General features: G+C 38.6%; 3 protein-coding genes and 5 non-coding genes across 8 annotated transcripts; 6 read left to right on the top strand and 2 right to left on the bottom strand.

Annotated features, from left to right (window-relative positions):
- The first annotated feature begins 22,657 nt into the window (after positions 1–22,657).
- Positions 22,658–23,659, top strand: LOC145996703 (uncharacterized). Its single transcript, XM_083133221.1, has one exon. The coding sequence runs from the start codon at positions 22,658–22,660 to the stop codon at positions 23,657–23,659; it is 1,002 nt and encodes a 333-aa protein (XP_082989347.1).
- Positions 23,660–29,768: 6,109 nt separating this feature from the next.
- On the bottom strand, positions 29,769–30,458 carry LOC145996702 (histone-lysine N-methyltransferase SETMAR-like). The gene has a single exon (XM_083133219.1). The coding sequence runs from the start codon at positions 30,456–30,458 to the stop codon at positions 29,769–29,771; it is 690 nt and encodes a 229-aa protein (XP_082989345.1).
- Positions 30,459–59,158: 28,700 nt separating this feature from the next.
- LOC145996701 (uncharacterized) lies at positions 59,159–113,293 on the top strand. Its single transcript, XM_083133218.1, has 9 exons — positions 59,159–59,208; positions 72,549–72,778; positions 79,716–79,859; positions 81,764–81,840; positions 89,057–89,163; positions 93,710–94,337; positions 96,387–96,521; positions 107,055–107,284; positions 112,931–113,293. Exons 1-9 carry the CDS (start codon positions 59,159–59,161, stop codon positions 113,256–113,258), a joined length of 1,929 nt encoding a protein of 642 aa, XP_082989344.1. The 3' UTR covers positions 113,259–113,293.
- Positions 113,294–118,033: 4,740 nt separating this feature from the next.
- On the bottom strand, positions 118,034–118,105 carry TRNAQ-CUG (transfer RNA glutamine (anticodon CUG)). The gene has a single exon. It is a non-coding gene; the product is annotated as a tRNA-Gln (tRNA).
- Positions 118,106–118,594: 489 nt separating this feature from the next.
- TRNAE-UUC (transfer RNA glutamic acid (anticodon UUC)) lies at positions 118,595–118,666 on the top strand. Its single transcript has one exon. It is a non-coding gene; the product is annotated as a tRNA-Glu (tRNA).
- Positions 118,667–120,461: 1,795 nt separating this feature from the next.
- On the top strand, positions 120,462–120,533 carry TRNAE-CUC (transfer RNA glutamic acid (anticodon CUC)). Its single transcript has one exon. It is a non-coding gene; the product is annotated as a tRNA-Glu (tRNA).
- An 864-nt stretch (positions 120,534–121,397) lies between these two features.
- TRNAQ-CUG (transfer RNA glutamine (anticodon CUG)) lies at positions 121,398–121,469 on the top strand. Its single transcript has one exon. It is a non-coding gene; the product is annotated as a tRNA-Gln (tRNA).
- Positions 121,470–121,840: 371 nt separating this feature from the next.
- TRNAE-UUC (transfer RNA glutamic acid (anticodon UUC)) lies at positions 121,841–121,912 on the top strand. Its single transcript has one exon. It is a non-coding gene; the product is annotated as a tRNA-Glu (tRNA).
- Positions 121,913–130,089: the final 8,177 nt, after the last annotated feature.

The raw sequence follows: 130,089 nt of genomic DNA, 5'->3' as shown, positions 1-130,089 counted from the left end.
GGACAAGGGCATAAATAGGGCAGCCGCATTACAAGGACTTTGAGGCCAAAGTTTGTTTGGCGTAGGTACGTAAATTCTCTCTGCTGTGATAATGAACTTAACATCTTTGTGCTGAAGTTCCACGTCGTATTCCCTTTAATCATGCATAAGCATTGCGCGTAAAACTTTTGTTGCACTCTGGTTTTCCGTCCCCCTTTTTCCCCTTGTTGCGTGCTACCTTTTGGACGCCTTGAACGCTTTATGTGAACTAACGAAATATAATTATACGTCAAAACTAGGTGGGAACGGAACAAATTAATTCTTACTTGACATTTGGCTCAAAGAACAAAAAAAAAAAAAAAACTATTTTTTTTTGTCGCTAAAGATTCTGGTTTCGTAAGTGATTCCTAACAAGTGAACCTTTTGTGCAGCGAACGAGTATTGCGGTTTTTGCCTATCTTGTGATGCGTTCCTTAGGCTAGCATTTGATGATTTGACCTGGTAGTCAAAAAAGGACGTCGAGTTGAAGTCCTCGTCGCGAAAGCAAAATTTACGAACCTTCATTCCCCCTTTATTAATTGTTTCGGGACGTTTGTTCCATTTTGCACCTTCCCACCCTTTTTCCACGATAGCATTAAGAATCAGGAGAATTGGGGGTAATATTGTTTAAATGCAAATTGTTAATATAAAGGCGAATCAGCGTGATGCTAAAGAAAACTTGCTTGTAGCAAAGGCATGATCTGTAGTGTATTGTTAATTGTTAAATCTTTATGTTTGAATGGGTCGAGGGAAAGATTAATGTACGGACTAAATACGTATTGTTAATGGAGTGAATGGTTGAAATCAGTTAAATTAACACACGCAGGACGTGTCTTTTGAATTTTGACGTGGACGCACGTCTCTTGTGAAATTAGTATTGGACTTATGTCGACCCTGTTGATATTGGCCTATTTTTACGTGTTGATTGTTGTTTATTAAAATACATGATATTTGTGCAATGCAATACGCTGTTGTTGATTGAACTTAGTAAATTGTAGTTTTTCTTTACTTGAAATCAAAACGCGCATGAGATACTCGTCACGTGGTAACCATATACTGATATCAAAGGTACTACCGAGTAATATTGTATTTTGGTGAGTGCAAGACCAAACAATAAGAGTGGATGATATACTAATTTAGAGTGTGAATGAATCCAACGGAGAAGGCACAGAGTGCTATTCGTTGACGGACCCTTTAATTTTGAGTGTGCATTATATACATATATATAGGGTGTACATTTATTACAGGGCTTTGTCTCGCGCTTCTCGTCGACGTTGCTTGTAGACTCCTGCATTGTTGTGCGAGAAGGGCGACACAAAATTGTATTTGTAATATATAGTGTGGGTATTTACTCTAACTTTGAAGTTGCGATCGTCGCACAGTCGCTTCCTCATAAACATCTCGCGCGATCGTGGCTTAACCCCGCTATACCATTACACTTATGGAAATCAATACAGTGGACCAGGCAGCTTGGAATTCCAAGGTCCACTGTTCACGAGGTCGTGCACAAAAAGTTCCGTTTGTATGCTTCCTCGGTGCAGTTTTTGCACGAAATTAAGCCACATGTCAAGCTGAAAAGACATTGATTCTCTATTGACATTCTTCGAAAGATTTACGTTACCCCTCTAGACTTCTTACTTTGGGGTTACATAGGTGTATTCTGGCCATAAGATAAATGAACTACAAGAACTGTTGGACAGTATTCGGAAAGCTCCTGCCTCTGTAACCCCTCAGATGCTACAAGACACGTGGAGGGTGATCGAATACAGGGTAAACATTGTCCATGCAACAAACGGAGCTCATGGGGAGCTATACTGAGCTATAATGAACTGTAATTGCTTACAATAAAACTCTTTAAGTTTGCCTTCAAAATGTATGTTTTTGTTTCTAGCTACTCGTTACCGTATTAAACAAAAGCACTTTTAAAAACTGTCAATCCCATTCCGGACACCCTATATTTTTAAATACGCGACAGTGTGTAAAGGTGAAAAAATATACGTGTTAGTAATAAGTCACCTGAAAAGATATTTGAAATATACATTTTTGAAATTCAGGTTTATGTTACATCGAAACATACAAAATACTTATCAGATGATGTGTTTTCTTCATTTTAAAGTGTAGACTGTAGATGACTTTTAAGACATCCCCATATTTTGCCATGGAGCATCCAATTATGATTTCCATCATCTAATCAGGTACGAGGGGTTTGAGAAGCAGAATTTAAATATTTTAGCTGAAAATGATGAAAAATATATATCTATTAGCAAAACAATTAAAGTTAATGGTGTTCCTATTCACATAAGATTTCTTGATTCTTACAGAATTTTATCAGCTAGCCTGGCTACACTGGCCACTCAATTATCTGATGATCAATTCAAAATCACACGTGCATTGTTTCCAAATCAGGACCTGAAATTAATTAGGCGGAAGGGTGTATATCCATATGATTATGTTACAGATTTTTCTAAATTTGATGAGTGTTCCCTGCCTCCACAAGAAGAGTTTTACAGCAAAATCAGAGGTTCTGGAATCACAGATGAAGATTATCACCATGCCCAATTGATGTTTAACAATTTAAAATGCCGGACATTTGGTGATTATCACATGGCTTATTTGAAACTTGATGTGACCCTCTTAGCTGATATAATGCAGGCATTCAGAAAATCTTCTATGCAAAATTATGGACTGGACCCAGTGTATTTTTTCAGTGCCCCGGGCCTAGCATGGGCTGCAATGTTTTTAAACACCAAAAAGCAATTGGATCTGATCCAAGATCAAGATATGTATCTGTTTATGGAGCAAGGTATAAGAGGGGGGATGGTGCAATGTTCTCAGAGATATGCCAGAGCAAATAACAAATATATTCCCAATTATGATCCAGAATTGCCATCAAATTATATAGCATATGTAGATGCCAACAGCCTCTATGGTCATGCCATGATGCAAAAACTGCCATATGCAGGGCTTGAGTGGGTTGAAAATTTTAATATTGAGGATTTTCAGGGTTTTGATGATAGTGAGTGTGGCCTATTCTTAGAGGTTGATCTGATAATTCCAAAAAAATTCCACAACAAATTTTCTGATCTGCCCCCAATTCCTGAGGTTCAGTGCTCACCTGGCTCTAAACAGAAGAAGCTCATGATGACACTGGAGTCAAAACAGGGCTATGTCATACATTACAAGTACCTCCAGTTCCTGATGAAACATGGTGTTCAAGTGACCAAAGTTGGAAAAGTTTTGAGGTTCAGGCACTCAGAATGGTTGAAGCCATACATTGATACAAACACGGAGCTTCGAACATCTGCAAAGAGCCAATTTGATAAGGGCTTGTTTAAATTGATGGTAAATTCTGTATATGGCAAAACAATTGAAAATGTCAGAAAACATACCGATGTTAAAATAATTACTGACCCCAGCCTGAGCAAAAAATTGGTTGCAAAGCCTAATTTCAATTACAGAAGAATTTATGATGAAAATATGGCACTTTTCAACATGAAAAAAACAAAGATTAAGTTTGATAAACCTATTTATGTAGGGGCTGCAATATTGGAATTGTCCAAATTACATATGTTGACATTGTATTATGATGTGTTCAAACCTTTTTATGGTGATAGAGTAAAACTGATATACATGGACACGGATAGTTTTGTTCTTGATATTCAAACAGAAGATGTTTATCAAGATATGGCCCAGCCTGAATTGTTTAAATATTTTGATACCAGTGAATTGCCAGGCCATTTGAATATTCAACCCCACAACAAAAAGGTGCCTGGCAAGTTAAAAGATGAGACACTTGGTGATGTTATTGTGAAATTTGCTGGGTTAAGTGCCAAGATGTATAGTTTTAAAACATGTAGTGCTGTTGTCAAAAAAGCCAAGGGCATTGGCAGAGTGACTGTTGAAAAAGAGCTCCAATTTGAAGATTATGAAAATTGCCTCAAATCCCAGAATTTAATCAGAACATCAGAATCCAGAATTCAGAGTGTGGATCACTTATTGACTTCAAATGTTGTAAGAAAAGTGGCTCTGGACCCACATGATGATAAGAGATGCATTTTATCATGTGGCATTCATACTTTACCATGGGGTCATTGTGATTTGAAAAATGGCAAACAATGCACAAGCACAGAGCATGATTTGAAATAAATAAACATGCCTATGAACTTATTTGGGTTTAAAAAACAAGGTATTATGGACCTGCCAACACCACAACCCTCTTCTGATATGCTGTCTAAACTGAGTGGCTTGTTAATTATTCATCTGAACAGCATATTTACAGATGTTGATGATGAAACAGGCAAAACATTGTACATATTTAACAATAATTTAAATCATTACCAATTACCTGTAGGTGGGCAATTGCAATTTATTACAACTCCTGAGGGTGATGTTAAAATTTCAGTAGGGAGAAATATTTATAGAATTAAGCACTCAAACATGGTTTCTGGCACTGTTTATACTGTTTCTGCTGGTGACTGCTTATATATTGAGGTCCCTGGATCCTATGACAAGCTTATACCCTTTTTTATAGAATTAAGAATCAGGTATTCAATAATAAATAACTACTAAAACAAAAATGCCTAATGATATTTTTGGCCATACAAGACATGAAGATCACAGTGATGAGATTCTGATGCTTGATGTCAGAGTCAAGAAATTAAGAAGTGATTTACAAGCTTTACAAACTACACTCAATGCCAGTCTTCAATTAGAAATTACAAATTTACAATCACAATGCATGGACCCTCTTCTTAAAATTGATTCTGAACTCAAATTGCTGCTTCAGAAATATACTGACCTGGCGACATTGGATAATTTTCAAAGTTTGGAAGAGGCTGTAGCAGCTCTTCAAGCCAAATTTAAAACCCAGGCCACCAATTCTGAGCAATTGAAACAACAATTGGAAGAGCAAATAAATAATGTCCAGGCACAGCTCCAAACAATTGTCAAAAGCATAAAATCACAAGAAGATTTTGATCTAGTGATTTCCACTCTAAAGGAACAGATTCAGTCACTCCAAATACCTAATCTGGATCCTCTGAACAATGCCATAGCCGAGGTTAAAGAAAAAATTGAGACACTTGAAAATTTTATGAACAATTTGCCATCTTCTGATGCTTTGAATGCAATAACTCGGAGTGTTGCAAATATTAAGCTGCAACTTGAAACATATGAAGATTTTGGAAAAATTCAAAGTTCCATAACCCATCTTGAAGGTACAATAGCAGCAGTGCAAAGTGATTTGGCAAATGTACTAGAATCCAGATTGCCTGGGATTGTAGATACCCTTGTCAGTGTCCAGCAACAAATCACAAAGCTTGAAAACCTCAACACTGAATCTGAACTATCTCATTTTCATCACTTGATAGATGATATCCAAACAAAACTTGAAATTTTACAACAATCAACACCCACTCAGGCAGATATAGCCCTGCTCCAAAATGCTATGCAAAATGTGGCCGATGCTTCTGAATTACACAATGTGAAATTGGCACTTGAATCTTTGCAAAATACAGTGTCAAATCTTCCTACATCACAGGAAATTAAAAATATTAAGAGAGCAGTGAATAGGATATTGAAATCAGAAGATATCAAGAATATCCAGGCAGAGATCAAACATCTCACTCAGACAGTGGCCACTCTTCCAACAAATCAACATATTAATGAACTGCATGCCCTGTTTGAGGATATCAGAAGACAGGTCCATGATCTTACAGCTCAAAATTCAAAATTGGCAGTTGTTGAAAATTTGCAACAAATTGTAGCTAATATCAAGCAACAGCTAGGGACCATGGAATCCAATCAAGCAAATGCTCTGTCTGTTTTTGCCACCCAGCTCCAAGAAATTGTGCAACAATACAAAAAACTTGCTGTTGACATAAGAATCAAGCCTGGGCACGATGAGATTGTAAGAACCATCAATGAGCACCTTGAATCTGTAACAAGCAGATTGCTCACAGCAGAAAAGGAAATAACAGGCATAATCGAGAATCCAAAACATTCAGTAATTCTTGAATTGTACAGCATCCCCAACAAAGAATATGATTCTCCATTTACACCAGGAGGCAAAATATATATGCTGTCCCCTGCACAATTTTATTACCAATTTTTTGTTGGGGGCACATTGAGACCAATCAAGATCAAATATTGGCTTCAGCCACAGGCACACCACTACCCTACCTTATCAATAACAAATGCTGATAACAAAGTGAAAATCACCAGTGTAGAATTGGAGGATTTTACAGATCCCAATACATTAGAAACAGCCTATACTGAAGATGATGGCTCTCTGGAATTTAAAATACAAATTGGAGACAAATTATATTTAGAAAATCCTGCAGTCTCAGCTGCTGAACACCCTATAGTTGCAATATTCTTGTTCACATATTATGTCTAGAAAAATTATTGTTGATGAATTACACAGACAGGCCAGACATAATTTTAAGAGACTCCCAGTAGTCACAAAGGGCATAGATGATTTATGGCAGAGCGACTTGATTGAAATAGCAAGTGGGCAGTTGAAAAACTTAGACAAAATCAACAAGGGCTACAAATATCTACTCACTGTTATAGACACATTTTCAAAATTTGCCTGGGCTGTGCCACTCAAATCCAAGACTGGAACATGTGTTACAGAAGCCATCAGAACAATCATCAATCAGAGTGGAAGATCCCCGCGCTATTTGCAAACAGATAATGGCAAAGAATTTTATAATTCAGTGTTTCAACAATTTATTAAAAGCCAGGCAATACAACATTATTCGAGTTACAGTGATCTCAAAGCCTCAATTGTAGAGAGATTCAACAGAACCTTAAAAAATCTTATGTATAAACAATTTACACTGCAGGGTAATTATAAATGGATTAATATTCTTCCAGAACTTCTACATAAATATAACAATTCTGTCCATTCCACAATCAACATGAAACCCTCTGAAGTAACTTCATCTGATGAGCAAAAATTGATCAGCACTGTTTATTATCCTAAATACCAGCCAACAACAAGAAAGGCCAAATACAGGGTGGGTGATCAAGTAAGAATAAGCAAATATAAGCACTTATTCAAGAGAGGCTTTACAAGAAACTGGAGCACTGAATTATTTACAGTGGTTCAGGTTAAACCCGGGACCCTTAACACATATATAATAAAGGATCACCGAGGAGAAATTCTCAAAGGCAGGTTCTATGAACAAGAGCTCAGCAAAACTAAACAGCCTGACACATATCTCATAGAAAAAATCATCCGCAGAAAAGGCAACAAGTTACTTGTCAAATGGCTAGGACTTCCAGAACACAGCTGGATCGATGCAAACAAAATAATAATATGAACACCTGGGATGTTATAAAAAGGCTGCCAGAACCTGAACAGCAGAATAAGAGAAATGGCAAGTTGCTGCCTGATAATATTAGGTGTCTTATTGTTGGGCCATCTGCTTGTGGTAAAACTACACTAATGGTTGATAATTTTTTATTGGCACCCAACTGGTTAGACTGAAAAAACAGGCACTTGTATATCTTCTCTAAGAGCTTGGAACAATTAAAATATCAACAGCTGATGAAGCTATATGATGGACTGGATATTGCCACTTTTGAACCAGATGTTAAGCCACTTGATGAATGTCTCGATAATTCTGTTGTTGTGTTTGATGACATTATATTGGATAATCAAAACAAGGTTAGAAACTTTTTTACACAGGGCCGACACAAAAACATTGATTGCTTCTACCTGGCACAGACTTTTTCAAAAATACCCAAGCAACTGATCCGGGACAACAGCAATTTTATATGTGTTTTTCATCAAGACCATACCAACCTCAAACACATACATGATGAATATGTAGGTGGGGACCTGAGCTACAATGATTTTTCCAAGTTTTGCAGCAAGTGCTGGAACCAGGACAGTTATGGGTTTGTCACAATTGATATGACAAGAACACCCAACAGTGGCAAATATAGAAATAAAATTAACAATTTTCTAGACGTAGAGACGTATATAAATAAACATGAAAAGGCCAATTATTGATGATCTTAAGTTAAGAGATTATCTTGTAAAAAGATTTAAGGGATGGAAATCAGAGAACCGAGGAATTTATGAAAAACACAAACAAACAGAACAGCCCATAATTGATGCTATTGGTGAATTAGGTAAGAATATCAAAACTGTTACAGAGCAAAATCAAAATTTGATCACAGAGCTTGTACCTGTAGCTGCAAGGAACATATTAGATTATCCAATCACCCCACTTTCAAGTATTCATACACCTAGTCCTGTTGCTCCTAGAAGAATTGAGGCTAGTCAGGATCCTATTGAATTGGGTCTTCTTGCTCAAAAATATTTAACCACACCTAAAGACAACAAAGATGAGGTCTTTGGCTTATATGCTGACACAGAGCTTGATGGCAGCATTATTCATAGAATTGGCAATTTCAGAGTAACATTTATGGGAGATGATATAATTGTTTATTCAGAATCTCGACTTGGAGAAAAAGGTGCTTTTGTTAAGTACACCGGCACACCTGGATTGTGGGAACTGATGACTAGGAAAAGGCCTGGCAGCTATACAGATCAGGATTATGAAGATTACAAAGAAATATTAATAAAATCAGATGCTCTATACCAGAACAATGATCCCACACAAAAAAGAGTCAAGTCTAGCAGTGGAGCAAAATACAACAATTTAATCAAGCCCATATGGTCACAGATCAAGACTGGCAGTGGAATCAAACATTACAACACCCTGCCTAAAGAATTTGTGTGGGTTGATGATGTCAGGAAACTTGTAGATAGGTTATTGGTGATAGCTGGGGAGGAAAATGCTGGGAACCACAATTTTTACAATGAAAAGGTTGGAATTATGGACATGATAAGCACCAAATTGTCTAATTTTATAGTGAATGACACTAAGGGGATTGGATATCTCATAAAAATTATTAATACTCTACCACCTAAATTTTGGAATATTTCTGAGGGTCGGGGCCTTGTTAATGACATTATAAACAAGCTGCCATTTGAACTACACATTCCAGGCTATCAGTATTGTGGTCCAGGCACAAAATTGGATCATAGATTAAACAGAGGGGATCCTGGTGTTAATCCCTTAGATGCTGCTTGTAGAGACCATGATATTGCATACAACACACATTCTGATCTTGACAAGAGACATGTTGCAGACAAGAAATTAGAAGAGGCTGCATTTGGCAGATTTGTAAGCAAAGATGCTTCTTTAAGTGAAAAAATAGCAGCATTGGGAACCACCATAGCTATGAACACCAAACAAAAACTGGGGTGGGGGCTGTGAATATGTATATAATAAACCTACAATGAAGGCCAAGGGTGTTATGTATCAAATACCTTATGCAGGTCTCAAATCTCTTAAAACTATTGATAGTCTCTTAACCAAAAAGCAGCGCAAGAAAAAAAATTCTTGTATTACAAAGGGGCATGGTATGAAATTGTTGCTTAGTACCCCCCAATTAAAAAAATTACAGCAATCAAGAAAAAAATCACATGTGGGGGGATTTATATTTACCATCCCTGCCATCTTAGCTGCTCTCGGGGCTGTTGGGAGCTTGGCCGGGGGATCAGCCGCCATAGCAAAAACAGTAATAGATGCCAAGAAAAATAGGGCAGAATTAGATGAGCAGAGGCGCCATAACCTGGCAATGGAGAAACAAGGCAAAGGTGTTAAAAGAGCCATGAATAAGTTTAAAAAAAACAAGAGCCGCTTACAAACCAAGATATTGAAACTTTAATCAAGCCATTGGGCATCAAACATTTTAGAGGTGTGTACATGTCTGATTCTTTGCCAGAACAACCACTCAACAAAGAGTGTGGCATTGTTAATTTGGATAAGTACAAAAATCAGGGCACTCACTGGATTTGTTATCTTAAATATTTAAAAGATGAGGCATTTGTATTTGATTCATTTGGAGGTGTTCCACCTGAAAATTTAATAAAATATTTAAATTCATCTAATCTTTATTACAATAATACCCGTATTCAAAACTTCAAAGATGTTAATTGCGGACATTTGTGTTTATCAGTTCTTAGATATATGTCTCAAATAAATAAACCATCAATTGAAGATTTTCAAAAAGCCTTGTGGTATCTGAAACATCATGGGGGTATTTCATCTCACCAGCCAAAATTCAATATTGAAACTCAAATTGCATGATGATATTGTATATCCCAAAACAATAGCTCTCAGGGCATTTTATGGCATGTACCTAATCCCCAATATTACACACCACAACAATACAATTGCAGTAGGGGATGAAAAAATTGTCATTACTCCAGGGCAGTATAATCTATCCACTCTAAATGCTCAATTACCCAGAGGTGTAGTGTTAAGTCAAAATTCTGTCACTCACAGAGTAGAAATTGTATCTGCTACAGAAACAGTAGATCTGGGTACCATAGGAGAGCTGTTAGGCTTTGAGAACAACACAAAACTTGAACCAGGCATCAAACACACTGCTATGAATATACCCAAATTCTTAGCCATAGAGACTCTGAATATTCACTGTAATGTGGCTGAGGGTATGATCACCAAATCAAATGGCATAGGCACTCACAAACAAACTGGCATCATTGCAACATTCAAGCCTAATTCTGAATTCATGGAGCCTATTATCTACAATCCATCCCCAACATTATATTTTCCTGTGTGTCATAATAGAATAGATTACATTGAATTGATGGTCACTAATGAAAAAGAAGAATTAGTTGATTTTGCTGGAGCCACAACAACTGCAATCATAGAGATTAACATTTAAATAAAAATACATACAAGAAGAAAATGGAAAATATTGAGAGTTATGAGCTACAATCATTCCCCCCAAACAGGAGGACATTTGCAAATTTAAATCAACCCAACACAGAGGTTGAGGTTGATCTTGATGTGGGGGATGGCTTTATACACCCCCACAGAGCAGATTTATACATCAAATTTGATGTTGTAAAGCTCGATGGAACAGATTATCCGGCAAATTCTAATATAAGACTTGTAGACAATTTTGTACCGCATCTATTCTCTGAAATTGAGATCAGAAAGCATGGCGTTGTTATAAACAGAATAGATTATCCCGGCATTACCTCCACGGCTTTGGCAACATTGAAATTATCCAAAACCGAGGCTTCTTACTACAAAATCGGTGGTTTTGAGGCTGGTGATAAGATATTATCTAAGAACCACACAGTGCTGTTCCCGATGCGCCTATTGCCTGGATTCTTCTCAGATTACAAAGAAATTATGTGGAAGGGTGGGTTAAGAATTACATTTAGAAGAGCTGCAAATGATAATAATGCTTTGATGAGGTACAGTGCAATAAATTCTACAGGAGAAGCTCTGCCTAATACCCTACCAGATGCAGGCAAATGCATTATTCAGACTATGGAGTTAAGAATCCCTGTTGTTGAATATGAGGCCAGCTATGCTCTTAAATACAAAGCAGATATAATAAAAAATCCACAGGTTCCTCTGCAATTTTATACATATTAATGTGTACAGAAGCCCGCATCTGGTACATATTATGAATTTGATGCCACAAATTCATTCTCCAGTATTCAATATGACATGCCTGATTTTGTAGTGGTATTGTTTCAGACTGGAAGACACAATAATCAGGAAAAAAATTCAAGCAAATTTGATAACTGCAACATCAAGAACATATATCTTAAAAATGGCAGAAATGAGGTCTTTCCTAGAGAGAATTACAATTTAGACATGTCCAAGGATGATTTCCTCAAATTATATGAGGCTTTTACGGCTTTCAAAAGGGTCACTACTGGCAATACTGAGATGTATTACACACCAGATGAATTCAAAGCACAGAGGCCCATGTTTGTAATCAATGCTTCAAAAAGAAAACAAGTTGTGGTGAATGACAGAACAAATATTAAAATTATCTGTGAATTCCATGAGGCATTACCTGATGACACCATATGTAGTGTTATTCTCATAGGAGAAAAATCATATGTTTATGATGTAAGAAATGAGAGGGTCACAGAGCAGTTCTAGAAAATCTTGCATATTACTTTGTTTTAATATTAGATATGCAAGTTGAGGCTGGGGTTCAATTAAACTTAAACTGGAAGTAAATATGTGTGTATATGGGTGTGTGTGTGTGCATCTTGGCCTAGTTTTAAGTGTGGCCAATTTTGACAAGTTTATGGACAAAAATTTGGCTGATGCAATTTTTGTAAGTATGAGCAAATCAATCTGAGGGGGCTCTTCCTTTCTGAGAAATTCCCGAGGGCATTTTTACAAAAATCTTGGATTAGAGGGGGTACTACACTTGAGCAAAAAGCTCATATGGGCATGTTGAGCTAGGTTTAAGTGTAAGCAAATCTGCTTGGGAGAGGCTCTTCCTTTCTGAGAAATTCCCGAGGGCATTTTTACAAAAATCTTGGATTAGAGGGGGTTCCACACTTGAGCAAAAAGCTTATATGCTCATGTTGAGCTAGTTTTAAGTGTAAACAAATCTGCTTGGGAGAGGCTCTTCCTTTCCGGTCCTGGTTATAGCATAAATACAACTACTTATACGTGTTAGTAATAAGTCACCTGAAGAGATATTTGAATTATACATTTTTGAAATTCAGGTTTATGTTACATCGAAACATACAAAATACTTATCAGATGATGTGTTTTCTTCATTTTAAAGTGTAGACTGTAGATGACTTTTAAGACATCGTAAATTTCATATCTGTGTCTATTCATCAGTGACGTGCCGGAGGATTAAGTTTTCAGGAAACTAAATTCCTTTTGTGATCTGCTTTTAATATATTTTTGCAATTTTGACATAATTTTTTATTTTATTTTTGCTAAAACTGAGGAGATAGCACAAAGTGGGAATCGGGCAGGTCCTTGAGCATCGTTAGATGGTCAAACCGGTCAGTCGCCTCCCCTCCATCCCGGAAATGTTTATCAACAATTTCAAACATCGAAATAAAGAAGGGAAAACAGATTATATTGTGAAAGCCGATATTTGAAATAAAGTTCCGTTAATTCGTATTCCAACACAAGAGCAAAAATAAAAATTGCACGAGATGGATAAATGAAGTATAAAATGCAAGAATCAGGTTAAAACTTCAAGTAGTCAGATTCTAGGACATAACTCAAAACAATGATATCTTCTTTCATAATTGTAAAAATGTTTTCTTGAAAACGACAAACTGTGTTCTAAACTTTCATAATTTACAAAATTAATACTTACATACATCTATTACGTGCAAATGCTAGTCTTATTCCTGCACCAGGATTCGAACCCAGGTCTCCTGGGGCAGAGCCAGGTTTCCTAGCTACTAGACCATGCCGGAGGCGACGACATTTCAATTCGCCCTAACAGAGCAGAAAGCTGTTTCTCTTGTCTTCCTGATCTGTGCTAAATTTTGCTCCATTTGTGCTACAATTACTATTTTCGGAGGAGAGAGGACCATATTTACTTGAATTCTGCACTGGTAGGGTTACCAGATCGCTATGAGGGGAATGTAGGACATAATGTTTCGAAATGTAGGACATTGAGTCAAAATGTAGGACACATAACATTCGCAATAAATAATACATATTTCTATAGAACACGTTAGAGTAATTTAGAATTGACACTTTTCAGCAAAAAAAAAACTTAATTCAAAATTTCCAAACTTGTAATTATACTAAACAATGCACCTGTTTTAACGGTACTTCACAGGGGAGCCAATTTTTCCCAAAATTTCAGGTTTAGTCAAAATATATTTATGAGAGACTGGACAGTCAAACTCTTTGAAATTATATGGACCAGTACCAAACTTCTTACAGATGTTATGAAAAAAAAATCTCGTGAGTTCGTTGTGCTGATGGCAATGGAAGTAATCTCTCAACCTTTGTATTATGACCTGTAACGGCAAACAAATATTCAGTAATTACCGTAATTGAAATGGTTCCAAAAGTTTCATCTTGGGTAGTTTTTAGTTCAATAACAGGGTGTCTACCAAAATAACAAATCCAAAATTCTTGAGTTAATCAGGACTTTTTATGTACATTTTTTTCGTTTTTCTTTACCTAAGTAGGAGTCGAATAAATTAGCAATTAAGAAAATAATATTTAATAAGGAAATCCTACTAAAAGGCAGTATATAACCGCAGCAGTATATAACAAGAGAATTAGACTTGCTTCATCTATTCTGGATGCATTTGGCAGACTAGCGAGGCTCTGGTGTCTGGACTCACAGCCAGTATAATCTTATGTGTGGCTCGTGTTGTCATCCCTATATGTTTGTGATTGTCCTTTCATCCATCCTATCTTGTGGCCATTCATCCTCATCTTTGCGACTAGCCAAAGGGGCAGAAAAGTTAAGTAAAATAAACTAAATCCACTAATCAGTCATTGGGATAGCAAAAATTCTTGACCACAAGTATAATTTCTTGACTTTTTATTGACTTCTTGACCTACTTCCTTTATTTTTTCTTGATTTTCACGACTTTCTTGACTAGTAGACACCCTAAATAACTTCGTTCTCGAAACCCCTGCTTTACAATCAAGATAATGAATAAGAATGGGAAACACCTTGTTTCATCAATGTAAACCCCAAGGCAAGAAATTACCCTCAGGCATTGAACGGTCGTATCATGTCACTATTGCGTTTGGGAGCGCAGTCCATAGACTTGTAATTTGCATGATTTGTCTTTGTTAAACTGAAACACGTATTTAGCCTAATTGTATTATGTGACGTTCAAAATGTAGGATATTTATGACATTTCTCAAATTCCTCCCGGACGCCGGACACAAGGCTAAGATCTAGGACATGTCCGGAGAAATCCGGACGTCTGGTAACCCTATGCACTGGTATCTTTGATACGGTTTCGAGCACTTTCTTGATGTTCTTTTGTTTCCGATTGAACCGGACGACAACTTTCCTGGCAAGGAAAGTAATGTGAAATCGATAAAGAATTGAAGAATTATTAAATATCAAAAAACGATGCGAAATCAAGTTGAGGAGAAGAAAAGTTGGAACGAGTTTACAATACCGGACCACTCTCTAATTTATATGAAATTTCGCCTGCTCACTAATTGTGAACTCCTAATCACGAATCTGCATGTAATAATTGGCGGTCGAGTAAGAAAAAAACAAAAACGAAGAAACTAAGATTTCTTAACGTAACGTAACCCTACCATAAGAACAGTAGCTCCACGGAACACGCCATTTTCCCCGAATGGGTGTTACTTATCGCACAACACTTTAGCAACATAGTGTTCTGACGTCACGGGAGAAAGCTTTTTCATGTTAGGCAAGACAAGCCAAAATATTAATTTTTCTTTGTATTTATGCTAATGGACCTAACCTAACAAGCCTAACCTAACCTCGTAGGAATTCCTCGTCTACCATCAATATTCAAGGTAGCAAGATTGTTGTGCGTAAAGGAAGACCATTAATAAATTGCGAAAGAAAGATGGTTCCGAATTGCTGTGTATGGACAATGACCGTGGTAAATCGCAAAGTTATTTTACAAGTTCTACATGTAAATGTACAATTGTAACAAGTGACCGCCAAATATGAACTACATATACGTCATCAGGACACCGAAATTAGTAAGTAGGCGAAATTTTATAGAAATTTGAGAGTTGTCCGGTATTGTAAACCCATGCTGGAAAGTTTTTGATTAATATTTTAAGAATATTATCATAATTAGTAGCGTGCATAAATTCCTTCAAAGCCGTATGATATGATCCCAATGGAATCTTCGGCACAAATAAATAAAACATGATTACACAACAAATGCTTTGGACAAGATATTTTGATTCGCAAATTTAATACCTGGTCCCCCGCTGAATACATCCTTGATTCCACAGTAAATTTAAACACACACATTACATTTCTATTTTGTGGAATTTCATTTTCACGCTTACGTGAAAACTACGAAATTGATGTCGGTCACATTTCTTGAAGCACAATCAATTTATTTATCGATATGAGAATATATGACACCAACTGATGGGTTTTAAATTAAGTTGTACATTTCTTTGATATGATATTCCAGTAGTATGATGTTTATTCTCGCAGTAATGTGAGTAGTACGATAAACCTGCTTCACCAACATTAAGTAAGCCGCAGTGTTGCCAACCAACCCCAAGAAAATTTCACCATATGATATTTTACATGCGAAGCTAACCTACAAATAGGAGTTGGCAACACTGACTATTTGCTTCACAACGCCTTGGAAAACGTCTTAAGACAAATATCTTAATCATTAAGAAAGTCGACTTTCGGTGGCTCCTAATTGAGCTAGGATGATGATTTTAGGTTTGTTGGATGGGATTCGACGAGAACTATTCGACTGGCAAATAAAATCGATTCTACCCCCCCCCCCTGTATTTTCTAGCATACTGATCTATTGCATGCTAACCAAACCTCTTGGGAGGCAGGGGGGCTCTTGTAACGCCACGTGTTCTCCACATGTATGTATGTATGTAATGCGATTTGTGGGGAAGGGGGCCAAATTTTGAACTTACGGCTTAATCAATCTGCATGCATGCTTAATGTTTAACTTTTTTATTTCTAGTTCGACATGTGATACACACAATTTTACTTTCTGAAGTACAGTTAATATTTCTGATTAATTTTACTGTCTAAAAGTGAGCAAATTCAAAGTGTGATCTATCGTGAACTAAACTAACCTCACCCACCCACCCACATATAGCCTTACAGGTGACTCAAAGGCAGAAAGTGGTTCATAGAGTGACAGGTCCATGCAAGTATCTATCGTGAACTAAACTAACCTCACTCGCTCACACACATATAGCCTTACAGGTGACTCAAAGGTAAAAAGGCAGCTATATCACTTGTAAGGGCCAACACACAAGATCTATCGCAAACTAAATTAACCTACGAAATAAGCCATGGACACACACACTCCAAGCCTTCCAGATAGGGTATAAGCAACTCACCTCTTGCAATTGTATAACGGGGAAAATTAACCTACAGCTAGCAACACTGTTTGAGCTGCTTTCGACGAGCAGTGCTACCAAAACTTACCTTTTGCAAATAGGCTAAAGCTAATGCTCTACAGCTAGAAGCTTGAAACATATACCTAGCAGAGTATGCTAACTTACCTCATGTAAAAAATATTATCTAGTACGGGTTAAGCTGTAACATACAACCAGCGATCGACACGACCACCTGACACACAGACAGAGAGAGTGAGACAGCTTATACGCAGTTTTTCCTACACATGTACTGGGTTTAAAAGGTAACTTGCAACAACTATTTCACTCACCTCCTATCAATATGGCCTAACATATAATAAAATAACCACAGGTTTTTGATACTTCCTGCCAGAACATGGTGGTTTTAGACTGTAAATTCAGCCCGATTATTCTATTTGTGCATAGATGATGATGCCTGCATTTGGAATATTTAATTCTTACGGTATTTCGCGTGCCCCAGTAACCTTGCGTTCAATTCACGGAAGCTATGACGTGTAATTCCTGTTTCGCGAACATACGAGAACCTTTCACAATGTTGCATCAGATAATATATTGCAAGAGCGAGTTGGTTGTGTATATAAATCTAGTCTTGGGAATGGACATGAATATAATGTCAAAATTATTGCATAACTTAAAAGAACATTTATTGCACTGCGCTTTTTAGCAAAGGTAAATGTGGAATGCCCCGGCCCCCTCAGAGATTCGAATACTGTTAGGTTAAACAGCATAAAAAATTTCATCACTGACAGCAAGCATTGTCATATGGACAAAACAGATCTAGTAATGAGTTATAACCTGAGCTGTCTTGCAAGTCTCTCGAGTTTCATATTTGGTGAAGGAATATGATGCCACTATAAACTGTACACAAAATATGCAGTCCTTGGCATGAGATGGACGAGGATTATGAACCTCGACCTATACAGTTGTACAATCTGGCAATAAATAGATGTTTCTTTTTTATTTAAGCATAGCAGTGTGCATGCAAAAAAGGGAGGGGAGACCAAAACGGATAATTCTTATTTCGATTTCAATACTTTTGCTAGTCACGATTCACCTGCTATCTAGAAGGACACTGGACGATGGCTAAAAGCGAGGGAAGGAGAGAAATATTACCTTTTACTTCTTTGTCTGTGTGTGATGAAATTGTATCGTGATGTGAGGCCGAAAATAATTTCGAAAGCAGTCTCGAGCATCTTCAGCCAACAAGGGGAAATAAAACATTACACATGGAGGGCGCAACGGTATTGTCCATGGATGGTTTTTCTGAATAGACATACATATAAGTTTTGCAGTCTCCAGATGGGACCGGAGCTTTTGTTTTATTTGGACAAGGGGGTTCAGAACCTGTGGTCTGTAGATTTGCTTTTGTTGGCAACAGAAACAGAAAATGGCGCCATGTTATTCTATACTGATATGGGTGTACTGTAATCATAACAATTTTCTAGTTAAAAAGAAAAAAATCTATGTCGAAAAGCAATGTTGGGGGGGGGGGACTTGTCTGTGTTGGGTCTTATTAACAACTTCACAGCTGTACTTGCACAACTCATCGACTACAAGGCAACAATGTTAGGAAATGTGTGCATGGCTCCGAGAATACAATTTAAAATCACTAATGTGACATGAACCCTCTTCAGCTGTGTGTATTTGAATATGCGAAAAATTAGACACTTTGAATAATCGAGGAGAACAATCACAAAAACAGCTTGCACCGGTATGGCGTGTTCAAACTTCAGACATTTTTTTGTTAATCTGATGCCCAGTACGTACGGAGATCACCACGAAAATTGTAAAAAAAAAGAAGAAGAAGCGAAGCTATTTTGGTTTATGTCAACAAAGAGGATGAATGATGGCTATTTTGATGAAATTGAGGAAGTGGGGCACTTAGAAAAACACACGTCTGCTTCGAAGTGCATTACACCAACAACTACAATTCTCCCCCCTCCCCACACGAGGCGGTTAACACAGGTGTACAGAAGGTTGTTTCACGTTGATGGTAACGATTTCGATCACCAAGGAGCAGCACGTAGGCACAGCACAGAGCAGCCAGAGCCAGTAGGACGAAAGTACTGTGTGTTGACTTGCATAAACGATGGTTGGTGTGTGAGTGAGTGTTTATATGCCACCAAAAATTCCAGTATTTTGGGAGGGGTACATCTGTGCCCTTTCCGACGTTGGTTATAGTTATAGCCAGATAATTAAACAGTGCCACATGAAAGCATTCCATGTGTCAAAGAAGGGTATCAATGCAGTATTTAATCGCCATAAAGCTTGCACTGTACCTGTTGCTGGAACCAGTCAAAGTGGGCCTCGGACATATCATAAGCCCAAGCGTTCCTCCGATGTTGTGCGGAAAGTGAGATCCTTGGTGCGATGTGAAAACCCTGCAACGCAAAGAGTGATTGCACAGGCAGTGCAATGTTTCCCTGCAACTGTAAATCGCATCATAGCCCAAGATTTACAACTTGTGCGGAAGCACAAGGCTCAAGTTCATAAGTTGCGTGCCTCACATGTCCAGGAGAGGAAGACCAACAGTCGGAAGCACTACGAACGTCATCTGGCAGGGGACCGCTGGAAGTATGTGGTGTCCCTGGATGAAGCATGGGTGTATCTGTCGGGATGTGGTAAAAAAAGGGCCATCTACTATCGTCCACGTGATGCAAGAGTTCGATCTGAGTGGGTACGTGAATGTGCTGAAAGTTTTCCACGCTGGTTCATGGTTGTTGGTGGTTACTGCCATAATGGCAAAACTCCACCGCGCAGAGTGGTAAAAAAGGCTAAAATAAATGCAGCCTATTACCAGACGAATATTTTGGAGCCACTTTACAGACATGAAATTACTTCTCTCTATGGCAGCGACACATCTCGTGTTGTCATCCACCAGGACAAGGCCTCCAGTCATACGGCAAATTCCACGCATGCATACATGGATCGGATGGCACGTGAAACGGGCATTCATGCAATCCCCTTTACGGACATCCCTGTGAAATCCCCCGATGCCTCTTCCATGGATTTTTGTGGGTTTCCGTTGTTGAAACGAGCCTTGGGAAGCAGACGGCTCCTTACAATTGAGGGTCTTTGGAAAGCTTGTCAGGAGGACTATGATCTTTTGGACCAATGTGTTCTTCGACGCAGTCTCCTCCAATGGAAACTCCGCTGCAGGGCCATTGCTACAAGACAGGGGTATCACGTGGAGCACCACCGCTCGTGGCGTCATGGTTTTTCTTAAGGTCAGGTGGGTTCTAACTTTGTTACCATGGACATGAAACGACCTTCTGTACTTTTGTCGGTCTACGACTCTGAGGGCTTAAATTACTATGTTTACCTATAGCTGTGTATATATAGAAAAAAATGACCTGAGCAATAAAATGTAACAATACCGATCCTGACCTTTCTTGGATGACGTAGTAGTGGTAACGTTGTTGCAATCCCACCCCCGATGGCGTATAGACTTAAATGTTTCTATAACATGAAATACTGTTAATGGAAATGTGTCGTTTCTAATGTTCAATATAGAAATCATATAACAAGAAAAAGAAGAAAATAAATGTTTCGGGGGCAGATACCCAAACACATAAATGATCAGACAAGATGTCAACGGTGCGTTCATAACTAACATGTGATTATTCAAAAATTGAAATAGTGCAGTGGGAAACAACCAACTAACTAACTCTCTAGGCTTTTTAAACCCGAAGAGAGCAAATACAAGTCTATCCTGATCTGAGAAAGATCTCTATCCACTCTTTTTCCATCCTAACCGATTTTGCTTTTAGGTCCATTCAACCCCTCATGGTATACGAGCTCCCACTGCCCTGATGGTGGACGAAGCGAATCTATTTGGACATGAAAGAGCATTATGTGTGGGAGACTATAATTTATACATGTGGTTGCTTGGATGCTTACAGAGGATGACAAGGTACCCAAGGATGCCATAGCTCGTGCGATTGAGGCATTTTAATAAGCACATATTTTGATGAGTGTAAAGAATTAAATAAGTCACAAGGGCCTGAGGCATGGTTCGAAATTCTCGATCTAGGTATGGATGCAGACAGACACGAAGTTTTGTGTGTGGACACAAATGATAATGGAAAAATGCCGTTCACCCCGATAGCATAGTGGTAATGTCGTTCTTGCCTTGTTCCCATCGATAACATAGTGGTTACACTGTCCCCTATTAAGAAGTTCTTCTCAAAATTATTCAACCACTCTCTCTCTCTTCTCCTCCTATCTTGGTAACCAAAAAAAAGAGGTTTTCTCAAACGTTTAGACATCTACAAAAACGTTGAAATGTAAAACATTGTTGCATTTTAATCAAATGAATTCGTTGAATATGCCTAGCCTAAATTAAAATTCAACAATTAATGTTAAACATTTGTCACTCTGAAATGGCGACGAAGAACACCTAGGCTATCATCATAACATCATTTTCACCAGGATAATAATAATAATATTATATATATATATATTAAGGATTATGCCCAAGGGATTCTTATTTCACTATTTTATTTACTACACTCGTTTCTAACCTGTCCACATTGGAAACCGAAAACACAAGTACGAGACACTAACTTAGGAGAGGACATACAAAACTCTGCGGGGCTCATCTTAAAACTTCAGTAGATATTTGTCATAGTACTCCCTCTCTCTACCCCTCCTTAAATTCGATTCCAAAGGCACAATCATTCCGGTTCTTGAATAAGATGCGCGTATGCCTTCAGAAGAAGAGAAGAAGAAATAAATAAATCAACTCATGCATATTCTTCATGTACGTACGCTTGGTAGCAATGTGACAAGAAACAGTATGTTTTTTTACTCTTCAAGGAATTGTTTTCAACTTTTTTGGTGGGTGGCCCAACAGGAGTGGACGAAATAGCTTCTTCATTCAAACTGGAAGCTTGCTTTCGCCCCAAACAATTGAAAACACATTATTTCCATTGAAATATCGACTCAACTACATAGAATGGCTACCACGGGCTTGGTGACTGAACACTAAAAAACCACCGAGCGACTTACTTCACAGTACTGGCACTTACTTTCAACAAGAACAGTTCAAGGCTTCCCGGGTATTCTGCAGGGTTCGGCATTTATTTTTTTAATAGCAAGCAGATGATGTTCGCCTTCAGAGCGGATTTAAACGTAATTCTAACTCTATTACGACCACATTGATCAATATGCTTCACTGGTATTTCTGCCTTCCTAAATTTATTTCCTAGGTTTCCCCTAGCTAGATTTCCAATATTTTTCCCTATACCCTCTATCAATACAATGTATGGGCCAGAGCTGTCGAGCTCATATAAATTCTGAGAAGGAGAGGAGATCCTTTTGTTCTGAGATTTGATACAATTTTCTGTGTTTTGAGACATTGATCCTTCTTGTGAATTATTACATTGATTCTCCTCACTATTAATGTTATCCACTTCGATATATTGCGCTGGAGAAGGAGGAACATGATTCATTTTCTTCATATCTTTTGCAAGAAAGAAGCCAAATGTATGGGAAATGATTATTGGTGCAAAGAGTTAACCATAAAGGTGAAGCAATGAGTACAAAAGAAAGAGCATTGGGTTTAAAGTGAGACGTCGTTTGCGGCAGCGTATCCCATACTACAAATTGGCCATAGTTTTACCTTACGTAATGAATCCTGTAACAACGCTGGATTTTCGCGTGGATTATTTAAAAGAATGGTGGTTAAAAGTACTCAGCTACAAAGAAAGAACATAAAGAAGGAAACCTGGATTTCAGCAGATGGGGAGACAAAAAACCACATAGATCATGTGATAATAGATGACAGACACTCATTAGATATAACAGATATCAGCAGCTGCAGAGGAGCAGACTGTGGATCTGACCACTTTCTAGTCAGAATCAAATATAGACAAAGAACTGCCTGTTATAGAAATAGTAAAGGAAAGAAACAAGAAAAATATGATACAACGAAGGTAATAAATGATAAAAGGTACAGAGTAAGATATAAAGAGACATTAAAGAAGAGATTGGAAGAGAAGGAAGAGGAATGGCAAGATTCTGATATAGAGGGAAAATGGAAAGCAATAAGAGACAGCATTCAACAAGCTGCAGAAAAGGTACTGGGTAAGAAGAAACCAACGAGAAGAAACGAATGGTGGGATGAAGAGTGTGATAAAGCTATAAAAGAAAGAAATGACGCAAGGTTAAAGACTATAAACAGAAATACAAAAGGAAATAGAGAAGTGTTCAAAGAGAAGAGAAGAGTGACCGATAAATTGCGCAGAAGAAAGAAACGAGAGTACGACAAGCAAAAATTAATAGAGATAGAAACGACATGGAAAGTTAAGGAAAAGAGAGATTACTTCTTGAAACTGAAAGAAGAGAAGAAAGGATTCCAACCCAGAGTCGTATTTTGCAAAGATAAGGAGGTTAATCTGATAGGAGATAAGGAAGGTATTTTGAACAGATGGGCAGAGTACTTTGGTGAACTTTTGAATGGAGATAAGAATGAACAAGAGAAGGAGAATGAGGATATGGGAGACAGAGTGGAAGAAAGACAATTGAGGTTGGAAGAGGAAGATGAAACTGACATGGAAATGGAAGAGACTAACAAAGATTTGATTAAGCCCCCTTCAAGACAAGAGGTTAAAGAAGCAATTAGAGAACTAGCAAACAATAAAGCCCCAGGTGACGATAATATAAATGCAGAATTATAGAAGGTAGGAGGGAACATTATAGTGGATAAATTGGAAGAGCTATACAAACAAATATGGGAAGAAGAAAGAATGCCACAACAATGGGGAAGAGGAATTATATGTCCAATACATAAAAGTAAAGACAAAACCGTATGTGAAAACTTTAGAGGAATCACACTCCTCAATATGGCATATAAAGCATTTGCTAAGATACTAGTCAGGAGACTTACACCACTAGCTGAAAAGATGATTGGAGAATACCAATGTGGTTTTAGGATAAATAGGTCAACTACAGATCAAATTTACTCAATCAGAATGATAATGGAAAAATGCTATGAATACAATATAGACCTGCATCATCTTTTCATAGACTTCAGACAGGCATATGACAGCGTCAAGAGAAACAGACTTCTAAAAATCGTAAAAGAAATGAAAATACCAACGAAATTAGTTAAATTAACAGGAATGACATTAAGCAATACAACAAGTAAAGTAAAGATTGAAGGAGAACTTTCAAGAGAATTTCAAATAGAGAGAGGAGTAAGACAAGGAGATGTCATGTCAACCCTGTTATTCAATATAGCATTGGAAAAGGCAATTAGGCACTTAAGTATAATTCCAGGAGGTACAATCTTTAACAGGATGAGTCAGTGCCTAGCTTATGCAGATGATATTGATCTTATATCACGAAACAAAACAGAACTAAATAACGAATTTAAAAAATAGAAGAGAATTCAGACAATATAGGATTACAAATCAATGTACAAAAGACTAAATACATGCTCGCATCAAGAAAAGATTCCACAGTTAATGAAAGAACGAAAAAGATAGGAGACAAAGAATTTGAAAAATGTGATAATTTTAAATACCTAGGATCGATAATAAATAAAACAAACAATGTATCTGAGGAAATTAAGGCAAGAATAGTTGCAGGCAATAGATGTTCACTGGGACTCAAGAAAGTTTTCTCGTCCAAAGACATAAGCAGAAAAAACAAGATTAATATATACAAAACAATTGTACACCCAGTAGTGACATATGGGTCAGAAACTTGGACGTTAGTGGAAAAGGACGAAGAGTTACTATGAAGACGGGAGCGGAAGATTTTGAGAAGAATTTTTGGGCCAGTGAGAGAGGAGGAGTTTTGGAGGATGAGAACAAACGTGGAAATACAAGAACTATGTAATAATTCAGATATTGTAACAGAGATTAAGTGTGGACGAATTAGATGGCTGGGACATGTATGGCGAATGGAAGATGGTAGAGTGCCAAAGAAGGTGTTAACAGGAGGACCAGGTGGAAGAAGAAGAAAAGGAAGACCTAGAAAAAGATGGCTCGATGATGTAGAGGGAGACCTGAGAAGACTGGGAGTCCGGAGATGGAGGAGGAAGGCGATGGATAGAGACGACTGGAGGGTCGTCGCGAAGGAGGCCAAGGCCCTGCAAGGGCTGTAGCGCCAAGGAGTAAGTAAGTAAGTAGTATTTTACTTCTATGAGTTTGTAATGTTTTCTGCATGCAGGTGGTTTTGTTTACAGAAGGTCTAAGGGTTTGTGATTTGAACTTTAGCTATTCGTGATTAAAATTCACCGATATGCCATCTGGTGGGATTTTCAGGAAGTACTCTAAGTAGGATACGTTATGTTGAAGTCGTTTAAAGCATGGGGAATATGCGAAAGAGTACGGTATACTGTTCAGGTTTTCTTTTGCTCTAAATCGTTTTATGGGTCAGAACAAATTAAACGTTTTCATGTGTTTCCACCCCGTGGAATCAACAAAATAAAATTTGTTAATAAATCAGGGAAAACGTAATTGACAGAAGATTTGTATGGGGGATATAACCAGTGATGTGCAGTACACTATAAGTTTACATCTGCATGCGTTGTCTACAAGTAATCTACGCGTAGATTACATTGGGTTATAGTTTACATAAACTACGTAGACAATCTAAAGTGCATTAAAATTAATTTTCAAGGGTTTCATGAAAGGAAAGTGAAACTTTCAACTATATTGGTTCCTAACGAACTGATTGACCCGGACGACAACTTTCCTGGCAAGGAAAGTAATGTGAAATCGATAAAGAATTGAATAATTATTAAATATCAAAAAACGATGCGAAATCCAGTTGACGAGAAGAAAAGTTGGAACGAGTTTACAATACCGGACCACTCTCTAATTTCTATGAAATTTCGCCTGCTCACTAATTGTGATCTCCTCATCACGAACCTGCATGTAATAATTGGCGGTCGAGTATGGAAATCGAGAAAAAAAAACTAAATAAACTATGTTTTTTTAACGTAACATAACCCTACCATAAGAACAGTAGCTCCACGGATCACGCCATTTTCCCCGAATGGGTGTTACTTATCGCACAACACTTTACCAACATAGTGTTCTGACGTCACGGAAGAAAGCTTCTTCATGTTAGGCAAGACAAGCCAAAATATTAATTCTTCTTTGTATTTATGCTAATGGAACCTAACCTAACAGGCCTAACCTAACATCGTAGGAATTCCTCGTCTAACATCAATATTCATCAACGCCAATTATTACATGCGGATTCGTGATTAGGAGTTCCCAATTAGTGAGCAGGCGAAATTTCATAGAAATTAGAGAGTGGTCCGGTATTGTAAACTCGTTGCAACTTTTCTTCTCCTCAACAGGATTTCGCATCGTTTTTTGATATTTAATAATTCTTCAATTCTTTATCGATTTCACATTACTTTCCTTGCCAGGAAAGTTGTCGTCCGGGTCAATCGGAAACAAAAGAACATCAAGAAAGTGCTCGAAACCGTATCAAACATACCAGTGCAGAATTCAAGTAAATATGGTTCTCTCTCCTCCGAAAATAGTAATTGTAGCACAAATGGAGCAAAAATTAGCACAGGTCAGGAAGACAAGAGAAACAGCTTTCTGCTCTGTAAGGGCGAATTGAAATGTCGTCGCCTCCGGCAAGGCCTAGTAGCTAGGATACCTGGCTCTCACCCAGGAGGCCCGGGTTCGATTCCTTGTTTCAGGAATAAGTCTAGCTTTTGCACGTAATAGATGTATGTAAGTTTTAATTTTGTAAATTAAGAAGGTGAGGTCATAACCCATATTTGACCCTGTATCCCTTTTTTTAAAAAAAAAGAAAAGAAAGGAACGTCAAAGACAGGAAAAAATGGCAAAATCAGGACTGACCACCAAAAATAATATGCGTAACCCTTCTCCCTTCCGAAAATACTGGGCACGACTCTCTTTATCTCGGACACATTTTTTAAAATCAACTCCGTATTGAAGATTGAAGTAAGATGCGTTCTTCCTGCAGGTTTGGATATGATCCTTTAGGGTGCTGTCGTCTGCCTGCCTTCACACCTAACCTTAACAAGGCCCTAATTTTCCATCCTTGTGACTTGGATTTTCAAGACTTGAAAATCCAAGTCACAAGGATGGAAAATTAGGGCCTTGTTAAGGTTAGGAAGGTTTCAGACCGACGGGACGCGATACATGTCGATTGGAATGGGCCAATCAACAGCAACGTTTCACACCGTAGCGACACAAAAGGCCGCACGAACCTAATTTCGACTTGTGAAATCCTCAGGCGACACGGTGTGAAATCTCCCTTATTAGGCCACTGTCATTGTCACCTCGAAGTAGTAGCTCTTGTTGACCACAGAAGAAAAAAATTCTAGAACGTTCCGCAGATAAAATGATTCGTTAATATTGCCAGTAGTTGACTCCTTCTCTCATTCAAGAACGTACCCTCTCCTGCCTTTCAGAGATTAGAAATTACAACGAATCGCCCTACGTGTGGCGCTAAATTTGTTGTGCAGCTTCCAAATGCTGACAAGTCTCTACATAGTGCTCAAGTGCGCTGCGACAACACCGAAAGCGCAAGAAAAGTGTACGTGCAATATTATCAACAACAGGGTTATAGAACATTCTCCGTCTTGCCTCGATAATTGTCTATCTCCTTAAATCATCGTCACATTATTCAAAGAGTGTAAAATAAAAAAAAATCCTGCGGGGGGGGTGGGGTCTCGATCCACATCAACCCCACTTTGGATACGTGCTATTAACAATAAAAGGGTTATAAAACATTCTCCGTCTTGTCTCGATAATTAATTCTCCCAAATTATCATCACATTATTCAAGAAGCCAAAATCTTAATTTTATCTAGTGTAAACAGAAAACATTCCTGAAGGGGGCTCGATTCCCTGATTCCACCTTGGATACGTGCTATTGACAATAATAAGGTTATAGAACACTCTCCGTTTTGTCTCGATAATTATTTCTCTCAGATTTATAAATTTATTATCTTCACATTATTCAAGACGCCAAAAATCTAATTTTATCTAGTGTAAATTGAAAAATTTCCTGAGGGGGAGGGGGGCTCGAGCCACCTCATCCCCACCTTGGATACGTGCTATTAACAATAACAGGGGCATAAAACATGCTCCATCTTGCCTCGATAATTATTTCACTCCTTACATTATTTTCACATTATTCAAGAAGCCAAAAACCTAATTTTATCTAACGTAAACTGAAAAATTTCCTGGGTAGAGGGTCGATCTCCCTGTGCCCCATCTTGGATATGTGCTATTATCAATAACAGGGTTACGGAACATTCTCCGTCTTGCCTCGATAATTATTTCTCTCCTTAAATTATTGTCACATTATTTTATTTCACACCACAAGAAACCAAAAACCTCATTTTATCTAGTGTAAACTTAAAACATTCGGGGGGCTCGAGCCCCTAAGCCCCCCCCTCTGGATACGTGCCTGAGTGGTTCCAGTAAGTAACTTCGAACAAAACTCGCTTATATGACATATTCCTACTCCCATTCTAGTTTAAAAACTAGGGATGTTTGACAAATACTAAAATGAATAAGAATGCAGTGATTAGTTAATAATATATCTTACAAACACCCACACGTTTTTAGAAATGGGTTGAAATTACTCTCATGCAAACCAGAAAAGTGAAGTTTCATACAACTTCGATTGATTTGGTGTTTTAAGTCAACTTTATTCACAGTAAGGCCAATTGGGACTGGACCTACAGTTTAAAGTGGGATCCGAACCACTATGCGTCTTCATATAGGTACAACTTCGAGATGAGGTGGTTGCTATATAGGCATTCTAGGTTAACTTGTGTAAGGTGTGACCTTTTCTTACTCTATTTTCCCATAACTATTCATTATCATCATCATAGTAGTTTTAACAGAGAAATAGACTGATAGAATTAAAACAATTACAATTTTATTCCAGAAATTATTCTGTTTGATAACCTCCCCAATGAGCTGTGTCACTCATAGCTATTATTTTATTCTATTCTCTCATGGCAGATAGCCCTGAACTAGTTTCCATGTTGTATTTTCCAAAATATTATTTCATCTACAGAACGCTGAATGTAAGTTGTGACAGAAATTAACTGTAGTGCTCAAGTGCGCTGCGACAACACCGAAAGCGCAAGAAAAGTGTACGTGCAATATTATCAACAACAGGGTTATAGAACATTCTCCGTCTTTATCTTTACTTTCATCTACAGCATAACATAACCCATGGTTCTACAGAATAGTTTCTCAACCTATAGGGTGCGACCAACTCCAGGATCCTGAGGGGGCATTTGGTGGGTCGGGAAGTTGGGCTCGAAACTTTGTTAACTGGGTCTTAAAAACCTATTACCTTAAATTACTTAGATATATTGTTTTAACAATTTAAATTCAGGCCGTGTTGTTGTAAAAGAGAAAATATGAGGGGCATTCAAATGAAACCCGGCCACCAGTGTAATCAGTGTATTAAGTGAAAAATGTAGTTATACACATTACACGTACTCAAAAATGTAGATACACACAGTACACATACTCAAAAATAATCGCCAAAACTGTTTGCACATTTATCCCATTGCGACACAAGCCGGTCGATACCATCCTTGAAGAAGCTAGTAGGCTGCTCTCGGATCCAGGCCTGGACCCATTCACACACTTCGTCGTCCTATGCGAATCGATGTCTGCGAATAGCTTGTTTGAGAGGTCCAAAAACATGGAAATCACACGGGGAAAGGTCTGGACTGTACGGTGGATGTTCCAGCGTTTCCCACCGAAACTGCTGCACTGTCGTCTTCACCGCATTGGCCGTGTGTGGGCGGGCATTATCATGCAGGAAAATAACGCCATTGGACAATATGCCTGGGCGTTTCGACTTGATGGCTCGTCGAAGGTTCTGTAACGTGGCTTGATAACGTTGGGCATTGATGGTGGTTCCCCGTTCCAGGAACTCGACAAGCAGTGGGGCCTTGTGGTAAAAAAAAGGACATCATGACCTTACCAGAACTGGTGTGCAGGGCCTTTGCTTTCTTTGGAGGTGGTGAATTCGAATGTTTCCACTGATTGCTCTGACGCTTGCTTTCCGGTTCAAAATGGTGACACCATGTTTCGTCACCTGTGACAATACGTGACAGAAAGCCGTATTCCTCCTCATGATAACGTTGCAGATGACTCAAAGACAGGCCCATTAGATTTTTCCGCTGTTCGGCGGTCAGGTGGTGGGGAACCCACTCCGCACAAATTTTGCGAAAGTTCAGGTGTTGATGCATGATGCTGTGGGCGATGCCCACGCTAATACCCTGTAACCGATGGATGTCGTCTACTGTGATTCTGCGGTTGTCCAAGACTATAGTGTTCACTTCCGCAATCATTTCCTGTGTGATGACACGATGAGCCTGTCCAGGACGAGCATCGTCTTCCAGTGACTCGCGCCCCTCAAGGTATCGTTTGCGCCATTTCACAACACTTGAACGACTCAGACTGTACTCACCGTACACAGCCTTCATCCGTCGATACATTTCACGGCCTCCAACTCATTCCGCCGCCAGAAAACGAATCACTCCTCGTTGTTCCTGCTTACTCGCCTGCATGTTCTGTACTGGACGATAACTTGTGTGACCACCTTCTCTTCGACATGATACCACACTGACGCTATGCAACGTCAAATGGTGAGCACGCCTCAGTCTCTCGACCAATAGCTGGCTCTACCATACCCGCAATTACGTGGTGCCACCGTACATGTACGGCACATTTAGACGCACTGACCGGGTTTCATTTGAATGTTCCTCATATGTGATTATAGACTAGGTGCACACCCCTACAAAGTTATTCCGCTGGTTCCCATCTTATGGGTCCCATGAAGTGTAATATCCTTCAAGGTGAGTCCCCGACTGAAAAAGGTTGAGATCCACTGCTCTACAGCCCTGGAAGGGCCTTGGCCTATCAACTGACTGCCAGTCTGCCTCCCACAACCCTACCTAGAGGTGTGAAGATCTTCAACCAGTAATGGGGTGACGTAGGGTCAGCACATCGAACCCTCAGCTGTTATAGGAGATTTCCCAGACTGGGTTACGCTACTCACTTGTAGGTCCCCAATTTTCTTAGGATGGTGGTTAAGTTTGGAAAACAAGTACTGTCTATATGTATATATCTTTTATTCCAGTATATTTCATACCTACAAGCTGCCAGCCGATTTGTAATGGTTTCATTAGATGAATAGCGCTAATGTTCAGTCAGTAGTTTTTAATATACGTTTTATGATTTATTCTTATTTCCTGAGACAAAACCTTCGAATCCTGTCTTTTTTTTCCCTGGCATTTTCAGCATCAAATCTCCCCCCTCTCAGGGTACTCCACTGATATCAATTGCAGAGAAAGTGGATGCATTTGTCTTTCGTTTTATGAGGCCAAAGACAGATGAATGGAATTTTCTACGTTGGTAAATCAGAAGTGTCTATATCTTGCGATTGAATATGGTAGGCCTACACAAGGGAGAAAATTACATTGACGGCACCAGAAACAGTTGCTGATATTAAGTGTGCTGTATCCTGCAGATTGCCACCCACGTTAAACTGTGCAGCAATTGTTATGAAGAGAAAGATACAATTTGTGAAATGTTGCAACATGGCTCGAGCGCCCTTTAGAACACTTTGGGTAGCGCGATCCACTCACCCCACTTCCATTCCTGCTTTTATTTTCTGCTAATAATTCGGACATATCTCGTAAGGTCGAAGTATTTATTTTATTTAAGTGCATAAAAATGTTCTACAAGGATAAATACCATTGTTCAGTTAATGCAGGGGTCCTGGTTTAGAATTAGAGCTTTCTTTGTGTCATCAATTTTTCATAGCATCGTCGCGATTAGCCTAAAATTGGAAAAATGCGATGCTAAATAAACAACGACGAGGGAGGGGTAAAACGCATTGATCTACGAACAAAGTAATCGCTGTAGAGTTTACACAAGATAAAATCGCGATTTGCCCAAAATGTCAGAAAAGCAACGCATAATAGGGACAATACGAAATAAAAATGCTTATTACCACAGATAATACACGGACCATTTTTCATGCACAACGGAATGATTTACGTGCTGGAATTTCAGGAACTTGAAATTATTTTCATATGTTGTGCTTCTGGGCTACTAAGATGTATATCTCATCTCGTAACTTAGATGTAGAAATCATTCAAACGTAACATGCATTAACTGAACAATGGTATTTATCCTTGTAGAACATTTTTATGCACTTAAGGGGGTTCTAAAGCCATGCTAAAGCATAGACCCAAATTTGTAAGGGTAACCGTATAACTAATATAGATTCGGTAAGGAAGAAATTTTCCGATATAAAAGATTATTTTATTCACTAGAACATGTGAACCTTATAATTTTGTTACGATTGAAGGGATTTAAGTAAATAACAGAAAATATAAGGTCTCCGTCATGTTCAAACTGCTGCGTACAGATGGCGCTGAAGTGGTAGTTTTGTTAATACCGGTGCAGTTTCTTTTTTTTATGACTAGTATGGAAGATTTCGTGGTGAAACAATGATCACATGTTCTTCCCGCAAGCATCTTAAATACTATGTGAAAAAATGAAAACATTTCGTACCTTCAGAGAGTTGTGCTTATCATTAAAACTTTTGAAGTGGCGTTTCGTCGCAATATACTCCGTGGTGCAGATTTAGCATACACTGTTGCCAATATTTCATTCCGCGTTGTCTAACGATATGATGAATGCAAGTTCTTGAAAGAGTGAAAATCAAACCAAGCTACCAGAGGATATCGAATTCCTTACAGATACGAGAACAAGGGAACAAATATATCCACGGAGGATGTTAAAAATCTGAACAAGCTCGAAGGTAAGTCTTAATATTTAATTGCTTGTTGCTTAATATTATCCATCAAAGGCAAAATGTTTGAAATATAGGCAAAATGTATAATTTATTTACATGTTGAAGAAATATCTTCTGATGTAATATCGGTGAGAATATCGCTTGACACTGCATGACTTTTTTAACTTCCAAACGAAGTTGATAATTCTTTGTAAATAATCCTATAATCCTAATAACTACCGTTTTGAGATCATTACTATAGCATAAAATATACGTAGCTTAATATAGATTATATCTGATATCATTAAATCAATATTGCATAAAATGCTCTATTTTCATTCCTGTAAGTTAATTTACAAACCTACGAAACTCGTGCTATTCACATGTACAACATCGGAATGTTTATTACAAATCAGTAGTTTGTTTAAATGTTTTTTACTTTGCCCTTGTACATGGTTGAAACGAGTACTTGCTGACCTATTTTCTACAAGAGTTTTTCTCTTTTTATTTTTGAAGCAGCTCGCAAATATTCATATGTATTAAGTAGGTCAGGCTAAGTTAGGTTTGATTCGAATAGATGTAATGTGAGATCCATGAATGTTTGCAAGTTTCGGACACTGTTCTGTTATTTTCCTTTACAGAAACACGTCAGAAAACCGGTTTTATAAACTGTATGAAGCTCTTCTGTTTTCTTGTCCTTTTAAAATTTAGGACGGCTCATAATGAGAGTGCATTTCGTCCAATAACTTGATGCTGTATATATTTAAATTGTAAAAGTACACCCTAACAGTTATGAGACTAAAATCTTACCGTCTATCGAACACAAGTCTGTATGTTTACTGAGAATTTCAAAATGAGTACCGGTATATATAAATGTTCCCATACTTTCAAGTACAAGGGCAATAATTTAATTGTGGATGACACAGAGCTCCATAGAAATCATAATTTGTCCTGATTATGCTACGTATATTTGGTTCAATATCAGATTGGATTTCAGTAGCCGTTTGTACTAAATAGTTTACTTCGAATACCAGTGAGTTTGAAGCTTGACTAGTTTTTCTCTCAGACCTATGACTGATTGATTTTGCATGGATGCCTATTATTAACATTCCATGCAGATAAAAGTTTTTTTTAAGCTTTTTTGCTTCTTGGCTGGTCTACTATAATAATTCAAATAAGAATATAGTAGGAACTGAATTTCCATTTCATAATGTATTTCTGTTATTTTACCTCCAACGTCTGCTCCTTGGAACAATGATGATGAATAATGAGTTGATAAAATGGATGATTGGAACAAAGATAATGATTAAATATATACATGAAACCAGGATTCGAACCTGGAGGAACCTCACTCAATATAGCGTTGCAATCATCACTCTACTATGAAAATATTTCTAACAATTATTTTGCCAATTTCTGTTTTACGCTCATCATATTTAACATTCATTATAAAGTTAGATCATTGAAGTGAGCTCATATCGTGAACCAAACTGCCCTTTAATAACAGGACGATATCGTTAAGCATTATAGTGCCAATTGGATCCATTATTTTCAAATCCATTTACTCAACATCTGTAAGTTCCATTATTAACTCAACTTGTCTAAGGTTGTAACAATGTAATATCAATATTTTTTAAACATGTTTTGTAAGTTCATAGTCTCGTATACGATGTTAAAACTATTTTTATTTGTTCCTTTTGCAGATGAGCATTTGAGAAACTAATCGAAGTGTCTTCTACAATAGTAAAGAGTACTATTGAAATTGTAAAAAAGGACAATAGGTTTGACCGACAATGGCAGTTGCGTACCATGGCAGTTGGTGTATAAGCCTCTACGGAATATACTATAAATGAACAAAGTGGACTGTTTGAACTTTACATGGAATAGTACATACATTTTTGGTTGCTAGCGTAGACAGTTGATTGAATGGTGATGATTTACTAGAAATCAAGAGTCCAAAATATGCTCAAGAAATTATGTTTCAAGCCTTAATAATATCTGATAGCAAGTGGTCATCAATTGTAAATTGTATATTAGGGGAAACAGGAGGGAAAAAAGCAGTGCCAGGGGTGTGACTTGTCTTGTCTGTCAAGCATTGGTACGCATTCATTGATATTCGTGCAAGTTTAAATTTTTAGAGGTATTTTCAAAAATCCTAAGGAAATAAATTTCTTCCTGAATACGATGATGATTTGCAAAAAGCATATCTCTCAGACAGTGGCGGCAATTAGGGGGAGGGGCAGATGGCCCCCACTTTTACCCCAATACTATACAAAACCTCATCTTCCCAGTTGTGGAACCCAATCGCCAACACTGCTATCAGAGAACGCAATAATGTTTTGCAGGGTACGATAAAGAAAAATAATAAATATGCATTGAAACAACAACGTAAATATGATTTTATTATCCCGAAAATCTCATTTTAGTAGTCCCTGTAAACAATTATTTTGTAAGCTAGTAGTGGTAGTGGCCGGGTTGACCAACATCAAGTGAGGATCAAAAAAACCTCAAAAACTCACTTTCTCTCCATGTTCTGTGCCTTATTTATTGCGCTGACGATGTTTCCCAGCGTAGAAAACAGCACCAAAACATCAAAAACTCACTTTACTCATTTGAGGATCACCAAAACCTCAAAAAAACTCACTTTTATTAATTGAGGTTCCCCAAAACCTCAAAACTTCACTTTCTCTCCACGTTCCGCGTCTTCATTTGTTGCGTTGGCACAGCGTGATGAGTAAATAATGCACTCTCTCATTCTTGAAGTACGAATGCACCTTATCGTAATTTTCCAAGTCCCGGTCAAATGTTTATATATCGTGACCTTTGTAAACCTACCTCTCTCGGGAACACGATGTGCCGCACACACACATATGCGCGCCTGCCTGTATTGTGACGCAAGCAAACAAACAAAATGCTTTTACACCAAAACTTTAAAAAAAACTCATTTTTATTAATTGAGGTTCACCAAAACCTCAAAACCTCACTTTCTCTCCACGTTTCGCGCTTTTATTTGTTGCGTTGACACAGCGTGATGAGCAAATAATATACTCTCTTATTCTTGAAGGATGAATGCACCTTATCGTAATTTTCCAAGTCTCGGTCAAATGTTTATATATCGTGACCTTTGTAAACCTACCTCTCTCTCGGGAACACGATGTGCCACACACACACATATGCGCGCCTGCCTGTATTGTGACGCAAGCAAACAAACAAAATGCTTTTACACCAAAACTTTAAAAAAAAACTCATTTTTATTAATTGAGGTTCACCAAAACCTGAAAACCTTATTTTCTCTCCATGTTCCGCGCCTTTATTTGTTGCGTTGACACAGCGTGATGAGTAAATAATGTACTCTCTTATTCTTGAAGGATGAATGCACCTTATCGTAATTTTCCAAGTCTCGGTCAAATGTTTATATATTGTGATCTTTGTAAACCTACCTCTCTCTCGGGAACACAAAATTTCTCTTTTTGGACCATTTGGTGTAGGTAGGCAGGTTGTACAAAAGCATCTCGCATTCGAGGATTATGTTGAATGCCTGAAAACTCGCTCACCTGTTCTACGAAAAGAGTATCGAATCCAGAGCGTCAACCATAAATTAACAACCAATATTGTCAGGAAGATTGCTTTGGATGCGCACGATGATAAGAGGTGCATCCTGAAGTGCGGAATTCACACACTGCCGTGGGGGCACTATCGCTTAGCAGAAAACAAAACCTGCAACATATGCCCATCTTCAACAGAAGATTCATAAAAAACAAAACAAAAAAAAACAACAAAAAAATCATTTTGTTAGTCATTTAAAAAAAACACTTTGACAGTCATTACAAAAAAAAAACTTTGACCGTATTCTTAAATAACCAGCATGCCTATGAACCTGTTCGGATACAGAAAGCAAACCATCATGGAAACTGCACCACCAAATTCCAATAACCTCTTACCTTCCATGTTATCTAAACTCAACGGTCTACTGATCATTCACCTCAACAGCATTTGGACAAAATTGGATGATGACGTTGGTAAAACCTTTTACGTCTTCAATAACAATTTACATTTTTACGAAATTCCGATCGACGGGAAACTTCGGATCACCGTGAATCCGGAGAACGAAGGGCGAAATATTAAAATTTCTAGCGGCAAGAACATTTTTCGAATGAAGCACGACAAGGTGCTTTCTAACATGGCGTACGATGTTTCAGCAGGCGATTGTTTATACGTGGAACTCCTAGGAGATTACGACAAACTCATTCCTCTCTTCGTAGAATTACGAATTGTTTATCCTATTATAAATAACCGTTAACCAAAAATGCCTAACGATATTTTCGGCCACACCAAGCGTGTAGACCACGCAGAAGAGATTCTCATGTTGGACGTCCGAATTAAAAAGTTGAGGAGCGATTTGATTGCTTTGCAGGAGACCTTAAACAAAAGTTTAGAGTCGGAGATTGCTACGCTCCAAACGCAATGTCTCGACCCCATTCTGAAAATCGATTCTGAACTGAAAACACTAATAAAAAATTATGTCAACGTACCTTCTTACGACAACGTTCAAAATATACAGTTGAGCGTGGATTCGCTTCAAAATGATTTGGCCAAATTACAGCAATTTCAATCGAAAAATGAAGATTTGGAAAAATTGAAACTCGAAATCGAAGAACGAACTTCGGCAATAGAAAAGAATTTCTCTGAACTTCAAACCGTCGTGAACGATATCGATATAGAACGCTTACACGTCGTTGTTTCCAAATTACAAGAAGAATTCACCAGCACGTTGGAAGAAATTAAATCCAAGTTACAGACTTTGGAAGATACCATGACAAACCTACCTTCGTCAGACGAACTGCAGGTCATCGGTAAAAGCGTCGCGAACATAAAAATTCAATTGGAGGCCTATCGAGATTTCGAACATATTCAAACCACCATCGCTACGCTTCAGGCGTCTCTGGAGTTGATCAACGAAGAAATTAAAAATATTCACGCTGAAGCGAGTGTGTTGACGAGCATTCAAGACACGTTGAGCACGGTTCAACAGAAGATGGAATATTTGGAAAATTTGAACGTCGAATCCAATCTTGCTCATTTTCATCACGTGCTGGACAACATACAGGCTGACTTGGATTCGTTACGGACGAGCGTGCCTTCGAGCGAAGATTTGGAAAAATTGAAAACGGCGGTGACGGCACTATCCGATTCGAGCGACATCAAAAGTTCGTTGAGCGATCTCGAGAGTAGGGTGGCCAATCTCCCCACCTCCAAAGAATTACACGCTTTGAAAAGGAACATATCTCGAATGCTGAAACGATTGGAAACTGAAACGGTGAACGTGGAACAGATTCGAGACGAACTTGCTTCGCTGGTGTCGACGTTGCCCACTTCGCAGAGCGTCGCCGACCTTCACACGCAGTTTACCGAGATGCGAAGCATCGTGAACGATCTTACCGAGAAGAGCTCGAAATTGAATCAAGTCGAGAACCTTCAGAATATTGTCGTCAACATCAGAGATCAAGTTGGAGTGCTGGAATCCACGCAGGAATCGACGCTGGCCTCTTTCGGTGCCAAGCTGCAAGAACTCAACGAAAACTACAAGCAGTTGAACGTGGAAGTGAAAATCAAACCGTCGTTTTCTACCGTAACGGATACCATAGTCGAGCATTTGTTGCCCGTACAAAATACACTGGGACAGCTTCACAGCAACCTCGTTAGCGTCGATACTAAATTTGCTAAACTGCATTCTCTGCAAGCCATCGAAATCAACAGCGTACCCAATCAACAGAGAATCTCCACGTTCGTCGAAGGTAACAAACTGTACATGTTACATCCTTATCATCCGTACTACAAGTTTCTCCTCGATGGCACGATTCAGATAAATGAATTTTCGTACTGGTCTCACGGCAGAAAAGCTAGCGTTCCCACCATGACCTTGATATCGAATCGTGGTGTCCAGAAAGCAGGAAACATTCCTCTGGCACGTTGGAACGAAACGCGCAACATATATGAAATACACGAAGACGAAGATCTTACTGTTTTTGACGTGAGTGCCGGCGATAAGCTGATCATTCAAAACACAGGCGAGGTGCCACCCTCTTTGAATCCCATCACGCTCGTGCTTCTCTTCAAACGTAATCTCTAAAAAAAAATGTCTAGGCAAGCCATCGTCCAAGAATTGCATAAACCTGCACGCCGCAACTACGAGCGTTTGGCGGTGGTGACCAAGGGCATCGACGACCTCTGGCAAAGTGACCTCGTGGAGATGAGCAGCGGCAATCTAAAAAACGTACATAAATTGAACAAGGGCAACAAGTACCTCCTCACCGTCATAGACACGTTTTCGAAATTCGCATGGGCTCTACCTTTGAAGGCGAAAACGGGAACATGCGTCACGGAAGCATTCAAGACAATTTTTCGCGAAAGCAACAGACGACCACGATTTTTGCAAACAGACAACGGGAAGGAATTTTACAACGCCGTATTCCAAAAGTTTATTCAAAAACATGACATTCGACATTATTCGACTTTCAGTCACATCAAAGCCAGCATCGTGGAAAGATTCAATCGCACTCTGAAATCGCGCATGTGGTCACGCTTCACGCTTCAGGGAAGCTACAAGTGGGTCACCATTCTTCCGGAACTCGTTAACGACTATAATCACACGGTGCACGGAACGATAGGCATGAAGCCAGATGACGTTACCAAGTCCGACGAGCAACGTTTAATTTCCAGCGTTTACTGTCCAAAGTACACGCCCACGACAAAAAAACCTAAATACAAAATTGGAGACCAGGTGAGGGTCAGTAAATTGAAGCGAACGTTCGACAGGGGTTTCACACGAAACTGGAGCACGGAACTTTTTACCGTGGTTCGAGTTCTACCCGGAAACCGTCACACGTATATAATAAAGGACAGTGGCGGTGAAATTTTATTGGGGCGCTTCTACGAGGAGGAACTCTCTAAAACTAAATACCCCGACACGTACCTTATCGAAAAAGTTTTGCGTAAGAGAGGCGACAAACTTTTGGTGAAATGGCTAGGACTTCCGGACACGAGTTGGATCGATTCAAACGAGGTGATCTTGTGAGTACGTGGAACGTGGTGAAGCGTCTACCGGATTCGGAAAGTCAAACGAAAAAAAAGAACGGCGGGTTGCTTCCCGACAGCATCCGCTGTCTAATCGTAGGTCCTTCGGGGTGTGGGAAAACGACACTGCTCGTGGACAATTTTCTCCTCGCACCGAATTGGTTAGATTGGAAGAACAGGCACCTGTACGTGTTCTCGAAAAGTTTGGAGCAATCCAAATACCAGCAACTGATGAAACTGTACGATGGTCTGGACATTGCAACGTTTGCTTCGGAAATAAAACCACTCGACGATTGCCGTGAAAATTCAGTCGTTGTGTTCGACGACGTCATCCTGGAAAATCAAAATGAAATTCGCAACTTTTTCACGCAAGGTCGTCACAAAGGAATGGATTGCTTTTACCTAGCTCAAACGTTTTCCAAAATTCCAAAACAGTTAGTACGCGACAACGCTAATTTCATATGTTTGTTTCGTCAAGATCACACCAACCTCAAGCACGCGTACGATGACTACGTAGGCGGAGACATAAACTACAATCAATTTTCGGAACGCTGCTCCCACTGTTGGAACAGTGACGATTTCGGATTCGCGACGATCGACATGACGAGGAAACCCAACGACGGAAAATACAGAAACAAAATCAACGACTTTCTAAACGTTGCAACATTGTGAGAAACGACGTGTATAAATAACGTTATGACGAAACGAAAAATCGAAGACGAAAATCTTAAGCTTCGCGATTACCTCGCGAAACGCTTCAAAGGTTGGAAATCCGAGAATCGCGGATTTTACGAAGAGAAGAAACGTCAAGATCAACCTGTGATCGATGCCATCAGCAATCTAGGTAAAGAAATTAAAGGTGTCACGGAACAAAATAAAAATTTGATCAACGAACTCGTACCACTTGCAGCTAAAAGTTACACCGTACCCACGCCCATTTCGAGCATTCCTTCGACGCCGTTCGAACTGAAGGACGTACCACAACGTCGAGCCATAAGCAGCACGTCTTCGGATAAAATCGAGTTGGGACCTTTGGCACGAGACTACCTGAGCACGGGGAAATTCGACAAGGATGAAGTGTTCGGATTGTATCCGAGCATGGAAACCAACGAGGGTGTGGTGTGGAAGATTGGGAAATCGAAGGTGACCTTCGAAGGCAACGACATTAAAGTCAATTTAGGCGATAAGGATAGCTGGAACAGGTATCCGGGTACGGTGGGACTGTGGGAACTCGTTGCCAAAAAGCAGCCGAAGGATTACACCGACGAAGATTACCAGAGTTACAAGGAAATTTTGATCATGACGGATGCCTTGTACCAAAACAACGATGCTTCGCAGAATCGTGTCAAATCCAGCAGCGGTGAGAAGTACAGGAATCTCATCAAGCCGATATGGAACCAGGTCAAAACAGGCAGCGGCGTCAAACTCTACAACACCCTGCCCAAAGAATTCGTGTGGGTGGACGACGTGCGCAAGCTCATAGACAGGTTGTTGGTTATTGCAGGAGAGGAGAATGCAGGCAATCGTAATTTCTACAACGAGAAGGTTGGCATCGTGGACATGATCAGCACGAAACTTTCCAACTTCATCGTGAACGACGACAAGGGCATAGGTTACCTCATCAAAATCATCAACACGCTGCCTCCGAGATTCTGGAACGTGGCCGAAGGAAAGGGACTCGTGAACGACATCATCAACAAGTTACCTTTCGAGATGCATTTACCTGGCTACCAGTACTGCGGACCGGGTACCAAACTCGAGAAAAGATTGGAGAGAGGAGACAAGGGTGTGAATCCGTTGGACGCCGCATGCAAAGATCACGACATCGCCTACAACACCACGCAGACGGATCTGGATGCACGTCACGAAGCAGACAAGAAATTGGAGCACGCAGCTTTCGAAAGATTCGTCAGCAGAGACGCTTCGCTGGGAGAAAGAGTTGCAGCACTGGGCACCACCATCGCCATGAACACGAAACAAAAATTTGGGTGGGGTGTGTAAATAAATAACATACAGTAAAAAAAGAAAACATCATGACTCGTATAACTAATTTGCCGCACGAACTGCTATGTAAAATTTTTAAACAGGCAGTAAACAGAGATGTTAATAAATTTTTAATCATAGCGCGATCAACGCCAGAATTTCGCATCCCTTGTGAAATGGCTGTTAAGGACCGTCTTCGTGAGATCAGTGGCATGAGGTGCGGTGATCTCGACACTCTTTTTTCGGCCGCAGGGGAAAAATTAAACGATAGGTTAGATGAACTGCACGAGGCGAGGCAGGGAAGAAGACGATACACGGATGATTGGCATAAGTCGAAGCAGGAGACGGAAGAAATCATCACGCACATCATCGCGTTTTCCGAAGCACGAACTTTCTTCCTCTGTTAAAAAAATAATAATATATATACGTGTCAAAACTTGATATATAAATAACACACATCGTGAAAAAAAAATAATCTTCGGTATATATAAATAACACATATTGTGAAAAAAATTAAATTTCTCTAACACACACTGAAATTTCTCTTCGATATGACGACTGAAAAAATAAGTGATCTCCAAGCATTAAAACAAATGCTAAATTTGTCAGTCGAATATGTAAAAATTCAGGAATTGGAAGTCGACAAACCTTACACAATAACTTCCGGTTCAATCGTTTCTACCCAGTATGGTCCCAAAGTGCGTCTGTTGCTCAACGCACAATACAGTCTATTTTTACCAGATCGATATGCTAACATGTTATCCGACCAGAAGCTATCTATCTTAATCGAGAACAAAACTCGAATCGTGTACAAGGGGACAAAGGAACTTCTTGGTAAGAAAACGAAGCACGTAATAGAATTTGTGTAACGGCTGTGCGGAGTATATATAAAATAACACCCCTTGAAAAAAAAAATTACACAAAACAAAAAATCTCGGAACATACATATATATAAATAACATACCTTGAAAAAAAAATTACACAAAACAAAAAAATCTCGGAACATTTATATATATAAATAACATACCTTAAAAAAAATTACACGAGAGGGAAACAAAAAAAAATCTCAGAACATTTATATATATAAATAACATACCGTGAAAAAAAAATATATAGAGAGCATCAACATGAAGCCCAAGGGTGTCGTGTACCAGATACCATACTCCAATCTAAAAAATCTAGGTGCCCTCGATGGGTTACTCACCAAGAAACAACGCGAGAAGAAACGTTCTTGCTTGACGAAAGGACACGGAATGAAATTGCTTCTCAGCACTCCACAATTGAAACGCTTGCAGCGTTCGCGGAAACAGCAAAAGATCGGAGGTTTCATATTCAGCATCCCGGCCATCCTGGCAGCATTGGGGGCCGTTGGAAGTTTGGCTGGCGGAAGCGCCGCCATCGCGAAAACCGTCATCGACTCGAAGAAGAACAAGGCGGAATTGGAAGAACAGAAACGTCATAATCTGGCCATGGAAAAAAAAGGGAAGGGCGTGATGAAAAAGTTTAAAAAAAAGAAACAGCAGCACTCACCAACCGAGACATTGAATCTCTGATCGAACCGTTACGAATCAAAAACTTCAGAGGAGTTTTTATGTCCGACTCGTTACCTTCAACCGTTAAAAGAAGAGAATGCGGCGTAGTCAACTTGGACAGTCAAGAAAATCCAGGCACGCATTGGATATGTTACCACTACGCAAATAATAAAGCATTCGTTTTCGATTCTTTCGGAGGTGTTCCACCTACAAATTTAGTCCATTATCTGAAAACGAACAAAACTTCTATATACTACAACGACGAACGCATTCAAAATTTCGGAGACGAGAACTGCGGTTATCTCTGTCTCTCCATGCCCGCGTTTCTCTCTAAAATAAATAAGCCTACGATCGAAGATTTCCAGAAAGCATTGTGGAACCTGAAACACGATGGGCGTGTTCCATCTCACGAGCGAATCTTCGATCTTGAAACTCACGCTGCACGACGACATCGTCTATCCTAAATCCGTGGCTCTACGCGCATTCTACAGCATGTACCTCATACCTAACGTCACGCAGCACAACAACAAAATTAGCGTCGGAAGCGAACACATCGTCGTCACGCCAGGCCAATACAATCTTTCCACTTTGCAAGCTCAATTACCCAAAGGCACGTACCTTTCTCAAAATTCGGTCACGCACAGAGTGGAAATCCTATCGGAGACGGAGACCGTGGACCTGGGCACCATAGGAGAACTTTTAGGTTTCGAGAACGACACCAAACTCGAAGCTGGCATCAAGCACACGGCAGTCAATATTCCTAAATTTCTAGCCATCGAAACTCTGAACGTTCACTGCAACGTGGCGGAAGGTATGATCACGAAATCCTCGGACGGATTACTAGGAAGTCACAAGCAGACGGGAATCATCGCCACGTTCAAACCCAGTTCCGAGTTCATGGAACCGATCATCTACACACCCTCTTCGCCGATCTATTTTCCAGTATGTCGCAACCGCATAGACGACATAGAGTTGGTGGTGACGAACGAGAAAGGAGACGTGGTGGATTTCGCAGGTGCAACGACCACTGCCATCGTGGAGATCAACGTATAATAAATAACACACATAGTGAAAAAAAAAATGGAGCAAATCGAAAGTTACGAATTGCAATCTTTCCCTCCCAACCGTCGCACGTTCGCCAATCTCAACGAAGCGAACAGGGAGATCGAATACGACGTGGACGTAGGGGATGGGTTCGTTCATCCTCACAGAGCGGACCTCTACCTTCAATTCGACGTTGTGAAGAAGGAAAGCGGATAAGCGTTTCCGCCCAATGCCAATTTGAAACTCGTGGACAACTTCGTGCCTCACCTGTTCTCGCAGGTGGAGGTGAGGAAACACAACACCGTCATCGACAGAATAGATTATCCAGGCATCACGTCGACGGCAGTGGGAACATTGAAATTATCCAAAACGGACGCGGCATACTACCAGGCGGGGGGTTTCGAAGCGGGGACGAAAATATCGACGAGAAATCACACGGTGCTCTTTCCCATGCGTCTGCTTCCGGGTTTTTTCTCGGACTACAAGGAGATCGTGTGGAAGGGAGGACTGAGGATCACGTTTCGAAGAGCGGCCAACGACAACGACGCACTGATGCGATACACCAACTTGAACGCCGACGGCACGCCGATAGCCAACACTTTACCCGAAGCGGCGAAATGCGTCATCCGGAGCATGGAGTTGAGAATGCCGATCGTGGAATACGAGACGAACTACGCCCTCAAGTACAAAGCGGAGATCTTTAAAAGTCCGCAGGTGCCGATTCACTTTCACGGTTACCAGTGCGTGCAGAAGTTGGCGTCGGGAAGTCACATGGAATTCGACGTGACGACTCAGTTCAACAACATACAGTTCGACATGCCAGATTTCGTCGTAGTGCTCTTTCAGACCGGGCGCGATAACAATCAGGAAAAAGATTCCAGTAAATTCGACGACTGCAAGATCAAGAACGTTTATCTCAAGAATGGCAGGAACGAAGTGTTCCCGCGCGAGAATTACAACCTGGACATAACCAAAGACGATTACCTCAAACTTTACGAAGCTTACACGGCTTACAAGAGAGTAACAGAGGGAAACGTCGACATGTACTTCACTCCCAGCGAATTCAAAATCCGCAGGCCGATGTTCGTCATCAACACCACAAAAAGAAAGCAGGTGGTAGTCAACGATCGCACCAACATCAAGGTCGTCTGCGAGTTCCACGACGCGCTACCTGCCGATACTCTGTGCAGCGTCATCCTGATTGCAGAGAAGTCTTTTGTGTATGATGTCAAGAATGAAAGAGTGACCGAACAGTTTTAAGTACAAGAAAAAAAATCACATAATTCTCAAAAAATTATACTGACCGTAGGTTCAAATATTAGATTAACTTGCAACGCAATGTTTAGGATGTACTGCGAGGAACACCTTCTTACATTTGTGAGAATAATCTGGAACAAAAAATAATAAAAAAATTAATTTTGATGCATTTTAGAAATAAATCACACTTGAACGCACAAAGGAACTTCCCCTTTGGCCCTGCGTGTGCCCCATATTCACCCCGTAGGGCGCGGCAGGGAGTTAGTCCCGCTAAAAAATCCCAAACCTCCACCTGTTTTTTTTTGTTTTTTGTTTTTTCATTTGATGATAAACACTATTGTTCTAGTATCTTGGCTATATTAAATTAGAACTTCTGTTACATAAATTGTTTTTTTTTTTTTTTCATACATACATACTATTTACTACATTTGAGGCATATCTTACTAGTTTCTAGACGATGGTGGCCCCACGGGAGCGTGTGAATCCCACATTTCAGAACGCACCTCTTGTCGTCGCGTGCGTCCAGGGCAACCTTTCTCACCTGGTTGGTGGTTAACACATGGTCGACGCTCTGGATGCGCTGCTCCACTCCTGGAATTGACGTCCTAGTTTGAAGGGTTTTGACGTAATCCTCGAACTTGAGGTGCTCTTGGACGACCTGCCTGCCCACACCCTTAGCCTTTTTCGTGATGGATCCTTCTGCCCGAAAAGCATAGGCTTTGGGGCGAAGACCGGCAAACTCGAGAATTACATCACCGTCCTTCTCGTCTTTGAGTTTGCCAGGCTCCTTCTTGTTGCGAGCCGGGATTTTGTATCGGTTCGGCTGGGAATAGCCTGACGTATCAAAGAGGTTCACAAAAGCTGGTATTGTGGCTATATCCTTATATGCATCGTTTGTGCGAACGTGGTACATCAAACTATCTGTGTCCGTGTAGAGTAGGTTGATATTGTCGTTATAGTGCTGGCGTAGTATCCCATAATATATTTGAAACATGTGCAGTTTGCTCAGGTCTAATACTGAGGCACCAACATAAATTGGCTTGTCGAGCATCACCTCGTTCTTCCTCATATGCACCAGAGCAAGCTGCTCATTATAAATGGTCCTCGATTTGAATAACGGGTTTGCTACGAGCCTGCGACATTGTGCTTTGTTTGATATTAGCCTCACATCTACATGATTTCGCACATTCTCCATAGTTTTCCCAAACACCGCATTGTTCATTAACTTGAAGAAATCGCGATCGAAATCAGAAGTGGCGGCTGTACGATGTTTGGTGTTGAGCTCGATGTATGGCCTCAACCATGGAGAATGCTCGAACATCAAAACTTGATGTACTGTGCGGACGGTAACCCCTTGCTTCATCAACCACCGGAGGTTTTGGTAGTGCAGGACATAACGCTCTTTGGGCTCGAAGTCCATGACGAGCTTTGCTTGGTTCGAGCCAGGCGGGCATTTGAATTCCGGGACTGGCGGAAGATCGCAGAACAAATCCTGCAGCTTCTCGGAGAACTCAAGGTCCACCTCGGCAAAAAATCCGCATTCCTCATCGTCGAAACCTTCAACGTCGAAGTTGGAGGGATCAGCCCACTCGAAACCTCTAAAAGGGAGTGGCTGCATCATGGAGTGTCCGTAGAGGTTATTGACGTCCGTGCACATGATGTAGCTGGACGGTTGTGAAGGGTCGTAACCGGTGGCCATGTGGTGATTGTTGGCGTGCGAGTGTCGCTGCGACACCTGGACCATTCCACCCCGTACGGCACGTTCCACAAACAGCATCATGTCCACGTCCGAAAGAAGCTCAAGCCTGACTTTTGTAACAAGAAGCATGGCCGACAATGCCAGTCCGGGAAGACTGTAGAAGTATGCAGGGTCCAGCTTGTAGATGGTCTTCGCAGTTGCACGAAACGCCTGGATCACATCGGCGAGGAGCGTCACATCAAGTCTGAGGTAGGCGTCGTGGTAGTCCCCGAGATTTTGGCAACCCAGCTCGCGCCACATGGACTGAGCATGGTTATAGTCATCCTCAGAGATGCCCGAGCCTCGCAGCTTGCTATAGAAGTTTGCTCGAGGAGGTAGCGACGTCTCCGCAAACTTGGTAGAGTCGGTGACGTATTCGTAGGGGTAGACCCCCTTTCGCCTGAAGAGACCGGCATCCAAGTTCGGAAAATTCGCAGAGGTAATGAGCATTTTCTCGTCGCTGAGCTTTTTCGCCAGGGCATCGAGGCTTGCCGGGAGGAACCTCAGGGAGTCGAGGAAGCGAAGTTCGACGGTAGAGTGTGGTCCTGGGATCGACACTTGTTTGCTCACACTGATGTAACGCTCCTCGTTTTGCGCCAGGACGTTGATTCGCATGTCGTCGTACCCAAAGTGAGGCACCAGATGGTGGAAGTCGTATCCCGAGCCATTGTGAAAAAACACAGGGATGAAGCGCGGGTCCCAGGCCATACGGTTGCATTCGCTGCACCAAGGACCAACGTACCTACCGTTAAAGTGATCGTGATGTCGGACTTTACAGTTGTTGGCGGTGTACTCCTCGACGCAGACAGGGCAAGCGATGGCCTCGTCGTGTCTACGTTGATCGTCGGGGGACAGTGGGAGCATAGACTTGGGGGCCAACAGTACCTTCCCTATCTCGTTGGCTTCCACAACCATCCTCTCGAGGAAGTGTTTGGCTGCGTCGGGACCACGGTACACGTAGGGCTCGGGGGCGATGTGTTGGTCTCGTCGCACCACAACGTATGCGAAACTGGATGCCTCGTGGAGTTGGTAAGGGGTGGTGGAGGAAACTTCGGGATCGGGATCGCAAGTGGACAGGGGTTTGAGGAAGGCCTCGAAATCCGCGATGATGATAGCGGGGTGCTCTACCATGGCACCGCGCATGTGGAAACACTCCACGGTGCCAGGTTTGGGCAAGACTGCCACAGCCGGCTCGTTGGCATTGCAATAAAGTTTGTGGCGAGCGAGCTTCTCAGCAGCGATGTTGGGACCTCTGATGCGCTGGTAATCCTGCTGTTCTCGATTACGAAATGTAGACAAGCACCTGCGACAAACTTCTATGTGGGTTTTGTCTTTGCTCCGTTGGCTCGAAACAAGCCGAGAGAGCGAGCGAATGAGGGTGTAGTGATGGTGAGTTTCATCCTTGATGAGCAGAAGGTGAATTTCCTGCGCACCATCGTCGTCTACGTCGCTCACCCGGATAGGGTACACCACATTTTTGTCGGTGAGGCCATAAACGTTGATGGCCAACCGAGGGTTGTGTGTACGGGCCTCGAACTTGCGAATGTCCGGGACCTCCACCGGGTAGTCGATCCCAGCCATCGCATCTTCCAGCTCTGGCTCGTAGGGTAGGTAGTGGTTAACTCGGTGTGGTTGGTTTTTCCATTGGACAGGGTGCAACGCTGCAAGCACCGACCAGAGGAAGCACTTGGTCACTGTTTTGAATATTCAGGACGGCCTTCTTTGCCACAATGGCAGATGGTAAGGGGACGTAGCTGGAGGCGGAGAGAGGTACAAACTTGCAAAGTTTGACGCACAGTTCGTGAGGCTCGCCACACAGGGAACCCCCCGAGCCCTTGGCTTGATGTTCCTCCTGCTTTGCCACCAGCTCCTCGGCAAACTTGTTGTAGATGACCTCTAGGTTTTCGACATCCGCCAGATGCAGCGTCTTCGCCTTGGTGTTGTGGCAGAAGCTGTAAATTTCGTCAGACGGCTTCTTGTACTGGCAACGTAGCGATGCGTAGAATTTGGTGGAGTGCGTTGCAAGCGCATTGCCGAGGATGGAAATAATTTGGGCTTGCACGTTCTCCAAAAAGCTACGCACGTCGCATGAGCCCTCCGAAGTGAGGACAAAGTCCTCTAACAAACGCTGGAAAGCAGACTGGTTCGCTTTCGCCACAGGCTTAACACGTTTGGCGGATGGTGGCGAGTCGGCTTCCGCTTTTCTCTTGGTCGAGCTGGTCGACGGTTGTGGAACAGGTGCTCCGACGACGACTTTGCATGATGTTATATGCCTTTTCAAATTATTAATGGTAATATGTTTGTCGCACCTGGGGCATGGTTCTGTAGCGGTCACACGCTTACCAGGTACGCAGGTACGACAGTGCCTTTGGAAATTTTTCCTTGAAACACCAGTTTCACAAGTGGGGCAAATTTGTGCCGATTGCATCTTGTTGAAAAAAAATAATATTTGTGGGGTATGTTATTTTATATATATAGTAGAGTACCACAAAATAAATGCCGTGCAATAAAAAAAAAAAACCTTGGAAGGCTAATTCGCGATGGTGCGGGGTTTGGTGTGTGCTATTTATGTATATGCCACTTCTTGCTTCTTAATGAATCCTGTAAATAATTGGAAAAAAAATAATTAAGCTTGTGTATAGAAAACACAAAAATATTATGTGTACATAATTCTACCAAACAAACTTTTTTTTTCTAACCCTCAGCCCTCTTGGCGTATGAAGTATAAATCATAATTTCAGAAAACAGAGTTATTTTAAAATCGCCATTTTTTAAAATTAAACCATAAGCTTTGTTTATGTTTATAGTATTCGTCGAGCAATAGCAGATAGAGCAAAAATCGTTTTCCTACAACCCATAGTTATGAATTACAAAACATCTTAGAAATTACATCTTGAAATTTTAATCCAAAATAACTCGAAAACAGCAGGCACTAGTCATCATCCCTCCAATAGGTTGTAGAGTACTTCTAATTTTGTATCGAATGCTATTAAAATTTTCGAATTAGAGTAAAAACTAAGCCGGCAAATCAAGTTTCTCAAAAAAATAAAAAAATATCTGTATTTCCGAAACTTGAGGGGATGGAATCGATTTTATTTGCTAGTCGAATAGTTCTCGTCGAATCCTATCCAACAAACCTAAAATCATCATCCTAGCTCAATTAGGAACCGAGAAAATCAATGTCTTGGAAAACGTCTTAAGATTTTTGTCTTAAGAAAATTTTCTTGACAGACCGGAAGTAACATCTTGAGATACCGGAAGTCGACTTTCTTAAAGATTAAGATATTTGCCTTAAGACGTTTTCCAAGACATAGATTTTCTCGGCTCCTATGGGACCTAGAACCATGTAATTTTGGTCTATGTATATACCAGTACTCACCCGACCCTGTGGCCGAGTGGTTAGCACATCGCGCTGCGACGCCAAGGGTCCCGGGTTCGAATCCCGGTCGGGTATGGTTGATTGTGAATATCCATTTTCATCTATTTCATCACTCATCCCCATCTTCGCAAATTAACCAAGAGGCACAAAACGCGAAGTAAAATAAACTAAATCAATTATTAAGTTCCGTGTTGCAATCATGAAATTAAATTTTAATTAACTTTTTTTTTTCTATCCATCTCTCAAATCTATATAGCCTGTTCATATTTGGTACGTCGGCCATTTTGTTTACGTAGCAAAAAAATAAAATCTCAAGCCATTTTTTGCGAATGCTCGTTGTAGCCATAAGTATAATTAGATATAGTTGTCAGATTTTATTTAATTTGAGGTTTAATATCAATAAGCGTGCATAAAAACTAAATATTTTAAATAAATAAAATTCGAATAACTATGTACTTCCACTAGCCTTTGCAATGGTGTAGCAGTAGCGTCGTTGCCTTGTAATCAAGAGATCTCGGGTTCGATACCCGCACAAGTGGTTCTTGAAACTGTAGGTCCAGTCCCGATTAGCCTTACTGTGCATAAAGTAGACTTAAAACATCAAATCAATCAGTACTTCCACTAGTCTCTGCGATAGCCTTGTAATCAAAGGTTTGATACCCGGTGGAGGCACAAGTGGTTTTTGAAACTGTAGGTCCAGTCCCGATTAGCCTTACTGTGCATAAAGTGGACTTAAAATATCAAATCAATCAGTACTTCCACTAGCCTCTGCGATGGCGCAGCGAAAAAAAAAACATCCTTGCCTTATAATCAAGAGATCTCGGGTTCGATACCCGGTGGAGGTACAAGTGGTTCTTGAAATTGTAGGTCCAGTCCCGATTAGCCTTACTGTGCATAAAATTGACTTAAAAACATCAAATCAATCATACAGTACTTCCACTAGATATCAAAAACACGCAACTCTCCTCCATTTTTTTTCTTGCCTTCCTCTAACAATTTAACACATTTATTTTTTTGAAATATGCCCCGCACACATATTTCCTACCTACCAACAACGGCACACAGAAGAAAAAAAATATTCCAGCTACCAAGATGCATGCTTCAAATATATAAAAGCAAAAAAAAAAAACATGAAACACCTTCTATATTCTCTCTCTTTTTGCATGTTTTGTGAGTATATTTTCTTCCACAATACATAAGAGCTGGTTGGTTTTTCAGGAAGTTACCTTCCTTCCACAATCTCTTATATCTGTTTGGCTCGTTTCAAGAATCAACTCACGAAAGCAATGCCATACTTATAAATCAAAGCCAACTCATGCAAGCTAAGAAACAAAATTACTTACTTTTGGAAAATCCTGCGAAAATGTTCTTCACTGGCGTTCAAAATGAAATAGAACTTTCTACACCAGCGCTTTAAGTTTTATACGGTTTTCTAATGAGGTCAAAAGTGAAATGTTAGCCAACGCAACGTGGACCAATAGAAATCCGAGACAATCTTCTCTAGAACATTCTTCCCCTACATTTCAGCCACATCAGTTAACAGCATAGGTAGCAGTGATGCGATGCGATGCATTAACTAACATCACTATTTTTCAACAGTTGTCAGACCTGATGTTAACAACCTGCTGTAACCTAAGCATCATGTGTATTGAAATATAAACAAAACAAATTGTATACGTCAGTAGGGAATTCTTCCACCAGGAAGTATAACTTCCGTCGTCCCAAGGCCTACGTATTGTTGAATTTGTGTCATTGTGTCAACATTGATAGCACACGCAGAGAGGAGAGGGAACAAAATTGTAGTTTTTCTAGATGTGCTTGCGTCACAATACAGAAATAATAAAAAGCACGCGTGTGTGCGACACATCGTTCCCGAGAGAGAGGTAGGTTTACAAAGATCACAATATATAAACATTTGACCGAGACTTGGAAAATTACGATAAGGTGCATTCATCCTTCAAGAATAAGAGAGTACATTATTTACTCATCACGCTGAGTCAACGCAACAAATAAAGGCGCGGAACATGGAGAGAAAATAAGGTTTTGAGGTTTTGGTGAACCTCAATTAATAAAAATGAGGTTTTTTTTAAAGTTTTGGTGTAAAAGCATTTTGTTTGTTTGCTTGCGTCACAATACAGGCAGGCGCGCATATGTGTGTGTGTGGCACATCGTGTTCCCGAGAGAGAGGTAGGTTTACAAAGGTCACGATATATAAACATTTGACCGAGACTTGGAAAATTACGATAAGGTGCATTCATCCTTCAAGAATAAGAGAGTATATTATTTACTCATCACGCTGTGTCAACGCAACAAATAAAAGCGCGAAACGTGGAGAGAAAGTGAGGTTTTGAGGTTTTGGTGAACCTCAATTAATAAAAATGAGTTTTTTTTTAAAGTTTTGGTGTAAAAGCATTTTGTTTGTTTGCTTGCGTCACAATACAGGCAGGCGCGCATATGTGTGTGTGCGGCACATCGTGTTCCCGAGAGAGGTAGGTTTACAAAGGTCACGATATATAAACATTTGACCGGGACTTGGAAAATTACGATAAGGTGCATTCGTACTTCAAGAATGAGAGAGTGCATTATTTACTCATCACGCTGTGCCAACGCAACAAATGAAGACGCGGAACGTGGAGAGAAAGTGAGGTTTTGAGGTTTTGGGGAACCTCAATTAATAAAAGTGAGTTTTTTTGAGGTTTTGGTGATCCTCAAATGAGTAAAGTGAGTTTTTGATGTTTTGGTGCTGTTTTCTACGCTGGGAAACATCGTCAGCGCAATAAATAAGGCACAGAACATGGAGAGAAAGTGAGTTTTTGAGGTTTTTTTGATCCTCACTTGATGTTGGTCAACCCGGCCACTACCACTACTTAAGCTATTGAACTTCTATTCTAATGGTATTTATTACTGTATTGTATCTTCCCTCGAAATACGTTTTTTAAATCTTCTTTATACACAGAAAGGCTAATTGGGACTGGACCTACAGTTTAAAGTGGGATCCAAACCACTATATACAGTCACCGGCAATAAAAATGGGACACCTATATTCTGATATACCTGCATCCCTGCAATGTGTTATGTGTGTTGCCTAACTCAACGGCAGTGACAGAACTTGCCATTGAAAATTTGCTATTACAATTCACTCATCGCCGTAGATTTAGACAACACACAAGACGCATTGCAGAGAAGGGAGACTTTCAGGATCTAGTTGTCCCATTTTTATTTGACGATCACTGTACACTCACCGTCTATCGAACCTGGGACTCCTGTATTACAAGGCGATTACATTACCACTTTGCCAAGGGGGAGGCTCAACTTCCCTCGCAATTCATACTAATAAGTTACTGAACTCGATCATATATCTGCAGTGTTTGAATTACTCTTTAAAAGTAACTCCGAGTTAATCACTTGAGAAAGTAATTCGCATATAATTACTGTCATTACTGTTCTTTAGAAAGTACTTGACATAGTTATTATTACAGTTACTTTACTCTAGATTTGTTTCATCTTGTAAGACGTTGTTCGGATCATGAGTTGCAAGCGATGTCCTTTTCGCCGACCGATAACCACTAAATGATAAGCATTAAGTTTCATGAAATTATAACTTATTTCTTACATTTCATGTACAAATATTGAGGCAATAAAATTCACAGTAAACTTCTGTTACAAAGTAATGACGATTAACATTTCATTTCATTTTGTTGAGCAAACCAAATATTTTTTAGAATTTTTGTTGAACTATAAAATTATTGTGTCCATGAGGATTGTTGGAGATCATGTATGTAGTCTTATATGGTAAGTGTTCTAATACAAATAAACTTGGGATACATCCTGGCTCTTTACGAAAAAAATACAAAATTGTCCTCATGGTCTCGAGGATTGATTTGCTTTATTTTACTTAGCTTTTTGTGCCACTTTTGGCTAGTTTACAATGATGGAGATGAGTGGATATGATGAAATTGATGAATGGACACTCACGAACATCCATGCCCAGGCCAGGATTTAACCCGGGACCCCTGGCGTCGTAGCGCGATGTGCTAACTACTCTTTTTTTTTTGTAAAAAGGAAATACCCCCTACACGGAGGTATCCCCCACCATTCACAATTGTTCTCACTTTTACACTTTTCAATTGTTACATTTTCTTTGTTTCTTATCATCTGGACAAACACAAATACCCATGCCTTACCCGGGACTCGAACCCGGAACCCCTGGCGTTGTAGCGCGCTCTGCTAACCACTCCGTCACGGAGGTCGACTAGTAAGTTGTACAAGCTCCGCCACGGGGGCCGCCTTTAATAATCATCAATTTACCTATTCTTTGAGGAGAACATTTGGTTCAAGTTAATATTTCTTTCCATGCAGTAAAGTAATTGTACAACTTACTAGTTTGGTGGAAAAATAACTGAGTTACAATTACTCATTTCATAACGTAAGTAGTTTACAGTTACTGTTGCTTGAAAATGTTACTGATACTTCCAAAGATTCTACATCAGCTGCAGAACTGAAAACCAGAATAGATCAAATCCGTAAAGAACTATGAAACAGGACATTGTGTGGTGACATGATATGCAAATAAATTAGATTCGCTACAAAACTGTATTTAATACTGAACTATTATAAAAATAACAAATATGTCTTCTATTGTGTATCCAGGATTCTTCTGACATTTTTCTTTCAAAATCGCGAAAATCGCGATATTAAAACTCAGTAAAAATAAGGGTGCAGAATTACATGTTTATTCACTTGAAGGATAGAAGATTGAGGATCGTTAGAGAGCGCTAATATTTATAAATATTTACAAGATGTTCACTGAAATTCTGCAAATTTATGAAGAAAATCTGCTAACGTCACCGATAAAAGATATAAATATGTTCAAGTACTGTCATATAAAGTGAATTCTACAGTCAATGCAGCATTCGTTTCAAACGTAATTGCAAAATATTTTCAATTATTTCAATTACTCTTCTTACTTTATGCATTTCGTGTTTGAATTAACTACATCTATCTTTGTATGGTCTCTTCTGCTTTCGAAATATTAAAAGAAATACATAATACAATACAAGGGATTTTATATTACTATTACGACTATTACTATCTTACATTGCTGATAAATTGTTGTATTTTTTTTCAATAAGAACGTACAACTAAAATCTCATGATAAACAATTACGTTGCTCCACATCTACTTAGATTTTTCAATAAAATCTGCTAACCAACGTGACGTCATATCCCACCAAGGAGTACCCTAATCGACCAACCTATATGTATCTACCTTGATTACGCGGAGATCTGGCAACATGGCCCTCGGTTGCCATGGCAAACGGTGCTGCCATCTGTTATCGAAACATTATCACAAAATTGCCTTTAGTACGGCCTTAAATAAAATAATTAATACGACCTTACGAGATATGTCCCGAATTATTATCAGAAAATAAAATCAGGAATGGAAGGGTGGGGTGAGCGGATCATTGCGCTGAGACGCATTCAACTTTCACATGCCCGGTTTCAAAGAGAATGCATGTAATCCTTGGTATACGCACAGATTACAAAGGAGAGATAGGAAGTTAGCGATCACAGATTATTAAGCGAGCGATCTTTGAATCTGTGGCTATTCCTGAAGCTATGCCTTAGTGTGAATCGTGAATGTGAAACCTCTGCCTGTTCCTGTGCTGTGAAACCAGTGTATGTGTGAAACTTGGTGTGAAAGCCACCGATAAGGTGAAAGTAGTGTTGAAAGTGTGACAATCTTGGAGAAACTTAATTACCTGTCTTAATAAAAGAAATGCCTACAGGAAAACGCTGTACAGCACGTACCTGCTTTAACGAAAGAAGACATGATTTAATTCTTTTTAGATTTCCGAAAAATGAAGCACGGTGTGTATGCTATTGCTATATTTGGGTATCAGTTGTATAAGCCGGAGACACATTAAACTCGTTTATTTTCAAATAAAAATCATTGCTACTTACCTCATATGCATAGCAGAACATTTTTCAAGCTGGGGAACACTTTTTTTCATGAAAAAAACGTTATTTTTAACATTATAATCATTTATTGGTCGTTGCTAATTCGGCGAGCTAATTTTGACTCACGTTGTCTATCGTCAACTGATATGCAGTATCGTCAGCTGATGTGCAGTGTTTCCAAACTTATGAACCGATAAATTCCGCACAAACTATTCACAAAAGGTTTTTAAGCGAAAATTGAGGCTAGACTCTACTTTACGTCCTTATCTGCATGGTGATTGCTTCTTTGCGTTCGCGGTGCGCGATCATGGTGCGGCACCCGGCATCTCTTCACGATAGCCCCACTATCCATTCACGGGGTCGAGGTATGCCTATGAGGTTAGGTTAGGCCTGTTAGGTTAGGTTCCATTAGCACTCATTTCACCCCTAAATATGTGCTTCATCATCAAAAAAAATCCTCCGTACATTCAATTGCGCATATCCGGACAACATCGGTTTTTGTTGATTTACTCCTTCAGGAAATTCTTGCTCGCTTTGGGATTTACGTTGTTGAATTCCTTATAAAATAAGCTTTCCAACGATATATGACACGTATTCCTTAGGAAAAGGACGTAAACTAGAGTGTTACCTACTAGTTAGATATAGTGAAAACACATTTAACTCGTTTATTTCCGATATATTTACATTTGTACTTACCTTATATGCACAGCGGAACATTTTTCAACTTGGGATTTTGTTTTTTTCACCGAAAAAAGCGTAATTTTTAACATTACAAGTATCTATTGGTCGTTGCTAATTGGCAGGCAAATCTTGACTCACGTTGTCTATCATCAGCTGATATGCAGTGTTTCCAAACTTATGAACCAATAAATGCCGCATAAACTATTCACAAAAGGTTTTTAAGCAAAAATTGAGGCTAGACTCTACTTTACGTCCTTATCTGCATGGTGATTGCTTCTTTGCGTTCGCGGTGCGTGATCGTGGTGTGGCACCCGGCATCTCTTCACGATAGCCCCACTATCCATTCACGGGGTCGAGGTATGCCTACGAGGTTAGGTCTGTTAAGTTAGGTTCCATTAGCACTCATTTCACCCCTAAATATGTGCTTCATCATCGAAAAAATTCCTCAGTACGTTCAATTGCGCATATCCGGACAACATCGGTTTTTGTTGATTTACTCCTTCAGGAAATTCTTGCTCGCTTTGGGATTTACGTTGTCGAATTCCTTATAAAATAAGCTTTCCAACGATATATGACATGTATTCCTTAGGAAAAGGACGTAAACTAGAGTGTTACCTACTAGTTAGATATAGTGAAAACACATTTAACTCGTTTATTTCCGAATTATTTACATTTGTACTTACCTTATATGCATAGCGGAACATTTTCCAACTTGGGATTATGTTTTTTTCACCGAAAAAAGCGTAATTTTTAACATTACAAGTATTTATTGGTCATTGCTAATTGGCAGGCAAATCTTGACTCACGTTGTCTATCATCAGCTGATATGCAGTGTTTCCAAACTTATGAACCAATAAATGCCGCATAAACTATTCACAAAAGGGTTTTAAGCGAAAATTGATCAACAAACCATTCACGGAAGGTTATGTTTAGTTAGGTTAGGCAAACATAGAAAGTAGAACTGGAAAAAAAAATGCTCACGTCATCTTGTAAACAACCTCGTGGTTTCAACACTAACACTTATTAACCGAAAAATAATGTTTTTTAAGCTAAAGTTGATCCACAAACCATTCACGGAAGGTTAGGTTAGATTCAGTTAGGTTAGGCAAACATAGAAAATTAAATTGGAAAAAACAAACCGCTCACATGTCATCTTGTAAAACTACCGCGTGGTTGCTACACTGACAGGGGGTTACATAATCTAACGCATGGAACATTTGATTCACGTAGTCAACGGTAATGGTGGCACAAGCTATCGTGCAACGGAGATGCACGAATGTCGTAAATTACATTATTTATTGGCTGAATAAGTTGTTGCATGAATGGAAAAATCACCATTCCCAGCTTCTGAAAGTCCACAGGAACTCAATTCCGTAACTACTTTCCCGTCTTTTCTCCTGTAAATTTGAAGAAATGTGTTTTCACTATATCTAACTGTTACCCTTTCGTGTTACTGATTTTGTATTTTTTTCCAGGTTCAAAAACCCCACGAACCATTCATAAATAGCCCCACGAAACCATGCACGGCAAGGTTAGGTTCGATTACGTTAGGCAAACATAGCTAAAATTGTCATGTTCTTGCAAGACAACAGCGTGGTTGGAAACACTGACAGAGGGTTACATCATCGAACGCCCACAACATTTGGTTCACGTAGTGGAAGGACTTAGAGGCAACAGCTTTTGTGCATTAGAAAGACATTAATCTTCAAAAATACATGATTTACCAGCGAAATAAATAGGGCAATGGGAGAAAACACTTCCACGACCTTTCAAAAGTACGGAAAGTCAGTTTGGTAAGTACTTTCTCCTGTAAAATTGAAGAAATACATTTTGCGGATATCAAAATTTTACCAAGTTATGAGGTACTTTGTGATGTTTACGAGTTCGTTAACACCACACTGTACCTCTTAGAGAATTACATATTTTTTCGTATTGTCTTTGAAGCTTCTTGGCTACAGATGCAAATAATTTTTTTGGTGAAATATGCATTCATAAAGATTTAAATTTTAATGCAATTAAAAACCATAATTATTTTGAGATTGATTCATTTTGTTATTTACATTGAGTAGGACCACACTGGGTAGCAGTTCCGGTAACAGTTTCGTATGGGCACAATGTATTTCTTCATTTTTACAGAAGAAACTACTAATGGAAATGAGTTTCTGTAGCATGTTGACAGTTCGTGGAGGTGTTTTTTTTCGTCGTGGAATCTATGTGACCAGGAATTCATGTTTTTCAAGAAAAATATCTCTCCGATGCACAATAGACATTGCTTTTATTTGCTTCCTCTACGTGTACCGGATGTTGTGTATGTTTGATGACGTAACTCCCTGTCAGTGTTTCCTACCATGCCGTTGTTTTCGTTGTTTTGAAACAATTTCAGTACGAACCATTTTTTAAAAATATTTTCACCTTAACTATGCTTCCGTAACCTAACCTAACCTTACCGGAAATGGTTCATGGGGCTATTCGTCAATGGTTTGTGGGGCTACCTGTGCAAGCCTAGTTACATGCACAGTTAGCCCCACATACCATTCATGGATAGACCCACGAACCATTTCCGGTTAGGTTGGGTTAGGTTAGGCAAGCATAGTTAAAATTAAAATAAAATCCATGCATAATTTGCACACGTGGCGAACACGAAAGTAGGTAACAAAAGGAAAAAAAAAAAAGGAAGAACAATAATTACTGTTAATGTGAAAAATTGAAATTATTTTCCTGAAAAAAGCAAAATGCAACCTTGAAGAATCTTTCGCAATGCAGAATACGTAAGTACGAATGTTAAAAATGCCGAAATAAAGGAGTGAGAGGAGTTGTGCCCATACAAAACTGATACCGCTGTTCCAAATGTTTAATGATTTTTTCAGTTTCATTGGAGAAAGACAAAGTATCGCAGATTTGTGGAAATGATTGTCACAATAAATTTGAATCTTCTTGAAAGTTATTACCACTGTGTGGAGTTCCGAAAAGTCTTATTTATCGGCATAACATCACAGCTTTCCACAGACTAGTGCTTCTCACGAGGCTCTAAGGGGTGTTGAGCTTCAACCTGGTAAGATATTGAAAGAATTTAGGGCTAGAGTTAAGAATACAGAGAATGTCTCCAGTTTCGTTAATTTTTGGTATACTAACTAAATTTGGCCTTCTAATCACGAATCTTGTTAAAATGTGGGGGTCACATGAAGAAATTTTACACTTATGTATATATATGTTGCCACGAACCATGCACGGGTAGCAACACAAACCATTTCCGGTGCAGTTACGTTAGGCAAGCTTAGTTAAAATTTTGTTCCTAAAACAATGCGAAACAGTCGTAAAAAAAAATCCTCTTATATCGGCTTTTTTTCCCTATTTCCACACGTGACCGCCCCCCCCCCCCCATTTTAATAACAGATTCGTGATTAGAAGGCCAAATTTAGTTAGTATACCAAAAATTAACGAAATTGGAGACATTCTCTGTATTCTTAACTTGCTCCGAATTTAGGGACGTTATTGTAATGCTAAGAGCCCTAAACTTCTCCAGCCCAACCTAACTACGGAAGCATTAGTGATGGTATTTGAATGCTAACCTAGCCTGCCTAAACTAACTACAAAACCCCTTTTGCACTGGACACATGTTACCTAGATGGCAACAGTAGTCCGTAATCAAGACAATCGTAAACAATATGCTGGTGGCTAGAAAAGTTACATGTAGGAGTATGGAATCAAACAATAAATAATTGCTAAAATTCTGAAGTATGTGTTTACAGATGTAAATAGAAATCAAACCATATGAAAAATGCCCGTGTACCATGATGAAACCTGAATTAAACGATCAGAACGTGAGCCCCACTTTAGGCATGGAATAGCCCATTTTCAGATTGTTTATCAGGGTCACCGACTTGTCAAAATTATTTGGGGGCTCTGATCACTGAAATAAATGAATGAATGACTTACTCCCTCCCTTTTTTTAAAATAAAAAGTACGTCTTCATATAGGAGTTTTTAAGCAGCTATTATATTCCTCATGCAAATGAACTGTAACATGAAAAATGTTTAGAAAATGTTTCAGTCTCTTTATGTCTTTTGTGTCTGCTCATTTGTTTTTTAGATAACAATTAACATTTTTATTGAAAACTATGTATTTATATTAAGAGACCAACCTAACAGTTTTATGCCAGCCTCGGTAGCTGAGCATGTTGGGTGGTCGACTCAGCTCGCTTTGATTCAGAGGTCTCAGGTTCGAGTCCCGGCGAGGGCATGGGTGTGTTTTAATGTCCCCAACAGACATGTGATGGGTTGCAAATAAACTATAAAATAATGAATATTTACAATATTTAACAGTTTTATTTAATTATTTACATAAATTCTAACATAAATCACAGGAAAATAGTTTTACTTCTTGCTACAATATTTTACTCTTTAAATTTAATTTTGCAATAAGAAGAAAATAGCATGTACACTAAGATATAAAGTGACATACACAACAAAAACATATGAACATGATTTAAAAATAAAGCAAAAGTTGCTCTATGCAGTGGGTTATTTTTTTATTATCTCTTTAACGAGCAGTCTCAGGTCCAAATTATCAAGCACAGTTTGATGTATCTGGAGTACCGGTAAGTTGCTTAGTCTCTTCTGCCTCATTGTAGATCTCAAATATGTCTTTAGTCGGCTAATAGCACTGAATGACCTTTCGGCTGTGGCTGTCGTCACTGGCACATTGCGGAAGACCATCATGAATTTGGCTCTGGAGGGTGCTGTCTTTCAAAAGAAATTTCCTTATGTCATGCATGGTAGTTAGAACCACTTTCTTCTGTTTGGCGATATCACCAAGCATGGACATGTGTAAGGAGAGCTTTTCGGCATCCAAATCTTGGCGAAAGAATTCTCACGTTTCCTGAAAGTTTGTTGTGCAACTTTTCATAGCTGAGATGTATTTTTTCTCTACGGCTGTTAGGGCCTCCCCGATGGCGCAGTGGTAGCGTCGTAGCCTTGTAATCAAGGGGTCCTGGGTTCGATACCCGGTGGAGGCACAAGTGGTTCGGAACCCACTTTAAACTGTAGGTCCAGTCCCGATTAGCCTTACTGTGCATAAAGTGGACTTAAAACAACATATCTACGGCTGTTACTTTTTGCAGTCCTGTAGATTCATGTCCTTGTTTAACACGTGTTTTTGCTGTGTCACACACGTCAGTCTATATTGATTTATAATACTATTTTGGAGTGTAGAACTTGTGATGTTTGGCTGAATAGGATTTTCAAGTCTCTTAGGGACGTGACGTTACCAGAGCAATTCTGGCTCATCAACGAGGCTCGGTTTGCCCTCTGTGCATTTCAGCCATAACTGCTCAAGACCCATTTGCTTTTCTTGAAAGATGTCAGTCAAGTATTTTAGTTTTGATTCCACTTCTGTAGCACCAATGTGTGGAGACTGAATCTTACAGTTTACCTCTTGTATTGGGCCTATCACAGGGCAGTAGAGGGAGAGAAAGAAAAATGTATTGAAGTGGAGCATTGTCTCCAGTTATTCAGCACACTTTGATGCTGCGTCAGTAGTCTTCTTCAGACAATTTCTCAAGAAAATTGAGAAAGTTTTCATAGTTCCTTAAGATCTGTTGCATACTGGATGCTCTCAACCGACGAGGGCAAAGTGGTCGCAGTCCAGTATGCCCAGCTTATCATTCACATCAATAATATTCCTAAATATTTGCATTCTTTTAGGGGATTCCCAAACAGTCTTAAACAAGTCGTTAGCTAAATTCATTATGTCTCTGATTAATATATGTATAATAGTAAATAATAATTATATACTTAGTGTAAAGTAATAAGTCATGTGTTTTGCTGTCTCTGGTTATAGTCTTTCCCAAATTTGATGGTTTAGCGGTCTCAGCTCCCCAAAGTTGATGGTCTAGAACATTTCAAATGTGTATTTAAAGTTAAGTTCATGTGGCACAATTCAGAGTAAACTTTACAAGAGAAGAAAAATAATACATTAGATCCTCTTAAGTAAAATTATTTGGGGGGCTCTGCCCCCACATCATTAACATTGGGGGTCCTCGAGCCCCCCTAAGCTCCATGGAGTCTGCACCTATGTTGCCTATTGATTATAGTCACTTTATATATGTAGGTATACATTCATTGATATATATATGTATGCACACACAAAAGTTAATAGGCACATGGGGAGGACCAAATGTGTATTGTTAGATAATTAAAATATGGTAGTTGCAGTTCTATCCATTAAGCATAAGACAAATGTGGAGATTGACAAAAAGTAATAAACAGTACAATATGAAATCAGTTTTGGGATGAATTTCAAATTCTTATATGTGGTGGAGAGCCTTGTCCTTTAACCAAGTTTTAGTACTTTTTAGAACCTTAGAAGAGGCACCTTTTTTGCATTCACCGGGAGCATGTTCATTCCCACATATTTGTAACTATTTATGTTTACATGGAGTAGTTATAAGTAATTCAATACTAAGGCAAAATTCTTTCACAAAATTGATAAGAACTCTTTTTGCTGGATTAGAAAGAAATCTGAAAATTATGAACTGTATTTAAAACTTTTCTGCAAAGGGTGCCCGCAGAGGGTGGGATGCCAGGAGGGATGGGGAACTTGCCATTCCTGAGATATCTTGAAAGACTTCATATGAGTCAAATTTTGAAATTGTATCTTGAAAACATAGACTAGAGGTGCCATGAAAGGCATCAGATTAATTGCCTATGCAAATTATCCTAGTGCTGGAGATGCTTTATAAGAATTCTCTTAACTGGAGGAAAGCATTGCTCCATGTTTCACACACTTTGAGCACTGCTGCCCCCTCTCCTCGCCCTGAGAAAGAATCCTGCAGGCAGCCTTGCAATCTACCTGCACCATATTTCAATTTATTTTCGATCGAACCAAAAAGTTTTTTTTTTAAATTTCATTTGGAAAACACCAAAAAACTGACACTTTTGTTATGACAATAAAAAATTGATTGTTTACTAAAAAAAATTTTGCCATAGATTAATGCATAATTGAATAAACTAAGTTTTTTGATGTAACTCGTTTTTATGTAGGTCTATTGGCTAATTTTTAAGTGGAGTCCAAACTCGAGTATCCTTAATTTTTAATCCGACAGTAGCCATCCTTCTCCATGTTGGTCATGGCATTGAAGAAGCATTGGTCTTGCATGGTAAGCCTTATTTGAGGACAAAATTACCAAATTTCACTCTCACATGAGAGTCCAGGAAATTTAGAGCAGATGTGCTGGAAGCAAGGACCATCTTTACTGTTTCATCAGCTCTAATTTGAAATGTAAAACTTTCTAAAGGTCGAGATGGGGCTCATGCTGAATTTTTCTTGGTACCAACTTGAAACGTCTCCCTGGCAGGCCATTCTTTTTCTTTTCCAGTGCTCAGTCTTTGTACAGCTGTCTCATCAGCACAAAACGCATGGGTATTTTTTATAACCTGGCTGTCGACCAAGTATAGAATTGATATAACCTTTAGGTTGCTGCATGCAACCAGCAGTGGCCAGTGTACTCTTGTCTTATTGAGAAGCAGTTTCATGGGTTTCTTTCATATGTATGGAGTGACTACAGAATTGATGTTGGCTTATTGCCATTGCACGATAAACAAGTGGGACTCTATTGTACAATCCTTATTTTAATTTTAGATGGAAACCTGACTGACTGGACAAAATGGTGTTAGCACCGTCGAATTGCTGACGATCACCTATCCCCTTGAAGTTTGCAAAATTGATGTATTTGCTATTTTAGATATATGCAGGGGTACACAAAACTAATGAAAACCTTAATTTCTATTTGTTTCTTATCTAGTAGATTTCTGTATGTAGGGTTGCACACGTTTGCTGCATTTTAGCACAGACCTATTGCTGATCTACATATATTTTCAATTTTAAGTTACGGCCTGTATACCTCAAGAAGAATAAGTCTTTGTAGTCCATGTGCAGTCGATTATGAACCACTGATAAAGCCTTTCCACCCATCTGCCTGCGAACTGAGGCCATTGTCTAACTTTCTCCTCCATTAGTAAACTTGCTGCTCTGGTAAGCATGCACAGAGATATTTAATTTTGTTTGCCAAGAAATTTCTGTAAGTTTTAGACTGACAGAGGACAAGAAACCACCCCTCTTCGTTAGTGCAAGTGTGTTCAGGAGGCACCATCTTTAAAATAATAACAAAAATGGTGCCATGAAGCTCACTTGGTTAGTGTTGCAGCCCTGAGGTCATTTTGTAAATAACAGGTGATACCTCATGTATAATTTGAGCTGCATACAGTCTGCCCTACAATTTTCATTGGTCTTTTAAGGTTTTCATTTCACTCTCCTTGTAAAAATAATTCAGGAGCCAGAAAAGGACTAATGCTGCAGACTAAGGCAGTCCGTTTATGTAAAAAAAACACTTCACATGTAATGTCTTAACCCTATATCAGGGTATTTTTCAGACTAAGAACTGGGCCTCCCCGAGGCATAGTCACAATGTCTTCTCCTTGTAATCAAGGGGTCCTGGGTTCGATACCCAGTGAAGACATGCAGTGGTTTGGATCCCACTTTAAACTCTAGGTCCAGTCTTGATTGGCCTATCTGTGCATAAAAGGGGACTAAAACTTAAATTCAAATACAGACTAAAAACTAAACTAAAATATAGAGCAAACAGGAAGATTATTCACATGCACTACAGCATCTAGACAGAAAAACACATGAACCCTTCGTTTGTATACGTGTTCCAGAGTCACACGGTTGGTATACGTGTGAGCGCGGCTCTCACATATGAATCATTATTTTTTTTATTTTTTTTTATTTTCATTCCATTGAAAATGGTTTAGTAATATATATTGCCTAACATATATCACTTATACGTTAAAATGTATCTTACTTATTATATAATAACAAAATTATATTCTTGTATTGCAGTATTACTGATGACCTAATATAAGAGACAATTTTTCACAAAAGGCACAGCAATTTTTGGAATTTTATTTGGAATTTACTTTTGATGTTAACTAATTTGCACAACATTATCATCTGAGCCCTGAGAATCAAACATTCTGCCCAGGTTTTCTCTTTTCTCATGACTCGGTTCAGCAAGCCATGTTCTGAACTGCCGTTGTTCATTGAGCCAGAAATAGTGGCATTAATAAGTGAATTAAGTTCAAATAAAATAATTACCGAAGAATCAAAGCAGAAAACAGAAATACAACACTAATTCAGTGTACACAGAAATAAAATATGCTTGCAATGAATGGTTACGTGGTTGGTACATATGTGAGCGCAGCACTCACAAAACACGGACTGACAATAAAATGACCTTTCTGCGTAGACTGAGATTAATGCAACAACCTATAACTGGTATCTTACCATAGACATTACAAATGACAGCTACACAAGACCAGAAAGTGATCATTATCTGGGCCCCAAGGTGAGCATCGCGCTCACACATATACCAACGGAGGGTTAAGATGTCAGCTCTTATCTTAGATGTGTTCCAGGTATTCCAGATGTGGCATCTCCTGACAGGTAAATAACAGGTGATCATATTACCATCAGAAGTCAGCATTTTTTTTCTTTTTCAAATACAAGCTAAGAAACCATGAATCCAACTAAGATAATCTACACATTTTGGAATGGGTTCTTCAAACATCTAATTGATTACTTAATACAAGATTGGAATAAAAGTACTACCGTATTTGGTGACGTATAAGATGCCTTTTTCGTATACATATTTGGCGAGAAATCTTTATCACTGAATTTATAATTAATTTACAGTATTTGAAATATAAAGTAATGTCTGTCTACTGTCAACAAATAACTTACCTAATGTAACTAGGAAATAATACATTTTAATCTTCTTCGTCACACACCACAAGTAAATCGTTTACCTCGGAACAGAAAATTTCCAGAAATGAATGTAATCAAAAACTGAATATCAGCTCATAAGATGCACCCCATTTTTCAGACCTATTTTTAAAGGGAAAAAGTGCTTCTTATTTGTCAGCAAATACGGTAATTAATCCTTGAACTTCAGTGGCCTTCCTCAAGAACTCTGTATACATGGCTCTACTGGTAACAATGTGAATAACTGCAATACATTGTAATATCTGACCAGTTCTATCATATTACTGCAGCTTTCCAAATTTGGCTAGCAGCAGTACAAAAATTTATAATGGCATATTTATTATTCTGATTTAGTGATACAGAAATGACACAAAAAACATACACTATGTTGCCATTTGTCACCGGACACCCCATACCAGTACGTTAATCCGGTCGCAGCACCACATCAGTACCGGGTAGGGCCACTTTTTGCTGCAATGACGTCCGAAAACCTTCGAGGAAGACTTTCCACCAATTTGCGATACGTGTCGATGGGAATGTTGCCCCATTTCTCCTGCAAAGCGGCAAACAGCTCAGTGGTGTTTTTTGGGCAGCATGACCTGGTGCTCAAGTGGCGCTCCAACTCGTCCCAAAGGTGTTCAATGGGGTTGATATCTGGACTTTGGGCTGGCCAATCAAGTTTTTGCACACCCATCTCCTCGAACCACGTGTTGATAATGCCTGCCATATGATATGGAGGATTGTCGTGCTGAAACAGGTAGGGACCAATACCAAATTGTTCCCACAATGTCGGTAGCGCAGAATTATCCAGAACTTTTTGGTACGCATCAGCATTCATGTTTCCCCAAACTAAAAAAAGAGGACCAAGACCATACCACGAAAAGCAGGGCCACACCATGATGCCACCTCCGCCGAATTTCACTGTGGGTATGATACAGTCCTGTAAACAGTGTTCACCGGGCATATGCCACACCCACACATGTACATTGGACCGCCACATCGGGTAGCGCGATTCATCACTCCATAGGATGGATTTCCAATGTTCGAGAGTCCAATGGCGGCGTTGCTTGTGAACTGCTACGCAACCATGAAAACCAAGTGCGACGATCTCCCAGCAGACAGTACAATCACTTGGAGCACTACTGGAAGCTGATCGATACTCCTGTGTCACCATCTGTAACAACGCCTTCCGGTTTGACTACACCACACGTTTCAAGCATTGACGGTCACGATCTGTTAATATTTTTGGTTTACTGGGTCTGGGTCGGCATGTCATGACCCCCTCTCGCTTTCACTTCACAATAACATCACTCACTGTCGACCAGGGTATCTGAAATTTGTTGGAAATCTCACGGGTCGAATGCCCATACCTGTGGGCTCCAATGATCATCCCTCTTTCCGCCTCACTCAGTTCGCGTCGTCTGTCCATGTTGACTGCTGTAGCTTTTATGAGTGTATTCTCAACTGACAATGCCTTTTATAGGTTGTATGACGTGTACAGACAATCCCAAGCACTTTTTGAGGGATGTTCGGTGACGAATGGCAACGTATTGTATACTGTAGGGGAGACTGGGGAGCTTCGAGACACTTTTTGGAAAACTCTGTTTTACAACTTGACTTTAAAGGCACAAGTAAAAAAATTTATGTCATGTGATACCTCATAGTTTATTGGATATACTGATACAAAATTTTGTGCTGTAGTGGCATTAGTATTTGAGCATAATGTGTGTAACTGGAGACTTGCACAATGTCTCAAACCTCCCGTATTTAGGTAGCAATGAGACAGTGCTTGCGGTGGAATAAGACAATCATTTCATCTTTGCCAGATTGGAATAAACCATTAGATGCTCAGGTAAATGCAGATTTTAACTTTCAAATTTCTCATGTAAAGAGTACAAATATGAGGATATGGTATCATCCAGACATTTATTAATGACTGACACACAGAAATCACTGTGAAAATTTAGAACACACATAGGAATATCTTGGTTACACAATTTCCATTACAAGTGTAATAATAAATTTTTAAAAGAAAAAGAAACCAAATTTGACAATTTTAATAAAACAAAAGAACCTTTCTAATAATTGATTTCAGCTATCAGCTCCTAAAAACAGGGCAATGATTAGTATTTTCACAATTAACCCTGGAAGTTAGAATGATAGAATTTATTCAAAGAAATTAAACTGAACTAAATAATTAGAGCTGACAATTATAATACTAATGGAATCATATGAGCTGATCTCAGCAAACATCATAATCACCAAAGTCTACAGAAAACACATGCTGTAAAAGGGATCGTTCGGTTCCACCATGAAAGGTTGGAGCTGGTAGCTTCATTTGAATTTCACTATCTGAAACCACAGATATGTCTTCAGCATCTGGAAACAAATGTTGAACCAGGTAACTTACGCCTCATTTAAAGGAACTACATAATCATCACCAGCCAGCTGCTGGACATGGCCTGTGTAAAAAACATTTCTTAGAATTCAAATTGTGTCATCTTCAATAACATTTTGGGGAATGTAATGATCCTATAACATCTTCTAACAAAATATCATCAGAATCTGAAACATCACAAGTAACAACTTCTGCTGAGGACCTTGATTTTGTTTGAATTAACCTCCTCCTAACCTTGGTCGAATATGTGATTTTTAAAATAGCTATTTGTAATTTCACAGCAGCTCCCCTATATTTCCTCTGTTCATATGCACTGATATTTCATTCGTAAATCTCTGGCAATGCTCAAATTTCATTGGATTGATCTTACTCAGGAAAGGGACAGATGGAAGGCTTGTGTTGCTGCAGCCATAAAGCTTCGGGTTTAAGAAGGCTAGAGAGTTAGTTAGGTAGTGCGGGGATCATATTATTCCTTTTCTTGCTCTTACCATTGCCCACAGGGGGGTATTATGGCGCAGCATGCACATCAAAATTTTTGGGGGGGATTTTTTTCCCTTCAAATAATATAAAATTCAACATTTATATATTTTTCGAAAATATATGTAAAGATTTTACACCTTAAATGCACCATATTTAGCACATTAGATGAAGAAAAGGAAGTGTTTAAGGGTATTGTCAAACGTGGGGGGGGGGGGGGGTGGAGATATCAGACTTTTACATATTAGGCCTTAATTGACATGTGGGTTCTGGGGGGATTCTGTATTAAATTTTAAGGGGACAGTATGCAATTCCAGGTCTTAGATTATGGTGGGTGTGTTAGGTAGAGGAAGATTGAGCATTAAATTGAGGGAATATCCAATTCTTGGTATTGCTATTATCTTAGACTGTTGCGGAAATTCTGGTGTGGAGACTGAGAATTAATTTTTTGGAGGAGGCAATGTCCACTCTTCAATATCAACAGTAAGTCTAAAATTGATTGAGTATTAAATTTAAAGGGGGAGATAGAAAGCTTTTGATCAAGTGTTATAACTTATTGTCAAGTGATTTCTGTAGTGGAGAGAGAGTTCGAACATTAAATTTTGGAGACTGTATTTAGCGATATGGTATCCACACGTTTTCGACCCCGAACGTGCCAAAGGAGAAGTTGGGAAAGATTAAAAAGTATTGACATCCTATTAAATTAATGTTCTTGAAAGCCTGCTAAGAAATGGATGTAAAAATATTCTTGCTCGCTTCGCTCACAATCTTGTGTTCCTAGGATGCGTGTTTGGTGCTTTAATGAGATGAATGTCAAGTTTTTATACTATAGCTGCATTACAAGACATGATATTCTCGATTATGATCAATGATTTTAGGGATGGTCTTGAGTGATGGGCTCCGTTTAGGGAGGAGAGGCAGATCAAGTATAGCGTTCAGTAAAGCTAACAAAAAGTTACTTTCGGTAGACATGCTGTCATAATTAAATACTTTGTGTGGATTACGATATGGTTTGAGGGAGCGAATGATATGAGATTTTTGTGGGGGAAGCATGACATGATTTGGGGGGGGGGGGGGGTTGGGTACCCCTGCTCCTAAGAATTAACCCTTGCCCTCATTTTGGCTAATCATGATACCATCGATATGATATCATTTTCCATTTCATATTGAACTGAATTATTTACATATTTTTATATCTGGTCAATGTGTACGTAGTTTGGGAGGAATGAGATACTTTCTCAAACCTCCCCAATGGCAGTGTCTCAAAGCTCCCCTAATCACCATCTTTGAAACATCATGTAATAACTTTTTCCACATTATTCCCAAACAATTAATAAATGTACTCTATTAAACTCAATATAATAATAGTAACATGAAATTAAAGTCACCTGTTTATGACAGATATCTTCAGAGAAACAACAGCACAAAGGCAAATTCCATTTTTTTACTTTTGATGCATGAAAACAGTTCTTCAGCTACTGCTATCAAACCACACAATAGTTTTCCCTCCAAATGAGGCACAGGTTCAATTTCCTATCACTAAGTGGCTCTAGCATCACATAACATCAGTGTTGCCATATCTAGTGGAGAAAATTATCATGTCTCATACCTCCCAGTGTCTCATAGCTCCCCAGTCTCCCCTACTTGTTGGATATTTCCATACAGCAATTAAAAATATTTACAAAAGATATTTGTTAGAACTGAATTCAAAATTCAGGTGCCAGGTGAGAATTTTCAGGCACCACAGGGACTGGACATCCTGTATTTGTCTACCTCTGGATATATGATCTGTAAGCTCTGTAAAATCATAGGCAATTTTACCAACCCACCAATATTCCTGTCAGCTCTCTTTCGGATAAGGTTCTGATTAATATTATTATTATTCTTGTGTAGTATAGATCCACTCCAAATTCAAGTTTGATTCAAACATCGGAGATGACTTAAGGTGACTTGTAAACAATGGTTAGTGAGCATATTGCAGTTTCGTACAGTAAACACAGTTCATGTATGTTATCCTGGACATTTCTTGAAGATATATACATATATACTGTATTTACCGGTTGTACAAGACACTTTTTTCCTGTAAAAATAGGTTTGAAAAAACAGGCTGCATCTTTTACACCAATACTCAGTTTTTGATTACATTTATTTCGGGAGATTTTCGCTGTTCTGACTTACACAATTTACTTGTGGTGTGTCATGAAGAAGATTAAAACATATTCTTTCCTAGTTAGATTAGGTAAGTTATTTGTTGAAAGTAGACCAACATATTACTTTACATTTGAAATGCTGTAAATTAATTATAAATTCAGTGATAGAGATTCTTCCTCAAAAATGTGTACGAAAAAGAGTGTGTGTGTCATACACCTATGTGTCTTATATGCTGGTAAATACGATAATTGTTGATTGTTGTAGTAATTTTTTGCGATTTCTTTCCAGGTCTAAATTGTGGCTAAAAAATTGTGGAAGAAATGATTTGCTACATCTTGATGCGAATAGACTCTACGTGAGCTATGGATTGTGTGCCGAACACTTCACAGATGACCAGTTTATCAATACCAGAAGGTTAAAACTTCTTCCCACTGCTGTCCCAACAATATTCCCTGAGACACTCAAAGAGGGAATCACCAAAATTCTGAAATCCACATCAGGAGTAGATGTTAATGATGGTGAGTATTGTGTGACTTCTTCAGTGCAGTCACTATTCATTATTGGCTTTATGAAATATGGCGTCAGTGTGAAATTTTACTATCAGATTGTGACAGTAGTTGTGTCCCCTATTCTGAAATCTATTCTTGTGCATAAATTGTCAACATGAGCGTCACTTCACCATCTTAAAGTTCAATAAAAGTTGCGTTGGAGATCACTAATCTTACGAAATTTTCAGGCCACAGAGTGGCCTTTCACACTTTTGACGTGACCTTCGGCAATTCCTTGTGCGCTTCCATGTTGAGGTGGGGTTCCCCAATGCTCCTAATGACTTTGAAAATATCAGTATGTGATAGAGAAGGAAAAGAAACAATTGATTACAAACAGGTGAGTATGTTCACTTGTGTGTAAAGTTAGATTGCAACCTTACATGTGTACCTTCAGTAATACTATAGAATTACATAAAATATTGTCTATTTCTTAATATGAGGCTCAGCCAATAAATAACGAGGTAAAGGATATTACACCAAAACTATGGAAGTTAGAAGTGGGTCGACGGGCCCGAAATGGAGGTGCAGGTGTGATGAAACTGTTTTGCGCATGTCTTCCTGCTAAATGGCGTTACGTGTCTGGCAAGGTATGCGCAAAGGCTGCTAACCGAGCAGCAGTCGTGTCCAGTTAGATTCCCCTCCACCGAAAAGTTCAAGACCCACCACACTAGTGCCGGTCACTGACAAGGTCATGCTTCCATTCTTCTTCGATCATAAGGGACCACTCCTCGTCGACTTCCTGGAGCATGGAGCCACAGTCAATGCCCAGCGGTATTGTTAAATGTTAAAAAAGCTCAGGAAGGCAATCAAATCGAATTGTCCCGGTCACCTTTTTCGTGGTGTCGTCCTATTGCACAACAACGCTAAACCACACACAGCCAATGTAACAAAGGAACGTCTGAAAGAATTCAAGTGGGAAGTCCTGAGCCACCCTCCTTTATAGTTCAGATCTGTCATCGTGTGACTTTCACATCTTCGGTGAGCTCAAAAAAGCACTGCGGGGACAACGGTTTCAATCGGACGATGACGACAAGGAGTGGGTGCGCAATTGGTTCCAACAGCAGTCAAAGGAGTTCTACGAGCATGCCATTTTGCGACTGGTGTCACAATTGGATAAATGCCTAAACAATGGCGTACAATACGTCTGAGGTTTGTTACCTAAGTATTGTGAAAATCCTCTGCCTCGTTATTTATTGACTGAGGCTAATAATAAGGTGGATAAATACTGTCAGTTTCACAATAGTTAGATGTTTTGTAAACAATTTCCATAGCTACACTTAAGCAGAAAAACAATATTTTGATTTTATTTTGTTCTTTCGCATTGCTTTTCTGCCACTTTTACCTAAACGTGACAATGAGGATGAGTGATAAACTGATGGAAGGACACTCACACAGAACAGGCTGGGATTCTAACCCATGCCATGTTAACCGCTCTGCCACAGAGGTCGGCTGCAATATTTACCTATTTTGACAATTTTGCATTAGCAAACATAATGAAAATAATTATTTTGCGAATGTGAACATTATACAATTGTCATCGATAGGGACAAGCATATTTATTTTTGAGGGAAGCAGGAAATGTAAAATTATGTACATTTATCCATGTTTCTGAAATGTGTGATGTGTATTTACCTACCATTTATATAATAAGTGTAGTTTTTATATCAAATTTAGGGTTATGTTCACCTTTTTAAAATGGAAATGTTATTTTATATAGTGCTTTTGGTCCCCAAATGTGCCCTATTTTTGTCCCGAAATCTTGATCTTTTATTCAAAATAAATATGTGGCCCTATCGATAAGGTACAAGCAGATTCTGATTTCAAAACTTAATTTATAGTGTGTTATTTGCTCTCACCATGTTAAAAAAAATTAAACTCCGCTGGTATATACCGCCAATATAACATGTTTTTACCGCTGTCCTAAGTTTTTATTTACCATAAATTTGTCCCTAGTTGTTGAGAACTTCTGCTTTGGTTGTTCTTTACACTGCTACTGGCATTAAAACAATTGATTCTGCATGTTAGTCGGAAGGTTAACTTTCATACATTATTTATTATAGTTTGGCTAGTGACACTTATTATTGGGAGAAGGTGCACAGAGTATCATTGTGAATGTCTATGGAAATTTTACCACATTTAACATGGTTATACTGTTGTTCGCACCTTTTGTATGTACAGTAACCCCCACTTAAGTAAGTAATGTGTTCCGTAAACCTTTATGTACCTTGAATTTTAAATTTTACGTAAGTCGAATTTGTAAATTGCTTAAGTGTAACTTCGTAAGAAACTGCAATATTTATTATTATTTTTATATGTATGTATATTATTTACACAGTATTATTTTATAAATGAAACATCATGCAGCAGTATTTACTCACATATAAACTATAAAAGTATGAGAAATATATAAAATAATATAAAAACAAACTGAAATCACATTCTGCTCCTCTCGTTGGTTACCGGTAACCTGTTACTGCCTGTTACTATTCGTTAAATTTGCTGTGGATGCCGAGTCTAGTTAATACAGTGTCGTTGCATATTGCAATGGATGTCAAAGATGCAAAAACCTCAAACATTTTCATACACGCTAGTAGTTGTAGTTTTCAAAATTTATTATGTAATTGTGAATTTACGTAAGTTGCATATTATGTAAGTCGGGGGTGGGAGGGGTTACTGTATTTGGAAGTTTCTGGTGAGCTGAATGGTTGTTTTGTTACTGGTGGGAGGTCAAAAATTTGGGTGCAGGCCAGCATAACAAAGATGATTGAGGATCTACTTGAAAACAATCATAGTCGATTCCCATCTCGACAAAAGTGGTGCAGTGGTAGCGTTGTTGCCTTGTAATCAGGGGGTTCTGGGTTCGATACCCGGTAGAGGCACATAGTAGTTCCGATTCCAATTTAAACTGTAGGTTCGTTCCCGATTAGCCTTACTGTGCATGAAGTGGACTTTTAAAACACCAAATCAATCAACCAACTATCACGAGAAAAACTACTTGACTGGCCCTAACCCTCAAAGGGCTGTTGCACCTTGGAGTATAGTTTAGCAGTTTTAGTATTAGGGATGAAACAGCTTGATCAGTACCAAGATGTTTCTTCTTCAAAGCAAAACCCATTGCCACAGGCAGATCTAGAATATTTTCCTGGGAGGGGCACAGAATATGCTGTAAGCATAAATGATGTAACAATGAAAATACAGGGTGTCCGGCTTAGACCTTTAACATTACAAAACAGTATAACTTTAGGTACATTCAACTTCAAATGAAACTTATTGTTTGTATGGGACTGGCAACTGTGGCCATTTGCGAGAATCACCAGTACTTTGAGTTGACGTGACGCGCATGCGCGTGTAACGCATAAATTCCAAGATGGCAGAGTGGACGGTTCAGCAGAAAGTGTTCTGCATTCTTTCACTGGCAGCAAACAAATCTGTGAAGCTTGTTCAATGTGCGAGAATTAAATCTTCAACGTCACGACAATGTTCCTTCCTATTTGAGTATTGTTAAGTGGGATATACAACTAAGAGAAACTGGAAGTGTTGTGTCGGTGCGCGGGAAGTACGCGAAGTGGAAGGTATCAGAGGAAATCTTTGAAGTGATTTGCACTGCATTCGCAAGAAGTCCAAGAACATCAATAAGACGTGCAAGTTTAGAGCTCAACATAGAGCCTACTATCCATGACGTTGTGCACAAAAGGTTACGTCTACGGGCGTATAAGATCCAGTTAGATCAACGAAATTATCCTGATGATAAACCTAGAGGACAGAGGTCTTGTTAACCAAAATCGACAACAACAATGCTTTTCTGGACAAGGTGTGCTTTTCTGATGAAGCTGCATTCCACACGTGTGCCAAAGTTAACAAGCAAAATTGCCGTATTTGGAGAAGTGACAATCCCCATGAGTTTCGTGAAATTATGAGAGACTCGCCAAAAGTTAATGTGTGGTGTGGGTCAATGAAAGAGAAGATAATAGGCCCGTTCTTCTTTGCTGAAGAAACAGTGAGAGGAACGAATTATTTAGACATGCTTCAGCATTACGCTGTGCCTCAAATGCCTCGAGAAACCATTTTCCATCAAGATGGAGCCCCGACACATTTTGCTATCATTGTACGAGAATTTCTCGATGAGCATTTTCCCAGAAGATGGATAGGAAGAGAATGAAAACCACTTGCTTGGCCTCCACGCTCGTCGGATCTTTCACCCCCTTAGACTTTTTCTTTTGGGGGTTCCTCAAGGACCAAGTCTACAGTATGCCCATCGAGAACTTGGAAGATCTGCGTAACAGAATTCATCAGGCGATTAACAATGTGACCCCTCAAATGCTAGTGAATACCTGGACGGAATTGGAATATCGGTTCGACATCTGCCGTGCCACAGGGGGAGCTCATATCGAGGTTGTGTGAAGTGCTGGTGCTGGGACAAAAAATGCATGAGTTTTCCTACCAAAATTTTAATAAAATTGTGTTTCTCGGCAAAATTATGCTCTTTTGTAATGTTAAATGTCTAAGCCGGACACCGTGTATAATGTGCAGATTTTTCTAGATATTAAGAAAAGAGGCTAAAATATTCAAGGGAGAGTCTAATGAAAACCTTAATTCGTTTTTGTTTCGTATCTAGTAGATTTCTACATGTAGGGTTGCACAAGTTTGCTACATTTTAGCACAGACCTATTGTGGATCTACATATAGTTTCAAGTTTGAGTTAGTGCATGTTTACCTCAAGAAGAATAAGTCTTTGGGTCAATTATGAGCAACTGCTACTGCCTTTCCACCCATCAGCCTGCAAACTGAGGCCATTGTCGAACTCTCTCCTCCATTAGTAAACTTGCTGGTCTGATAAGCATGCACAGAGATTTGTTGAGAAATTTCTATAAGTTCTGTAAGTAAGACAGAGGGCAAGAAACCACTCCTCTTCACTGGTGGAAGTGTGTTCAGAAGGCACCATCTTTAATATAACAAAAATGGTGCCCTGAAGCTCACTTGATTAGTTTTGCAGCCTTGAGGTCATTTTGCAAATAACAGTTGATACCTCATGTAAATTTGAGTTGCATACAGTCTGCCCTACAATTTTTATTGGACTATTAAGGTTAAGATTCATTTTTAGGTCTGATTTGTGGCCATAAAAAACATCTTGACTGGATCTTCAAAGTGGAATCCGAACTACTGTACACTATCTCCTACTTTGATTATAAAGTAATACTATTAGTACCTTTTTGTAAAATACAAATTGTTCTATGATTTATTTGTATTTACAATGAATGTAGAAAGAAATAGATTAGGTTGAGATTTCATTTCCTCCTAGAAACCATCAAAATCATGGAAATATTGACCTAGAAGGCCTTCGCTTTTTGTCAACAGTTAACCAGCTAATACTATTGCCTTGTAACCAACACACTCTTGATTGTATTTTTGATGTTGTCTTAGTTAACCTGTCTTAACTCGCAGGTGTGCGCTGTGCTCACTTTCTTTTTCAAATGATTGTATTTCTAGCTTTGTTGAAGTGTGAGAGCCCATCTCTTGTCTACCTGCCTTTCCAAGTATCTCCTTCAAGAAGATACTGCAATCTGAAGTATGATTCATCTCTAGCATTTTCTGAGCCATACTTGTTTGTCATGTCGGAGGTGCAAGCAGAATGGAGTGCAGTGCTCACCCGCGAGCAACAGTGTGACTTTTTGTGCACTTGTGAAGTAGCGTGATTCTGATTGTGATGTGGTATTTTATATACACACTGAACATGGAACATGAATAACAGATACAGAATTTCCTTTTTGAGGAATCCGACGAGTAAAAAGTATGCTTGAGATTACTTTTTGTTCATATATTACTGAAGAGTTGGCATGTTGGTGCGGAGGAAGTACTTGAAGGCACTCACACTGGACCTTACCAGATTTCATCTGTGAGAAAGAGTTGCAAAATCCATTCAGACCTGCAAATGAAAATCCCAAAAGTCTTTGGAATAAAACCAGACCCTCCACAGGTGGCATTGGGAAAGAGAAAAGTGTGCTCACTGCCCAAGAAAGAAAAATAGGGAAACAGCATCCAGGTGTGTAAAATGTACTGCACCCATTTGCAGAGACCACATAATAACATCTGTGAAATATTCCATTTTACAAATGCGGAACAAAGTGATTTAAAACTTGAATAGAAATCACAATTCAGCTGTTCAACAATTTCAGGTCTTTTGTTAAAGACTTTTCTGTTTCTATAAAAAAAAAAATACTTAATAATGTATTCGAACCTGAATAAATTAAGTGAATCATTAAAATGTGTATTATTCATAAACAAAATATACATATATTGCATAAACTTTATGATCTGAGTCAAATTTAGCAAATGAAATCATTACAAATACAAAATACGTAGGATGTGTACCATGCTCATCTTCGAGTAACAGCATGAAAGATCCAGCCGCAAGTAGTGCTGGACAAGTAGCGCTTGTTTAAGGAAGAGCACCTGCCCCCTGATCCCTCCTGCTAAATCTGCCAATGCCCATTGCAATCACTTTGTTCATATTTTAAGGAGGCTAATGAACAAAAAAGTGCATCCCTGTTTCATATTTATATTTTCGTGACAGAAATATTTGATGTGAAAGAAATACTTTAATCTTCTGCTGTATTTTTTGGTGTTTATTAACAGCGCATCTGAAATTACTGTGAGAAAATAGTCATGTTATGGATAAACCTCTCTGTCTTGACAAATGTTAGTTAACTGATACTTGATTCAAACGGCAAAATATACAAATATGCTGGCACTAAGAAAACTTAGAGAATGGTCATGTCTTCCAAAGAATTGTGAATTTGTATGCCATCGTGTACTGGTGCACTTAATTTCTGCGAATTTGTGCTTTAATTATTTTATGTTCCTGTTTTTCATATTTAATAGTGACAAATATATTTTTTTTTGCCTTTAGGAGAAGCTGAAAGGGAAGCTCTGAAAATATCAACAGCTACAGTAATCAACCCCTTGAGTAAACTTGCAGAGTCCAGTGGAACGACTTACGTGGAGAAATGCAGTTGGTCTTCAGATGCCCAGGCCCCAAGAAGTCCAGCAATAGGTAGCCTATAATGTTTTTGCTTTCTTCCCAATGCACACCAATACTGATAAACAGGGAACGGATTTATATGTGAATACATATTTATGTGTGAAGCTGAAATCAGTTATATTTTGTATTTGCGCATCATGACATGTAGACTCAAAGAATTCAGTTTTTATTTTTCATATTTGTATGCATATTAGGTTTTGGCTCATATTTTACATATTTTAGTTATTTTTACATGTTATTTCCATATTTTAGAATTTTTCTCAATGTATACTCCATATTCGCACAATAACTACATGCTCCCATGTGACCAAAAGAGTTGGGTGAATTTCTTCCGAATAACTGACAAAGTCCGAAGCAACATTAAACAAACAAAAGTTTACGACCTTTTTTTTATACCCTCGAAATGCATTAATTACAAGTTTTCTGTCATCTGAACGATAACGTATTTTTTTTTACTCCAAGCTATAGTAAAACACTTTATTTTTCTGTTTGTTTACAATTGTTGTTAACAATAGAGAATGAGTGCTCAAGCATTCGCTCCTCATTGTTACAAACTTTATTTTGGCAATGTTGGAAGAGAGTCCCAAGTTGAGCAGTCCCATGGTAGCACAAGAAGCAACGATTTTGTGGCACACGTACGAGATTAGCTTCTGGTTTCTCTTTAAGACATTCACGGTAATAGTTACATTGCCGAGACTATTTTTTTATGTAGCTCGTGTATTGTCTTATAATATTATTAAAAAAATAAATTTTTACAATTTTAAGTCCATGTTTAACTCTATATTTTGGTGAAAATAACTATATGTACGTACATATTTAGTATATGTAAATCTGTTCCCTGCTATAATGATTGTAAGCATTGGAACGTTGATTTATAGATTTAGTTTCTTTTATGTCGCTTTTTCTTCTATTTGTTGTGAATTGTGACAATGTGGATGAATAGTGATAAGATGAAATGGATGAATGGACGATCACATACAGCCTCTCTGATGGCTTAGTGGTAACCCTGTCACCTTGTGTTCAAGGGGTCCCAGGTACAATACCCGTTTGAGGCATATAGTGGTTCAGATGGCACTTTAAACTGTAGTCCTTGTTAGCCTATGTGTAGAAACATGCAGTTAAAATAAAATCAATCATACAAACCAACAAACAAGCATATACAGACTACGTAATGCAAGCCTGCATAGTGTGGGTTAAGATGCCAGAGCCTTGTTAGTCTGCAAAAATGTACCCCAGGATGTACTATGTGAAAGATTGATTGATTGAGTTGGTGTTTTAAGTCCACTTTATGCACAGTAAGGCTAATCGGGACTGGACCTACAGTTTAAAGTGGGATCCGAACCACTGTGTGCCTCCACTTGGTATCGAACCTGAGACCCCTTGATTACAGGGCGACGACGCTACCACTACGCCATCGGGGAGACCTACTATGTTAAAGAGAGGCTGACATTTGAGTGCCTTCAGAGAATGTCAATTTTGAACGTTGGAACAAATTACACAATTGCAATATTATAAATATTAATGTACAAGTGCTCTGTTAGAACTGTAGAGTACGAAACAAGTGTTCTTGGCATTCGCTATGGGACGTGCACAGGTTTGGCTCTCTTGGGGAGAAACATAACAACTTTTCTATTGAGATTTTGGACTGTGTATGGGATCGGAGGCCACCCACCATGATGAGGTAATTGGGGAGCTACGAATGAGTAGCGTAACCCGGTCATGGAAACCTACGACGACGACTGGGGGTTCGTAGTGCTGACCACACGTCACCCCGTAGCTGGTCGAATGATCTCCAAAAGTGTATGCATAGCTTTACCTTGTTTCCTCCATTGTATTCATTATTTGTGTGTATTGTGTTTTGTTTTAATGCTTTGAATGAACTTTTTAATCACTCTTAATATTATTACTATTTGCAGTTACCAACGATTCCCCTCCGAAAAGAAGGTTGCAACAATACAGAAAGAAAACAAAACAAATAAAGAAGGAGATGAAGGTAAATTCTTGATGAGATTAGAATTATAATTAGAACTAGCCTAAAAAATAAAAGAAGACCACGGAGGGAGTGGCTGGAACACTGGGTTACAGCTTGATTGAGATGAGAATGCCCTTGTGGCATTGTAATCGCAGGGCTCACAGACACGAGAGGAGAAAACAAATGACTGGGCATTTTAGTTCACGAGACTGGGTGTCTAACAGTCTGAAAACCCTGAAACAATCAGAGAATTTACTTTTTGTGGAAAAGTCATGGAAACAACATGGAAATTTACTGTTTCTGGAAAAATCACCCTTTTTTGTAATAATGCACCAAAAGCAGGTTTTTAAACAAAAAAACAGGACAAGTAATATATTTTAACTTTGTTCTGGACAAACTGTACTATAGTTTGCTATACTGAATATTACAGGTAGTTACATTAAAAATTGTATGTTAAGTTCTCTTCGAAAAGGTCACGTTTTGAACTGTTCTTATGTAGACATCTACTACACTAAGCGACTATTGTAATTGAACACTTTCTTGTTGCAATTTTTGGCATGTGTTTGGCAGATATTAGGTATAATTAGGGGCACATATTTTTGGTAAATAAAAAAGCAAAATTTCAGTACAAAACCAGAGTCAATTTCGGGTTCGAAAGTGGTAAATAAAATAAAATTTTGGTGTTATAGCATTGAAAAATCAGATCAAAAGCGGTACATACAAATGACATTTTGGTTTTAAAATTGTGAATATAATCCTAAATTTGGTTTAAAAACTGCAATTATTACACAAAAGAATCATATTCCTTCTATACTACATTTATGTAGTTAACAAAGTATTAAGTTTATTCCTGTATAAAGGGTTCATTTTTGCTGCTCAAATATTTACAGCAAAATTAAGCAATTTTGCGTGAATTGCATAACTTGCAGGATAATTCAAACTTGTGTCATGTCGATAAATAAACACTAAATTTCATTTTTAAGAGTCTATTTCGCATTTTGCATCATTCAGGGTAGGAAAATGCACCTCACACCTTTCTGAAACATGAAAAATTAACATTACAATGTGTTATTCATATTCATATTTCGTGTTTTTGTCAAAAACGAAATATGCATGTCTCTAGGTATAATATATTCAATTAAATTGATTGATTGATTGACTGCTGATTGGTGCTTTAAGTCCAATTTATGCACAGTAAGGCTAATTGGGACTGGACCTACAGTTTAAAGTGGGATCCGAATCACTGTGCAAGGTGCCTCCACTAGTTATCGAACCCGGGACCCCTTGATTACAAGACGATTACGCTACCACTGCACCATCAGGAGGCCCTTTCAATTAAATTAAATCATGTATAAATTATTTATTAGTTATGCTATAATTGTGGCTTAAGTGTGGTTCGAAACGTATGTTAATTAAAATATAGTGACTTTCTTACACAAGTGTTTAAATTGAATCAATTTTCATAACGACTTTAGTCTGGAAAATTTTTGTTCTTGGTCTGGAAAGCCTGGAAAATTCAGGGAGTTTTGTTTTTATGAAATGGTAGACATCCTGCGAGTTTACTGTGAACATTCTTATCTTGGGTAAACTGTAATTCACCATATGAGTTGAAGAAATGCTTTTAGATTGTTACCAGAATTCTTTGATGTGCTTTAAGATTTACACTTGGATCTTCTCTACAGTGAAACGGCTTATGCTGTTGACTTGTAATCTGGATGGAAACATATTGAACAGTGGTGGTTGAGATTCCCAATTCAAATATTAGGTAGTCCCAGTTAAACTATATGCAGTAAGTGTACTTATAATGGATGTGAACTTGGACAATATATAGTACTCTGGGATTCAGATTTGTACTGTGGGAGCCAATGAAATATATGAAAAATATCTTTAACATTATTTCAGTGTTTGAAGGTTTTCACTAGAGCCACAGGTTGAATTAATAACAATAAATTATAATAGTTTGCTTTCTTTGGATGTTTGTAAATATTTGAAAATTTACTTGTTTTATAAATCCACTTTTTTGTCAGATTGATTATGCAGGACTTTATTCCAAACCTAGGGTTACCAGATCGGTGTCAGGGAAATATAGGACATGCTGTCCCAAAATGTAGGACATGAAGTCAAAATGTACGATGCAAAACATTCTCAATAAATAATACATATTTCTATAGAGCATGTTAGAAAGTAGTTGAAGAATGACACTTTTCAGTTTTAAAAAAATGAATTCTTAATGAATGTTTAAATGCAAAATTTCAAAACTTGCAATCATACTAATCAATGCACCTCTGACTACATGATTTAAGTGGTACTTCTCAGAGGAGACAATTTTTATCAAAATTTCAGGTTTAGTCAAACTATATTTATTTTAGAGTGGACAGTCAAACTCTTTGAAATTATAGGGACTAGTACCAAATATTTTACAGACTTTATGAAAAAAAAAATTTCTCGTGAGTCTGTTGTGTTGATTGAATTGAAAGAACTCGCTCAACATTTGAACTATGACCTGTAATGGCAAACAAATATTCAGCAATTACTGTAATTTAAAATGGTTCCAGAAGTTTCATCTTGGGTAGTTTTTAGTTCAATAACAGGGTGTCTACAAAAATAACACATCCACAATTCTTGACTTTTTCTGGACTTTTCTAGACCTCTTTTCCATCTTTCTTAACATTTATTTATTCGACCCCTACGTAGGTAAAGTTGGAAATTCGTAATTAAGAAAATAAATATTTGTTTAATGAAAACCCCTACCAAAGAGCCAGTTAAGATGAAAACTGAAGCTGAATTTAAGAAGAGAATTAGATCTGCTTTCTCATATTAATGTATCCTGAACTGTTTGCCAGACAAGCGAGGCTTTGGCATCTGGACTCACAGCCAGTATAATCTTATGTGGGGCTTGTGTCGGTTGTCCCTATATGTTTGTGACTGTCCCTTCATCCATTTTATCTTACCACCATTCATTCTCATCTTCGCGATTAACCAAAGGGACAGAAGAAAGTGAAGTAAAATAAACTAAATCAACCAATCGCTCATTATGATAGCAAAAATTCTTGACCACAAGAATAATTTATTGCCTTTTTATTGACTTATTGACCTACTTGTTGATTTCTTAACTTTTTCTTGACTTCCATGACTTTCTTGACTGGCAGACACCCGAATAACTTTGTTCTATATACCCCTGCTTTACAATCAAATTATATTGAATAAGAATGGGCAACACCTTGTTTCATCAGTATAAACCCTAAGGCAAGAAATTCTGCTCAGGCATTGAACAGTGATGTTATCAGAAAGTGGTCCCAAAACTTTGTTTATTAAGTGCTTCCATTTTTCCGTATGTTTAATAGCAGGACAAACTTTTTTCTTTTTGAGCAATGACTGAATCAAAATAAATTTCACCATTGAGTCTGGAAGCGCAGTCCATAGATTTGTAACTTGCATGATTTTTTTCTGTTACCTACTTTCCTAATTAATGTTATGTGATGCTCAAAATATAGGACATTTATGATATTTTTCAAATTCCTCCCAGATGCTGGACATAAGGCTAAAATGTAGGAGATGTCCGCGAAAAACTGTACGTCTGGTAACCCTATCCAAACCACTATAGCTATATTTGTCATAAGACGTGAGTGGAAACATTGACCAGAAATAGTTGGGTTGGTAGGGGAAAATCGGGTCATGGGGTAAATTGGATCGGCTGAAAATATTTCAGTTTTGCAGATGCAAAAACTGTGTTATTTGCACTATTGCTGTATACACTGTCAAGACTTTGCACAGCTGCTGCTGGAGTAAAACCAATAGGATTTGTCACAAGCTATGTGCATTTGTTTATGTGGACTTCAGTGAAACCAGAGGTTCCAGGTTCGAACTCTGGTCAGGCATGCGAGTCTCAGTTTTTATCAAAGGTGATTCTAGTCAGTGGCAACAACAAGGGGATATTAGTGGGGTCATAACCACCTATCCTGCTCTGGGTCAAGCTTCATTAGCAAATATTGTCTCAGGAAAGCAAAATATAGGACTAACTATGAGGAAAATATTATGTAAACCCTCCTTATGACCCTACCACCTCTTATGAAAATCTTGGATATGCTACTGATTTTGGTGCTTGGATACATAAAACCAATTTAATTGTGGTAGGCAGTTCATCTAAACTAAACTCCCAGAGTGGATTTTTCATTGGGAGATGTGTGGTCAGTGCATCTAGCTGCATTGCTACCGTTTCTAGCTTTCTCGACCAGAACCCACTTCTTCTTAAGTAGCTCCCCAATTGTCTTCACAATGCTGAAATTTTGAGAGCTTCCACTGGGAATCAAACGTAGGGCTGCTTCCGCCGAAGGGGAGAGCAATAACAATTTGACTATGCAGGAGTCCCATGCAATTTATCTGCATAAGAATAATTTTATTTAAAAAAAATCATGTGACACATTTATTATGATGTAATGGGCTTGTTCGCTCTCTCTCTTTTTCTACTTCAATCAACAAGTTTTCAGAACAAGATTAACATCAGTAATGACCATGAATAACATTTAACAATTATGCACATCCGAAATGCAGCTGTCCTACCCCAGTTGTTCCCAAAGTGTGTGCCACAGTGCCCTGGGGCACCATGAAATGTTCCAATATTTTTACTGAAATGACCCCCGGTGCCTACCCAGCGTCGAATGACATGTGTACCTGGGGGAAACCCTGGGGGTAAAGGTGCTCAGGGGCGTGATGCTGATTACATCACCCCCACTCACGACCAGATCAAGAAAGTGTGGGGCGTTACTCCCACACCCCCTATATGCCTTCATGGCGTGGTGCTAAACACAGGAAACACTTGACCCTTTTTTTTCTTCTTCTTTTTTTTGACAGTGATTGTTATGAATTTGAATATCATTGTTCCAAATATGTGCTTATTTAGTACTTTTTACATGTAAAGTGTTTCTGAATTTGAAATGTGTGTTTATTTTTTAACTTTAGGAAAGCAACCTAATCACATTAACTGAGCATTGCAAGTGTTAAATAGACCTACATTCTGACTTGGGTGCCATGGAAAAATTGTGAAACTCTAAGGGTGCCGTGAAATGAAGAAGTTTGGGAACCCTTGTCCTACCCTATACCATTGGAAGACTAGAATTATAGACTCAAACAATTGATGGTTCAGCCATGGAGGTTAAAATTTCCCTTTCCTCACTTAAGTCATCATCATCATCATCATCATCCTTCGCAGTTTCCTGCCTCTGGCTGGGTCGGCATAGAAGTCAAGCCTCTCCATTTTTTCTAGTCTTCCACCCCTCCTCTTTTTCCATGGTGTTCCAATCTTGTCCTCTTCCCCTAACACTCTCTGCTATCTGCTCTTTCCACTGACATCTTGGTCTCCCCTTTGGCCTTAATCCCACTCCTGGTTCATTTTAAAGCTCTTACTGGTAGTCTTTCTGCATCCAGCCTCTTCATGTGTCTGAACCATCTCTGTCCTGAAGCTTTACCACCGCCACTGTTGGTCGGATCTCCTCATTCCTACCAGTCTGGTTAATGTGGAATAGTCAGGGAATTTATTTTTTCTGGAAAAGTCATGGAAATGTGGGGGAAATTTACTGGTTTTCTGGAAAAAGTCAACAATTTTGTAGTAGTGCAGTAAAAGTAGGTGTTTGTACAAAGAGAAAAAGAAAGGACAAGCAAGGAATTTAATTATTTGAACTATAGAACTCTACAACAATAGGTGGCAATTGAAATTTACCACTTTCTTGCTGCTATTTTAGGTTCAGTGAATTGTTATTGGGAACAATACATATGCAGTAATTTGATTTTTATAAAAAATGTCAATACCTGGCAAGTATAACATAAAAACTCACCCCTGATACTTGCTTCCCCCTCCACCCCCCTCCCCCATATGCACATATTTTTGGTAAAAAGAAGCAAAATTTCGGTAGAAAACCAGAGTCAATTTTGGGTTCAAAAGCAGTAAATATAATAAAATGTCGGTGTTATAGTGGTGAAAAATCGGATCAATAGTGGTATATAAAATGACATTTTGGTTTTAAAATTGTGACTTTAATCCTAAGTTTGATTTAGAAACTGCACTTATTACACAAAATAAACATATCCCTTCTAATGGCACATTTATGTAGTACCAAGTATTAAGTTTATTCCTGTTATTTTTGCTTCTCAAATGTTTACAGCAGAATTATTAAATTTTCCGTGAATTGCATAACTAGCAGGGTAATTTAAAGTTCAGAAAGTGTTGCATCGGTAAATAAACTCTAAATTTAGTGTTTAGAAGTCTATTTCGCATTTTGCAGTTCATTTTGCATCATTTCGTGAATAAACAGGGAAGGAAAATGCACGTCACACCTTTCAGAAACATGAAAAATTAACATTACAATGTGCTATTTCCAGTGATCAGACCGTTACATTTTAAAAGTAGCTTTGCTACAGCTACATTTTCCAAACCGTAGCTGGCTACACTACTTCTGTTCGCTACTTGCTACTTTTGCACTACTTTTGCATAAAAAACTTAAAACAACCACATGGATATTGAAAAGAAGCCCCTACAAAAGTCTTCGACAAGTACGGTAACAAGTATCGTGTGAGGCGAAAACTAGTAGATGGGTAGCCAGCCAGTCCAACATCAACTAGGTCATTCCTACTGGAAATCCAGTTCTGATGATTGGGGATTTCATTTATTGTTTGCCTCTAACTAGGGCAACATAGTTATGCTGAATAAAAGATTATAAGATTTTGTTACAAAAACTGGGCACATTTCTGGATCAAAAGCAGCATATAAAATGACATTTTGGTGCTAAAATGGTGAATATGATCCTAAATTTAATTTAAAACCTATATGATTATTACACAGTATAAACATTTAGATTTGAAATAGTACATTTATGTAGTTATCAGAGCATAGGAACTCATTATTGCTTCTCACATTTTACATCACAATTAATCATTTTTTTTAGTGATTTTGCCTAACTCACAGGATTTAAGTTTGAAATAAATGACTCCAATGTTTGGTTTTATTTTGGCGAGGGGGTTAACTTACCATTTCGACTTTTGCGTCATAAGATCCATACTTATGTAGATGATTACAATATTGGGTTAAGATGGTTTTCCTGTATATGTTTTGAACTATGAGTTTTTAAATTTATGGGATATCTCACTGGATTATAATTCTGAGTAACAGTGGAATTAAATATTGAAATTTTTCAAGCAAAATAAATTTTGTCTGTACTTCATACATTATTCTTTTTAATTTTAGGACTCCATGATGGATGGAAGGACCTGCTCCTACAAAGGATGTGGAAACTCTGAGGAAAATTCTCCTGGAATGTCGTTCTGTCCATTTCCTGTGGAGGATGAAAATACGTAAGTCAAGGTCAAATTTGTTACATTTTGAAATGGCATATTTAATTTTCTTCATTGTGATGCGTTGGTAGTACATGTTTCATAAATGAAAAATTCAGATTTATTTATTTATTGAAGAGGTAGTTCGTTTTATATTAATGTTTGAAAAGTGCTAAAATTGCCAAATATATCCACGCTTTGATGTATGGTCATCTGCGAGTGTGTAACTCCTGGCTGCAGTAACTCATATTGCACTCATTTTAAAGCTTGAAGAAGAAAAAAGTTTTTTTTCTACCATTTTGATTTTGAAACCTGTCTGAAACATCTTTTATAGAAGATATATTTTCTGTGAAATAATATGTGCTAATTTGTCAAATTTTTATGGGTTTGTATGTTTGAAAAATGGATTTTGTGTTTACATATTTTTTTTTAAAATGTAATTCTTGAATATTTTAAAGCAAGTTGATTCATGTAATTGGAGTGGGATATTCACCCATTATTATTAATCAATGTTTTCAACGATTTTATATGTTACAAGTTTCAAGCATCAGTATTGGTAAGACCAAGGGTAGACAAATAAGAATAATTCAGGCACCAGTCTATTTTTCTCAGGAGCAAGTTTTTTTCCTCCAAATATGGACTAAGAAAGCCACAAATCCCACTAAAATAAAAAAATACCTGTTTTAAAATGTGATCTTAAAGCATTTAATTTATTAATTAATATAAGATTGGATTAAAAGTAATGAATTATTTCAAGGAAGGCTCAACAGGTAGCAGCATGAATAACTGTGTAATATATTCTAATATATGACCAAATTGCTATAATAATAATAATAATAATCCGTGGTTTGACAGCCCAGGAAGGGCCTTTGCCTATCTCCCTACCGCCAGTCTCCCTTCCACAATTCTACATAGAGGTGTAGATTTCTTCAACTGGCAATGGAGGTGACATGGGGTCAGCATGTCGAGTCCCCAGCCGTTATAGAGATTTCTGAGACTTGATTACGGTATTCACTCGTAGCTCCCCAATTTCCTCATGATGGTGGGTTCCCACCGGTCCTATACACAGACCGAGAACCCAGAGACTGAACCCATGTGGTCTCAAAACTATCCCGTCCCGCAGTCGGAGTCCAAAGCACAGCACCTTAGACCAAACGAGGACCTTGTATCGCTATAGATTTTAAAATTTGGCTATCAACAGTGAAAAAAAATATAATGGCATGTTAATTATTCTTATTTAATGATATATGTGATACAGAAAATACAAAAATATTAATGTACACATACAGCATTTATTGATTTATTTATGTTTTGTATATAAAAAAAAGTAATAGAAATTACCATAAGCAAACTCTACATTTTTAAAGATGTACATTTCTTTAAGAATTGAATTTGAAAACTTAGGCATCAGGTGCAAATTATCAGGTGCCATGATGACTGGGCACCCTGTATGTTACTTCTCCTGTGTAAGAGTATCTGCATTGGTATGGGTATTTGTTCAAAGTGGTATCAGCCCAACCCTAACTATAACCTGCTGAAAAGAAAGTGATCCAGTTAGTAGGACATCTGACTGCCACATGAGAGACCCAGTTTTGATTCCCTGAGTGGGCGATATCAGGTGGAAATTTTTCTGACAATATCCCTGCATAGAGTAGCTCTGGAGCTCACCCAGCCTCTAATCAGTACATATCTGGGGACAGTCCAGAAGGATGGGGGTAAAGGTGGCTGGAGGATGGTGCTGATCACATCATCTCCACTGTGGCCAATAATGTGTGGTGCCCTACACCCATATCCTCTATGTCAGTGGTGTATGCAGAGTTCAAAACCTGTGCTATCTCACCATATCATGACGTTTGAATGGAGAAAAATTTGCTGGTGGGAAGAGGAGAGGGAGCTTTTTTTGTTCATTATTTGCTATTTTGAACTGATGTGATATAGTGATTAAAAATACATACCGCAAAATTAAAACATGAAAATGTGCACTCCATCATTAAAAAAAAAAAACTGAAAGGAAAGGATTTCAAGAATTTTATGCTTATTTTTTATAAAAGAGGACCATATTGGGAAATATTTATGTATACCTATATGCAAGAATAAAAATAAACTTCTTACCTTCATTTAGAGTGACTGAGGCTATTTTCATGATTTGCAGTTTGGGGCCTCCTCATTGACGCAGTGGTGGCAACATTGACTTGAAACTGAGGGGTCCAAGGTTTGATACCTGGTGGAGGAACATAGTGGTTCATTTTTCCCATCAATGCTGGTGCAAAATAAATTAAGAATTCAAATTTTGCATAATTTTCAGGATAATTAGACTCCACGAAAATATCATGCAGCATTTTGGTGGATCCTGCAAAAGATATAAATTCTTAGAAAGTATCGGTAAATAAATTCTAACTGATTCTACCGGTATATTGGCATCATCATTGATAGAGCATCCATATTTCGTTCTTGACAGAATCATGAAGCATGAAATAAGATGCTGTAATGCTCATTTATCGTATTTATGAAAGGTGTGAGGTACATTTTCTTGTCACAAAATTATGCAAAATGAACTGCAAAATGCCAGATTAACTCTTAAAAAGCAAATTTTGAGTTTATTTACTGACGTTACAGTTTCTGAAGTCTGAATTTTCCTGTGAGTTATGCAATTCTGCTGTAAATATTCGGGAAACAAAAAATGAGCTCCTGGTACCTACATAAATGTGAATGAGAAGGGAAATGTTAATTTTGTGTAATAAATGTAGTGTTTACCTAACATTTAGGATTTTATTCACCATGTTAACACTTAAATGCCATTTTATATACGGCTTTTCATTCCAAAATGTGCCTAATTTTTGTATCGAAATCTTGTTCTTTTATTCACCATAAATATGTGGCCTAGGTATTGACTCAACCTTACAAAAGAACCAAATTCAATCCCTAGTTGGGCCACAGTTTTTACTTAACCCTTTAAGTGGGTACTTTTCAAATCTCACCTTCCGTAGTGGATAATTTTAAAAATTACAATTGTTCATCACTCTTCAAAGTGCATCTTCTATACTCAAACAAGATAAAAGACTCCTTTTGCTGTTCTGAGCCATTGTTGTAAGTGCAAGACTTCAAATTGCATGAAGTCAGAGGTCCCCAGTTTGAATCCCAGCCTGTGCATGGGTGTTCTTTGTGAGTGTCCCTTCGTCAATCTCATCATATCATCATCACTCATCCCCATCATCACGATTAGTCAAAACTGACAGAAATGCGACCTATAGAACCCAATTCAATCACTCAGTCAAGACAAATGCTCGTGCAACTTCTGAATTGGCACACACCTTGGCTCAGACCACAGGTTATATACTATAACTTATTCAACTGAAAGATAAACACAGCTAGCAGACTGCCAACGTGGAAGCACTGTCTCCATCTCGATGTGATTATGGCTCTAGAGCTTCTGAAGAGTGACATCTCATGGTGGAAATCTTAATGTTTCTTTTCATGGTAATGGGAATAAAATACGCGGTTGATATTGGAAATTGTATGTTACTACTAAAATGACATCAAACTCGCACACAAACCAATGAACAAAATAGCCAGTGCCCCTAAGCAAACCTAAGATATCTTTACTTTCACCACTTGGCAACCCAGGAGTATATGACACCCAATGTGAGTGCAACTCGCATTACATTGGCAGATCCATCAACGAACATATACAACAGGACTTATCTGATGTGAAAAAATTCCAACCCACTACCGAACTAGCAAAGCACCTCAAGTTTAACAAACACAGGATCCAAAATGTTTCAGTTAGACATACAGCGCACACAATGATTGACACAAAGATCAAAGAGACTCACACAATTATGTACTTTCCGCACGAGCTGAATATCGACAGTGGTCAGGCACATCATGTTTGGCTCCACAACTCATACCTATCACATGCAGCAGACGAACTGGTTACACCAGCGCTCCTAGCGGTAAGCGAGGAAACAACAGGAACCAGAAGTCAACTCAACAGTAAAGCATCGAGTTTCCCAAGTGGATGGTGGCAGAGGCCACCAAAATTAATAGAACATTTAGAAGTAAATTTCGCGGAAATAATTTTAGTACTCTCGTACGTATTCTAACTTAATGTAATATGAAGCAGCTCCATAGCTCGTATGGAACCAGGGAATGTCGAGGACAGATATATCCATTGAATCCACTTAACACGTAACTGCTATGTCGGTCATAATGACTGAAACTGGCGCATACCAATCATGCTATGTTGGTCATCATGACCGAAACATGTGGCTTGACTTGCTTGTTCCTGTTTGCTGTTGGTCATGAGTATAACAATGATGCAAGTATAACAAGGCATGACCGACAAGTTGTGGGAGTCGAGTGCACATTAAAAGTTTTTCAACTGTTCTATTTTCTCCAGGAGAAAAAGCGAAATTTTCAAATTTGCGAAATAAAGTCCAATAACCCCTTTGTGCAGAAGGCAAAATTGGTGAAACCACCGTGGCAGTTAACGTGTTAGAGGGTTTTGATTGCTATAATTAATAAGAAGTTGAAGTAAATTGGATATTATATTTATCTTTTATTTCAGGTTGGAAAAGTGGTTTGTGAATTCTGGCTGTGAAGATTTAAGGAGTCTTTCTATTGAAGAGAAAAGGTGCAAGTTCATCTGTCAGAAGCATTTCTCCAAGCAGTGCATCTATACTTCATCCGAAGGAAGATTTGAGTTGCGGTCCGGTGTACTACCTGTTCCTCTTGGTGTTCGAGCAGAAACATTGGAACATGCAACTTGCGGTCGTGAAACAAGAACTGACAGGCCAGTAATAGGGATGGCCAAACCATCTCTTCATGTTATCAGGAGACCCAAATTAGAAAAGCATTGCATGGATGTGACCAATAGTACACCTGCAGAGATGGATAGAGTGGCATTTGTCGAGTGTGATGGTTGGGTTCAGCGGAATGCTGGAAATAGCTCCACAGTGAATGAAAGACAAAATTGGGACCCCTTTCTAGAAATGGCTGTAGATGAGGAAGAATCATTTTCACACGAAGAAAGCAATGTTCCTCAGGTAGTCAATCCAAGTAATATAGAGGAGTATTTTTCCTTGTGTCGTCTTTGCTGCTCCGATGGTGGACAGAAACATAAGATTGTTGATAAGAATGACGGAATCTTGATGACTGACCTTTGCTCAAAGATACAGACTATGATATCACCACAGGTGAGGATTTTCTATTGGTTGTGCTGTATCTGTGAGATGCATGCAACTAAAATTGTTTTTTTTTCTTCTCAGAAATGATTAGGCGTGCAGTTCTAAGCTTCTCAGAAGCTGCATCCCTCTTTGTCTGAATATAGATCACCGCAGTCTTCCTCTGTTGTCCCCTCGTGTCTTGGATTAGTAGGCTGTTTGTATCTTTGAGATACAAAGCGATCGATCGCCTATATGCGAGAAACTGTGTGTAGTAGTTTCAAGTAGAGTAGTGACGTAGTTAGATCTTAAATACAATATTGAAAAGACAGCTTCTGGTACAGTGCTCTACATGAATTTATTGTTACTCCAAAAATTATTTGTTTCTTTGTGCCCCAAGATAAAAGCATTGGCTGTGAGGTTCAATAAGAGCCTTGAGGCAGTCCGTAACCTCGGACCAAAAGCTTCAAAACAAAAGACTATTGTGTGTTCTACCATCAACATAATCAACACCCGGACCTTACGTGCAATTCCAAATAAGTGACAGAGTAGAACGTCATAAAGTTCCTGGCAGCATCGCATGGTTGCCAAACTGCCCCTTTACAAGAATTTAAATTTTTTGGAACATTTTGGCTATATTTTTTGAACTTGAAATTAGGAATAATTTTTACTAACCAACAACCCCAACCTCCACCCTATAATTATTGTATCCAAAGGAAATTAAACTTTATTGGTGTATTTCTTCACTATATTAGTGATCATGCCACCTCCTAAGGAGGATTTCTCATATTTGACACAGAATGACATGTTTAGTTTACAACTACCCCCACCTTTGATAGGTCCACACCTCCCTGTTTCTTCCCCTTTTCCTGTATTACCCCAATTACCTATCCTTTCTTACCCAAATGTATCTACCTTGTCCATTACCATTCCCTCAAATATTCCACACACAATTGTACCAAGTTTTACAACCACTCCTACTGTTTCTACAACTTCAGTTATTTTATCTACATCCTCCAACCCTACTACTGCTACTACTAAGTACTACAACCCTAAGGTAATATCGCACTGTAACTTGGAGGGGCACTATCATGTTTAAAATGTCTGTGGGTCAAGACTTATGGGGACACCCTGTAATAATTTAAATTGTAGAACACGTGAACTACACCTGTTTAGGACAATTTCATACATTGAAAATGATTTTTGAGGAAGTTATTTTCCACTATTTCTCCTATGACAAAATGCTGATGTTGCAGCTGATGTGTGAATGTAAGTGCACACTCGATCTCTGCCAGAACCATGCCCCTTTCCTCAATAATGCAAAGCATTTCTCATTTGACCGATGTTGGTGCTCCAGTCTCATGTTAAGTGTACATACTTATTTCCAGTGAAGTCTCTTCCCAGGGCCTCCCCGATGGTGCAGTGGTAGAGATGTAGCCTTGTAACCAAGGTATTCCAGGTTCTATTCTCGGTGGAAGCACACAGTGGTTCAGATACCACTTTAAACTGTAGGCCCAGTCCCGATTAGCCTTACTGTGCATAAAGTGGACTTAAAACACCAATTTAATCAAATAGTCAAGTTAGTTTAATCTTAAGTCTCTTCACCTTTCACCTGTACAACTTGTACAATTCACATAATCGAGAAAAAAATAGAGTGCCACTTCAAACTTTGGGACATTCTACAGTGAAATTCTGCAATATGTTTTTTTGATGATATATATTTTTGTGATGGTATGTACATATTGCTTGCATTGTAATGATTTTCTTCTAATTTAAAGTTGTTAAAAGCAAGTTAATATGCTTCTTGGATTTTATTATTTTTGTGTGTGAACTTGCACTCTCTTCATCTGATATTGGTTTTGAAACACTTCTCGAAAATGTCAAAATATTAGCTACTGCTAAAACAAATGGATCAGATTTAAAGGAAAAGAGACATATTACAAAGTAAGATTAAATATAGTATTAGGAAAGTGATTATGAATGTGATATTTGTAGACAGTGCCATTCTTTGGGACAATACTGATTCATTTTTTCCCCCTTATGACGTATTTTTTAAAAAAATGTATGTATTTCTAATTTCAGTTTTTTTTGGATGATAACTTACCCTACATGGTGTGCGAGAGATGTAGGAGACAGGTGGAACAATTCTTTGCCTTCAGAGAAAAATGCAGAGAAGCAGAAGAGAAGCTAAGAAGAATGTTCTCCCAATTTATAAAGGTATTTTTCTGCAATGTAATAATTGAAAATGGTACACTTGTGGGATGTCATTATGAATCAGATGATCACACCCGCAAGTCTTGATTTTTAGTTGTATTCTAATTGTCACAAGTGAGATTTTTTTTTTTTTTTTTACTTTGATCTTGAAATTTGGAAGAGACAAAATGACCTTATAACTTTTATTTCTCATATAATTTTCATTGTAACATTTCCAAAACACACACTACTTTCGTCATTTTTTTTTTTAAAAAAGTAAAGTGCTCCCCTGTGCTTTGCACCATGCCATGAAGGCATATAGGTGGTGTGGAGTTAGGGCTCCCCCACTTTGTTAATCATGGCTGAAGGTGGGGGTGATGTGATCAGCACCACATCCCTGGCTGCCTTTATCCCCCAGAGTTTCCTCCAGGTACCCACTTTATACGATGGTGTGTGTGTGCCGGAGTCATTTGAACAGGTGGAAAAAATCCTGGTTCCCCCCAGCCAGGGATCGAACCTGGGTCTCTCATATGTTAGTCAGCCCTAACGACTGAGCTACCACAGCTTCAATATACGTATTTTTAGTTTGATTAATGTTTCAGTTAATTAATGAGATAAATTTAACAAAAATCAGTTGTACAATCAATCTTGCCACTAACATTGCATTGTTGGAACATAACTGTGGAACAGTCAACCTCCATGGCAGAGTGGTTAACACAGCTTGCTATGATGTCTAGGGTTCTGGGTTTGAATCCCAGCTTGGGGATGGGTGTTCTTTGTGAGTGTCCCTGCATCAGTTTCGTCATATCATCACTCATCCTCATCTTCATGTGGCAGAAATTTGAAGTAAAATAAACCAAATTAATCAATCAATTAATTGTGAAACCAGTAATATTTTTAAAATTATTATTATCATTATACGTAATAGTAATAATTATTACTTTAATGATGATCTCATCAAGTTTTAATTATTAATCCCAAATATCATCAGGTAATCAATCGGTTGTTGTTTCATTTGAGATAAAAATTACGTAAGGTACAAGGGCTGTTTCAGAAGAAACTGAAATTTTACAAAATTGAGAGAATGGTAATATTCACCAGTTATTTCGACCTGTAACGCGTCTGACTACCATGCTAAAGGTCCCGGGTTCGATCCCCGGCCGGTTCAAATCCGGGAACTTTTCTAACGATGGAAGCGGCCCCGGCGCCCACCCAGCATCGAATAACATGGGTACCTGGGGGAAACCCTGGGGGGTAAAGGCAGTCAGGGGCGTGATGCTGATCACATCACCTCCACTCACGACCGGATCAAGAAAGTGTGGGGCGTTACCCCCACACCCCCTATACGCCTTCATGGCGTGGTGCTATGCACAGGGGAGCACTTTACCTTTTTTACCTCTTCAAAGTACTCCCTTCCGCTGTGCACACACCTCCCAGCGTTTCTTTCAGTCATGGAATTCATGCAGGAAATGCAATTTGTTGGAATGTTTTGGAGTAGCCAGTAGGTCCTGCAGCGAATTCTCCTTGATCTCTTCTATTGTCTGGAATCTGTGACCTTTCATGGTTGATGTCAACTTGAGGAAGATGAAGACGTCTGCTGGTATCAAGTCAGAAGAGTAGGCTGTGAGACAACAGGTGTCTGGTGCTTTGCCAAAATTCCCAAAAAAGAAGTGAGTAAAGAGCACGTGCATTATTGTGGTGAACCATCCAGGACTTGTTCTGCGACACTTTAGCATGTAATCGTTGCCTGATGTTGCATAACTTCACGTACAATGAGACAATGGTTTGCACATATGACTTCCCACACCCTTTTAACGTAATCGATGTTGGTAGAGCTGGGAGCTGGATGGGCATCCAGATTTTGTGTCGTCCTCAGTGAATGTCTGACCCGATCTGAAACGTCTGTACCATTCGTAACAATTCGTTTGGATGAAACGTTCCTCTCCGTAGGCTCCATTTAACATGTTGCTTGCCTAAGTTTTCTGCAATTTCACACAGAATTTCACACATACGTGCTACTCTTCCAGTTCCTTCATGGTAGGGTAACTAAAAATCACACCTGCACTCAATGCGATCCACTGTGTTACTGCGGTTAGCAACAGCTTCAGAACTGGACCCAAATAAATGTCTAAGGACACTGCTAGGCACCACCACTGTCAGTTCTCTTCGATGAATTTATGTACAAACTTTAAGAAAATAGTTTGGTCTCATTTTGAACAGACCTTGTATTTACTCAAGGATGACTGATTGTGAAAAAATTGTGTAACAATTTGACAGTGTAAGCTTTCTGGAAGCAAGCTGGTTCAGTGTTTTGGCATTTGCGATAATGTTGGTTAACCTGCAGATTCGATTAATCAAGAGAGGTAGGGTTTGTTGGTTGCCACCTTCCACTTTATGCACAATATGGCTAATCGGTACTTGACCTACAGTTTAAAGTGGGATCCGAACCACTATGTGCCTCCTGGGTATTGAACCTGGGACCCCTTGATTACAAGGCGACCATGCTACCAAAGTGCCATCTGGGAGGCCCTCTTATGCTCTGGTTTGTGATATTCACATCTTCAAATTGAAAAATGAAACAAAGAAAAATTCATTAAAATAAAATAGGTTGTATTTCTGATTTTAAAAAGAAGTTTAGCATATGTAAGACTATATCAGTTATAGTCCACGCGTTTACTTCGTTAACGTCGAAGACTAAAGAAACCCGCCGCCATAAACATGGGTGGGGATAAATAGCAGACGACTCAACCTTCAGCCAATGGGCGCAGCTGTCATTCTGCTCATGTACTCCACGTGGAGTCTCAGTCACATGACTGTGGATACGCTGTTGCTGTACTTTGGAACTTCAATGTGGAGACCGTGGGAAGGTGCTAGCTGGTGCAGGAGAGGGACAAGGTGGCGTAGAGTAGATGTGTGGCAACACTTTGCGTTGAATGTGATTGTTGGAGCTGGTGGGCACGCTTCATGGACTTCAAAGCCAGCTGGTCGTTAATGTAGCTAGCACGTCGACTATGTAACATAAAGGTTATAAGAAGCCCTTCTTGTCCAGTCCTACAGCACAAGGCTCAACCACCATCCTGCCTGACTGGAGCTCTAAGAACTTCCCCTTTTTTCTTCTTTCTTCATGTTGCTCAAGGGAGGTGTGAAACGCGACGAATGTAGAAAGAGTCACTCCATCCTCCCTCCACATCCAACCATGCTTATTCAGGATGGATGTCAACAATTGTGTGCTTGTATTGTATAAATATATTGGGTTGTTGTGTAAGTCCACACTGTGTTATTTCACGATTTTTTGCAGGTCAGTAGTGGTGGTGCAGATGGGAAGCTGTGTATCAAAATGTTGCCAGTAATATTGTGTATCTAAATCATATTGATCTGTGCGATTTTTTATTTTCTATAGCATTTTATTTATTTATTTATAAGAGCACTATACTCACATACGTAAGTACAATTTTTAACTTTCTTTTTTTATATTTTTTATTTTCTGATTCTTAAGTATGGAGTGTCAAATATTCAGGAAGGAGCATTTCTGACAGCATCTCCTGTATGAGTTTAGGGGTCCTGAGTTCAATACCTGGTGGAGGCACATAGCGGTTCGGATCCAACTTTAAACTGTAAATCTTGTCTGTTAGTCTTTCTGTGCATAAAATGGACTTAAAAAGAAGAAACTCCTGTATGAATTTAACAAGGAATCCTCATCTGCAGAGGCTTCTTGACACATATGGGGAGCAAGGGTGCTTGCAGAGCTCCCCCTTCCTCCCAAGATATCTGAAAAGAATTTGTGTAATTTAAATGATGAAAGTAGTGTAGTGTGAAAACATGAGTACCTTGGGGACAAGGGGTGCCGCGAAAGAAAGCAGATTAAGTACCTACGTAAATTATCCTAGTGCTGGGCATGATTTATGAGAATTCTCTAAACTGGGGGAGGGCCTCCCCAATGGCGCAGTGGTAGCGTTGTTGCCTTGTAATCAAGGTGTCCCGGGTTCGATACCCGGTGGAGGCTCAAGTGGTTCGGATCCCACTTTAAACTATAGGTCCAGTCCCGATTAGCCTTACTGTGCATAAAGTGGACTTAAAACAACAAATCAATCAATCAATCTAAACTGGGGGAAAGCATCACTTCACGTTTACCCCACTTTAAGAAATGCTGCACCCCCTGAGAAAAAATCCTGTGAGCAGCCTTGATGGGGAGGATGCGTGCAGTTACTCAGAGGACGGCCTGCAAACATTTCCAAAGTGGAAATTTTGACATCAGTGACTTCACACCCAGGTCATCCATCATACTTTGATGATGATCATTTGAACAATGTGATACACATGGGTCCTCATGAAATCACACAAATTAGCCATGAGATGGATTGCAATTAGGGTACAGTTGTGTGATGCCTGCATGTATGGGATAGGTCCAGAAATTCAGGTGGTGCACACACTCACCAAGGACCACGAGAATCAGTGAATTGAAAAGTTTTCTATCTCATAAAAACAGCATCCACAACTATTTTTCCAAAATCATAAAAAAAATACTTTGCTTAAGTAATGTGTGTATTAACATATAGCTTTTAATTCCAGAATATAAAAAAATACGTTAAAAACTGTACTTACGTATGTGAGTATGTTGTTCCTATTTTCCTTTCTTTAGCACTACATTTCGGGGACTAAGTATCCCCTTCTTCAGGTTCGTATAAAAAACTAGGTACTTAACATGGTAAAAAGGTAAAGTGCTCTCCTGTGCATAGCACCACCCCATGAAGGCGTATAGGGGGTGTGGGGGTAACACCCCACACTTTCTTGATCCGGTCGTGAGTGGGGGTGATGTGGTCAGCATCATGCCCCTGACTGCCTTTACCCCCCAGGGTTTCCCCCAGGTACCCATGTTATTCGACGTTGGGTGGGCACTGGGGCCGCATCCAACGTTCCCGGTTCCCGGATTTGAACCAGCTGGGGATCGAACCCGGGACCTTTAGAATGGTAGTCAGACGCGTTACCGACTGAGCCACCGCGGCCACTACCATGGTACCATGTCAAAATGTAATAAAAGAATTGTGGACAAGGGTTGGTGTGGATACATTTAAGATGATATATCCGTCCTCTAGACGTGTTTAAAAAACTCGTCGTTCTCTAAAAACTTGCACAATTACCCTATTCCCATGTTAAGAACGTTAAAAGACTAAAAACCTGTATGTATCACTATGTACAATCACGGACACATCTGGGTTGTAATGGCCTAATTTACTTTCAATGGAATCGCTACAACGCAGAAGTGTCCATGACTGTACAACTTGCAGGTTCGGCTTTTCTTGCTCAACTGTGTTTCCTAATCTACGTAAAGGTCACTCTTCCAGGAACACTTTCCTCTTCCCTTTATTTTCTTATTTCCCCCTCACTATCGCGACACAAATCCAACGTAAATTCTCGTTCTTCTCGAGCAGCTTGGATAACTTCCGGAGTGACGTGACTTTATTTTTTAATTCAACACTAAAATACATTAATTACACTAGCCTGCAATGGTTCTGCGGTAACAATGAAAATAGGCGATTCAAATAGATATGAATGACCTAAATCTGAAAATAACAACAGTTTTTGTGTATCACGTTCAGTTGTTGCACAATACAAGTTTTTCCTTTTCTATAGCTACGTTATAAGTGCAGCGTAGTAATACTACCGCATGTCTCCACATTACGCTGAATATGAACAAAGATCATGAATGAAATAAAAATGAAATGAGAAATACATCAGATATGATTCACAATGGCACTGTTGAAACATTTGTGGTGTTATGTGATCAATGGGAAGGTACGGAAAATAGATTCTCTCGTGAATAAACTGTACTTCTTGTATTTCAGAGTGAAGGTAGGTGATCAGGATAACTTTTTTGGTCAACATAGTGCATGTAATACTTGTGTCGAGGGGAGTGACTACGTTATTGGTATGAAGGAAAACGGAAGGCAATGCCTTTTGCAATACCGGGTGTGGTACAAACAGAAAAAAATCATGATGATAACTGTTATTTTGTTTGTCCCAAGTTACTGGTTACAACAAAATAGAAAGGAATTATACATGTATTCTCTGATCTGCCATCAGATAGGCCACCTATTGTCCATGGACCTGACCTGCCAGTGCCTACACCACGAGAAAATGTAAGTGACAAATGAATTTGAAAGCAGTTCCTCATATTCAAACAGTGATGAAATGTATTCCGAAACAGAAGAATACTGATGTCCCTAATCTTGTGCAACAGTTAGGAGAGGAAGCATAAGATCCCAGTTCCTGTCATCTATTTATTGATTTCTGCAAACGAAGCCTTAAAGCTGTTTTGCTACACAATGGTAATAAATTAGCATCCATTCCACTTGCACATTCTACATACCTAGCTGAGTCATATGAGACATTGAAGTTAGTTCTGGACAAAATAAAGTCCCGTGAGCATCAGTGGCAAATATGCGGTGACCTTAAAGTCATTGGCTTATTACTAGGACAACAGGGAGGATACACAAAATTTCCCTGTGTGTGTGAGTGGGAGGGTAGGACCAGAGACAAACATTGGAATACTGTATTGGGCTGAAAGAGAGGAATTGAAACTAGGATCCAGAAATTCTACAAAAGAAAATTCTCCTTCCCCCATTACACACAAAACTTGGAATTATGAAACAGTTTGTAAATGCACTAGACAAAAGCGGCCCATGTTGACAATACTAAAGTCAGAGAAGATGTATTTCATAGACCGCAAATTCGTAAGCTGATGATTGATGACGATTTCACCTAGCCAATGAACAAAATTGAAGATGATGCATGGGAAGCATTCAAAGAAGTTGAGAAAATTTCTTCATAAGGTGAAGGGCCCACTGAACAAATACGTTTTGAGAAATATGTTGACAAGTTCAAATTGCTCGGTTGTACAGAGGTTGTTCGCTTTATATCCGACCATTTTCGATTCGGTGCTGCCACCTGGCGTATCATGCTGGAACTATGGGTCTGCTGGTGGGAGCAGTGTTGTGTCTGACCTTGTAGGTGCGTGAGTGTTGGTAGTGAATGTTATCAAATGGCGCCGAAAATCAACCGGTATTGGGAGGGTTACGTAATGGCCCTTTTCCATGCTAAGTTTTCATACGTACGCATTGTGAAACAGTGTCGGGAGAATGGGTTAACACTCGGGGTGACTACTGCGAAAGCTATTGTGGCCTGTTACACAAAACAGGCTCTCCTTGCGAAACATTCACCCACAAAAACCACCAGGAGAAGGGCTGCAAGCAAAGTGTCACCCGTAGTGCTAAGGGGGATCCGTCGATTGGCATGCCAAGAAAATCCCCCGACTCAACGTGAAATGGCCCACAGAATTCACCTCGCACCATCAACTGTGAACAAAACAATTCGCAAGCACCTCAGGTTGAAGTGTGTGCGGAAGGCCCGTGTACACCACCTTCTACCGTGTCACATTGCCAAACATAAGACGAACTGCAGGAAACTGTATGAAAAGTACCTGGCGGGTTCCAAATGGAAGAAAGTTGTCACAATGGATGAATCATATGTCCATCTCACTGCTGGTGGTCACATTCGGGCAATCACATACCATGGCATTGACGGCAAGGGGCACAGCAACTTTGTTCGTCAGTGCAGGGAAAGTTTCCCTCGTGGCTTTATGGTTGTGACGGGATTTTGGATATGAGGGTAAGTTGATGATACGCAAGGTGGACAAAAACATGAAGGTGAATGCCAGATACTTCCAAGACTCCATTCTGCCACCTATCTATCGGAGAGACATCCCACAATTGTATGGAATGGACGCGCACCAGATCCATATGGACAAGGCTTCGAGTCATACCGCCAGAACATCACTACGTTTTTATCAGGAAATGGCAGAGGAATTAGGAATTCATGTCATTCCGTTTGAAGACATTCCTGTGAAAAGCCCAGATGCCAGTCCAATGGATTTTTGCGCATTTGGACTGTTGAAACGACGTCTTCAACATCGCCACCCGAGCACCCTGGATGGTCTATGGAAAGCTTGCAGGGAGGAGTGGGACAGAATTCCCATGCCTGTCATGCACCGGAGCTTGCTGCAATGGAAACTGCGATGCCGGGCGATAGTCCACAATGCTGGGGGTCCAATAGAACATGATCGGTGGTGGCGGCACGGTATCTCTTAAGGTGAGTACCTCTCAAAAATGGTCGGATATAAAGCGAACAACCTTACTGTAATATAAGCCTGATAATTTATTTGAACTATTTACACACATATAGTACATAATAAATGTAACTATATTTTATTTTTATGTTACTATATTATTATAATTTATATTATTTATCTTGTATTTTCAATTTCTACACTATTTCTAAACTGTTATCGATAAATTGATATAATAATGAAATAACATATTGTGAAATATGCTGACGTTGCTGTTATCAATAAATTGATATAATAATGGAATAACATATTATGAAATATGCTGACGTGATACAACAAAACTGAATAAATTTTCTAAATCAGCATATCGCATTTAGTAAAATTCACCTATTGAGGTTCATACCACAGAAAAAAAGTTTTCATTTACAGGCTAGTGATATTTATAGGAAAATTAACAAGCTCAATAGAAATTTTAGGCAAATGGTAAAGTTTGGTTTGTCTAAGAGACGCGATTTATAAGCTTAAAGAGAAGTTTGAATCTGATGTTTGACCAAAATACAAGTTATTCTATGTTTAAAAGAAAATAAAATAACTTTAGACAAGAATTAGAGATAATTGAAGAGAGGAGAAACATAGCTCCTTAGTTTGGGAGGGACACCGTAGAGACATCCGTTCCTTCTATGAGAAAGGTCTTAATCCTCCACTGTTCTACCTCTGAAATTTTATAGGCGGCACAAACATCTCTTTTGATTAACACCTGAATTTGGGGGGAGGGGGTGCTCAACAAGTTACGTCTATGCACACACCTTCACAGTGTAAACAAATTGGCCACCAGGAAATGAATTGGAAGATCCTTCCACTTCTAGCCTATTCCTGAGATGTCACTCCTTCAGAATATCACTTGTCTAACACACACTGTGGCATGACTTTCAACGATGAAGGTGATCTCCAGAATTTTTTTGATGAGTTCTTTGCAGCAAAACCAACACGTTTTTCCAAGAATGTCATCAAATGCACCAGACACTGACACACCATAGTCAACAATGGGGGATATTGCATACTTGGTTGAATCCATGTTCCCTTCTGACATAGTAAATTTCGGTAGTGGTGCAAAAAATGACATAAATTTATTAGGGCAGAGCTGAAACCACTTTGAACCAATACCCACACCAATACTGATACTTCTATAGTAGAACCACATGCAAAAGAACTGGTGCAGACACTCCCTTCACTGCTGTGCATCGTTCTCCCGCATAGACGGGAGGGGTGGAGTGGAGGAGGCTTCCTTATGACATGAAGGGGAAGGTGCACAAAGAATTTTGGTCATAGTTTCTTTTGTTTGTGGTTGCTGTACACAATTCCCACCTTTACCGATTCTTGAAAATTGTAACAAAAGTTGTTCAAAATATTGATCGATATTAATGCATGAGTATCAGTTTAACAAAGTTTTGTTTTAAAATATTAAAAAATTACATCAAAGTGAAAAAAAAATCTGATGAAATGATTCTCTCGGGCTATCGACCAGGTGAGTTGTGGAAGCGTTGAGAAGCACGCAGCAGACATGCCACCCGATTGGTCTGCCATCTTCAACAGGATCCCCCCTCCACGAACGTATATACACCGGGTTGACTCTCAGAACTGCACTTCTATCCTGAAGATGAGAGTGATGTTAGCTCTCGAAAGCTTGGAATCTTTTCCACAACTCACCTCGTTGATAGCCTGAGAAAATCATTTCATCATTTGTTGCCAGGAAAGCTTCAAGTCTTATTACGAAAAAAATATCGGTTATGTAATCACACAATAAGAGTTTTTCACATAATAATGGCACAAAATCTATGGAAACTTCGAATATTGCATAACTACCAAGATAATTACTAGTGCTGATAGTACTTTGAACTGATACCGATGCTTGAAAATTGTAATAATTAAAAGTTGTTCAAAATATATATTAATATTTGTGTGTAAGTATTTCACTGTAATACTGTACATCAATTTACCAAGATTTTTGCTATAAATTTTTAAAAATTTCATCAGAATATGAAATTACATGTTATGTTATCACAAAAATTAGTTTTTTCGCACAAAACTGGTGCAAAATGAAAAGCAACTTTGAATGTTCCATATTTTCCAAGATAGACTTCGCAAATGCATCACACAACATTTCTCAGCACTCCATGAGAGACCAAAACACCAGAAAAGTATTTGCAGGTATCAGCAAGTAAATTCCAACCGATACCAATTCCACTAGTATTTGTCGCTACTGATACATTAGCATCAGTATTGGCTCAACCCTAAAATTTATGCATCAACCCAATACTTATATAAATTGTTTAGTAAAACACACTAAAAGTTATTTATAACATAATCTGCATATTTCATGTTTAAAAACAATGCTAACATTCACATGCTGTTTCTAACGAAACGTGTTATTGTAGAAAGAAGATACATCCCATGAGCAGGCTGCCTGTGGTGATAGTGACAGTGCGAGTGCGTCCGTGGAAGTAAAGCAGACAAATAACATCACAAATGTTCTCTATGATGAAGGAATATGTGAGGGAGAGAGTTCATCAGATGAAGAGGACTTGGTGGAATTCATTGCAGCTTCTGATGGAGAAGATACAGAAGAATTGGATGGAACTCATGCAGGACAAAGTGGAAGTGAAAGGTAACTGGATAGTTTAGTAGCTGGTATCCTTTTTGTATAACCACATATTTTGGTGAATAAGATATCAAGATTTTGGTACAAAACTGGGTATGTTTCGGAATCAAAAGTGGTATATAAAATGGCTTCTCAGTGTTAAAATGGTGAATTTAAAAACTACATTTATTATGCAAAATAAACATTTTGTGGTACATTAATGTAGTTATCAGAGTATAACTTTATTCCTGTGTAAAGGAGTTCATATTTTCTTCTCAAACATTTACAGCAGAATTAATCCATTTTCTGTGATTTGTATAACTCACTGGATAATTCAGACTTCAGAAAGTGTAAATAAACTCTAAATTTTGTGTTTAAAAATCTATTTCATATTTTGAAATTCATTTTGCATCATAGAATCAAAAATATATCATACAGATCACATAAAATAAGCTATAACGCCTCAACCAACACTTTTTCATGTATGTATTTCCCTTTTAAATGTAATAATGGGAACAAAAGAACACTTTAACAACATGTGGCAGTGAGGGATCCAGAAAGAAATTGAATTTTCAAACTTTCCTGAAAATTATGACTAGAAAATGTTGCATAATCCCCCCTTTTTTAAAAATTTAGGGATGGGCATTATGTGCCCTCAAAGAGTGGTCTTTTGTTGTGCTTCCCTCCAAATTTTGTCCATCCAGCAGCCATAGTAGCAAAATTTTTGTGTAAGCGGGCAACACTGCTGTTCTTATACATTATTGTTTTTTCCCTAAGAAGTTTCAGCACACCTTTGCAAGGGTTGTGGTGATGTAGTGCTACATACTACATTTTTTGTCACTTTGGCCCATTGTAGTGACTACAGATGTGTGCCTTGTACAATTTTTTGGAGGGTTAAAATGTCAGTTTTCTTCTTCTTCCTTTAACTTTATTGAGAGGTGTACCTCCACTAAAAGTCCTGTTGTTCCAGGGAGGAATCATCTCTGCAACAATTACACTATATAGCGAAAAGTCAAAGGACACCCAGTGCTGTTCATTCCAAAGACACCAGCCACGTAACTAATAAGATGTCGGACCTCCCTTTACTCTTTGGGGCAGGCTTTCCACTAAGTTCTGGTATATTGCTGGTGGAATTTTTACCCATTTGTCCTGTAGGCTTGTGAATATTTCATGCGAGGTTTCCTGTCGAGTGGGTCTCGCACGAAACCAATGCTTCAGTTCATCCCAAAGATGTTCTATGTGGTTCAGTTCGGTGCTTTGAGTGGGCCAGCTAAGCACATCCACCGGATTGCCCTCAAACCACGATGTTAAGGACCCTGCTTTAAGGGCAGGACCATTCTCATGCTGCCAGAGAAAAGGGCCCATTCCAAACTGTGGAAACAGTGTGGGCAGCATGCTATTCTCTAAAATGTCCTCATAAACACCACTGTTCATGTTGCCATTGATCAAAACTAATGGCCCGAGCCCAAACCAGGAAAAGCAGCCCCAGACCATGACACTACGTCACGTTCACTTGGGTGTCCGGTGACTTTTGGCTCTATAGTGTAGTTCTCTGTCTACATTTTTTTGAATATTTCGACAAGTTTGAAGAGTGTGCACTTGAAAAGACCTCTCCGGAGGGCAAGGTGGATTGATATAAATCAGGTTGATTTAAATCGCAATTTAAACCAAGATTGAATTTTTTTTAAAAAAAAATCGCTGATTTAAATCACTTGAAATTAATAATTTATAGAATAATGTACATAAGGATTTTTTAGATTTCAGAATCATTTAATAGTGTTTATTAGGCTCTAAGAAAGGAAGAGAAAAGAAACAAAATGTATAACTGATGGAGTGAAGCTCATACGAAAGTAAATGTAACATGTAAACATCCTTAAATTTATCTTGATTTAGAATTCAATAATTTTGGTAGGCAAAAATTTCAAGCATTTTGTGTAGAAAAATATACAAAATACCAATCATGTTAAACCGTAAATAGTGTAATTATCATTAAACTGTAAATAAACATGGCACCTGATATTTTCCAAACTATCGTGTAAAATAATTCTTGAAGCTTTCCTGGCAGCGAATATTGAAGAGGTTTTCTCGGGAAATCAGCCAGGTGATTTCCAGAAAGGCTTCCGAGCTTTCGAGAGCTAACATCACTCTCATCTTCAGGGAATGAAGTGCAGAGATAAGTCAGGGTGTCGTTATATGTATTTGGTGTGGGAGGGGTTCGGTGTAGGTGGCAGGCCAACCAGGTGGCGTTTCTCCGACGTCCGTGCTGCCAGTCGACTATCGCTAACCAGGCTGGGTCCAGTTCTAGTCCCGTGTCCCTGTTCAGGTTGTCCTTTTCCTCGTGTATGGCTATTGCTTCTTTGATGAGACGGTCCCAGTAATTTCATGATTTATTGATGATATCGGTGGTTGTGAAGTCAATTCTATGGCCCTCCTGGATTGAATGTTCTGCTAACCCTGATTTTTTCGGGATGAAAATTCTTGATGTAGCTGGCATGTTCTTTGCAGCACTGTTCGATTGTCCTCCCCGTTTGTCCAATGTAGGCTTTACCGCAGGCACAGACTATACAGTAAACCCCGGGTGTCTTCTGTCCTAGGTTGTTTTTGGGGAGTTTCGAAGTTGGCTTCGGACTTTCAGTGGCGGTTTGTGGATCGTCCTGATGTTGTGTTTTGAAAGAATGTGGCTGATGAGTGCAGAGACATTACCAGTGTATGGGACGATGGCTATCTTCTTGGTTATCATGTTCTTTTGTTCTGATTATATTACATGTGAAAGTGAAATATATCAGCTAAAGGCAGTGGTTGAAGAGTTATACCCCATTTTATAATATATATCTCATAATACTGTCAGTAAAAACAAAGGTAAAGTTCCATGTGCATATAGCACAATGTCAAGAAGGCACATTTACGGGCCCTACCCCCTACATTCTCGATCTCAGCCACCTTGGATGTGATGTGATCAGCACCATGCTTTGGCCACCTTTACCCCCCCCCCCCTCAGTATTGCCCTTAGGTACCCAGTGATTTGAACCTGGGTGAGCCCCAGAGCCCCTTTATGCATGGAAAAGGCTGGAAAATTTCTGTCCTTAGATTATTCCCCCTTGAATCGAACTTGGGTCTCCTGTGTGACGAGACTGTGATTTGATAACTTAAAAAATGGTGTCTCGATGCCTTGTGAGATGGAAACTGAATTGAAGCAGACTAATACAGTTAATTTAGATGCTGAAATCACTGTATTGCCCATCTTATTGAAAGCGCTGGTTGCCATGACAGGTGCTAACAATGATTAAAAAATATCAGGCTGACAAGCCAACAAAATCCAAGATTCATCCGTAAATATGCAATTCGCCTACATGTAAAGACTCTAATTAAATCACTACACCAGATGCAATGCACTCTCAAGTCCCAAGTGATGAATCCTTTTCAGTACACCCTATATGGTGTAATGATGACAGGCTACACACCCTTTGTTACTTAACGCTAACTGAGATTAACACAAGCTTTCTGACAGGATGGCACTCTATGTTGCAATAAGCCGCCTGCCCAGAATCGCTACTGTGATATTCTCTATCATGTTTACTGATGCCATTAACATTAACATTACTCAGAGTGACCACTACGAGCCACACCCTACCCTTTGTAAAGGAATACTGGCATTAGTACACATATGTCAACATTCAATGACTCTGGGAAGCTCATCCAGGTTAAATTGTAACACCACAGTTTAAAACATGAGTTTTTTATTAAACAATAGGAAGGATGAAAAATTAACTTTGTATATGAATACTCTATCTTATCTTTCACAATATAATCTTTGCACAGCCAACATCAGCAAACAACTTCACAACTGAATAAATGAGATTCAGACACATTCGGTACATCCTGTGTGATTACTCTTGAGGCTATAATCTGTAACCACTTAACGCGGTGTCTTTAGCTAAATTATCATTAGACTCAATACTTCCCTTGGTAACTGAGAAGCGATTTTGAAAACAAAATAAGTAAAAATTGGACGGTTTTCAAAATAATAAAATTGACATTTTTAAACCGTCAAACTAAAGATCCATATCATAAAGAATGATATTAGCTGAGGAGATAATAATCACCCCTTCAATAAGCAAATTATTACGTGTAAATAATGTCACATGACCTTGACTTACAACCCACTAATACATCATTTATTATTCTTGCAAGTGAAGTTCTTTATACTTCACGTAATAATAAGTCAGAATGGTTTTAATAACCCTTATGATATGTTCGTTTAAGACTAGTCAACTGTATTTTCCCAAAATGGCTATGCTACGTTCATTGTCCCGAACCACGTTTTACGAGAACGCGTAACCGTGATTTATGGCCATAAATGTTATCACACACATGCTAGCATATTAAGAATTGCGATGATGATTAGTTGAGGTCACTCCATTTGCAATGTACTGAATGTCACTCGAATAGAAGTTGATATTGGTACTTACGTTTTACTGCATATACCCACCGAAAGTTCGTGACGGCCGTCATAAATTTCCAAATATCGGGCTTCACTTTGATTTACAATTTGATACATGAATCGTAACACCATCTGCTGTCTTTAGTGGACCTATTGCGCCATTGCAAACAATTGGCAATCCCTGGATGAACGTGATGTTAACCGATTCCTTTCGGCTTATTCCAAACAGACGTCCATTGCCCCATCCATCTTATACAACGACCAGCAAGTCCTTTTCGAACCGCTCCATCAACCTGCTCACGCAAGCGATTCCTTAGTTCAGTTCAGCAATGTTGGATTCGTTATCCTGTGCACGTTTACATGCACATCAAGATATAAATTCGTATTTATAGTATGAATCATGTTATTTACACCATGGTTGATGGCAGAATAATAATATTCACAGACAACTTAATCGAAAAACAAGAACTGTGGTGATTTGAGTCACCTGGTGAGCGGAAGACTTGAACTGTCTGTGAACGGTTCTTTAAACCATTCGGTCAGCTGTACGGTGCACTACTACCACCAAATGCGCAAAACCGGAACTGGATAGCACGTAATGCTGACTGATAAATGCAAATTGGTAGTTTTGCTACAATATCAATTATGAACACACATTTGATCGTTAAGCCAATTAAATACACTTGAAAATAGCATTTATGACATGGATTGTCATACCTGCATGGTGGTCAGATGCCCTTCCGAGTAGACCACCATGGCTCTCTCAAAGGAGTTTGAAAACTTCCGTTATATATTAAAAGTAACAATGGATATATTGTGTTGGTTTCGAGTATGACATGGGACCTCCCCGATGGCGCAGTGGTAGCATCGCTGCCTTGTAATCAAGGAGTCCCTGGTTTGATACTCGGTGGAGGCACATAGTGGTTCGGATCCCACTTTAAACTGTAGGTCCAGTCCCGATTAGCCTTACTTAAAACACCAAATCAATCAATCAATCAATCAATCGAGTATGACATACCTTCATGTATATAGAAATAAACAAAAAAACAGAACTGAAACATCACGTGGAGTTTCGAACAAATGGCACGTTAATTATTAGTTGCTACATGATGCTGGGAAGACATATACCCCAGGAGTCCACTAAAGGTTAAAATTCAAGCAAGACATGGCTGAAAATATTAGTCTATGTTTAAAATTAAATGTATATAATAATTGGGTTTCTTGTTTTTCAGAGTTGGTTTCCGTGAAGCTGCTTCTTGTAGGATTCTTCCACGTGCTGAAAGAATGGAAGAGAAAAGTGATTGCCACCAGGAGGGAGCTGCATGCGCTAGTAAAAAGAGAGGAGAATATATTAACAAGAGCAATAACTGTATTACAGCAGAAATTCCGAAAGCGACATGCAAAATTGAGAAAGAAGTTGAAGAAAACTCCAGGAACTTGCTTGAAACTTCAAAATTAGATATGAAACTATTACAGAATTTCAGTAAACAGTTCAGAGATGTTTTATTGAAAAAGAAGAAGGTCCAAGTGAAAGTAGTGCATAGTTATAAAAGAAAATAAATCCGTATCTTGGTTTTTGATATGCTGTTTGTGTATGTATTTTTCGTTTATGCTGGGACTGAGCTGATACCCTTTTAACCAACACCCACACCAATACCGATACTCTGATTGATTTCCATAGATAGCAATGCTTGAAAATTTGATCCAAAATATTATTTAATATTAGTGGGTGAGCATTCCACTCAAGTTGTAAGCTTCAATTTACCAGATTTTTGCTTTAAAATATTTAAAAATTTCATCAGAATATTAAAATACCTGGTATGCAATCACACATTACAGTTTTTTTTACATAAAATTGGTGCAAAATGAATAGAAACTTCCAATTTTGTATTACTTCCAGGATAATTAAACTTCGCTAAACTGGTGCACTGTATTTTCGTGGACCCCTAAAACGATCAAAATACCAGAAGAATGTATGTGCCAATGCTTTCAGATACAAATGGCACTGGCTGATATGGATACATTAGTATTGGCTCAGCCCTAGCATATATGCCACTCATACACTTCCTATCATTATGCCTGTAGTTGCATAATCTATCTGATCATCTCTATCTTCTTGCACATGTTCTTTGTTATGCATTATTTTTTTCCATTGGTTTTCAAAAATACACTTTTTTCCCTAATATTTTGAAAAGCACCAGTGGAATATTCCTACATATTTTGTTTTCTGTAGATGTAGCAAAAGGTAATATTGCATTCCTCCTCCTCCTCCTTTTTTTTTATTTAAAAATTAATTCTTGCCACCTTGGCCCATAGGTTTTAGCCAGGGGAGGCTTAATCCTTAGATGCCGAGGCTGATTTTCCAGGTATTTACACTAACGCCGAGCGTGTTTTCAGCGGGAAATTTGAAATTCTGCATGCTTCTCTATGAAATTTTATATTTCTGGGACTAAGAACGTTAGAGGTACAAATGGTAACCTCGTTTTGTTCAGTATGAGAGCTATTCACCTGATGTTTACATTCTCGTCTGTGTTATATGCAGGCAGAGGCGCTACTTCCAGTTTTGCAAAAATGACATGTATTTCAAAGGTGAAAGTGTAATGTATTACAGAAAAGGTGACAACATGAGGTCTGGAATGAATATTTTTTCTCAAGTATCTATACATCGTTTTCCGACAGACCCGATACGGAAAAATCATTTGATTCAGGCAGTAAAGCGAAAAGACTGGAAACAAATACGAGGGAGTGGGCTCTGGAGTCAGCACTTCATGGCTGGTAAATAAACCCAATGAAATACTTTACGTGTTTCAAAATTAACACGAATATGTTGATATAACAAATTTAAAGGATGTAACTGTTATTATGTCAGGCAAGTTATTTGCCATGGTAGAACAGTGGTGGAAGAAATCCCTCTACAAGACATAAAATTATGGGGTCTGTGTTTGAATACACGATTTCGAAAATTATCCATTTTACTGTTGTAATCAAAGTATTTCAATGTTATCAATTAAACACACACACACACACACACACACACATACATGCATACATATATATAGATGTGTGTACATGGCACATATCTAGAAATATATTTCTGGGGATCCGAACCAAGTGTCTGATAATAATAATAATTTTATTTTTATTACATTATTATATGGATATTATTATAATAGGTAAAAAGACGATTTAAGAACATAGATATAACTGCACGTTTTCATTATAGCTTACAAAACATGTAGTTTAGATTGCCAAAATTAAAGAAATTAATAAAGATTTGAATATTTATTGAATAACAAAAAATAATAATTTTAGATCGAGTTGACGAAAATTATAGTTACTGATGAAACCGCTGGTAGATCATCAACATTGTCTCAGAAAACATTACTGTTGTTCCATAAATCTTCATCCAAAAGCTCCGTTCTTCGGGGTACCTTTGTTTCTCCATATTACTTAAAAATTTCAAGTGATCCAGTTTGTATCCGATCTATTATAACAAAATAGGCTCTGTGACGATCTGTATTCCACTTGTTCACATTGGAAAATTGACCAAACCGGAAGTTCTTTCTCTGCCATTCATAATCGAATTGTGTGGTCGATTATTTTTTGTTTACTCAGGAATAACCCCCATACTTTGGGCTATAAATAAAATAGATTTTCCGTAATCATTTAGAAAAAAAAAGTGAAGTAACTATTTTTTTTTACCCGAAATTTGAAATTCATCGGACCCCCACACATGCTACACCAGGATGTGAATCTCCAAGAGGTACCTGCATAATGCCTGGTATGTTTGCCATTGATGTGGAAAAAATTATTCACTTATTTGTAATACTTTCGGAGAAAAATAATATTTGTCAATATAGAGCAAAAAAAAAAAAAGCTAAAAGCTACAAAAAATAATTTGTAATTTGTTATCTTACCTTGACACCTCCTGGCTGCATGTACCTCCTACTGGGCATGGTACTTTCGGGAGCATAAGGTGCAGAGGGGAACATTGCATTCCGGACACTGTAAATTGTAGGGGAGTAAACTGTTGGTGCCATCCGGTTGGTATTTGCCAGGTCGAGTCATCAGGAGCCGAGTCACTTTCATCGTCCGAATATCCACCCTGAGTACCGTCGTCGCTGGGAGTCACTCCCCAAAGTCATCAGGTCGGCAATGTCTTTGTCTCACCTTTCCGAATCCGTACCTAATAACTCATTGTCAATTTCACTTAGTGACAAACCGGGTCTTCTTGCCATCTTATACACCCTTTACTCTTGTTGGAGGAGAAAAGAGCCTCAATGCCACAGTTCGCCGATGGTACACACACACTGAACTCGAATAATTACTTACCTAAGTAAACACGTGATGCAAGGCAGAGGCGTCGCCTGAAGGGGGTTCATGGACCACACGAACCCCCAACCGAAAACGGAAAATTTTCAATTTGTTTTCTTTTCTGGGCAATGAAACACTGTATTCCAATGTACTTATTTTACAAAACAGCTTTTTTCGTTCATAAAGTTTTCATAATACTTCAAATTTCCCAATTTTCCCTGACTGTTGACAACAAAAGCTCACCAAGTTAGGCAGAAAGAGCCCTGGGCACATCTAGCGCAGTGAACTCCCTCTGCTGTATTCTTCCCCTGTTCTATCTAGCTCGACAGAAGAAGCCGAGAAAAGCAAGAGGGAAAACTGGAAATCTGAGCACGTGCCCTTCCAAAAGAACAACAGATGGCAGCAAATGTTCGGAAAATGCCGATAGCGGTGGAGAGACGAGGTGTTTTATTTTTCCATTCGTTTAGCTTCTCTATTGGGGAAAAGTAAGCAGTGGTTAAGATATAATGCAAGCACTGTTTGCATTGTTATAGTAATTCCTAAGATCTTCGATGTTTTAGCCTAATATCTTTCTTTTCCAATACATTTCACCAAAAATAAGGCCGCAAACCTCCTCAACAAATCCATTGAAAATAATTGTCACACACCCAAAACCTTGCATGGTGAATGCTTTAAGTTCTAGAACACTATATCACCAAAATGAGCAGATTTACACTTACATCAATAGTTAAAATGTGTTGCTTAAAGCTTTAGATAATGTAGATTAGTCAAAGGGAAAAAAGACTAAGACACTGTTACCGGAAAATAATACGCGTATTTATCTTGGTACACTTCTGTTCACAAAAAGTGGCACACTCGTTTGAGTTGAAGTCCAGCTTCATGGCTGCAAGTACAGCTGAAGTAAGTGTTCGGAAAGCAGCAGTGTTGCTTACTATCAATCAATTTAACCATATGCAGGGAATTTTGTGTCTCTCAGACTCAAAGAAAAGGGCTAACGGAAAGATTGCAGCGTAAATATTAATTAACTGGATTTTCCATGTTTATAATCAAAGTAATGTAAATGTGAAATATTTCTGATTTTTTTTTAAAAAAGAAACTCGTTTCTTATGTTCGTGACGAAGTAGTTATCACAATTCGTTAGAATGGGAGGACCCAGGGTCCGAATTTGGACTGACCTTGGGTGTTCTTCATTAACGCCAGTAGCCGAGAATGGAAAAAATGCAACACTAAAGAACAAAAAGGAAAAAAGACAATAAGAATAAGAGAGACAGAAATAGTGCTGTTGCAATTCCTGAAAAAAATCTATCGGAAATACTGTTATCCTAGTCCAGGAGAAGGCTTGAAGAATAAATAAACTCCTTCCCCATACACTTTGGCAAACAAAATCTCAAAGTTGACACTGAATATGCGATTGGAAAAATAATAGAAATCCTAAAGGAAAATGAGTTTGTCACAGCCAGGGAGCACATGAGAGGAGGTACTCCCCCAGCCTATTAAAAATAAGTCAATGGTTGTCCTTTCATTTAACTTTAACAGTAAATAGAAATTTTGTAAAACAAAAATTGTCGGGCTTTACTTGTTTTACATGTGCACGTTGGTTTCGTAATGAAGCACAAAAATTGAATTGTGGCTCTCGTAAAATTCTTACCAATTGAATGAATGTCTCCGTAGATTCCGGAATAACGACTCTTCATTTTGAAATAAAAAAAGTTATGTGCCGTTGGTTAATGAGATTAGTCGTCACATAGCAGAATCCTCTATATTGACGTAAACTAGAGAATGGTGATCATTTAGGGTTGCAAACACTAACCATCTCCAAAAGCACGATTTCCCAAAGTCTTCATTAATTTTCATGCACAATCTTCACTTTTATTATGTCAGCAATGTGTACGGCATATTAATCCTATCTGATGAAGCATATTGCTTTCAAATTAATTCTGAAATATCTCGCATATGCTCCTAAATATAAACACCAGTACAGTTTCCAAGAATACAGAAAGTATCCAAAATATCACACGTGAAGGTCCCACCGAGATTTGAACTCTGATTGCTGGATTCAGAGTCCAGAATGCTAACCGTTACACCATGGAACCCACAGTTTCTAACTTACAAAATTATTGAGTACCTGCATGGGTTAAATCAAAAACAATATCCACATTTCCCGTAGAATGGGATGCTGATGCAGTATATGGATCCACATTCTTTATAGCAACAGGATTTCATGGGCTACATGTTATTATTGGATCAACATTTTTAGGGGTATGTTTAGCTCAGCAAACACCATTCTAACATATCAAATAAAATAATTTATATCAATATTAATATATCTAAATATATATATGTACAGCCCACCCACCTTATAATTTAACATAAAGATACCAACCAAAAGAGGTAAAGAAGCAAGCAGAACATGTGTAGAATTATTTCAGATTTACGCTACGAAGCTACGGAAATGATTGTTCTACACGCTTAGTTTTGACTCGTGTGTGTGAGAGGTGGCACTTGGTTTGTTTGAGTCTAAAATCGGGAAAGGAATTCAAGGATACTGGTTGTCTGGAAGAACGAAATGTTTCCTAATTATCTCCGGCATGGTCTAGTGGCTGGGATACCTGGCTTTCACCCAGGAGGCCCGGGTTCGATTCCCGGTGTCGGAAAGATTCTTTTAAATCGTCCACAGCCAAAGAAAGATGGGAGTGACTTGAGCAACCAATATCTATGTGCGTGAACTAATCTTCTTCTTACCGGGGTAACACGCATGATGACGTTGTCAAATCACTAGCAACTTGTAGGTTTTGATCAATTTATGGTTGATGGGAAGGAGTACTCTAACAAGATTTACGACTTAATGTGTACCTTGGAGCTGCGTAAAATCTACAATATACCTTATTAGATGCTACAGTATTCCTCGCAACTTTATCAGATATAAGCAGGTAACTCAACTGTAGTGCTGCCTCCTAAAGGAATAAGAAACAAGCTATTGTTGCTAAACAAGAGTCTGTGCAAACAGAACCTGGAATGGTGAAAGTAGTTTCGTTATAATGTAAAGTATTACGTTGTTTGTGAGTTTGTGTAATAAATGCAGTTAATCTTGTTAACATATGTGTTTTCATCGCACAATGTCAACTAGGTGTATTTGATGTCCATCTCGTGTTTGCTGATATTATTTCATCTAATCGTTACACTCCAACATGTGAACAGTTTACGTAGTAAAATGTTTCTTGAAGATTAAATGAATTCCTCCTTGCAAATTCTTTATGTCAATCATATTTACAAACACGTGTTTCACAGCAAATGAAGGGTTGTTCGTCCATCTTTGTCTACGAAACAAAGCAATGCAGGGATTTCGATTCTCAAGACACATGATAAACTATAAGTTAACGCTAACGAGGAAGGTATTGTTTTTTGACATGGAATTACAGAAGAAGCTCTCGAGATTTTAGGATAGTCTGGATATCGTTAGTAATTCTGGAATTTCTAACGTAATTAACTGGCAAATAACAGTTAAATGTTTAGGAATATTTAAAACAACCTTGGCAGATTTTGTTTTAGTTGGTTTTCATATTTCCCTTAGTTCGTATCCAATTTCGAAAAGCTTCAATTCGTGCTGATTAAGAACGAAATAAATCGATTGATTGCTTCACTTCGAGCGACAGTGCATTTCAAAATTAAAATTTTCTTAACTCTCGTGAGCTTCTTTGTCAGTGAATCCAGTGAGATGGGATGAAATAACGCTGGCGTAACTTGGGAAATGTGATAACCGTAATTTGACTGACGATTGATATTTACGAATTTGTAATGAACGTATTCGAGGCACAATTCTGTTTCCGCATGTTTTCAACTTGTATAGGAAAATATCCTCCGTAGGCGAGCGGGTGAAGGCGTTCTCTCGTCTTAAAATCGTTTGCTGCGGGACGGCGTAGGTTTGAATCCGGCTCTGGTCGGAATTTATTCGGCCTACGTATAGGGCCGGTGGCAACCCACCATCGTGAGGAAATTGGGGAGTTTTGAATGAGTAAGCGTAATCCGGTCCCGGAAACCTAATATAACGGCTGGGGATACGTCGGGCTGACCTCCCGGCTATTCCAATTCTGGTTTCAGATCTCCACGCTTAGAGGTGACGAAGGAAAGCGTGGGAGGGAAACCGGCAGTCGGTAGGTAAGGCAATGCCCTTCAGGGCTGTTGTGCAAAGGATTATTATTATTATTATAGGAAAATATAATTATTCATCCATGCTGACAAGCAAGAAGAAAGTAACCGTTTCGTTCCTTTGGCAATGAAACATGAATTCATTATCAGTCAATTCCAAATTGTGAAATATCCTGTTGCCACTCAGACTGCTGAGAATTCGTAGAATCAGGTGTCGATACGATTAATGTTGCCAAACTAGATGGTCTAAAATGACTAAATCTAACCTGATAGTTTTGGTTGTTGAATGTAACGTGCGTGGCCTCCGGCATGGTCTAGTGGCTAGGATACCTGGCTCTCACCCAGGAGGCCCGGGTTCGATTCCCAGTGCCGGAAAGGTACAGTTTTTTCATCCTTCGTCACCTGGAGGATACTTACCTTACGTAAATAAATAGCCGCAATTCTTGAATTGAATGAGGACATAAAGTTTCCTATTCTTTAACTTGCAAAAATTAATATTTTTCATATTAACTCAGGAATAACTTCACGGGTGAAAGTGTTCCTAGTGCAATGCATGGGCGTCCGGAAGGGGTAGCCGTGGCCCCCCTGGAATTGAAAGTCAACCAAAAATTATGCTGGACTCTGTGGTTGAGTGGTTATCACATCGCGCTGCGACTCCAGGGTTCCCGGGTTCGAATCCCTCTAGGGCATGTTTGTTTGTGGATGTCCATTCATCAATTTCATTATTTCATCACTCATCCCCATCTTCGCAAATTAGCCAAGAGGCTCAAAACGCGAAGTAAAATAAAATAAATGAATCAACCAAAAATTATGAATTTACACATTTAATTTCATTCTAACCACAATAATATGTGTTAATTATTAGTTGAAAATCATAAATTCCAATTTAAGCAATGTTTTTTTTAGGGAACAACACTGTCTTTTGAAAAATGTGCCTTGTTTGTCCCCCTGGAAAAGAATACCTTCCTTGCCCCTCCCTCGAAAAAATCCTGCGGACGTCCATGGTGCAATGGTACAGTTCTGTATGTTGAAAGAATTTTCCAAATCTTCAGAGTGTGGACAGCCAGCATCTTCTTTGTATATTGCCCTGCCTTATACTGCTGAGGAATCGCATACATAAGTAGAGGAAATTTCGTGCAGGACGAAGTAGCGGCAACATTGATTCTTAAGTAGGTTCGAATGAAGGATTTTTGCACATATCCTGTAAGGGGATGATAATTTTGTAAGTTAGAAACTGTGGGTTCCATGGTGTAACGGTTAGCACTCTGGACTCTGAATCCAGCGATCCGAGTTCAAATCTCGGTGGGACCTTCACGTGTGATATTTTGGATACTTTCTCTATTTTTGGAAACTGCACTGGTGTTTATATTTAGGAGCATATACGTACATTGCAGATGCCAATCGACGAATTTGAATTGACGTTCGCCAAAATTTCTAGAAAGGAAAAATTATTGAGTTCCTGCATGGGTTTAATCAAAAACAATATCCAAGTTTTCCGTAGAATGGATCAACATGTGTAGAATTATTTCAGATTTGCGCTACGAAGCTACGGAAATGATTGTTCTACATGCTTAGTTTTGACTCGTGTGTGAGAGGTGGCACATGTTTTGTTTGAGTCTAAAATCTGGAAAGAAATTCAAGGAGACTGGTTGTCTGGAAGAACGAAATGTTTCCTAAATGTCTCCGGCATGGTCTAGAGGCTAGAATACCTGGCTTTCACCCAGGAGGCCCGGGTTTGATTCCCGGTGTCGGAAAGATTCTTTTAAATCGTCCACAGCCAAAGAAAGATGGGAGTGACTTGAGCAACCAATATCTATGTGCGTGAACTAATCTTCTTCGTACCGGGGTAACACGCATGATGACGTTGTCAAATCACTAGCAACTTGTAGGTTTTGATCAATTTATGGTTGATGGGAAGGAGTACTCTAACACTACATATGGTGTCATCAGGTAATGCCTCATGGAATTCACAGATAATTTTAATATTTGTTCTGTCATTCACCACAACTTGTTTTCTTTTTGAAGTGTTGATTACAAACATGGGTCTCTGTGCTTTGAATTCATCTGGTGTGTAATACATGTCAGTATTGCCAGTAGTGACCCTTTTGAAAGCCGAAAATGCCTCATATAATTTGAGGAAATCATCCTTGGACATGTCTAAATTATAATTTTCTCTAGGAAATACCTCATTTCTGCCATTTTTAAGATATATGTTCTTGATGTTGCAGTTATCAAATTTACTTGAATTTTTTTCCTGATTGTTGTGTCTTCCAATCTGAAACAATACCACTACAAAATCCGGCATGTCATATTGTATACTGGAGAATGAATTTGTAGCATCAAACTCATAATAAGTACCAGATGCGGGCTTCTGTACACATTGATATGTATAAAATTGTAGAAAAATCTGTGGATTTTTTATTATATCTGCTTTGTATTTAAGAGCCTAACTGGCCTCATACTCAACAACAGGGATTCTTAACTCCATAGTCTGAATAATGCATTTGCCCTCATCAGGTAGGGTATTGGGCAGAGCTTCCCCTGTAGAGTTTATTGCACTGTACCTCATCAAGGCATTATTATCATTGGCAGCTCTTCTAAATGTGATTCTTAAACCACCCTTCCACATAATTTCTTTGTAATCTGAGAAGAATCCTGGCAACAGGCGCATGGGGAACAGCACAGTGTGGTTTTTAGATAATATCTTATCACCAGCCTCAAATCCACCTATTTTGTAGTAAGAAGCCTCGGTTTTGGATAATTTTAATGTGGCCAAAGCTGTGGAGGTAATGCCGGGATAATCCACTCTGTTTATAACAACGCCATGCTTTCTGATCTCAATTTCAGAGAATAGATGTGGCACAAAATTATCTACCAATCTTATATTTGAATTTGCCGGATAATCTGTTCCATCGAGCTTTACAACATCAAATTTGATATATAAATCTGCTCTGTGGGGGTGTATAAAGCCATCCCCTACATCAAGATCAACCTCAATCTCTGTGTTGGGTTGATTTAAATTTGCAAATGTCCTCCTGTTTGGGGGGAATGATTGTAGCTCATAACTCTCAATATTTTCCATTTTCTTCTTGTATGTATTTTTATTTAAATATTAATCTCTATGATTGCAGTTGTTGTGGCTCCAGCAAAATCAACTAATTCTTCTTTTTCATTAGTGACCATCAATTCAATATAATCTATTCTATTATGGCACACAGGAAAATATAATGTTGGGGATGGATTGTAGATGATTGGCTCCATAAATTCAGAATTAGGTTTGAATGTTGCAATGATGCCAGTTTGTTTGTGAGTGCCTATGCCATTTGATTTGGTGATCATACCCTCTGCCACATTACAGTGAATATTCAGAGTTTCTATGGCTAAGAATTTAGGTATATTCATAGCAGTGTGTTTGATGCCTGGTTCAAGTTTTGTGTTGTTCTCAAAGCCTAACAGCTCTCCTATAGTACCCAGATCCACTGTTTCTGTAGCAGATACAATTTCTACTCTGTGAGTGACAGAATTTTGACTTAACACTATACCTCTGGGTAATTGAGCATTTAGAGTGGACAGATTATACTGCCCTGGAGTGATGACAATTTTTTCATCCCCAACTGCAATTTTGTTGTTGTGGTGTGTAATATTAGGGATTAAGTACATGCCATAAAATGCTCTGAGAGCTATTGTTTTGGGATACAGTATGTCATCATGTAATTTGAGTTTCAATATTGAATTTTGGCTGGTGAGATGGAATACCCCCATGATGTTTTAAATGCCACAAGGCCTTTTGAAAATCTTCAATTGATGGTTTATTTATTTGAGACATATATCTAAGAACAGATAAACACAAATGTCCGCAATTAACATCTTTGAAATTTTGAACATGGGTATTATTGTAATAAAGATTAGCTGAATTTAGATATTTTATTAAATTTTCAGGTGGAACACCTCCAAATGAATCAAACACAAATGCCTCATCTTTTAAATATTTAAGATAACAAATCCAGTGAGTGCCCTGATTTTTGTAGTTATCCAAATTAACAATGCCACACTCTTTGTTGAGTGGTTGTTCTGGCAAAGAATCAGACATGTACACACCTCTAAAATGTTTGATGCCCAGTGGCTTGATTAAAGCTTCAATATCTTGGTTTGTAAGCGGCTCTTGTTTTTTTTAAACTTATTCATGGCTCTCTTAACACCTTTGCCTTGTTTCTCAATGGCTAGGTTATGGCGCTTCAATTCATCTAATTCTGCCCTATTCTTCTTGGCATCTATTACTGTTTTTGCTATGGCGGCTGATCCCCCAGCCAAGCTCCCAACAGCCCCGAGAGCAGCTAAGATGGCAGGGATAGTAAATATAAATCCCCCCACATGTGATTTTTTTCTTGATTTCTGTAATTTTTTTAATTGGGGTGTACTAAGCAACAATTTCATACCATGGCCCTTTGCAACTCAAGAGCTTTTTTTCTTGCGCTGCTTTTTGGTCAAAAGGCTATCAATAGGCCCAAGAGATTTGAGACCTGCATAAGGTATTTGATACATAACACCCTTGGCCTTCATTGTAGGTTTATTATATATATATTCACAGCCCCCACCCCAGTTTTTGTTTGGTGTTCATAGCTATGGTGGTCCCCAATGCTGCTATTTTTTCACTCAAAGAAGCATCTTTGCTTACAAATCTACCAAATGCAGCCTCTTCTAATTTCTTGTCTGCAACATGTCTCTTGTCAAGATCAGAATGTGTGTTGTATGCTATGTCATGGTCTCTACAAGCAGCATCTAGGGGATTAACACCAGGATCACCTCTGTTTAATCTATGGTCCAATTTTGTGCCTGGACCAAAATACTGATAGCCTGGAATATGTAGTTCAAATGGCAGCTTGTTTATAATGTCATTAACCAAGCCCCGGCCCTCAGAAATATTCCAAAATTTAGGTGGTAGAGTGTTAATAATTTTTATAAGATATCCAATCCCCTTAGTGTCATTCACTATAAAATTAGACAATTTGGTGCTTATCATGTCCATAATTCCAACCTTTTCATTGTAAAAATTGTGGTTCCCAGCATTTTCCTCCCCAGCTATCACCAATAACCTATCTACAAGTTTCCTGACATCATCAACCCACACAAATTCTTTAGGCAGGGTGTTGTATTGTTTGATTCCACTGCCAGTCTTGATCTGAGACCATATGGGCTTGATTAAATTATTGTATTTTGCCCCACTGCTCGACTTGACTCTTTTTTGTGTGGGATCATTGTTCTGGTATAGAGCATCTGATTTTATTAATATTTCTTTGTAATATTCATAATCTTGATCTGTATAGCTGCCAGGCCTTTTCCTAGTCATCAGTTCCCACAATCCAGGTGTTCCGGGGTACTTAACAAAAGCACCTTTTTCTCCGAGACGAGATTCTGAATATACAATCAGATCATCCCCCATAAATGTTACTCTGAAATTGCCAATTCTATATATGATGCTACCATCAAGCTCTGTGTCAGCATATAAGCCAAACACCTCATCTTTATTGTCTTTAGGTGTGGTTAAATATTTTTGAGCAAGAAGACCCAATTCAATAGGATCCTGAGTAGCTTCAATTCTTCTAGGAGCAATAGGACTAGGTGTATGAATACTGGAAAGTGGGGTGAATGGATAATCTAATATGTTCCTTGCAGCTACAGGTACAAGCTCTGTGATCAAATTTTGATTTTGCTCTGTAACAGTTTTGATATTCTTACCTAATTCACTAATAGCATCAATTATGGGCTGTTCTGTTTGTTTGTGTTTTTCATAAATTCCCCGGTTCTCTGAATTCCATCCCTTAAATCTTTTTACAAGATAATCTCTTAATTTAAGATCATCAATAATTGGCCTTTTCATGTTTATTTATATATGTTTCAATGTCTAGAAAATTGTTGATTTTATTTCTATATTTACCACTATTAGGTGTTCTTGTCATATCAATTGTGACAAACCCATAACTGTCCTGGTTCCAGCACCTGCTGCAAAACTTGGAAAAATCATTGTAGCTCAAGTCCCCACCTACATATTCATCATGTATGTGTTTGAGGTTGGTATGATCCTGATGAAACACACATATAAAATTGCTGTTGTCTCGGATCAGTTGCTTGGGTATTTTTGAAAAAGTCTGTGCCAGGTAGAAGCAATCAATGTTTTTGTGCCGGCCCTGTGTAAAGAAATTTCTAATCTTGTTTTGATTATCCAGTATAATGTCATCAAACACAACAACAGAATTATCGAGACATTCATGAAGTGGCTTAACATCTGGTTCAAAAGTAGCAATATCCAATCCATCATATAGCTTCATCAGCTGCTGATATTTTAATTGTTCCAAGCTCTTAGAAAAAATATACAAGTGCCTGTTTTTCCAGTCTAACCAGTTGGGTGCCAATAAAAAATTATCAACTATTAGTGTAGTTTTACCACAAGCAGATGGCCCAACAATAAGACACCTAATATTATCAGGCAGCAAGTTGCCATTTCTCTTATTCTGTTGTTCAGGTTCTGGCAGCCTTTTTATAACATCCCAGGTGCTCATATTATTATTTTGCTTGCATCTATCCAGCTGTGTTCTGGGAGTCCTAGCCATTTGACAAGTAACTTGTTGCCTTTTCTGCGGATGATTTTTTCTATGAGATATGTGTCAGGCTGTTTAGTTTTGCTGAGCTCTTCTTCATAGAATCGGCCTTTGAGAATTTCTCCTCGGTGGTCTTTTATTATATATGTGTTAAGGGTCCCGGGTTTAACTTGAACCACTGTAAATAATTCAGTGCTCCAGTTTCTTGTAAAGCCTCTTTTGAATAAGTGCTTATATTTGCTGATTCTTACTTGATCACCAATCTTGTATTTGGCCTTTCTTGTTGTTGGCTGGTATCTAGGATAATAAACAGTGCTGATCAATTTTTGCTCATCAGATGAAGTTACTTCAGAGGGATTCATGTTGATTGTGGAATGGACCGAGTTGTTATATTTATGTAGAAGTTCTGGAAGAATATTAATCCATTTATAATTACCCTGCAGTGTAAATTGTTTATACATAAGATTTTTTAGGGTTTTGTTGAATCTCTCTACAATTGAGGCCTTGAGATCACTGTAACTCGAGTAATGTTGTATTGCCTGGCTTTTAATAAATTGTTGAAACACTGAATTATAAAATTCTTTGCCATTATCTGTTTGCAAATAGCGCGGTGATCTTCCACTCTGATTGATGATTGTCCTGATGGCTTCTGTAACACATGCCTCAGTCTTCGATTTGAGTGGCACAGCCCAGGCAAATTTTGAAAATGTGTCTATTACAGTGAGTAGATACTTGTAGCCCTTGTTGATTTTGTCTAAGTTTTTCAACTGTCCACTTGCCATTTCAATCAAGTCGCTTTGCCATAAATCATCTATGCTTTTTGTGACTACTGGCAGTCTCTTAAAATTATGTATGGCCTGTCTGTGTAATTCATCAACAATAATTTGTCTAGACATATTATGTAAACAAGAATATTGCAACTATAGGGTGTTCAGCAGCTGAGACTGCAGGATTTTCTAAATATAATTTGTCTCCAATATGTATTTTAAATTCCAAAGAGCCATCATCTTCAACATAGGCTGTTTCTAATGTATTGGGATCTGTAAAATCCTCTAATTCTACACGGGTGATTTTTACTTTGTTATCAGCATTTGTTATTGATAAGGTAGGGTAGTGGTGTGCCTGTGGTTGTAGCCAATATTTGATCTTGATTGGTCTCAATGTGCCCCCAACAAAAAATTGGTAATAAAATTGTGCTGGGGACAGCATATATATTTTGCCCCTGGTGTAAATGGAGAATCATATTCTTTGTTGGGGATGCTGTACAATTCAAGAATTACTGTATGTTTTGGATTCTCGATTATGCCTGTTATTTCCTTTTCTGCTGTGAGCAATCTGCTTGTTACAGATTCAAGGTGCTCATTGATGGTCCTAACAATCTCATCGTGCCCAGGCTTGATTCTTATGTCAACAGCAAGTTTTTTGTATTGTTGCACAATTTCTTGTAGCTGGGTGGCAAAAACAGACAGAGCATTTGCTTGATTGGATTCCATGGTCCCTAGCTGTTGCTTGATATTAGCTACAATTTGTTGCAAATTTTCAACAACTGCCAATTTTGAATTTTGAGCAGTAAGATCATGGACCTGTCTTCTGATATCCTCAAACAGGGCATGCAGTTCATTAATATGTTGATTGGTTGGTAGAGTGGCCACTGTCTGAGTGAGATGTTTGATCTCTGCTTGGATATTTTTGATATCTTCTGATTTCAATATGCGATTCACTGCTCTCTTAATATTTTTAAGTTCCTGTGATGTAGGCAAATTTGATACTGTATTTTGCAAAAATTCAAGTGCCAATTTCACATTGTTTAATTCAGAAGCATCAGCCACATTTTGCATAGCATTTTGGAGCAGGGCTATATCTGCCTGAGTGGGTGTGGATTGTTGTAAAATTTCAAGTTTTGTTTGGATATCATCTATCAAGTGATGAAAATGAGACAGTTCAGATTCAGTATTGAGGTTTTCAAGCTTTGTGATTTGTTGCTGGACACTAACAAGAATATCTACAATCCCAGGCAATCGGGATTCTAGTACATTTGCCAAATCACTTTGCACTGCTGCTATTGTACCTTCAAGATGGGTTATGGAACTTTGAATTTTTCCAAAATCTTCATATGTTTCAAGTTGCAGCTTAATATTTGCAACACTCCGAGTTATTGCATTCAAAGCATCAGAAGATGGCAAATTGTTCATAAAATTTTCAAGTGTCTCAATTTTTTCTTTAACCTCAGCTATGGCATTGTTCAGAGGGTCCAGATTAGGTATTTGGAGTGACTGAATCTGTTCTTTTAGAGTGGAAATCACTAGATCAAAATCTTCTTGTGATTTTATGCTTTTGACAATTGTTTGGAGCTGTGCCTGGACATTATTTATCTGCTCTTCTAATTGTTGTTTCAATTGCTCAGAGTTGTTAGCCTGGGTCTTAAATTTGGCTTGAAGAGCTGCTACAGCTTCTTCTAAACTTTGAAAATTATCCAATATGGCCAGGTCAGTATATTTCTGAAGCAGCAATTTGAGTTCAGAATCAATTTTAAGAAGAGGGTCCATGCATTGTGATTGCAAATTTGTAATTTCTAATTGAAGACTGGCATTGAGTGTTGTTTGTAAAGCTTGTAAATCACTTCTTAATTTCTTGACTCTGACATCAAGCATCAGAATCTCATCACTGTGATCTTCATGCCTTGTATGGCCAAAAATATCATTAGGCATTTTGATTTAGTGGTTATTTATTATTGAATATCTGATTCTTAATTCTATAAAAAAGGGTATAAGCTTGTCATATGATCCCGGGACCTCAATATATAAGCAGTCACCAGCAGAAACAGTATAAACAGTGCCAGAAACCATGTTTGAGTGCTTAATTCTGTAAATATTTCTCCCTACTGAAATTTTAACATCACCCTCAGGAGTTGTAATAAATTGCAATTGCCCACCTACAGGTAATTGGTAATGATTTAAATTATTGTTAAATATGTACAATATTTTGCCTGTTTTATCATCAACATCTGTAAGTATGCTGTTCAGATGAATAATTAACAAAGCACTCAGTTTAGATATTATATCAGAAGAGGGTTGTGGTGTTGGCAGCTCCATAACAGCCCGTTTTTTAAACCCAAATAAGTTCATAGGCATGTTTATTTATTTCAAATCATGCTCTGTAATTGGGCATTGATTGCCATTTTTCAAATAACAATGACCCCATGGTAGAGTATGTATGCCACATGACAAAATGCATCTCTTATCATCATGTGGGTCCAGAGCCACTTTTCTTACAATATTGCTAGTCAATAAGTGATCCACACTCTGAATTCTGGATTCTGATGTTCTGATTAAACT

Source organism: Lepisma saccharinum, chromosome 13, assembly GCF_977018435.1.
Source record: "Lepisma saccharinum chromosome 13, izLepSacc3.1, whole genome shotgun sequence".
NCBI lineage: Eukaryota > Metazoa > Arthropoda > Insecta > Zygentoma > Lepismatidae > Lepisma > Lepisma saccharinum.
This window is presented reverse-complemented; position numbering and strand designations above follow the sequence as displayed.

Bases quoted from the DNA above. Each gene is read 5' to 3' on its own strand.
- LOC145996702 (XM_083133219.1), bottom strand. From the start codon at position 30,458: ATGTATCGACGGATGAAGGCTGTGTACGGTGAGTACAGTCTGAGTCGT.
- LOC145996701 (XM_083133218.1), top strand. From the start codon at position 59,159: ATGGGAGAAAACACTTCCACGACCTTTCAAAAGTACGGAAAGTCAGTT. The intron at 89,164-93,709 runs GTAAGTCAAGGT...CTTTTATTTCAG, and splicing joins CCTGTGGAGGATGAAAATAC to GTTGGAAAAGTGGTTTGTGA. The intron at 96,522-107,054 runs GTATTTTTCTGC...GTGTTATTGTAG, and splicing joins TGTTCTCCCAATTTATAAAG to AAAGAAGATACATCCCATGA.
- LOC145996703 (XM_083133221.1), top strand. From the start codon at position 22,658: ATGGTGGTTAAAAGTACTCAGCTACAAAGAAAGAACATAAAGAAGGAA.